This window comes from Bos javanicus, chromosome 13 (assembly GCF_032452875.1).
Source record: "Bos javanicus breed banteng chromosome 13, ARS-OSU_banteng_1.0, whole genome shotgun sequence".
Classification (NCBI taxonomy): domain Eukaryota; kingdom Metazoa; phylum Chordata; class Mammalia; order Artiodactyla; family Bovidae; genus Bos; species Bos javanicus.
The window spans coordinates 53,612,374-53,731,033 of record NC_083880.1 but is presented as its reverse complement, the minus strand read 5'-3'; the positions used below and the strand labels follow the sequence as shown (position 1 = coordinate 53,731,033).

The window sequence follows — 118,660 nt, the reverse complement described above, 5'->3', positions numbered from 1 at the left end:
CTGGTCTCGGGGTTCTGGGTCCTCGAGTATCTTTCCTTTAGAAGCTCTCGGCTTCTATCCACCAATATGTCCTGGACTTCGGAGGGTTTGTTCACTGTGGGGTCAGCAGACTGAGCTTGAATGGGGCTCTGCCTTCACCCACTGGTGTCTGTGCCTGATGCTGTGGGCAGAGGGACCACAGTAGCCCCCCTGGGGCTCAAGCAGAGGCAGCATCACCGTGATGCTAGGAGGTTGTATAGTTCTGCAGTCTGACGATGACATTAGCTGTCCACCCCCCAAAAGCTGCTTCCACCTCTTGCTTGAAGGGTCTACCTCCAGGGTTGGAGGAGGGTCTTGGTGTCATTGGCATATGCTGCTCAGGACTTATTTTTGGTATGGGGACCTCATCCATAGCCAGGCCTCCTCTCCCAGCCTGCAGCCCCTTCTTTTACACTTTCCAGAGAGTACAACTCAAGGCTTTATCCGGAGGAAGGGGAACATTCCCCAGTGCCAGTCATCTTTGTTACAGGCCCCCTCTGCCTTCTCCAGCATCACCTGAATCTGCCAGTTCTGGCTTCCTGAGGAGTGGACTGCCTCGGTCCTAAACTTCCCACACTCTGGCTGTAATCCTGCCTTTGGGTCTAGAAGTCATTCGCTACACGTTTGTGTGTTTTGGCTTCTAAATCACATTGTTGTCCCCTCTTCCATCTTCCCATTCCTGCCAGTTTATACCTTACAAGTTGTCAGTTTAGCCAGATCTTGAGAGGGTGCCAAGGTAGATAGGTGAGTCTACCTGCGCACCTTACCTGGACCCACAGGTGGAGAACACCTGGCTGTGTGTGGAGGCTGCCTGATTGCAGGAGAGACTTTCTTCCTTTCACCACTGTGCCCCTAAGGCTCATGGCTCTGAGGAGGCTGTTACAGCTGTGGGTGAGGAGGGTTCCTAACATTGGGCAATATAGGTCCAAACTTGCCATAAAGGTCAGCCAGTGTTATAGACGCTTCCTTTCTCTTTGCTCCTCCTTCGAAATGGTACGTGACTTCTCCGACAGAACTCCAGTCCCCACATCAGCCAAGTGCCTGTCAGGTTAAACCACACAGAGGGCCAGGGGACCCGTGACTGTAGGCATCCTACGAGTGCTGGCAGCTGGCCTTTGGGAGAGGCCCTGCGGTCTCCTCTGTCCCCCAGCCCTCTGCCCCCACTAGCCTCGCCCCTTTCCCTGTCCCCTCATGTCAAGGGTGTGTGGGCTGCCGAAGTCTGGCCTCACCCCTCCCGACACCTTTTATGGCTGCCCATCCCTCGGTCTCTGGGCCCTCCTCCAACCTGTCCCCTTGCACCCTGCAGAGGTGGCCCTGGGTCACCCCCTGGCCTCTGCCCTCTCTTTCTCACCCTCCCTACAGCAGTGTGCCATGTGCAGAGAATGCCTGCGCTGTTCCCTGAGGCTGCCTTTCCCAGCCTAGCACTTTCTGGGTCTCCACTTGAATGTCCTACCTGTTGCAGGAGGGCTGATCAGGGTGCCCATTGTTAGGCCAGAGTGGGCAGGAGGATGGCCGCACTGGGCAGGAGGAGGGCCCAGGGCCCAAGCTATGAATTAGGAAGATCCAGCTGTGTCCCTGGACACCTTGGCTGGGGGCAGCTTAAAGGTGGGAGTCACGCCTGGCAGAAGCCCCAGGTTTAAGAAGTCTCCAGACCTGCTTGGAGCATCAAGCAAGAGACCCTGAGCCTAACCCTCCTGATAGGGGGCTCCAGGGTGAACTCCAGCCTCAGCCCCCTGCCTTCTGGTCCCTCCTTCCAGATGCTGAGGGCCTGAGAGGAAAGTAATCAGTGCTTCTGATTTGTAAATAGCATTGGTTTAAAATGTGAAGGTGGCTTCCCTGGTGGCTCAGACAGTAAAGAATCCACCTGCAATGCGGGAAACCTGGGTTCGATCCCTGAGTTGGGAAGATGCCCCTGGAGGAGGGCATGGCAACCCACTCCAGTATTCTTGCCTGGAGAATCCCCATGGACAGAGGAGCCTGGTGGCCTACAGTCCATGGGGTCGCAAAGAGTCGGACACAACTGAGCGAGTGGCCACAAAGAGACAGTGTTTGTCTCCCGTCACCTTGAGCTCATAACAGATTGAGTCTTTTTTCCCAGGATGAGGAGAAGGCTCATTACAGATCAGCATGTCTGTAATGTGGCCTGAGGCACCTGGATGCCCGGGGCAGTGTGGGAAGAGCCAGGTGGAAGCCTACCTCTGTGTCTTGGACAAAGATGGTGATGTAGCCTCAGGCGGCCCCGCCTGGACATAGAGGGTCTGCAGCTTTATTTCTAGGCTCACACAGTCCATGTCCTCCGAAGGGAGGAGGGCGGACCAGCCACATGTTCTGATCTGCTCTCGGGATCCTCCTGGAGAGGGTCCACCTTTGCTGTAAGCTGGGAATGGTGGCGGCCACCAGGCAGCTCACATCTGCTGCCGGAGTGGCCTCATGAACAGGAAGGCCCAGAGGCCCCTCTTCTGTTCTTGAGTGAGGATTCACTGTCACTGGAATGACCATAGGTTTCCCACAGAGTGGCCAGGCTTGTCCATGAGGTGGTCTCCTCCAATGCACACATTTTTGGTCATAAGCAGAGAGGAGTAAGACATGGTCCTTGCCCTGGGACCACATTTTCCAGAACTTTCCTGATTATTCCAGAACTGCCTCCACACTGTACCCTCCCCGGAGGCCCCTCCACATTCACGTTATTCTTGGAGGGTATGGCGGGCTCCTGGCCTCATCCCCTATGCTGACCCTGGGGTGAGGAGAAGGTCTGTCCTGCATGATTCCCACCAAACTCAGGTCTGGGATCATGACTAGACCTACAGACACATTTCCTTTGTGAAGTGCTGAGTACTGGGGCCTTTTAGAGTCCAGAACAACTTGAAATTGAGAAATGACATGTGCATGTGCAGGGGTTTCTGTACCTGGTCCATGGCCCTCTCCAGATTCTTCAGTGCAGCGGGGACACGTCCCCACTCACGGTCCCCACATGTCCTGTGATTATGGCACTAGAGCAGTCCAGACCCTGGGCAAGTCAACCCCTCTGTCTGGCAGTTTCCTTGTCAGTTCAGGGGGCGTACAGGCTGAGACATGAGTTCACTGCAGTGGCGACCAGGCCGTTCTGAAACATCTGGATGCCCCAGCCCTTCTATTGCAGGTCCCTGGGAAGCCAGCTCAGATGCATCTGTGAGAGAGGGTAATAATGGTGGTGGTCTGCCCCAGGTCTCAAAGCTCACCCCCGGCCCACGGAGCTTTGCTCCAGAGGCCATCCACACTCCTCACTCTTGCTGGAGGTGCCCTGGGGGCACTTTCCACAAGGCTTATGCACCCCTGGGTAACCAGTGGTGTTGGGGCAGGGGATTCTATTGCCCCCCCCCCCCCCAACACCTTGCCGTGTGTTGGAGCCGTGGGTCAGAACTGGTGACCTTCAAACATTGTTCAATCACTTGAACCCTTTAAATGGAGTGTCACCTGGAGCCTCTGAGCTGCTCGGGCAGAGGCTGAGGGTCAGGACTGGTGCAGTCATGTGGAGCCAAGCACAGACTTCATGCTCAGTGGGTTGGAGGAGGGCCCAGGAATCATATCTGGACAGGTGCAAGGAGCAACACATGGAGGTGAGTTAGGAGTGCTGGGTGAGACCCGCTCATGAGGGCTCCTGGTTTCTGATATGGTTATATCATGATTTCTCATAACATCTTATGAAAAACCCAAACCAACTTTTTACATTACACAGGTGTCAGCTCTCAGGGTGTGAGTTCAGGCCCACCTCACACCTGGGGACCTTGAGCAGGATACTTCCGGCCTCTATGCCTCAGCTTCCTTCTTTATAAATTGGTTCATAGCACATGCTGCTGAAGGGGTGTGGGAGGGAGTGATGGGAGCCCAGACCCTGGGCCACACACAACTTCTGACACTCTGTGAACACCTCTAGCCCACCTCCCCTTCCTGCAACCCCATCAGCACCAGCCACCATTCCTGGCTCCAAGGTCAGACCCCTGCTATCTGATCACCATGGCCAGCTAAGCTCAGGGCTTGTGGGTGCCACCCGGGGCAGTGCTGTGCCACCCACCTGGTGACCACAGGTTGAAGGTGTCTGCTGCTGTCGCCCTTCCCTAGTACCTGGTTTTGTCCACCAACAGCTGCAGCCAGAGGTTCTGGAGTTTGCTCTCTCCAGACCAGCCCGTGACTCTAAGGCTATTACTCACTCATTCTCTCCCCTCAAGCTTTCCCTCTCATGAGTCACAAAACATAGTGTGGGGTGGCTAAGGGGCTGGCTAAGGGGGAGGGGACCCTTGAACCTGGGAAAAGCATCCTAAGAAATGGGGGTGTCAGCTTCTGAGCGGGGGGGTGCTTCCATCGCAGGGATCCTGCAGACAGGCTTTTGGACCTGGTCTGGCATCTCTTCTGTGGAAGGACCCAGTTCTAAGGTTCTCCAGAGAAACAGAACCAAGAGGTAATATTTGTATCAGCTGTGTCTCTTTCTGTAGGCCTACATTTATATCTGTATATCAAGAGAGATGTGTTTTCAGGAACTGGCTCACATAGTGTGGGGGTGTAAGTCTGAAATCTGCAGAGCAGGCCAGCAATCTGGAGACCTGGGAAAAGGTGATGTTTGGAGGCGGAATCCCTTCTTCCATGGCCCCAGGAGCAGGGGATGGGGGATAGGGATGGGAGTGGAGGGGTGGGGAGGGATCTCCATCTTTGCTCTTAGGGCCCCAGATACATGGATGAGGCCTTCCTACATTTTGACAGATAATTTGCTTTATTCAAAATTAACTGATTTAAATGTTAACCACATTTTAAAAATACCCTCACAACAATACCTAACTTGTATTTGACAAAATATCCAAGCACCATAACTTAGTCAAGTGGACATAGAAAAGTAATCATTGCAGATTCCTTCCCTGTGCCCAGGCATTTCTAACCTTTTTTTAAGGTGGTTTAAGATGAGACGTTATTTTTAAGAATCCCTTTCCAGTTATTTTACATACGTTAATACGTGTAAGTTCACCAGTATTTTCAGATCAAAATTAAAATGCGGTCACCTTATAGGACAAATAGCAGAGAAGCTTCGACTCATGTCTAAAACCGTGGTAAATTTCACCGCTGCTGCTGCTAAGTCGCTCAGTCGTGTCCGACTCTGTGCGACCCCATAGATGGCAGCCCACCAGGCTCTGCCGTCCCTGGGATTCTCCAGGCAAGAACACTGGAGTGGGTTGCCATTTCCAACGCATGAAAGTGAAAAGTGAAAGGGAAGTTGCTCAGTCGTGTCCGACTCTTTGCGACCCCATGGACTGCAGCCTACCAGGCTCCTCCGTCCATGGGATTTTCCAGGCAAGAGTACTGGAGTGGGGTGCCATTGCCTTCTCCGGGTTAATTTCACTACAAATGGCTTAAAATGAGGAAGATTAAAAATTTTTTTCTCTTCACACAACCTACTTTGGATGCTTTCAGCACACAGTGGCGACGCCTTGTGGTCAATTTTGCATCTTGTCATTGCTGTGGCCTGAAACCAGGGTGTGGACCTCTCCTGGCTCACTTCTCTGATCACCAGATGGTCCAGGTGTAACAGTGTTCACTTGGGCTGTGGTCCCCACCTTGACCACCCACCCACCCCCTGCAGTGAAGTTTGATGCATCTGTGGGCAGTAAACTCACTTGAGGCCCAAGATGCCAAGAGTAGGTGAGAGCCCTTCCTTCACCTGGGGAGGTATTGGAAGTGAGGCTGGTGGCTGGGGGGTGAAGACTGGGAGGCGTATTTTAGTTACTGTAACTGCAAAAGCAATTCTATCCCATAGTAAAAACAGACAACACCGCAGTAAGTAAAGTAAGAGGTGACACCCTTATCCAGGACTGAGCTGCACTAAGAAAATAATCTTACATATTTACCTCCATAATTATCATTTCTAGAGCTCTTCATTCTTTTGTGTAGATCTGTGTTTCCGTCTCTTATTGCTTTCAGTATGAAAAACTAGCTTTATCATTTCCTGTGTGGGTCTGCTGCTTCTAGCTTTTGTATTTCTAAAAAAAAAATTGTCTCCTTTTTTAAAAAAACCCAACAAACTAATATACTTCATTTTTGAGAGTAGTTTTAGGTTTACAGAAATATTGAGGGGGTAGTACAGAGACTTCTCATATATCCTTTCTTCCCTGCAAACAGTTTCCCCTATTATTAACATCTTGCATTTATGTGGTACATTGTTACAACTGATATACCAATATTGATACACTATTAAAGTCCACAATTTACGTTAAGGTCAATCATGGTGTTGTACATTCTATGAGTTCTGACAATGCACACGCCCTATAGCCACCACTACAGTATCACACAGAATAGCTTCACTGCCCTAAAAACCCTGCGTGGTCTGTTTATTTATCTCCCTTCCCCCTACCCCACAAAGGCTTCCCTTGTGGCTCAACTGGTAAAGAATCTGCCTACGATACGATACGGGAGACCTGGGTTTGATCCCTGGGTTGGGGAGATCCCCTGGAGAAGGGAAAGGCTACCCACTCCAGTATTCTGGCCTGGAGAATTTCATGGACTGTATAGTTGCAAAGAGTCAGATACAACTGAACGACTTTCACTTTCACTTTCCCCCCACCCCATCCCTGGAAACCACTAATCTTTTGACTGTTTCTACAGTTTTGCTCTTTCTAAAATGTCATGTTATACAGTATGTATGGAACCACACAATCTGTAGCCTTTTAAGACTGGTTTCTTTCATTTAGAAATAAGCATATAAGGTTTCTCCCTGTCTCTCCATGGCCTGGTAACTCATTTCATTTTAGTGCTGAATAATATTCCACTGTTGCGATGTACCACGGTTGTGTACAAAAATCGGCAATTATGAATAAATTGCTATAAACATTCCTGTGCAGATTTCTGTGTGTACACAGGTTTTCAGCTCCTTTGGGTAAATGCCAAGGAAACTGCCGTATCTAATGATAAGACTGGTTTGCTTTGTAAGAAACTGCCAAAGTGCATTTCAAAGAGGCTGTACTATTTTGGATTCCTACCAGAGATGAATGAGAGTTCCCAGTACTCCATTCTAATTAGCGTTTGGTGTTGTCAGTGTTTTGGGATTTAGCCATTGTAACAGGTGTGGAGTATATCTCATTATTTTAATTTGCATTTCCTGATGACATAGGATGTTGAACATCTTTCTGTATGCTTATTTGCCATCTGTGTATCTTTTTTTGCTGAGGTGTCTGTTCAGGTCTTTGGCCCATCTTTTAATTGGGTTATTTAGTTTTTGTTGCTGTTGAGTTTTAAGAGTTCTTTATATGTTTTGGATATAAGTCCTTTATCAGTTATGTGTTTGGCAAATAGTTTCTGTCTGTGACTTATCCTTTCATTCTCTTAATAGTGTCTTTCACAGAGCAGAAGTTTTGAACTTTAATGAAATCCACTTTATCGGTTTTTTCTTTCATGAATCACGTCATTAATACCATATATAAAATATCATTGCCAAGCCGAAGGTCTCCCCGATTTTCTTCCAGAACTTTAAGGTGATGACTGTGAGGTTTGTGTGCAGATCCCCTTCTGTGTGTGTTTCAGCTGTTCTAGGACTATTTGTTGAAAAGACTGCCCTTTCTCCATTGAGTTGATTTGCTCCTTTCTCAAAGAACCGTTGACTGTATTTGTATAGGTCTTTTTCTGAGCCCTCTGTTCTGTTTTATTGACCCATTTGTCTATTCTTTGATCAATACCACAACTGTCTTCATTACTCATTACTGTAACTTCAAAGTAAGTCTTAAAGTAAGTCTTAAAGTCTTAAAGTCAGTCCTCTAATTTTATTCTACTCCTTCAATATTGTGTTGGATATTCTCTTTTTTTCCCTTACCACATAAACTTTAAATCAGTTTGTTGATATCCACAAAATAGTGTGCTGGGATTTTGATTGGATTGCATTGGATCTACAGATCAAAGTGGGAAGAATTGACATTTTAACAACATTGAGTCTTCCTACCTGTAAGTATGGAATCTCTATTCAGTTACTTAGGTTTTCTTTAATTTATTTAATCAGAGTATTATAGTTTGTCTCTTATCCATCTTGTACTTTTTTGGGTAAGATTTATACCTAAGGGTTTTTTTTTTTTTTTTGGTGCTAATGTAAATGTTATCATGTTTATTATTTCAAATTCCAATTGTCCATTGCTGGTAAATAGAAAAGAGAGATTTTTTTTTTTTAAAGACTTATTCATTTATTTTTGGCTGTACTGGGTCTTCATTGCTGCTTGTGGGCTTTCTCTAGTTGTGGCAAACAGGAGATACTCTAGTTTTGGTGTGAAGGCTTCTCACTGTGGTGGCTTCTTTTGTTGCAGAGCACAGGCTCTCGGCGGCTTGTGGGCTTCAGTAGTGGCAGTGCGTGGGGCTTAGTAGTTCCAAGACGTGTGGGATCTTCCCAGACCAGGCATTGAACCCATGTCCCCTGCATTGGCAGTTGGATTCTTAACCACTGGACCACTAGGGACATTCCAAAGACAGATTTTTGTCTATTAAAATTGTATTCTGGAACCTTGCTACAATCATTTATGACTTTAGGAGGTTTTTATTTGCTTATATTTAATAGATTTTGGTGTACATTCTATGTAGACAATCTTGTCATCTATAAACAAAGACAGTTATTTCTTCCTTCCAAATCTGTATACTTTTTTCTCCTTTTCCTGTCTTACCGGATTATCTAGAGCTCACAGTACAAGTGGTGAGAACATTCTTGCCTTACTACCCATTTTATGGGAAAGTATCTTTTCACCAATAAGTATGATGTTGGCTGTGGTTTCTTGTAGATGTTCTTTATCAAGTTGAGAAAGTTTCCCTCTAATTCTAGTTTGCTTAGAGTCTTTATAGTGAATGGGTATTGGATTGGTCAGATGTTTTTCTGTGTCTATTGATATGATCCTAAGACTTTTTCTTCTGTAGCCTATTGATGTAATGGATTACACTGAAATGTTAAACTAGCTTTGCATCCCTGGCATAAACTTTACTTGGTTATAGTGTGTAATTCATTCTATACATATTGGATTAAATTTGTATACATTTGATTTTTATGTTTATGTTCTTGAGAGATACTGGTTTGTGCTTTCTGTTTCTTGTAATGTCTTTGTCTAGTTTTAGTATTAGGGCAATTCTGCTCTCCTAGAAAGAGTTAGGAAGTGTTACCTAGCTTCTATTCCCCAGAAGAGATCATATAACTGATATCATTCCTTCCTTAAGTATTTGGTAGAATTCACCAGTATATCCATCTGTGCCTGGTACTTTCTGTTTTGAAAGGTTATTAATTATTGACTTAATAGATGTAGGACTACTCAGATGATCTATATATCCTTGTAAGAGTTCGTTAACTTGTGTCTTAAAAGGAACTTGTTCATTTTTTAATTATCACATTTGTAAGCTAGAGTTGTTCACAATATTCTTTTATTATCCTCTTCATGTTAATAGGAATCATGGTGATGATCCTTATTTTGTTTCTGATAATTAATAATTTGTATATTTTTTTCTTGATTAGCCTGGCTAGAGGCTTATCAATTTTATCAATCTTTTCAGAGAACCACCTGTGATTTCACTCATTTCCTCAATTGATTTGCTTTCAGTTTCATTTATTTCTGCTCTGATTTGTATTGCTTCTTTTCTTCTGCTCACTTTGGATTTAATTCACTCTGACATGTCTGACCAGCCTATTGATGGTAATGATCTCAGCTAGGAATGCCTTAGAACTTTCTGGGTGTGTATTACTTGTAGTGAGCCCCAGAGACATCCCCTCTACTCCTGCTGCTGGGGCAATTGTGGCTGGACTGCCCCTTGTGGTTCGTATATGATCACTGGATGCACTTCAGCAAAAACCATGAGGGAATTCTGAGGAACAAGATTTATCACTCACAGGTCCTGGAGGGTACATAACAAACCTCAGGGTCACACAGCAAGGTCAGAGTGGGAGAGGGAGAGCCTGGGGCTCTGTTTTACTAGGGTCTGAGAGTGGAGTGTCTGGGATTTCACGGGGTCACTCCCTATGGTGTGCACCCCAACCCCTGGGACCAAGAATAATCCCAGCTTACCCAACTACTGATGTGTCTGGTAGCCTTGGCAGGGCAATGACATTTCTTTTATAGGCGGGGATACTGCATGGGCTGGATGCCATCAAGAAGCAGGGGCATCTAAACCAGTGATACCGGTGAGTGGCAGGGCACAGGGAAGCTCAGTTGTGCTGACAGAGGAGTGGGGCTCACTGCTGTGGGGCGGGAGAGGGCACGCTGGTGGCACAGGGACCTGGTCTTGGCCTGTGCCTGGACACAATTGTGACGTGGCCTTTATCACAGCGCAGCTCCTCTGCCAGGTGTCCATGTCCAGGAGGACAACCACGGGGCCTTGCAGTGAGTTAGGCCAACTCCCGCCATCCGGGCTGCTCCTCTCCTTCCTGGAGGGCATGCTAGTATCCACTGCAAGGAAATAAGCTCTGTAAAGTGCTCAGCATAACGCTCTACAAAGACTAATACTGATGGTACGTTATCTGTCATATATATTAGGAAGACCAGTGGACAGAGCCCAGGGAAGGCTGTGAGATGTGAGGTGGGAGGCCAGTGAAGAGGTCTTGGTAGGAGACACGAGGGAAGCAAGGCCAAAGCAGGCTGGGGTGTATGGAGGGGGTATCTGCTCACAGCAGGGAGAGGTCAAGGATGGCTTCAGGGCCTCTGTTGCAGACAATCACAGGCACTTTGGGAGGAAAGGGTCAGAGAGCTAGAGTGTCACAATGTTGGCAGCAACCTCAGGGTCGCTGCCACCAAGGGAAACAGGCCTTCCCTGGAACCATGGAAAGTGGTGAAAACTATGCTCTGAGTGGAGCTCAAGTCTGGGGAGGAAAGTGGGGGCAGGAGGGGCCCAGGCAGCAACGCCTCTAGCTCTAGAAAAACAGGTAAAATACAGGGCTGTGTCTAAACAAAGGGATCTGTTGCCAAAAACTAGTTGGAAAATCTATGTGAGGTTTGTGCTGAGCACAAGTAGGATTGAGGCAGATCTCACAGAGTCTACTGGGAGGGCCAGGCAGGTAGCCCACAACAATGGGTGGCATCAGGGGGCAGAAGGCCCCAGGGCTGCATGGGTGGCTGTGGGAGGTAACCTGGAGGATCTGCCAGTGGGCCAGGACGCTGGGCAGGCGACTTCTGAGACGCAGAAAGATCCTGACTGACGCCGGGACAACTCTCCCAGGAAGGGCTGATCAAGATGCGGCGCGGGTGAAGGCGGCAGTGACGCCAGTGAGGATGGGTGAGCAGGTATGGGAGTGGACCCCTAGCAGGGGTGGGCACGCCAGGGGCTCCTGGCCACTTCAGCTCTCCCTGGTCTGAAGCCACTGGACTTCTCTTGGCACAGCTGGATGCTTCTTGTCTTGCAGATCTTCGCTCGAATGTCCCTTCCGGGTCACTCAAGCCACAGTAGCCACTACCGTGCCAGTTACTGTCCATCGCCTCTGTTTTCATTTCTTCCTCACCTGTCGGCCCCCTCCTGGAAGGTCATTTCCACAGGTGTGAGCCCTGCCAGTCGTGCTCACAGCTGGGTCTTGGCCCATGCTGGGGCCTGGAAGTGACAGCGTTCACCTGCGGCTGCCCTTTGACCTCCGCATTCGAGCAGCTCGCTGGGCGGGTAGAAATCTCAGGATGCAACTCCAGCTGCGCGGTTGCCCCTTTAGGCGCTGGGCCGCGGCGCACGCGCATTAGGGCCGTTACGCGCGCAGGCGCAGTGGGGCGGCGGATGTTTACAGCGGCAGAGGTCGGCGCTGCGAATCGGCAGGCGGCGGGCCGAGGGGCTCCCGGGAGAGGGGCGGCGGAGGAGCTGCAGGTGCGGTTCGGCTGAGGCGGGAGGTAGAGCCGCTGTAGCGGCTCTCGGCCCGGCCTGCGCGGGTAGGGGGGCGGTGCGTCTCCTCGGCCCCTTCTGCCTTCCTGCCTCCTCTCCATACCTTCCCTCCCGCTGGGCGCGGGCTCCAGGTCCCTCCCCCGGGGGCGCTTCCTCCTCTCCGCGTCTTCCGGTCCTTTTCCGCTGCCCTCTCGCCCCCACCCCAGCATGAACGCCCCTCCTTATCCCAGGCGGCTCCCCTCCCCCTTCCCGCCCTCTCGGGGGTCAGCCGGCGCGGGTTCCCGGGGGTCCCGAGGTCTGTCTCCGTGCGCAGTGCTCACACCCCTTGGGTTGACTTAACTCTCCAGACGCGCAGCTGGTCCCTAAATTACTGAGTAGGAAACATTTGCCATTAGCGCGGCACGTGAAGAGTTACCGAGGTTCGAAACAGGTTGTGCCTTTTCAGAAGGTGCAAGAGTCTGTTAAGGGAGAGTGACTTGGCTTCAGGCAAGACCTGGAAGAGGTCTTCAGTTGGGAAGGGAGCTCTCCTGGCTGTGGTGCCTGTGTTTTGTGTTTGCCAGGGCTTGTCTCTCCCAGGTTGATGTTTGCACCTCAAAAAAGGCCTTTCTCTAAATCCCCACTTGGTTTATGTGCCTGCTGACGTTTTCTGCGTCTTTTTGGCCAGGGAGGGGCTGAAGTAAGGGACTGCATTTTTAGTGTTGGGTAGACCGGCAGGTTCCTATAACTCAAGTCCGAACTTGCCTCTCTCGTATGGGAGGACGCTTGAGGCTCCTGAGACCAGCGCCTGGCCTCTCTATGCTTGCACTTGGCCGGGAGAGACTCCTTGTTCTGACAGTGTGTCTGTATTTCCAGCCTCGATTTTAGAAAGCTCTCTTGTGTGTTAAGTAGAAATTCTCTCCATCCGATATGTGTCCCACTGCTCTGGTTTTTTCAGGCCCATGAATAGTGTGTATATGGCAGACTTTCAAGTATTTGAAAAATCCTTTGCATTCCTTGTAGGAGTTCTGGTTTTCACAATGAAAACCATTTCTTCCTTTATTCCTCCGGCAGGAGGTGTGATTTTGCTTTCTTCTCCCTAGCTTATTTTCCACCTGAGTTACTTTGTCCATGTTGCCCTTACTAAGTAGCTGGATGAGTGTAGACTTGAATCTTGGCCCCCTTATCAGAGCTTCATTCTGTGTTAACTGGCCCCTGTGACAGCGTCTTGGGCTACCAGTCTGAGACCTTCCTACTCCTGCTCAGCCACCTCCTCCCTGTGCCCTTGGTGTTGGTTTTGTAAGGAGCAGCCTGAGAGTAAGGTGGTCCTGCTGGGCAGTGCCCAGTTACATGGAGTGTTGAATTAAGGGTTGCAAAGTGTAACCAGTCAAGTATCCAGAAAATGATATGCCATTACTTTGAAAACTTGAATTAGGGTGGATTCTGAGTCTAGATTTGGTTTGTCAAAGCCATCTCTGAGATTGTTGTTGGTGTTTTTGGTGGCATGAGAGCTGATCACATTGATGGTTAGTAATAAACAATGATTGTTTTCAGTGTGAGGAAGTGTTAGGTTGCCAGGCAAGGTTAATAACAAATATCCGAGCCTACGAATGGTCACGTGCAGCCCACTAGTGGCAGCAGATAAGGTTACCACATAGTGATTTAGCCTGTTGCTTTGGTGTAGGGTAAAAAACACAGGCCTGTGTTTGAATGCCAGCTCTCCTTACAGACTGGTGTGTGATCATGAGCAAAGTAACTTTTCAGTCCCAAGTTGCCTCACAATGTTGTGAAGCCAAAATGAGGTCGTGACTGGCAGGTAGTGCCTGTAAAAAGAGTGTAGTTATTTTTACTAAAAAGCTAGCCTTTGCATGTGGATTAAACTCTTAAAGTGAGGCAAAGTTGAAAATAAGGGATAAATACTTGGTACACAGTGAAACATACCCATCATATACTTGGTGTTTGCTTTCTGAGGATAGAACATTACACTCTGGGGGCTTCTGGGTGAAGAGGTGGCTTTCACCTCCACCCTGGAGGATGTGTGAGAGCTAGACCTTTCCCTGAAGCAACCAAACAGGACTCCACTTTTAACCAGTGACCCAAATCTTAAGATGATTGTCCTAGCCTAGGGGTATAGGCATTAGCCTCAGAACTAAGTAGTTTATCCAGGATTGAATTTGACCTCGTTAACACTTTATCCTCTCTGGCTGAGTTAGGGTCTGTAACCACCAAGGGCTCTGAAACAACTTAAAAACAGGGTGAGAATCAAATAACTGGGCCATCCTAGTGACTTGAGAAGTCTCATATTCTGCTTTAAAATCTTGATGATGAAGATGAATTGCTCCAGTCATAAAATGGAAGAGTGCTTGTGTTAAGCCCCCACCTTTCACACACTTTGTGTCCTTGTGAGAAGCTGAAGATTCATGCATGTGGTCAGTAACTTTCATTCCTGGGGCATGCTCTCCCACCACAGTTGCTAGTTTTGTGTGTGTCGTGTGTGTATGGAATTTTTCTAGAGGCAGTATTTGTGATTCTCATTCTGCTGTTAGAAGTCCTCAGGATTGTGAGGGAGAAGCAAGCATAAACTTTGTAATAATAAAAATGTAACATTATGGACATCATCCTGTTTCAGAAAACATAGCAGCCTTTGTGATGTCAGGTCCCCCCCCCCCCCCGCCGCCCCGCCCCAGCAGTTAATATCAAGTGTTTTGTAAAGCATTTACCATTTTATGTGAAGTGAAAGTTGCCTGTGGTGAGTATAAAATTGGAGTTGTTCAGGAAGAGTAAAACCTCTACAGATGCAGGATCATTTTCCCTAGGAATCAGATGAGGATACATTGTACTTTGTAGTTGGCTCAGAGAGAAGCATGTACTGATACCCTGTACTTTAGTACTTGACTCAGAGAGGAGGACATGTTACTTTTTCTTCTTGAAGGCAGTTTGGAAGAGAGCAAAAATGTCCTTTTTATTGTTGAAGAGGTGAAATGGTGGTATGGTAGCTACTTCTCAGGAGTTGAGGGAATTCTAGGAGTCTCCTGCTTCTGAGCTGCAGCCTTGAGACAGTTCTGTATTTGTTAAAATGAGGTGTTTGTCCCAGTATATTCCAGGGGGAAGAGAGTTTTGTGGATGTTGTTTTGGCCTGAAGTTTTACATCAGAACATCCAAATCAAAGGTTGAATGGTTTGCTTGACTTGATATTTATGGGCGTGTGGGACCATGCATTGGAGAAGGAAGTGGCAACCCACTCCAGCGTTCTTGCCTGGAAAATCCCAGGGACGGGGAGCCTGGTGGGCTGCCGTCTATGGGGTCGCACAGAGTCGGATACGACTGAAGTGACTTAGCAGCAGCAGCAGGCAAAATATAAGACAACAGTTGAATTTGAATTTCAAAGTAACAGTGAATACCTTTTTAGTATTTATTGACCTGAATTTAAATTTTTTTTTTGCTTTTAAAGATTTATTTACAAAAGGTCTATAGCACTTGAAATATTCAAAAAAGATCCCTCTTAGAATGATTTTTTAGTAAATATATCTGCCCTCTTTTCATGTTTACATTCAATTATTTTTCCATATGTGGAAATATCCTTGTTAAGAGATGTATAAGCAAGATATTTTTAATCCTAATTGCTTGACTTTCCAGAATGATGACTTTTAGTAAAGTCTTGAATTCTTTAATGATGTTTTTAAGTTGTCAGCTGTGTGTTAGGTATCACATGTTCATTTGTATTCAGTTGATATTATAAGTTACAACTTATTTTTGGATGAATATAATTAAATTTGAAATTTAACCTTTTTTTTGTTCTGTATCTGGCATCCTTGGACGTGGAGGGAGGTAGTGTAAGGGGCTGGGTGTTGAGTAAGTATATTCCATCTGTATTATTTTTAGAATTCAGAATCTGAAATTGGTGTGTGTTTAGGACTTTTATTGTTCTGCTCTAACCTTTAATGTGAATAGCTCTTTTGAAAATTCTAAAACTGCAGCTTTGCCTGAGCGTGATCTCAAGGATGGGAGGCGCGGTGAGTGCTGGTGAGGACAACGACGAGCTGATAGACAATCTGAAGGAGGCGCAGTACATCCGCTCTGAGCTGGTGGAGCAGGCGTTCCGAGCTATTGACCGTGCAGACTATTACCTCGAAGAGTTTAAAGAGAACGCATATAAAGATTTAGCGTGGAAGCATGGCAACATCCACCTCTCTGCTCCGTGCATCTACTCGGAGGTGATGGAGGCCCTGGACCTGCAGCCTGGTCTCTCATTCTTGAACCTGGGCAGTGGCACTGGCTACCTCAGCTCCATGGTGGGGCTCATCCTCGGTGAGTCTGGCTCGGTCTCACGTGCAGGAGGGAGAGCCTGCTGGCAGTTTGTCCTTAGTGGGGGCCGAGTTGTAACTGCCCTTGGCCTGCCCAGCCATCATGGTATCCACACAGGGGTTGGAGGGTGATGATATTAATGGAGAAATTGCCGTGATGAACAGAAGAGTCCCTCTGGAGCCTTCCTGTTGCCCCCACCTGTACCTCCAGCATCTGACCAGCACAGCTTCCTCTTGGACAGCAGAGGACCTAGAGATTGTATAAATCTGGACCTTTTGGTGATTTCTCGATTAATATAATCACTCAGCGTGCCTGTCATTGTCTCTAAACTGGAATAATTAACTTTAAAGTCCCTGGCAGTTAAAGTTTTTCCAAGCAGTTTTTGTCTTTTGTTGTTTTAATACTAAAGGAGTTAATACTTGTAAGTTATTTTCAAATGTATTCCAGGGGTAGGAAAGATTTCACAAGTTATGGTATTTGAAGCCATTTAGCCTGTTTGCTCAAACAAATAAGTTGTGAGATTATACATGGAAGCTGACCATTTTAATACTGAAACATCATTATCTGATTACTGAAGATTTTAAAGATTCCTACCTCATGTTAAATGCGGTAGTAGGGGACAGGTGTCTGTTTTCACTCGAGTCGGGTGAACAGTTCTGCGAGAGGAAGGCCAGGAGCTGCTCTGTGCTTTAGGAAAGGGCACTGCGGAGGAAGTGGGCTGGTGCCCCTGGGTGGAGGAAGACATGGCTGGCCCGAGGCTGCTAGGGTCTTGGTACGCGTGGATGTTGGAACTGACAAGGTTTGCTAAATATCTTAAGTTTTTGGCTTAGGTATCTTAACATTGTTATCAAGTCAGTGTAAGATTCTGTATATTGGTGATTTCAAGTGATAACAGCTTAAAAGTCAAGTGTAATCATTAGCAGTACATTACAACATTGTTTCTCTGTGGTTATTACAGGCACTTTAGAAAATCTTAGTAGTCACAGTTGCTTTTGTGGGTATGGAATGAAATTTTTGGTTGCTTTATAAGTTCATATACTTCAGAATTTGGTAAAGTTTTGAGATTCTGATCATCTGACTTTGGGCTATAAAATATAAATTTGGGCTATATCCTCGGATTATTAAATGTGTAGTTTTTTGTTTTCTTGTTTTTTTTTAGGCTAAATGCTTTTTGAACTTGTCTTGGATTGAGACTGCTTTGCAAAGAGAGCTCAGGTTTTTCATCATTCTGGAATTAGTGAATTGTAATTCCCGCTGTTGGAGCTGGAAATTGGAGGAGCTAAGGATAAGGTGGTATTTGGGGGGAGGGGGAGGGTTATCAACCTGATTAGATTGGAAATGCTATTAAAAATGAAATGCTTAGGAAAGGATGACTTAAAGTCATCTTCAACCGACCTGGTACATTTGACATTCTCTAGAAGTCATAAAGAAACAGCTCATGACGGATGTTGTTACTTGTCTTTTCTGAGCCCCCACTTTCTCTTTTCTGGGGGTTTTGCTGGATGATAGGGAGGAGAGTTGTGAAGGAAGGAAAGCTGTGTTTTTGGTCGTAATGGACACTGCGTGCCGCTTTGATGTATTTGAAGGCGGTAACTTGAGAGTCTGATTTCACGGGTAGAGTCTCGGATCTGCAGGGAGGAGGACATAGGCCCTGGACCGTGTTCACTCCGTGTGTCGTAGGCCTCCCTCTGGGGTTGATTCAGCTTTGTGCTGCTCACTGCGAGGTGAAGACTTTGCTGGTCTCCCAGGGCCTGCAGTCTTCCATGTGACTTAGGTGGCTTGCGGTCCTTACTTTCTCTGCCCTGCTGCCTCTGTGCCACTCTGCTGCACTTACGTTGCGACTCCTTGCCCTGCTGAGGGTGCTCCTTTCTCGAGGTTCCAGTTGGCAGGATGGCAGGGGGCAGGGGGAGATACAGCAGTTGTGAGCTTAACCTGACGTTGTTGTGTGACGTGGGAGCTGCTGTGCCTGGGGGGCCTCGTGGGACCAGCTTCAGGGTTGTGTCCTTGGTACCACCATTCTGACCCGTCCCGTACTTCCTCCTCTTTCAATCATCTTTTTACTGGAGTGGGTCAGGGGATATGTGTCGTTACTTTGTTTGGTGTGAAGTTTCTTGTCCTCAGTAAGAGTCTAACAGAGCTGAGGGGCTAATGAGAATATGATGAGGGTGAAGTAAATGCATGTTTTCTTGATCTCTGGCAAGTGACCAAGAGAGCAGTGGGATTGGACAGGAAGTAATGTGGATGTGGTGTCATAAACAGTGGAAATGTGACTTCTCAAGTAGGCTGTGTTTTGATGATAGGCGGTTTTAGCAGCCACTCTGTGTGGGAGGTGTTGAGAAAGGAGAGCGGGTGAGTCGTCTGGTAGAGGCAGGGAAGCCTGCACCTGGGGGAGCTGCTGCACTGGGAAGGGGCCAGGTGAACAGTGGAAGCAGAGAAGTGTGTGCAGTGCACAGATGGCTGCATTTACCAGTATTTCTGTTGGATGTAGGGTTGAGTGTTACACTGTGGCTTTATATGTATGTTTTCTAAATAAAAGCCCTACATGCCGTGTTTATTTTCTCATGCAGATTTTTTAAAAATCAAGGTATAACTTATCCATAGTAACTTGACAAAGTTGCATGAAGCATGTATGAATGTAGTATGAAGTGTGAAGCTTGGTGACTTTTTACATCCTCCTACATGTAAGCACCACCCAGAACAAGATGCAGAGTAGAATCTGTGCCCCAGAGATTCCCATGGCCACCCCTCCAATAGTAGGACCCCACCCCCTCCAGGGGGAAGTATACTCACCTCCATCACACAAATAAGTGTTGCCTGTTTTGACCTTCATACAAATGGATTCTTAAAACCCAGAGATTCAGTGAAGCTGTTTCGTGTCAGTAGTTCTCACTGAGATTTAACCCAGAGGCATTTGTATGTGGAGGAAGCACTTTTATTATTAAGTGGGCTCCTAACTTTTCTCATAACTTTAGTTCCAGTTATTGATAAATTTCTTTCTTTTCTTTCATTCTTTCATTTATTTGGCTGTGCTGGGTGTTAGTTGCGGCATATGGGATCTAGTTTCCTGAATAGGGATGGAACCTGGCCCCTTGCATTGGGAGTGTGGAGTCTTAGCCCCTGAACCACCAGGGAAGTCCCTGATAAATTTATTTTGATTAAAAAATATTTCATTGTGACTTTGGAATTACAGTTTTATTTTGATGATGATTAAAACTATTTTGTGAGAATTAAATACCACATTTGAGTGTTTGCAGAGACCTTTGTTGGAAAAAAGACCTGTGTCCACTTTCTTTTGCAAAGACACGTTTCTTCTTTAATTCATTGTGTTGTTCAGTTGCTAAGTTGTGTCCGACTCTGTGTTACCCCGTGGACTGCAGCACGCCAGGCTTCCATGTCCTTCGCTATCTCCCAGAGTTTGCTCAAACTCGTGTCCATTGAGTTGGTGATGCCATCGAACCATCTCATCCTCTGTTGTCCCCTTCTCCTCCAGCCTTCAGTCTTTCCCAGCATCAGGGTCTTTTCCAGTGAGTTGGCTCTTTGCATCAGGTGGCCACAGTATTAGAGTTTTAGCTTCAGCATCAGTCATTCTAGTGAATATTCAGGGTTGATTTCCTTTAGGATTCACTGGTTTAGTGGCACTTGTAACTCTTGGTTTCAGACCTTGGCCGTTTTACCTTTTCAGATGGTTCTTTAAAAGTTTGAGGACAGGACGGTCAAGGCTCTAGGAAGCTGTGAGTTGGTAGTGCCATATAAGGAGTATTGATGATGTGGTGAGCAGAGGCTAGTCTGCATATTTAAAGAATGGATTGGGTGATTTTGGCCCAATAAATGTGAATTTCTGTAATTATACATGTCCAGTCAAATGTGTTGCAGTCAATGAAATAGAAATAAAGAGTAGGGGTTCTTGTCCTGTTTCTATATGTTTTCTTATTCTGAAACGTTTTAGGCCCTTTTGGAGTGAATCACGGGGTAGAACTCCATTCAGATGTGACAGAGTATGCGAAGCAGAAGCTGGACTTCTTCATCAGGACAAGCGACAGCTTTGACAAGTAAGACCAAAACTGTCCATGGGTCTGGGTGTCAGTTATAACTTAAACTTTGGATTAAGTGGAAAGAAATCAGTTCACTACTGTTCATGTTCTGGCAGTTGTGATTAAAGTGTGGCAGGTGACTAAGTGATATGTGTGTGTATGTTCTAGTTATTTTAAAAATATTTTATGTTTTTAAGGACCTTAAGTTTTTTTTTTAATTATGACACCTAAATAAAGGTAATTTATCACCAGTGTAAGAGAAGGAAATAGAATGTTCATTTTTTCTTAATGTTCATGTTTCCAATAGAGACAGCATTTTATCATGTACTTGTTTCTGAAATGGAATTGTTGCAATTGTCTTTAAATGTACCGCGCAACTAGCTCTTGCCATTTTAAAACAAGGCATTTAAGTTCTTATTTTAGGGATTAAAATTTTTAGAAAAACCAAGTATATTTTTTTCTCTTTTTACTCTGTTAGTAGATCTTGAATAAGATATAAAAGCAAGATAGGATAGTAGAAGATAATGAAGATGAAAGATAATAAGATAATCATAACAGCAAAGATAGTGATATGCCTGGAACTTGGGTGACTTAAGCTTGGATTGTGTTTATGATACTGAGTTTCATAATATTTTCTTTGGAATTTCTAGAGTTCTGTTTATTACTCACGTAGTTCTTTCAGAAGTCTGATATCCCAGCTTCTGACTCTTAATTTTATTACGTCGCTGTGGGATTGTACAGTGAAAACATAACCTATGTTTAATGTAGATTTACTATATAGACTTGTTATGACATGATATACTTAGTTGTGGAAAACATCTTTTGCTTTCAGGTTTGACTTCTGTGAACCATCCTTTGTTACTGGCAATTGCCTGGAGATTTCTCCAGATTGTTCTCAGTATGACCGGGTGTACTGCGGGGCAGGCGTGCAGAAGGAACACGAGGAGTACATGAAGAGCCTCCTCAAGGTCGGGGGCATCCTGGTCATGCCACTGGAAGAGAAGGTCAGGTCCTGTTGTAACCGGTGGTTTTGTGCACTCAGCTGTTTGCTGAGGTCTGTTCCGGGGAGTTGACAGGCATTTTTCCTTGTAACTCTTGTTACAAATCCCTTCCTCTCGCAGATGAGTAAACAGGCTAGAGAGACTGCCAAGGTGGGGCGGGTCCAGTCGCCTAGGTTCTGATTTGATTTATTTTGGAAGAGAAAGGACACCTGAATACTTGCCAGCGGTTACAGAGTCCTTCCTTGTTTAAGATCTTGGCTGTTCTTTCTTTCTGATGCCAGCAGTGTGACTGGCCCTGATCCGTTGTTTTGTTAAGGGCCGTAGAATGATACCTCCTTGTTCTGTCATTTCTCTTCATTTAGTAGCCAGAATACACAGGGGGAGAGAAACACCCTTGTTAGTTGTTTGTTTACCCTGAGGTATACTTTATAAAAGGAAGTGCAGGATAAATCTGATTCTTATTAACCTTTGTCAGTTTTTCTCAATAATTGGTTTTCTGGCATCTGCCAAAGATAGTGACCAGTGAGGTTTTGCTTGATTTTTTTAGCAAAATGAATTCATGCAAAATTGTGACCCTTATCAGAGTTCAGACTGTCTCGCTTTGGCCATGACTGCCTCTCCACATTGGCTCTTGGGCTCTGCAGCCTCAAGAATCTTTGATGGTTTTGTTAATTTCTGGTAAGAAGACGTTCCAGACTTTGTGTACTTTTTTTTTTTTTAACCACAAACTTGGAATTAACTCTTTCTGAAAATGAATAATCCCTGTTCGTTTTCAGTTTGGTGGGAATTGGTGTTTAGACACCACAGTTGGGATCTTGAAGGCGATCGTGGATCCGTGTTCGTTTTTCTGATGGACCACTAATGCTTGGGAGTCACCCGCCACCCACCGCCCCAGCACACACACTTTTTTTTTTTTTGCTTTGATGTTTTGGAGAGAAAAGACACCATGAATTCATATCAATACTTCCAAATCAAGATCAGGGCCAGGGTTTTTTTCCCTCACATTTTAGTGTTTTATCAGTAGCACTTTTTTCTCAAACCGAAAGTCCTGATCCCCAACCACCCGGCTTACTGTTTATCTGCAATGTATGGTGTCATCAGCAGCAATCTTGATTTCTGAAACTAGAGCAGGATTTTTCTTGTTTTGTCAGGGAGTGGCTTGGGGACCCCACTGTATTGTCCTTATATTCCACTAGAGACGTTAAATTACTGTGTTTTAAGTTACTGGGAATTACACCTCTGTGTGAAGTTATGGCGCCAGCCCCAAAGAACTGCTCGTTTGTTTTCTTTTCTTTCAGTTTTGAGAGGTTGCCATTTTGGGGATCACAACTTTGTAAAATAGTTATATAAGATTCCAAAGTCTAAGCAAGCAATACTCAGAATTTTATTCTGTGTATGTCCCCTCTTCTCTGCTCCCTTCACCTGTAGGTGACTTGTTTTTTGTTTGTTTTGGTTTATCTTTCCTTAAAAAAGTAGAAGCTAAAAAAATTTTCAGTGAGGGTACACACTTTTACACTCTACCCACCCGTTCATACATATGAGAGTTGATAATTTTAAGTTTTATACATCATTTATTTTTTAAAAACGTGATGTTCCTTATAGCTAGAAGTCTTTTTAATCTCAGTTTTGTTTATTAAAATTTTTGTTGGTGTATAAGAATGTGGCTGTTTCAGATAGAGATGTATAAGGCTGTGGCTGTTTCAGATGGGGTGTATAAGGCTTTGGCTGTTTTGGATAGGGGTGTGTAAGGCTGTTGCTATTTTGGATAGGGGTGTATAAGGCTGTGGCTGTTTTGGATAGGGGTGTGTAAGGCTGTTGCTATTTTGGATGGGGGTGTATAAGGCTGTGGCTGTTTCGAATAGGGGTGTATAAGGCTGTGGCTGTTTCGGATAGGCATTTGAATTCTTTCTAGCCTTTCACTGTTAGAAACAGTGCTGCTGTGAAGAGCCTGCACAGACATTACCTTGGTTTTGTCTGAATTTGTGACCTCCTGCAGGAGCGCCTGACCAGAGGCTGTTTAACCTTGGCCATTTCAGAGGCAGGTCGCCAGGAGCCGGTTCTTATTGCTGTTTTAGTAGTTTGCAGGATAGGGCCAGACGTCCCTGTGTTTGCTTTTCTTTCTCAGAGTATTGTTTTAAATACGTATTTACTTATACGGATGAGTTTAGAGTTTAGAGTCTGTGTTGTCTTGCAGAAATACATTGTGTTAACATCTAGATGAATGAGGGATTGAAGGCATCTTTTCAGTATTCATGCAGCTGAATACTTCAACGTGAAATAGGGATTTATAGTTTTGTTTACAGGTTTACACATAGTTTACTGATTATATTCAAATATTTCATGTCCATTATAACTAGACGTTCTCCTTTTAAAAATTTTTTGAAAAAAGATTTTGCTGGTATAAAGGAATGTGGTAAGTTGTTTATGTTTGTCTGGTATGTGGGTACTTAGTTCTTTTAGTTCTGAGATCCAGGACACAGAGTCTTAGTTTTTAGAGGATTTGCTAGCTTAGATATTTTTAGATGAGAGCGCAATCATCGTGGCTTGTCAAAGCTGACCAGAAATCCTACTGTGAGCTGTTCAGGCCCTTCAGAAACCTGGCACAGTCATGGAGCACATGCGTGGCCGTGTTGTCCAGTCGTGTTCTCGTGGTGCTCCTTGTACTGTGGTTCACAGGAACCATCTGGCTGACCTACACTGCAGCATGTCAGCCAGACAGCCCTGTGTCCCATGGGGGCTGCATCCCTGGAAGCACTTTAGACACATCGATGCGCACCTCCGAGAGTGAGGCCAGGTACCCACATCCAGGGTGGCCCACTCACCTGTGAGGAAGCAGCGGTGATTTGTGATGGTAGCTGCTGTTCGGTGGGCGCAAGATGGTCTCTTCTTATACTCCCATCCCCACGAACAACAGCCAGGACTCAGTCTAGGTTGAAGGTTGCAGGTGGTTGTGTCTTGAATGACTTTTACTTTAGGATCACCCTGGTCTCCCCACATTTTCCCTACAACAGTGACTTCTTTGGAGAGTCTATAAGAAGCTTGTCTTATCAGATTCCCCACATTCCTTCTCTCATTGTTTCCTTAACTTCTGTACTAGGAACTGGAGCACCTTTGCAAGAATATCGCTGAGTTAGGTGTCGTTCTGGTCACGTCACATCAGAGGCCTGTGTTGTCGGGTGTTTTCATCTTTAGTGTCTGTGATTTTTAGATTGTATATAGGAGTGATTATATTTAAATATAAACTGAAAGTGAAAGTGAAGTGAAGTCGCTCATTCGTGTCCGACTCTTTGCGACCCCGTAGCCTGTAGCCTACCAGGCTCCTCTGTCCATGGGATTTTCCAGGCAATAGTACTGGAGTGGGTTGCCATTTCCTTCTCCAAGGGATCTTCCCAACCCAGGGCTCGAACCCGGGTCTCCTGCATTGTAGACAGATGCTTTACCGTCTGAGCCACCAGGGAAGTCCAGATACAAACTACCAGTAGTCAAATCTTTTGAATATTCTCATTTTAACCTCTGGGACAGCTGACTAAGATAACGCGCACTGGCCCTTCTGCTTGGGAAACCAAGAAGATTCTGGCTGTCTCCTTTGCTCCGCTGATCCAGCCCTGCCAGTCTGAGTCCGGGAAGTCGAGGCTCGTCCAGTTACGTGAGTGCAGAGATTCTTCCTTACCTTTTAAATCTTTTTACTCTTTCCAGAATTTGAGAGAAACAAAATTCATCAGGAACCTTTTAATATTAAAGACCATTTTTCCACTCACTGAAGCCTTAAAGTTTTACAAGTGGTTTTTTAAAAATCACTTGAAATCATTGAAAAATTATAATTGGTTTTTAGCTTATTTTGAGTTATTTTAGGTCATTTGTGCTTAATATTCAAGGGTGAGAAGACGCTCTCTAGAAAGAGAAGAAATAGAAGAGAAGCATGAGCTGAGGCAGGTGACTCAGCTAGAGGACCTGATGTGTGCAGTCAGGTTGTGGGAGGCACTGGCTGGGCAGGTGCTTAGACCTGAGTTCATCATGTAGGTTGTGGAGCCTGTCCCGTATTTTAAATAAAAGATGTGGCACCTCTGGACTCCCTGGTGGTCAGGGGAAGATGACTTTATTGAGTGCTTGCTTCCCTGAAAATGCCTTCAGAACAAGTAGGTAGATGTGACCTGCAGTGGGGAGGGCACTGCTGTCCAGAGCCTCTGCAGAGTTTTGGAAGGTGAGGGCTCAGTCCGGACCTGAGACCAGTGTCTTGGTCACGCTTGGACAGGATCATGATGGGGTGGAGGGCACCAGAGATGCAGCGTTTAAGGCCAGGGCTTCAAAGCAAATGTGGCCCAGTGAACAACTATGATGCTGTTTAGGGTTCCTGAAGTGAACATTCCAGTTATTTGTAACTGTATCTCCTAGGCCAGAGGTTCCTAGACTAGTAGAGTCACGTTGATGAGGGTCAGCTTTTGGATGGATCAGATTGTGGGCAGGAGCCAGTCAGGAGACCCTTGGGATTTTCCAGGCAGGAGATAAAGACCAAAGCTAAGATGCTGGGCTTCAGAGTGTCAGGGACTCAGGAGGCATGCAGGGCCTTTCTGAGGAAGGATATGGGAGTCAGAGCTGGCTGGCATGTTGTGAAGGTGGGTGTGTGGGAGGCTCTGACCCCAGTCAGGCCTGGATTGGAACCCAGGGAGCCTCTGGCTGCTCTGTGTTACCTGAGGCCATGGGATGGATGTCAAACCAGTCATCAATAGGCATAAGCAGAGGGGAACCTCTTTAGGGAACATGCCAGGCTGGGTGGAAGAGGAAGAGGCAGCAGGAGAGGCTGGGGCCAGGGGGAAGAGGTGGCTTCCACCAGTGGCATGTTGGGGTGAGCTGGAGGCCAGAGCTGGCTGTCGGGAGGTCTGAAAAGGCATCCTTGGGGGTCACAGCAGGAGGAACGCCGAGTGGCATTGGAGCAGGAGCTGTGGTGGGGTGTCTAGGAGCAGGTGAGTGCCAGGGCCCCTCCCGTGTGCTGACAAAGGAGCCTGGGGTCCCTGTGGGGCCGCGAGTGCAGAGCCAGTTCTGTGAGGGCCTCTGTGGTTTGGGTAAGAGACACTGCAGGCAACTGGAGCCCTCTCTATAGTGTGGGTTATTATTTTTTGGAGAAGTTAGGTTCAGGGGGTAGAAGTGAAGCTCATTTTCAGTTTAATGTATTTAAAACATAATCGCTAGTAATTCTTCTCCCCTCAGAAAAACCCTTATATTGCCATGTACTTTAATTACCAGATTTTATTTTTCCTTGATGTGCTTTGGGAATTTTGTTCCTAAAAATGTTTTTGGAACTGCTTGTTCTCTACTTTAATAAAAAAGGAACAAATACTTAAATTTCTGAAATACTGTGAAAATCCTAAAATAGATAAAAGAATGCTGGAGCCCGTGGTCTCTGTATTTCTGCTAGATGAGAGAATGCATCAGTGAACACAGCAAATAGAGAAATGAAGCCAGATGCCAAAGGACCAAACCCTATAACCCTGGTTCTGATTCTTCCACTGATTGATTATCCGAGCAGTGCTGCTTCCTTTTCTTATCTGATTTAAGGGCCAGTTTATTTGAAAATATGTTGTGAAAAATACCATATGAATGCAAATTAAAGCACAGATAACATTTGTCTCCAGCCGTCTCCTGGTCTTGTCATGTGTTTGTAAATATGCCAGTGAATGAAAATGAGGTTATAATTTTCTCAGCTGTCTAGACCTTGTGATCACGAAGGTGAGGCTGAGTCTTGTTCTTTGCACGCAGCACCGCTGGCGGTTCGCAGCCTCCAGGACCTGGCACGCATCGCCATCCGGGGCACCATTAAGAAGGTCATTCACCAGGAAGCAGTGAACAAAAATGGAAATGGACTGAAGAACACTCCCAGGTTTAAACGAAGGAGAGTTCGCCGCCGCCGATTGGAAACGATTGTCTTTTTGGACAAAGAGGTCTTTGCCAGTCGGATCTCCAATCCCTCTGATGACAACAGCTCTGGAGACCTGGAGGAGGAGCGGCGGGAAGAAGAGGCGACCACCCCACCGGACGCCAAGCCTGAGCCCCCGGTGAACTTCCTGCGTGAGAAGGTCCTGAGCCTCCCTCTGCCAGACCCCCTGAAGTACTACCTGCTTTATTACAGAGAAAAGTAGGTCTGTGGTTCAGGGGAGGAGACCCAGTCTGCCTGGAGGGCCACCGGAGCAGGCGCACTGGGGACCGAGGGGCTCCTCTCTGCAGCTCGTCTGTCCTTGACTGTCCTCTAGAGCGCTCGTCCCTCAGTCTGACTTCCGTGAACACAGTGCACAAGTTAAGAATGTTTTCTCAGGAGGGCGAGAGTCCCCTGGAGGAGGCGCTGACTTCCCGCTCTCAGGGATCACTGGGGTCTGTGTGTGGAGGCTGCTGGGACACTGTTCCTTACACGAGAGACACTGCATCAAAAAGGAAAACTGAAGTTGAAATTAACCTGTGTTGCTTATAAAATGTGAGACAGAAAGCACAAGTTTTTAACTGTATAAAATCTTTTCTGAGTGGGACACGCCTGTGCCCAAGTTTGAATTTTATAGTATCAACCTTTTAATTATTGGCACTGAGTTTCACTAAATAAGTGAAATGGAGTGAAAGTTTCATTAAATCTTTCAGTTATCTGGAGTGGGGAGACACTGAAAAGCTTTCCCTTATTTTAAGTAAATTAATGAAATCTTATGTGAGTTGTCACTTGTAGTTTAGAAAAAGAAAAATTGTGATGGGGGGAGGAATGAAAGTATGAAATTGCCAGGTTTCTTTGTGGAATTGCAGAAGATTTCCAAGGAGTTTTTTGTGATACCTTTGTTACCTTTAAAAGAACCGGTGTTGCGTAATACCATCAAAGAAAATCCTGAAGAAGGAAATCAGTGTCGTGTTAAGAAAGAAGCTGCATTGCTTGTGCCACAGTGCCAGAGATGGTCATTGATTCAGCTTTGAGGTGACAGTTTCTGAGGCTCTGTCCTCAGAGCACATGGAAGGTACTGGCTACAGAACGTAGATTGGGGATGATGTGGACAGCCGTGGATTTTTCTTCTGTTGGCTATTTTTCTGTAATCACATTATAGTACTGACTCATAGATTTTATCTTTTATAATTCTGGAGAAAAAGATTGGTTAGTTTTCTAATTTTTTTTTAAGAACAAACATAAGTGATCAGTAGCTCTGTCGAAGTAGAGTGGCTTCACTCAGCAGTGATACGTGCAGTCCGTCTTCTCCAGGCCTGTGTGTCGAGAGCTTCCTGTCTTATCACGTCCCGGGTCTTGAAGCAGAGGCCATCCTGTTAGTCAGGTGGCAGGATGTTTACAGGTGACACTGCTTCTTCCAAAACATTGGTTCTTGTCAGACTTGGCAATTTTATCCAAAGACTAGTATAAAATCTTAATAGTAAATCCAAAATCATAGTGCTGATGGAAGATTGATCATCCAGATTTTACGATTAATTTTATCCCTTAGCTACTGAAATGTTGTTGGAGTTCAATGCCTTTGTGGTTTCACTAGCTTCACTGAGTTCTATTTTTTTTTTAATTTATGCTTTTAAAAAAAAAAAATTGAATCATTTTATCATAGAATATTTTGTGCACGCATAGCTGGGGAAATGTGTACAGTGCCCTAAATTGGTAGTTAAGCTATTATAAAGAAGGCTTCTTCATTGCTGTGCTTACCTGCCTTTCACTGGAAGTCAAGCCTCATTCTTTCAGAGATAGAAGCATGAGTCATGTTTACTTGCTAAGGCTTCTGTTTGCAGATCTTGTTGACATTATTCTAATTGATTTGTAGAGACCTCTGCAGCACATGGACATTTTTGGACATAATGTTAAATAAGTGATATCTGAAATCTGGTGTTGTTAGGTGGCTTGACTGAATTTTTTTCTATCATTGTGTATGGATTTCCCTATTTTTTCAACCACATTTGCCTTCATGCTGGATTGTAAAAACTCTTTACAATGCATAAGACATTATTTTCCCCTATATATGTTAAACCCTTCCTAACATTTTGTATCTACATGTTGGTTTGTGACTTTTACACCAGAATTTGGTTAAAAAATATATATAGGTAGATAGATACTGAGTATATGTGAAATAATTTGGTGTTGATCTATATTATAAACATAAAAGAGAGTCATCAGTGAGCTTCCCCATGTATCAGCACCTTTCTCTAGAGTTCAGTATGAGTGCTTTCTGTTTTCACAAACAGATGAATTATATATAGTCTGTGTTGTCTGCAAGCTTTGCATTGTAAACCATAGACATTGGCTGACTTTTATGTTTTGAGTAGTCTGTATTTTTATATGTGACTTTTGTCTTGAAAGTAGTAAAGCCATAGACATGTGCAAAACAAATTATCAATTTATATATATTAAGTATGTTGTATAGAAATCAGCTGTGTACTTAATATTTTTGCCAGTCTGGAGCTTTCAGGGGATTAATGCAAGAAATAGGAAATGAAGACTTTAATGAGCTGATATTCAAAAGATTCCAATAAAGGTCATTAAGACACTTTAGCCTTCTTGGAATTGCTTTTGTTTCCTGTGTGGAATTAAAATTCTTGGCTACTTTTTTTTTCAAAAAATCTTTTAAAGTAAGCTTTAAAAAGTTAGGATCATGTGTTTTCTTTCACTGTATTATTGCCGAATTCTGTACCATTTTAGCACTCTTGGGGGGGCCTGATTTGTAATTAAACACAGGAAGTCTGAATAGACAAAGTCAGACTATGTGAACATAGGTGTCTGTAGAGTGTCTGGTTAGTTTTTTGGTACGATTTTCCCATATCGTGAAAATATTAAATAAAAGATAATCGGACAATGGCAGCATATCTTATAGGGCCATAAGGGTGAGGGTGGGGTTTAGGTGTAGGGTTGGCTGGGGGTCAGGCCAGGGCCATGGTCCAGATTTAAGGTCGGGTCCGAGGGTTGTGGTCCAGTATGTTTCAGTTACCAGCATCTTCGTGGTTGAGAAAAGGACTTCCCCTCGCAGCCTTGTGGCCTGCCAAGAGAGACATTAATACTCTAAGCATTTGTGTATCCCCCTTCACACCAACCATCCAGCGCTCTGTGGCCCTGCAATCCTTTGGCCTCCCAGTTGTTACAGACTTTGGACACTCATTAAAGACTCAAAGTTATGGGAGCAACTGGGCCTCTCCAGGGGAGGTTCACACTGCAGTTTGCTGGTCTTAGGGAGCCACACGCACCCATGTGGGCTCTGAGAGCTGCCAATCCTGGATTCCATGAAATGAAGTAACCCTTGAGCCTCCCACGGCGTCACTGAGCAAGAATTTCCTTACCACTGTAGCATGTAGTCTCTGCTCTTTGTAAAGTAGGGAGGAGACTGGATAAATGAGCAATATTGTTCTTGGGGCCTGGGTGAGGAATGCAGCCGGGGGCAGGTGTGCCTCCTGTGCCCCCACCACCAGGGACATGAGTGAGGTCTGTGGCTTTTGCAAGTGAAGGGCTTCTTGCTGTTGTGGGAGGACCGCAAGGGCATTGGACAGGTGGTTGCAGCTCCTGACTCAAGTCAACCTTCCTTGGCCTTCATGTCCCTCGGCTGTGCCGTAGGCTGTCAGTGAATGGAACATGCTATTTTCCCCAAGCCAGCATCTGTCTCAAGCCAAAGCCCAGAACCTCAGCTTTCCTTTTGGAACTTTGTTATCATTGAATTGTTTAAGCAAGAGTAGGCTTGTGAGTGGTGATGTTAATTCAGATTATGTGATTTTTGATAATCAGGTTAGTGGTATTGTTGGCCAAAATCTTGGCCTTCTCTCCCCACTGAAGTTGAGACAGAGTTGGGAGGAAGTAGAAAGGAGGCTTTAATTCTCAGCTGGCAGAGAGGGCAGCAGTAGGCTCGTGCCTCAAGAATGGTGGCAGCTCATGAAGAATCTAGGCACTTATATAAGGCAGGGGCTCACAGTCAGGAGTTGGTGATGAGAAACAAAGGTGATGGGATCTCTCTTTCTTTCTCTTGCAGTTTTTTCAAAGACAGTCATAAACTGGCTTCAGTAACCCAGTAGCTGAGTCTGGCAGTTGGGTGGCTCTGCAGCCTTCTTTCTGATACGTAACTACAAGGGGAAGGGTGTTGTAAGGGTGAACACCAGGTAGGGCATGTATTTAGCATGGAGTCCAAGGAAAAATGTGAATTGTAGCTCCTGCAGAGTTAGGGGGCAGAAAAGCAAACTCAGTTACACACATTCAGAGTTAGGAACTAGGAATGTTCAGGCCTGCTCACTGTTCTATCTACTTTGTGCTCAGGAAAGGAAAGGAGAAAAACTCATTGCTCTTTTTTTGCTTTTCACTGATATGCAGCAGCATGAGCATGATTGGGATAATAATTTTTAGCACTGGAGCAGAGTAAGATTTTGTACGTAGTCAGTGCCATATGTATTTGATGCTGTAACTAAAGAGATAATCCAAGTGCTGTTTCACAGGCTGCTTTGTGGTAAAGAATCCACCTGCAATACAGGAGACATGGGTTTGATCCTTGAGTGGGGAAGATTCTCTGGAGAAGGAAATGGCAACCCACTCCAGTATTCTTGCCTGGGAAATCCCATGGACAGAGGAGTCTGGCAGGCCGCAGTCAATGGGGTTGTAAAAGAGTCACACGTGACTTAGTGACTAAAACAACTACAACAACAAATACCTCCTGCATACAAGTTGCTAACAAGTAAAACTGAGTTACTCCCTGAAATGTCCAAAGCCATCACCTTAAATAATATCTTCAGCTAAAAACAGGAGAAAGGCATTGGGAGGTGAAGTCCATTATGGCAGGTTATGCAAAATACAGTAAAGAAGGGTATGATTGTTTGCAGATTTAAGTTGGGACCTCTCCACTGATTAGTTACTTGAGTTTTAATTATCCTTGTATTTTTGATGCAAAGAACGATAGCCCTTAAATATGGAGATTTCTTTGTTGAAAATGTCCTTCATAAAAGGGCAGTTGCTACTTAGTTTTCTGAGATTTTTTTTTGTGAAGCTGACTTAAAAATCCTTACACCAGAGAGGCATATTTTGGGGTGACATATTCTGTTTGGGTTCCTCTCTGTAGCTCAGCTGGTAAAGAATCTGCCTACAATGAAAGAGACCCAGGTTTGATCCCTGGGTGTGGAAGATCCCCTGGAGAAGGGAATGGCAACCCACTCCAGTATTCTTGCCTGGATAATTGTATGAACAAAGGAAACTGGGGGCTACAGTCCACGGGAATGCAGAGTCGGACACAACTGAGTGACTAACACTTACATTCTACTTGCCTTGCTGCTGCTGCTAAGTCACTTCAGTCGTGTCCGACTCTGTGCGACCCCATAGATGGCAGCCCACCAGGCTTCCCCGTCCCTGGGATTCTCCAGGCAAGAACACTGGAGTGGGTTGCCATTTCCTTCTCCAATGCATGAAAGTGAAAAGTCAAAGTGAAGTCACTCAGTCGTGTCTGACTCCTGGCGACCCCATGGACTGCAGCCTACCAGGCTCCTCCATCCATGGGATTCTCCAGGCAAGAGTACTGGAGTGGGGTGCCATTGCCTTCTCTACTTGCCTTGACATACCCCAATTTGCTTATGCACTCATCTGTTGAAGAATATCCTGATTTCTTCAAGTTTTTAACTATTTTGAATAGTGCTGCTATGCATAAGTCCATCTTGTTTGCATTTGGGCATGGACTTTCAAAGCTGTTTTCTAAATACTGAAAGCACTATTGTTGATCTCCTGCAAGGAGATCAAACCAGTCAATCCTAAAGGAAATCAGTCCTGAATACTCATTGAAAGGGCTGATGCTGAAGCTGAAACTCCAATACTTTGGCCACCTGATGCGAAGAACTGACTCATTGGAAAAGACCCTGATGCTGGGAATGATTGAAGGTAGGAGGAGAAGGGGACGACAGAGGATGAGATGGTTGAATGACATCACGGACTTGATGGACATAAGTTTGGGCGAGCTCCCGGAGTTGGTGATGGACATGGAAGCCTGTGTGCTGCAGTCCACGGGGTTGCAATGAGTCAGACACGATTGAGCAACTGAACTGAACTGAACTTTTGTTGAATCCCAAAGTGAGGCTTGTTTAACTTTGGAGAAAACTGCCCAACTGTGTTACAAAGTGGCTGTGCATGTGTCCCACCAGCAGTGAGGGAGAGTTCCTGTTGTTCCTCACTTTGCACCAGTTGATACTGTCATATATATGGAGTTTAGCGGTCCAAATTGGTGTAGTGTGGTATCTCTTAATTTGTAATCCCAGGCAATGGCACCCCACTCTAGTACTCTTGCCTGGAAAATCCCATGGACGGAGGAGCCTGGTAGGCTGCAGTCCATGAGGTCGCCAAGAGTCGGACACGACTGAGCGACTTCACTTTGACTCTTCACTTTCATGCATTGGAGAAGGAAATGGCAACCCATTCCAGTGTTCTTGCCTGGAGAATCCCAGGGACAGAGGAGCCTGGTAGGAGGCCGTCTATGGGGTCGCACAGAGTCGGACACGACTGAAGCGACTTAGCAGCAGCAGCAGCAGAGTTATGATATTTTAATCTAATTTTTATGTGATATTTACTATCTGTATATATCTTTTGGTCAGGAGTCTGTTCAGATCCTTACCCATTTTTTATGGGGTTGTTTATTATGTTTTTTATGGTCTTTGTCTATTTTAAGTCTAAATCCTTTATTAAATATGTGGTTTACAAATATTTTTCTCCCAGTTTGTGGCTTGTCTTTAGACTTTCAGAATAAGGTCTTTCAGAGTAGAATAATTTGATAGAGTCTGTAAGGCAAGTCCAAGGAGCCTGGGCAGAGCTGGGTCAGAGGACCCCTGCTCGAGACCAGAAGGGGGTGTCTGGATCTTTAGAGGGGGATTTGGGCAGTTGACTTTCCAATGTCCCTTTATGCCACAGCCGGGACATGGACCTGGAAGGGGCCTGGGCTTTAGGCATGAGCGGGCCCAGTGACCTTCTTTGCCAAATTTGAAGCAAGGCCCAGGTGGCTTCCTGTCTTTGTTGGTTGATGGAGGCTTGGAGCCATGTAGAGCAGTGGCTAAAAGGTGGTGTTTGGCCTGATTTCATTTGGCCTTCTCTAGCTTTGCCTGTTCTTCCCTGTTGTTTAAAACCTTAAAGGCTAAATTTAAAAGGTCTTGTTGAAGGGTTTGAGGGCCTTCTTCTGCCTTTTTTAGTTGGATATCAGGGGACGACTGAGAAATAAAATGGGTGTTAAGGACAGTGGTACCCTCTGCTGAAGTGGGGTCTAATCTTGTATATTTTTGTAGGGCTTCCGTTAACCTGGCTAGAATTTGTGCCGGGTTTTCATCTAGTCCTTGAGTTACTAGCTTATCAAGGATGCTGGCTTTATGTCCTGCCTTTTGAAGGCTGACAATGAGGCAAGCAACCATGTGATTACGGGCTGCCCACCCAGGTGTCTCTGCCTGATAATCCCAGTTGGGATCATCTCTGGGGACATGTGTATCTCATCAGCATGTGCCTGAGAGGCTTACCATACTCTTTCCTTCTGGGAGAAGAGTGGAGGAAAGTATGATGTAAATGTCATGGCAGGTTAAGTCATAAGACTGGGTAAGATACCTGAATTCTTTTAGATAATTATCTGGCATCTGAGGAGAACGAGCCAAGATGCTTTTTGATTTGAGATAGGTCGATGAGGGAGAATGGGGCATGAACCTGAACAAAACGCCTTCTGGTAAAGGGAGAAGAGCAGGGAAGAGTGGGGTCCTGCTGTGAAGTTTCCTGCTTTAAAGCTGGTATGGGGAGGGGACCTAGGGAGGTCAGGGTAGAAACTAGGGACCCTTGGGGTCGAGGGTGGGGCTGAGGTCTCAGAGTTTGCCTCTAGCACAGGCAGGGGAGGGGGCGTTGGGAGCTGCAGCTGCTGTGGCCTATGCTTGAAGAGGGAGGGAGAAGGGGGCATAAGGTGGAAGTTGTGGAACTGGATCTAGAGCGGCTGCAACGGGATTGGGAGCGAATGGGGAGCTCCCTTGAGAAGGGTGAGCTGTGGTCGGAAGGGTTGAAGGAAGAAGAAAAGTCTGAACAGGGATTGGGAGACATTGTATTAGGAGGATATGGCCCAGAGTGGGCTAAGAGTATTTGAGAGGTAGAACAGGATTCACAGAGGGAGGATTGAGAGCGAAGAGCAAACAAAGCCTGAACATAAGGCATCTCTGACCACTTGCCTTTGCGGTGGCAGAAGTTATCGAGATCCCGTAGAGTATTATAATAGAGAGTTCCGTTTTTCTGGCCATTGGGACCTATTATCAAGTCTGTATTGTGGCCAGAAAGTGTTAGAAGAGTAAATAAGTCTTTTTGGTCTTAACTCCTCTTGGAAGCCCAAGGCTCTTAGGTTTTGGAGAAGGCATCCTAGAGGAGTAGATTTTGAGGGCTGGGATTGAGAATTTCCCATTGCGGCTGAATAGGGTAGACAGGGGTGAGAGAGAGAGAGAGAGAGAGAGAGAGAGAGAGAGAGGATCCGAGAGAATGGGATTTCGCTCACCTTTGTAACCGATGGATGAAATGTGGGCCAGTGTGTGGATGTCAGTCCAGCAAGTCAAGTGGAGAGTCCTGTCCTGGGGCTCGTCTCAGTTTCTCGGCAAGATCTAAGGGAGGGGACCACCAGAGGTGGGCTTGTGAGACGAGCCCTCCCAGCTGCGGTGGGTCTTCCCTCCTGGCACCAGAATGTAAGACGAGTGTGGAGAAAAAGAGAGTGAGCCGGGCAGTCAGGCAAGAAAAGGAAATTTATTAGAGGGAAATGAGAGGGTGACTGGCCCTTGATTAGAACCCTTTCTGATGGGGTCTGTCTTATACCCTGCCAATGAAAAATTCTCTGAAGGGACAGTTAAATTTTAGCCTGTAGTTAGGTCCTGTGGTCACGCAGCCGGAGGTCTGGAATCTGGTGGTCTCCTAGCCTTGAGAAGGTAGGCACCATCGGGAAAACAGAATGTCGTTTGGGCAATTTGGTCAGTCTCAAGGGTCACTGTGATTTTATTCTTTGTTTGCGAGGTCAACATAATGAGCCATTTTAACCATGAACCCCCATGAAGGCCCTGTCAAAGTCCACAGTATTTTTTTCTTCTGCACACTGGCCTTTTGTGTGTTAAAACTCAGAACGCATGATCTGCAGAGCAAAGCCAAGGTCATGTAGATTTTCTTCTGTGTTTCTGTGTAATTTTGATAGTTTTGCATTTTAAATGTCTCTTAGTATATTTGAGTGAATTTGGTATAAGTTTTACAGTTTGTGTTCACAGTCATTTCATTTCATATGGTTTCCAGTTAATTGTTCTGTAACTTTTGGAGAAATCATGAGATATTTGTCTCTATTTCAGTTTGAATTTCTACCATTTGCTGTAGAACCACCCTCGGGGCAGGGCCTGACCTGTGAGGGAGGCCGTGTCTGCACTCTCCCATTGGCTGTCAGGGAAGGCAGAGCTCACCTCCCTGAACCAGGGTGGGAAAGTGCGCTGTGCCCACAGGTGTAGCTCTGCCCTCAGCTGACGGGATCCCCATCTCCTCAGGACCTGCTGGGGCTTCGGCTTGTGGAACGCTGGGGTCTGAGTCCTTGCTGATAGCCTGGGCTTCAAGACAGCCTGGGGGTGAGTCCACGCTGGTGGGAGCCTGCTCTCCTCAGGACCCACTGTGGATTCAGCCTTAGGAGCTTGTGGCGTCCAGTTCACATGGACAGGAGCTCGGTCTCCTTGGGACCTGCCAGGAGGTAGTGGAAGGAAAAGGTGAGGAAAAGTGGGGAGGAAAGTTCTGGTGTGTGACTGACTGCCGAGGGTGTCTGCTTTCAGAGGACCCAGGAGAGAAAGGGCTTGAGGTGGAAAACTGGCTTTTTGTCTGTGGTGTAGACGGAGCACCGTGTTCTTTGGTGTGTGGCATGGTTTATTGAGCGGACTGCCCTTTCCCTGGTGTGTGTTCTTGGCTCCTTTCCTGCGAGTTAACTGACCGCCCGCCTGTAGGGTTATTTTTGGTTTCTGTTCTGTTCCTGTGCTCTGTGTGCCTGTTTTTGGGCCAATTCCACACTTTTTTGGTGAATTAGCTACCTCACATAGGCTGAAGTCTGGGAGGGAGATGCCTTCGGCTTGTTCTCTTTTCTCAGAGCGTTTTCTTTTCTCAGCCTGTTCTCTTTTATTCAGAGGCCTTGGTGTCTCCACACAAATGTTCAGAATGTTTGTTCTGATTCTGTGGAAAACGCCATTGAAATCTGACCAGGTTTGTTTTGCACTTGAATGTTGCTTTGGGTAGAATGGACACTGTAACCATGTTCTTTGTGTCCCTGAGCGCAGGATGGCTTTCCGTTTATCTGTGTCTGTTCACTGTGCTTTCACAGCCTTAGTTAAATTTACACCTAGGTATCATTTGGGATTGCTGTCTTAATTTCTCTTTGTTGCTTTGCCCGTGCTTTCTCTAACTGCGGTGAGCCGGATTTGGGGGCCCTACTCTTTAGTTGAGGAGCGTGGGTTCTAGAGCACAGGCCTTAGTAGTTGTGGCTCACGGGCTTAATTGGCCCCTGGTTTGTGGAATCTTCCTGGAAAAGGGGTAGAACCCATGTCCCTGGATTGGCAGGTGGATTCTCAACCACTGAACAACCAGGGAAGTGCTTAATTTTTCTTTCTAATGGCACATTATTGGTGTCTAGAAAGGCAACTGATTTTTGTACCTGGCAGTGTTACTGAATTCATTTATTCTAACAGTTTTTTGGTGGCTTGATGTGGAAAACTAGAATACAGATATCTCACTATTTCTACTACATCAAAGTCTTCCATGGCACCCAAGACATAGTGGCCCCCATTATAATCTTCCCGCCATGCCTCTTGATAACACGTGGACTCCTGTTAAGAGCAATTAGCACCACCACTTTGGGTGAACTGAATCTGGTTAAGGCTTGGCCTCTGTAATGAAGTTTAATGCCTTCTCTGCTGTTTTTTAAGCAGGGTTTTGACGTGGTTCTTTTGAAAAGTAGTTTACCTTCCAGTCATTTCAAGTGTATAAAACAGTGTAAGTAGCAGTACAAAGTACTCCCGTGTGCCAGGTCACATATAATACTCCAGCGTGTTTTATCCCATACTGGGATACCCTACCAGGGAAGCAGCACAGAAACCCCCAAAGAGGAAATCTCATGGTTCCACCTTTCAGTCCTATCCGCAGGCCCCTTCAGCCTTCACCCTTGCCCCAGCTATACGGAAGTCTTCCCATGCTGTTCAGTTTTCTTCTTCTGCAACTACTGGTGACACTTTCCCTCCTTTTCAAAACCTTTGTGGATTTAAAGCACACAGGATGATTAGGACCTGGGTGGCCTTTTGTGTATGACTTACTTAATGTCTTCAATATTCATCCATGTGGTAACCTGTATCATAACTGCTTCATTCATCTTTTCATTGCAGTTAGAAATATATAACATTGAGCATTAAAACCATTTCAATACACAGCCTATAGCATTAACTACCCTCACTTTGTTGTACACATATTCTCACCACCATCTCCACAACTTATTCATTTGCCCATGAGAAACTATTCAGTTTCTCTACATTTTTGCCAACATTTTGTTATTTTTAGTTTTCTTGGTTGTGGGTCCTCTGGTATTGGAAGATAGGGTATTATGGTGTTAATTTGCATTTACATCATGGCTAATGATGTTTAACATCTTTTCACGTGTTTGTTGACCATTTGTATGTCTTATCTGGAGAAGACATACAAAAAGGACTATTCAAGTCCTTTTTCCATTTAAAAACTTGGGTTTGCAGGGGCTAGCAGCACACCCAGGCCCAAGTCAGGTCTGCCAGGCAGTCCTCTTGGCCGCACTGGTCTCAGTGAGTCCAGCTTGGTGTGGTCTCTGTGCAGAGGAAGTTTGGGCACCGGGGCATCGCTGGCGGCTTTACAGGGGCACCACTTCCTCCTCTCTGGCCTTTGCAGGAGAGGGGACCCCAGGCTGCAGATGCCCTGGCACTGGAGAGCAAGGAATCTGCAGCTCCACATGGACGTGGTCTTAGTGTTGCAGGATTTGCTCGGCATTGCCTCCTGAGAAATATGCATGCAGGTCAAGAAGCAACAGTTAGAACTGGACATGGAACAACAGACTGGTTCCAACTTGAGAAAGGAATACGTCACGGCTGTATATTGTCACCCTGCATATTTAACTTATATGCAGAGTACATCATGTGAAATGCTGGGATGGATGAAGCACAAGCTGGAATCAAGATTGCCAGGAGAAATATCAATAACCTCAGATACTCAGATGACACCACCATTATGGCAGAAAGCGAAGAGAACTAAAGAGCTTCTTGATGAAAGTGAAAGAGGAGAGTGAAAAAGTTGGCTTAAAATTCAGCATTCAAAAAACTAAGATCATGGCATCTGGTGCCATCACTTTATGGCAAACAGATGGGGAAACTGAGAGACTTTATTTTGGGGGGCTCAAAAATCACTGCAGATGGTGACTGCAGCCATGAAATTAAAAGATGCTTGCTCCTTGGAAGAAAAATTATGGCCAGCCTAGACAGCATATTAAAAAGCAGAGACATTACTTTGCCAACAAAGGTCTGTCTAGTCAAAGCTGTGGTTTTTCCAGTAGTCATGTATGGATGTGAGAGTTGGACTATAAAGAAAGCTGAGTGCTGGAGAATTGATGCTTTTGAACTGTGATGTTGGAGAAGACTCTTGAGAGTCCCTTGGACTGCAAGGAGATCCAACCAGTCCATCCTAAAGGAAATCAGTCCCGAATATTCATTGGAAGGACTGATGCTAAAGCTGAAGCTCCAATACTTTGGCCACCTGATGCGAAGAACTGACTGATTTGAAAAGACCTTAATGCTGGGAAAGATTGAAGGTAGGAGGAGAAGGGGATGATAGAGGATGAGATGGTTGGATGGCATCACCAACTCAACAAATGTGAGTTTGAGTAAACTCCGGGAGTTGGCGATGGACAGGGAGGCCTGATGTGCTGCAGTTCATGGGGTCACAAAGAGTCTGACATGACTGAGCCTACTGAACTGAACTGACTGAATTTGAAATGTACAGAAAACTCCTAATAATGGTAAAAAGTACATTTGCCACATCACCTAAAATACTCTATGTGTTTTATCCAAAATGGGTGCATTCTTCTGTGGAACCAGCACACAACCCCTGAAATCAGGAAGTCACATGGTTTCCACCTTATAAGGTAATCCACAGGCCTACTTCTACTTTCAGCAATTGTCCAAGTGTATGAATGTATCTTTTTTCCCATCCTCATCTAATTTTTGTTTGGAGTGTTACTGAAAATTTCAGTCATTTGGACAGCCTTGTGGATTTAAAGCAGTCAAGGTGAATGTTCAATCTGGATGGCCTTTTACTGTATGGATTTTTTTCACTAAAGATACTTGTAATGTTTGTTCATGTTATAACATGTATCAGTGCTACATTCTTTTTTTCCCCATTGTGAAATAGATAACATGCCATTTACCATTTAACTCATTGTAAGCGTACAGTGTCGTAGTGTGAACTACCTTCATTTGTGCAGACCAGTTTAGTAACGTGTGTCCCTTGTGTGTGCTTTGGAGAAATCCAGGAAATTGAGTCAGTCTTGAAATGGCCCAAGATATCACCTTAGACACCATCTTCATCTAAAAACAAAACAGGGACTTTCCTGGTGGTCCAGTGGCTGAGACTCTGCCCTCCCAAAGAAGGGGGCCCAGGTTCAGTCTGTGATCAGGAAACTAGATCAGGAAACATGCCACAACCAAGAGTTGGCATGCCGCAGCTAAGTATCTGGCTTGCCTCAAGGAAGGTCAACCCGGTGCAGCCACATAAACAAAAAAATAGATATTAAAAAAATAAAAACAAGAAAGGAAGGGTGTGGTTGTTATGCAGATTTATATCTTAGCCTCTCCTATCAATAGTCTTGAGAGACTGTCTCCCTTCCATCTGGTATAGAGACTTCCTTTGAAGTGGAGATTACTCTTGTAAATGTGACTCACTGAAGAGCCATCTTGACTTGGGTTTCAAAGGTGATCATGTGTCCTCTTAAAAAAAGCTTAGCTCCAAATAATTCTCATGCTGAAAAGGTGTATTTTGGGGTAGCATTTGCTCCCCCTCACTTTGGATGTATCCGTTTGCTTACACAGTCATCTATGGAAGAAATCCTGATATTTGAACTGCTACTGCTACTGCTCAGTCACTTCAGTCGTGTCCGACTCTGTGTGACCCCATAGATGGCAGCCCACCAGGCTCCCCCGTCCCTGGGATTCTCCAGGCAAGATACTGGAGTGGGTTGCCATTTCCTTCTCCAATGCATGAAAGTGAAAAGTGAAAGTGAAGTCGCTCAGTCGTGTCCAACCCTCAGCGACCCCATGGACTGCAGCCCACCAGGCTCCTCCGTCCATGGGGTTTTCCAGGCAAGAGTACTGGAGTGGGAAAGCTTGTAGCTATTACAAGTAGAGCTGCTGTGCATGATTGCATGATAGTTTTTGTTTGGACACTTTTTCAAAGCCGTTTTCTAAATACTAGACATGCAATGTTCAATCCTCAGGTGAACCTTGTTTAGCTTTGGGGAAAAACAGCTAAGTTGCTCCGTGGCGTGTGGGATATTCCCAGATAAGGGGTTGAGCTTGAGTCCCTTGGGTTGTCAGGTGGATTCTTTACCACCGAGCCGCCAAGGAAGCCCCTGGGTTTTTTTCTTTTTTTTCTTTTTCTGAGTTTACTGGTTCTAATAGGTGTGCAGTGGTATTTCACTGTAGCTTTAATTTGTAATTTCCTAATGAAATATGATTTTTTAGTATTTTTGGTATGTTTATTTGCTATCTGTATGTTTTCTTTGGCCGGGTGTTCACATTTATACATCTTTAATGAGGTTGTTTGTTCCAGATTTTTTGGTATTGTTTGAGTACAAGCATTTATCAGATACGTATTTTGTAAATGTATTTCTCTGTGGTTTGTGTTTAGGTTTTCTGAATAAGGTCTTTTATGAGTTTAAATTTTTAATTTTTTAAAGGTCATGTTATAAATTTTATATCCTTTTTTGGATAAACTTTAGTTTTTTTGTTAAAATTCATAAGCAAAACAGGTACTGTAGATACAGCTTCGCATTTTGTCTGTTGAGAAGTTTGAGTGAATTTGGTGTAAGTTATAAAATTTCTTTCTACTTTCATTTGATTGCATATGGTTTCCAGTTATTTATGTAACAGGTTTTGGAGATGTCATGGGAAGTCAGTTTCCCCAAGTGAAACTGTACATGAAACATCAGCTCTTCAACCCCTGTTCTGTCTTTGAATTTGACTTGCTTTGAGTTGATTTCACTATCTCATACTAGCAGAATCACAGAATGTTTGTCCTTTTTTGGTCTGGTTTGTTTCACTTAATATAATGACTATAAGGTTCATCCACATTGTCAAAATTACCTACTTTTAAAGGCTGAATCATATCCCACTGTGTGTATACCACAGTTTGTTTATGAAATTGTCCATGGACACTTGGATTCCTTCTGTTTGTTGGCCAGTGTGAATAATGCTGTTGTGAATATGAGTGTAGAAATATATTTATTTTTTTCAGCATGTTTTCTTAAATCTTTTGGGTACATATCCTGAATTGGAATTGACATATTTTATGTTAATTCCATTTATTAGTTTTTGAGGAATTTCTTTAATGTCTTGCACAGTGGCCACACCATTTCACTGTATTTTTTGTATGGTAGAATATTGCTGAAGCTTTTGCATGGACCCTATTTTGCATATTAATTCGTCCACGGATGGATAGTTGAATGGGTTTTACCTTTGGGCTGTTGTGAATAATGTTGCTGTGAATGTTTGTGTACAGGTTGTTGTTTGAACATCTGTTTTTAGTTCATTGATGTATATATCCAAGAATGGAGTTGGTGAAGTAAACAGTAAGTATATTTTTATCTTTCTGAGAAAATGCCAAACTATTGTACATATGATCTGTACTGTTTTCCATATCCACAAGCAAAGTGTAAGGTTTCCAGTTTCCTACCTTGCTGTTAATATTTTGATCTTGATTATAATCATTTAGTGAATGTGAACAAATATTGCATTGTGATTTTAATCTGTATTTCCATCATTACAGAAAGGAAATATACCTAAGACAATTTTTAACTCAAACCTCAGCATCCTGCTTAGTAGCAATAGCTGTTGCCTTACCAAAACTACTAACAGTTACACTATATATTAAAAAAAATTAATCCCCAAAATCACTCATCAGAATTCATTAGGATAACACAACCAATTCTAACATGTTAATAAATCCAAGCCCACTACAAATTTATGAAGATTTTGAAGAAAAACCTTATAAAACTAACAACAGAATACAATGAATGTCATCAGTATTCTTACATGGAATGGAAACATGGCAATGAAGTGAAAAATCATCATTGTGTTTTGACTGTAAGAACAGTAATGACCAACGTTTGAAAATTCGAGGTGTTGATCACAACTGTTAACAGTGCATTTATTGATTTACCATCCACATCAAATATCTCATTTGATTGAAATTCCCATTGTTTGCTTCATATTTGTTTACTTTTGCAAATGAAATCACAACAGATTTATTCTGGCAATTCATTATACATAAAGTACAAGTCATATGTACCAATATGTAAGCAATCTATGGATTATTTGTTGGTTACATGAAATGGAGGCTCCTTGTTCTTTATTTATTCATGTAGCAAGAAGCCTGCAGTGAGAATTTTACACCTTTTTAGAATTATGAACATTAGAATCAGCTTATTGTTTATTTAATAGCCATAGCATTTATACATTAACCTGTTACTATGAGGCTGAATGTCCTTTTGAGGAGAAACAGTTATGCCAAACTTTGTTTTAGCCATTCCTCCCATTGGCACTAAGTTAGTCAAAAGAATCAAGAGGATTCTCATCTGCATTTGATTATTTGCCATCTGTTTTTTCTTCCCATTTTTTAAATTGAAATTTTATCAGCCGATTACCTACTAATCTTGTCATGAAACAGGGTCTGGTAATCCAACAGGGATCCCATCCAGCTATAGCAAAATCTCATTTCATCCAAACTGCAAAGTTAAGCATCCCTTGGTTGCTTTGTTCTTATTAATAGTCTGGTTCCAAATCAGGAAAGGAATACATCAAGACTGTATATTGTCACCCCGCTTATTTAAGTTATATGCAGAGTACATCATGAGAAATGCTAGGCTGGATGAAGCACAAGCTGGAATCAAGATTGCCAGGAGAAATATCAATAACCTCAGATATGCAGATGACACCACCCTTATGGCAGAAAGCGAAGAACTAAAGAGCCTCTTGATGAAAGTGAAAGAGGAGAGTGAAAAAGCTGGCTTAAAGCTCAACATTCAGAAAACTAAGATCATGGCATGTGGTCCCAACACTTCATGGCAAATAGATGGGGAAACAATAGAAACAGTGACAGACTTTATTTTGGGAGGCTCCAAAATCACTGTAGATGGTGACTGCAGTCATGAAATTAAAATATGCTTGCTCCTTGGAAGAAAAGTTGTGGCCAACCTAGACAACATATTAAAAAGCAGAGACATTACTTTGCTGACAAAGGTCCATCCAGTCAAAGCTATGGTTTTTCCAGTAGTCATGTATGGATGTGAGAGTTGGACTATAAAGAAAGCTGAGTGCTGAAGAATTGATGCTTTTGAACTGTGGTGTTGGAGAAGACTCTTGAGAGTTTCTTGGACTACAAGGAGATCCAACCAGTCAATCCTAAAGGAAATCAGTCCTGAATATTCATTGGAAGGACTGATGCTGAAGCTCCAATACTTTGGCCACCTAATGTGAAGAACTGACTCACTGGAAAAGACCCTGATGCTGGGAAAGATTGAAGGCATTCCCAATGCCTTCATTCTCCTCCTGAAGGCAGGAGGAGAAGGTGATGACAGAGGATGAGATGGTTGGATGGCATCACCAACTTGATGGACATTAGTTTGAGCAGGCTCCAGGAGTTGGTGTTGGACAGGGAGGCCTGGCGTGCTGCAGTCCATGGGGTCACAAAGAGTCAGGTGCGACTGAGTGACTGAACTGAACTAGGGTCCTGATGTATGCAATCCCTTGCCAATCAGTTTAAAAATCATCATGTCAGTGTGTCAATTTTTATGGCCCTCCCTTTGATCTCTCAGTTCTTGAATTTTCTTATGATATTGAGTCTCCGTCCCCTGACCTTTTCTCTGACTTCAGGCCATTGTCTGAGGACCAAAGCAGTTCTAAAGTTAATGGACCACCTGGTATTTTTCACCTTAATCAGTTTCTGATTGTTCTGTCTTGGGTTTGGGTGATTTGTAGCCTTTAGGTCAAGGGGGCATGGAGGCATTCTCTTTGAATGTCAAGAAACTGGAACAGCCAGTATGGTTATAGATTACTGGAGTGAAATGCTCATATGAAAAATAAGTGAAGATTGGAATTAGATTTTTAGAAGAAGAAACCAAGGTCTTGCTTTCTTTTGACCCTACACTGACTACCTAATACTTTTCTACCTCACTAGGACCAAGATGGCAATCAATCTGACCTCCAGCAGACCCCAAGTCTCATAGTTTGTTGATTTTAGTATATTATTAATGTAGGAGATAGATGGGCTCCAGGTTAGACATATAACTGGCCTCCTGTTTGCATTTCATGTGACACAAAGAAGTGGACTTCAGGCTGGATGCTTACAACTATGTTAGCATTTCTGAGAGAAGAGATAGATGGGCTTCAGTCTAGGTATTTACAATCAGCCTCCTGTTTGCTCTCTGAAATGGAAGTAACAACTGAGTAAATAGCCAGTGTTTGTCTCTTATAAACATCTTAAGGTGATAGTCATGGCAAGGACAAAGAGGGGGCAAAAGCCTGTATGAGTAAAGGATCCAGGGATCTCTGCCTCCCACTCTTCTGGAACAAGAGAGACACTACACATGCACAGAAGGGCTTCCTGTGGGTCAGAACTTGAGATAATGCCAGGCCATAATGAGTCTTGCTCCTCCCAGAAGCCTTCACTTTGAGATCCGTCTTGGCTGAGGGGTGAGTGTGCACCCAGGGGAGGGTCCCAGGGTAGGTCAGGTGTGGGAAAAGGAACCAGATAATTGGGCTGAAGGTAGACAAAGACCCGGAAGAACTGCCCTCTATACTTGGCTTAACTGCTCCTTTACTGCGCCCCCCTCCCTGGGGGGTACGCCCACACCCTTTTCTGCCTTGCTTCTGTCTTAACAAACCATTTCTCTATGTGCTTTCCCACTTGTTGTTATGCTGTGTCTCTAACAATTAAATTTGCACCTGCATTTACAGTTTCTGCCTCCATGGTAAAAGCATTTTTTACTGCAGGCAAAGATCCGGGGAAAAACAGCTTCTAGCCTCTAGCCCTTGGTGGTCTGGTGGCTAGGATTCCTGGTTCTTATCCAGGTTTCCCAGGTTCAGTTCCTCGGCAGGGAATTAAGATCTCTTCACATCCCCGCTCGCTGCTAACTTGATCATTATATTAAATGACCCACCAACCATTGGCCATGACCCAACATGAAGAACCAAAAACAGGTGAAAAGGAGGTGGCACCCCACTAACTTGGAAAAACTCGTAATGTACCTGCCTCCCCAGCATTAGCCTCACTCCTCCTCCCTTTGTCTTTGCTGTTTAAAGTCAAGCCACTCTCTCCAGGTGGGTGAGAAGTTGAGCTGTGAACTTTGTTCCCACTTCTCCACTCTTTGGCCCCTGAATAAAGTCTGTGCTGAGTTGGTCTCAGCTTTGGTTTCATAATTACCTACTTGAACCCGAATGGAAAAAGGAAACCTTCCTTGTGGAAGGCAAAGAGCCTCGGCCAACCTAGGGCCCGAGCAGGGTCCATAGGACTAACTTGGAAAAAATCTGTAGGGGGGCTGTGGTCTCTGCCTGTGGGGTGGGGGGAGGGCGCACCTACAGCCACAGCACCAGCTCCGTGGACAGTCAGCCCCTCCTGGGCCTGGACTCTGTGCTCTCGTCCCCACACCCTGACACCACCTGACAGTCTGACTCGGTGACACTGGCTGCCGGGCGTCCAGTCAGGAGGGACCCAGAAGCAGCACTTGGAGCCAGATGAAACATGCCGCCTTTCCACGGGCTGTGGATGTACTGGGTATTAGGACTTTGCGTGTAGAAAACAGAGCCGCCCGAAGCTCACGTGTGCTGTGGATTTGAAACCTACGTGCAGGGCAAGAGTTCCCACTGGCCCCTGGGTTGGAAGCTTCGGCACAGGTGAGGGCCACCACAGTGCTTCCTTGCCAAGTTCTCCAGGCCTCCCTGGTGGCGCAGCTGGACCCACACCCCATGGGCTCCCTGACCTGGAGCCTGAAAAGGTAATGCTGGGAGGGCCTGGGGGCAAGAGTGGTCACTCCACCAACCACCAAAACCAAGCCCATCCCAGGCTCTGCTACAAGTCTGCTCACATTTGCTCTCCGAATCCTGAAGAACCTGCCAGCAGCAGGGGCCATGAGTCCCATATTGATGGTGTTCTGAGGAATTTCCATTGGACACCTTTCTGCCCTGTTCCGAGCAAATGACTAGTCAGTCCATGCTACCATCACCCCACAAGCAGCCTGAGAGGCTGAGGCTCCAAGAAACCAAGTAACCCACCCAGAAGGACAGATGGGCAGCCATGGAGTGGGGCCTGTGCCCGCCACCTGCCCAGGGTGACTGCTCATTCATAGCACGTTCACATGTGCCTCTTTCACCCTCTCCCAGGGCAGCAGCTCAGAGAGCCTTGTCCTAGGGGGACTCATTCACCTTCTTTTACCAGGACTCTTATCTCACAGTCATGTTTCTGGGCTCATCCAAAAGGCTTGTCACTGTGAAGTAGATTCAGCCTCACATCATCAAGGCCGCTTTCCCAGATCACACTCACCACCTGCTCATCCACTCCCAGCTCAGACCAGAAAGGCCCCCTCAGGCCCCGAGTTCCGTGGCTCTGCCTGGGCGCCTACTCCCCTCCGGCCTGGTCCTTCTCACGTCCCCTGCAGGGCCACCAGGAGCTCCCACTGCCTGGGGCAGGCTGTTTGCTCTGTCCTGGGGAGATCTCCATGGTTGTCAGGTGCAAGAGCCAACAGGTACCTGTGGGGCCTCCCACATGCAGCATAGCGGCCAGCACCCGCCTATTGCCCTCTTCACTCTGGATGGGCCCAGGGTTCTGGTGGGCAGGCTCCTCCAAAGTTGGATTAAAGATTTACTGAGCATGGCCCTGCCCATCAGAACAAGACCCAGTTTTCCCCTCAGTCAGTCTCGCCCATCAGGAAGCTTCCACACACCTCTTATCCTTCTCCATCAGAGGGCAGACAGAATGAAAACCACAATCACAGAAAACTAACCAATCTGATCACATGGACCACAGCCTTGTCTAACTCAGTGAAACTATGAGCCATGCCATATAGGGCCACCCAAGATGAATGCGTCATGGTGGAGATTTCTCACAAAACATGGTCCACTGGAGAAGGGAATGGCAAACCTCTTCAGTATTCTTGCCTTGAGAACCCCATGAACACTATGAAAAGGCAAAAAGATAGGACACTGAAAGATAAACTCCCCAGGTGCCCATTATGCTACTGGAGATCAGTGGAGAAATAACTCCAGAAAGAATGAAGAGATGGAGCCAAAGCAAAAACAACACCCAGCTGTGCATGTGACTGGTGGTGGAAGTAAAGTCCAATGCTGTAAAGAGCAATATTGCATAGGAACCTGGAACGTTAGGTCCGTGAATCAAGGCAAACTGTAAGTCTTCAAACAGGAGATGGCCAGAGTGGACATCGACATTTTAGGAATCAGTGAACTAAAATGGATTGGAATGGGTGAATTTAACTCACATGACCATTATATCTACTACTGTGGGCAAGAATCCCTTAGAAGAAATGGAGTAGCCATCATAGTCAACAAAAGAGTCCGAAATGCAGTACTTTGATGCAATATCAAACATGACAAAATGATCTCTGTTCATTTCCAAGGCAAACCATTCAATATCACGGTAATCCAAGTCTATTCCCTGACCAGTAACACTGAAGAAGCTGAAGCTGAACGGTTCTTTGAAGATGTACAAGACCTTCTAGAACTAACACCCCAAAAGGATGTCCTTTTCATTTGCATATTTCAAATGCAAAAGTAGGAGGCCAAGAGATCCTGGAGTAACAGGCAAATTTTCCCTTGGAGTGCAGAATGAAGCAGGGCAAAGGGTGTAACAGTTTTGCCAAGAGAATGCACTGCTCATAGCAAACACCCTCTTACAAAAACACAAGAGAAGACTCTACACATGGACATCACCAGATGGTCAATACCGAAATCAGATTGATTATATTCTTTGCAGCCAAAGATGGAGAAGCTCTATACAGTCAGCAAAAACAAGACTGGGAGCTGACTGTGGCTCAGATCATGAACTCCTTATTGCCAAATTCAGACTTAAATTGAAGAAAGTGGGGAAAACCAGTAGACCATTCAGGTATGACCTAAATCAAATCTCTTGCCCTGGGATTTCTTTGGAAGGAATGATGCTACAGCTGAAACTCCAGTACTTTGGCCACCTCATGTGAAGAGTTGACTTATTGGAAAAGACTCTGATGCTGGGAGGGATTGGGGGCAAGAGGAGAAGGGGACGACAGAGGATGAGATGGCTGGATAGCATCACTGAGTTGATAGATGTGAGTCTGGGTGAACTCCGGGAGTTGGTGATGGACAGGGAGGCCTGGCGTGCTACGATTCATGGGGTCGCAAAGAGTTGGACACGACTGAGCGACTGATCTGATCTGATGATTATACAGTGGAAGTGACAAATAAATTCAAGGGATTAGATCTGATAGAGTGCCTAAAGAAATATGGACGGAGGTTTGTGATATTGTACAGGAGGCAGTGATCAAGACCATTCCCAAGAAAAAGAAATGCAAAAAGGCAAAATGGTTGTCTGAGGAGGCCTTACAAATAGCTGAGAAAAAAAGAGAAGTGGAAGGCAGAGGAGAAAAGGAAAGATATACCCATCTGAATGCAGAGTTCCAAAGAATAGCAAGGAGAGATAAGAAAGCCTTCCTCAGTGATTTAGGCAAAGAAATAGAGGAAGACAATAGAATGGGAAAGACCAGAGATCTCTTCAAGAAAATGAGAGATGCCAAGGGAACATTTCATGCAAAAATGGGCACAATAAAGGACAGAGATGGTATGGACCTAAGAGAAGCAGAAGATATTAAGAAGAGGCGGCAAGAATACACAGAAGAACTATACAGAAAAGATCTTCATGACCCAGATAACCATGATGGTGTGATCACACACCTAGAGCCAGAAATCCTGAAATTTGAAGTTAGGTGAGCCTTAGGAAGCATCACTATGAACAAAGCTAGTGGAGGTGATGGAATTCCAGTTGAGCTATTTCAAATGCTAAAAGATGATGCTGTGAAAGTGCTGCACTCAATATGCCAGCAAATTTGGGAAACTCGGCAGTGGCCACAGGGCTGGAAAAGGTCAGTTTTCATTGCTGTCCCAAAGAAAGCTATGCCAAAGAATGTTCAAAATACTGCACAATTGAACTCATCTCACATGCTAGCCAGAGAAGGCAATGGCAACCCACTCCAGTACTCTTGCCTGGAAAATCCTATGGACAGAGGACCCTGGTAGGCTGCAGTCCATGGGGTTGCAAAATGTCGGACATGACTGAGCGACTTCACTTTCACTTTCCTGCATTGGAGAAGGAAATGGCAACCCACTCCAGTGTTCTTGCCTGGAGAATCCCAGGGATGGCGGAGCCTGGTGGGCTGCCATCTATAGGGTCGCACAGAGTTGGACATGACTGAAGTGACTTAGCAGCAGCAGCAGCAGCACATGTTAGGAAAATAACACTCAAAATTCTCCAAGCCAGGCTTCAAGAGTACGTGAACCGTGAACTACCAGATGTCAAGCTGGATTTAGAAAGGCAGAGGAACCAGAGATCAAATTGCCAACATCCATTGGATCATCAAAAAAGCAAGAGAGTTCCAGAAAAACAACTACTTCTGTTTTATTGACTACGCCAAAGCCTTTGACTATGTGGATCACAACAAACTGTGGAAAATTCTTCAAGAGATGAGAATACTGGACCACTTGACCTGCCTTCTGAGAAATCTGTATGCAGGTCAAGAAGCAACAGTTAAAACTGGACATGGAACAACAGACTGGTTCCAAATTGGGAAAGGAGTATGTCAAGGCTGTATATTGTCACTCTGCTTATTTAACTATGCAGAGTACATCATGAGAAATTCTGGACTGGATGAAGCACAAGCTGAAATGAAGATTGCTGGGAGAAATATCAATAACCTCAGATGCAGATGACACCACCCTTATGGCAGAAAGCGAAGAGGATCTAAAGAGCCTCATGATGAAAATGAAAGAGGAGTATGATAAGGTGGCTTAAAACTCAAGATTCAGAAAACCAAGATCATGGCATCTGGTCCCTTCACTTCATGGCAAATAGATGGGGAAACAGTGGAAACAGTGATAGACTTTATTTTGGGGGCTCCAAAATCACTGCAGATGGTGACTGCAGTCATGAAATTAAAAGACACTTGCTCCTTGGAAGAAAAGCTATGGGCAACCTGCTGCTGCTAAGTCACTTCAGTCGTGTCCGACTCTGTGCGACCCCATAGACGGCAGCCCACCAGGCTCCCTCGTCCCTGGGATTCTCCAGGCAAGAACACTGGAGTGGGTTGCCATTTCCTTCTCCAATGCATGAAAGTGAAAAGTGAAAGTGAAGTCGCTCAGTTGTGTCTGACCCTTAGCATGGACTGCAGTCTACCAGGCTCCTCCGTCCATGGGATTTTCCAGGCAAGAGTACTGGAGTGGGGTGCCATTGTCTTCTCCATGGCCAACCTAGACAGCATATTAAAAAGCAGAGACATTATTTTGCCAACAAAGGTACATCTAGTCAAAGCTACGGTTTTTCCAGTAGTGATGTATGGATGTGAGAGCTGGACTATAAAAAAAGGTGAGCACTGAAGAATTGATGCTTTTGAACTGTGATGTTGAATAAGACTGTTGAGAGTCCCTTGGACTGCAAGGAGATCCAACCAGTCCATCCTAAAGGAAATCAGTCCTGAATATTCATTGGAAGGACTGATGCTGAAGCTGAAACTCCAGTACTTTGGCCACCTGATATGAAGAACTGACTGATTTGAAAAGACCCTGATGCTGGGAAACATTGAAGGCAGGAGGAGAAGGGGACGACAGAGGATGAGATGGTTGGATGGCATCACTGGCTCAATGGACATGAGTTTGAGTGAACTCCGGGAGTTGGTGATGGACAGGGGGGCCTGTCGTGTTGCAGTCCATGGGGTCGCAAAGAGTTGGACACGACTGATTGACTGAACTGAACTGAATAAATAGTGATGTTGACATCTTTTCTTGTGGTTTCTTTTAAAGGGTGTGAGTTATACTTACTTCTTGAAATTGGCTTCATTAATGGCTGCCTTGTTTTGAATTCTTTTCCAATGACCACCCCTAAGGCATTTCTCCATGCCTTAGGAGGGCAGGTGTTTTTACTTTGTGAAATGAAAATATCTCCTGCCATATTAATAAACAGGAAATGTCACAGCCATCAGTGATTTCTCACCTCCAAATGTCAATGAGGGCTCCCACATAAAACAAGATCCTCTATGACCCGCCTCCTAGAGTAACGGAAATAAAAACAAAAGTAAATAAATGGGACCTGATTAAACTTAAAAGCTTTTGCACAGCAAAGGAAACTATAAGCAAGGTGAAAAGACAACCCTTAGAATGGGAGAAAATAATAGCAAATGAAACAACTGACAAAGGATTAATTTCCAAAATATATGAGTAGCTTGTACAACTCAATATCAGAAAAACAAACAACCCAATCAAAAAATGGGAAAAAGACCTAAACAGACATTTCTCCAAGAAGGCTTACAGATGGCTAACAAACAAGTGAAAAGGTACTTAACATTGCTCATTATTAGAGAAATGCAAATCAGAACTTCAATGAGCTATCATATCACCCCAGTCAGAATAGGCATCATCAAAAAGTCTACAAACAATAACTGCTGGAGAGGGTGTGGAGAAAAGGGAGCACTCTTGCACTGTTGGTGGGAATGTAAATTGATACAGCCACTATGGAATGTGGTATGGAGATTCCTTAAAAAACTAAGAATAAAACCACCATATGACCTAACAATCCCACTCCTAGGCATATACCCTGAGGAAACCAAAATCGAAAAAAATGTATGTATCCCATTGTTCACTGCAGCACTATTTACAATAGCTAGAACATGAAAGCAACCTAGATGTACATTGACAGATGAATGGAAAAAGAAGTTGTATATATACACAATGGAATATTACTCTGCCATAAAAAGGAATGCATTTGAGTCAGTTCTAGTGAGGTGGATGAACCTAGACCCTGTTACACAGAGTGAAGTAAGTCTGAAAGAGAAAGATAAATATCATATTCTAACACATATATACAGAATCTAGAAAAATTGTACTGAAGAATTTATTTACAGGGCAGTAATGGAGATACAAACATAGAGAATAGACTTATGGACATGGGGAGAGGGGAGGAGAGGGTGAGATGTATGCGAAGAGTAACTTGGAAACTTATATTACTATATGTAAAATAGATAGCCAACGGGAATTTGCTGTATGGCTCAGGAAACTCAAACAGGGGCTCTGTATCAACCTATAAGGGTAGGATGGGGAGGGAGATGGGAGGGAGGTTCAAAAGGGAGGGGATATATGTGTACCTATGGTTTACGTGGGGGGCTTCCATGGTGCTCAGAGGGTAAAGCGTCTGCCTGTAATGCGGGACATCTGGGTTTGATCCCTGGGTTGGGAAGATCCCTTGGAGAAGGAAAAAGCGACCCACTCTGGTACTCTTGCCTGGAAAATCCCATGGACGGAGAAGCCTGGTAGGCTACAGTCCATAGGGTCGCAAAGAGTCGGATATGACTGAGCGACTTCACTTTCACGGTTGATTCATGTTGAGGTTTGATATAAAACAAAATTCTGTAAAGCAGTTATCCTTCAATTAAAAAATAAATTAAAAAAAGAGGGCTCCCAAAACTGAGATCCAGCGGATGCTGCCACCACGCACCCCCCCACCCCCACGGATTGCTGAGGAGCCGGGAATGAAAGAAGCAAAGTGAAGGAAGAAACAGGATTGGCCCTAGATAGCTGAAGTGCATAAGAAAGGAATGAATGCAGTGAGCCTAGAGGTTTGCATCTTCCCATACACAGAATTGGAGAAGGCAATGGCACCCCACTCCAGTACTCTTGCCTGGAAAATCCCATGGACAGAGGAGCCTGGTGGGTTGCAGTCCATGGGGTCGCTAAGAGTTAGATATGACTGAGCAACTTCACTTTCACTTTTCACTTTCATGCATTGGAGAAGGAAACATCAACCCACTCTAGTGTTCTTGCCTGGAGAATCCCAGGGACAGGGAAGCCTGGTGGGCTGCCGTCTATGGGGTTGCATAGAGTCAGACATGACTGAAGTGACTTAACAGCATACACAGAATGCTAAATTCCTTAACTTGCAAACTTGTATATAGCCTGATTCCCCCTCCTGCCTCCTTGGCAGTTTTCTTAGGGCTACTGAGATGCTGTTTCCCAGGCTTGGAGTTGTAAATATTCCCACCAAGTAAAACAACTTTCTACTTTCAGGTGTGACTATATTTTTCAGTTGACAACTAACTTAAACAGACCTTGAATCCTTGTGAATGTGCCCAGCAGTGCAGCTCTTCATGGTGTTGTTACAGAAAATGGCCACAAGGCGGCAGCACTTCTTCATGCTGCACTTTTTTTTAAACTGTAATTTCCCTGTTATTGTCTACTGGAATATAATTGATTTCTAATGTTGTGCTTGTTTCAGATGTACGGGAACTTGATTCAGTTATATAAATACATAGACGTTTATATATTCTCTTTTAGTTTCATTTTCACTTACAGATGATCGCAGTGTGTTCAATAAACTCTATACTATTCGGTAAGTACTTTTTGATCATCTATTTGATATATATTAATGTGTATATGTTAATTCCCATACCTTAAATTATCCCACGTGTATCTGGAGGGCAGCAGACACTCCAGATTCACTGTGGGAGCACACTGCCTGCCACATGCTCCCAGCTCCCTCAGCCCCAGGACACTTCAGCCTTGGGACCCCAGCTAATCAGGCTCCAGGGATGACACCAGCCCAGGTCACTATGTCCTCAGGGAAATAGAGTCAGCATTTCTTTTTTGCTTTTGCTGTTTTTATCTCATCATTTGAACTGGAGTATATAGGTGAATTACAGTCTTGTGGGTGGTTTTTTTCCCTTCTATCACAACTAGTTTCACTTCTATTAATACATATTGAGTTTTTTCCATATAGGTTATTACAGAGTGTGGAGTAAGTGTCCTTGTGTTATACAGTGGGTCCTGGTCATTTATTTTATAACTAATAGTGTGTGTATATTAGTCTGAAGCAACTCATTTCTCCATGCCCCACATCTTTATATCTTGGTGATTAGAAGTTTTTTTTTTTAAGTTTGTGAGGCTCTGTCTCTGGCCAAGAAGTTCCATGGTATCCATCTTTAGTTAGCAGCAGCAGCAGAGGTGATATTATATGATACTGATACTTGTCTCTTTCTGTGTCCCTTACTTCACATGATCATCTCTACTTTCTTTCCTGTGCCAGCCTTGGCATTATTTCCTGCTTTCTTTGTGGTTGAGAAATACTGCATTATGTACATGTACCGCATAGTCTGTATCAATTTAACTGTGCTTCTACAATTAGCTTGATTCCCAGTCTTAGCTATTTTACCTTACAGGGTCAAAATCAGGATTACCCATCTTTTTTTTTTAATAGTTTGGCTGTATTCTCAACCCCACCCCCGTTCAAACATGAGACACAAGCCAGCTCAGGCTCAGGAATGGGATAACAGCCCAAATCAAGGAGGCTGCAGGGAATAAGTTAGGCATTGATTTTTTTCTTTTTGTTTTCTTTAATCTTGTGCTGAAGCTACGTCAGAGTACAGTCAATTTAAAGTTTTGTGCTTGCTATTAGTGTACAGCTGCCTGATTCAGTTATGACATATATATATATATATACACACACACACACACATATATATATATGTATACAGTATATCTGTTCTTTTTTGAATTCTTTTGCCATAGAGATTATTGCAGAAGCTCAAGCAAAGTTCCAGTTGCTGAACATCAGGTCCTTCTTGACCATCTATGACAGCTACAGTTTTCTGTGTATATATGGAAGGAAGGAAAGAGAGAATCCTTTTGGATTATCTATTACAGCTACAGATTTCTGTGTATATGTAAGTCCCTACCTCTGAATTCATCCCTGCCCTTTCTTTATTTTTTTTTACTGGAACCCTCTGTGTTTGAATTCTCAGTCTCTTTTTGAGTTGTAACTTAGTTCCTTTGTGTCTCTTTTAAAATTTTTCCTACAAGGGACATCAAAGGCCGTTGTCTTCCTTTCAGGAATCAGTCTGGTTGATTTCACTTAGTGTACGATCCTTCAAAGTTCCATCCTCCTAGCAAACAGTGGCATAATTTCAGTGGTGCTTTTTCAGGGCTGAGTAATGGTCCATTGTCCATATGTAACACACCTTCTTTAACCGTTAATCTGTCCGTGGACATTTTGCTGTTCTGCTTTGGCTGCTGCAAGTAGAGCGGAAGTGAATGTTGGGCTGCATGTGATTTTATTGAATGATGACTTTCTCAGGATATTGCCCCAGATGTGGGGATGTCTGATCCTAGTGAAGGAGGAAACAGACAGAACAGGCTCCATCTTGAAAGCAGGACTTCATCTTGGGCAGGACTGTGGACTTTGAGCTATATGCCCAGTATCTATGGAAACGACATACCAACTGGAAAACCAGACCCCTGGATGGAAGAGCCCCAGGGCTCGTACTTAGACTCTCTGTCACCTAAAAGAATACCCTAATTATCTGTGTAACTGAATAGAATCATAAATTCTATTATGCTTATTGGGATATGACCATAGGCCTATTGATAATTGTCCACTGTTATAGGCTTAAGGCATATGAATCATGGGTTAACTTTGATTGTATCTTTCTTTTCTTTTGTTCAGACTATTTTCAGAGAATCTGGGGAGGTGGGTTTGAGCACGTACACTTAGGGTATATAAGGTTTTCACAAAAACCGGTTGGTGTCCTTGGCTAAGAGGAGACTCTGCCTCGGGCCGCCGGTGTGATAACCTGCACTCTGCTGTCTGCACCGTCCTCTGAGTGAGTTTGTTTCCTGGAACGCGTGGCTACAGCACTAGGATTGGCACTCGTAAGAATTTTTTTTTTTCTTGACATTTGGAGGCTGTGCTTTCTAGTGGCTGTTGTCAATGTCTGTTTCGACTGAACATGTAGTGGGGTTACCTCACATGCCAGCTCCCTCCTGCCTTTATTGTTTGTAGACTCGTGAGGATGGCAGTCTGACAGTGGGGTTTGATTTCACCATTGTTGTTTAGATTGGCGTTCCTGCAGCAGTTTAGGGATGCTGTGCATCTATTCCTGTGGTGGGGGTTTGCTTTTTAAAAATTTTTTTCTTGTTTCCTTTACATTAAAGGATGTGAGGAAAATTTATTGGCTTCTTGAAACTCTGTCGTGTTTGGAATTTATTTCTGCAACCCCCAACCCTGGGAGTTTTCCTGAGGGCAGCTGTCATTAACAGAAACCCCAGGCCTGTGAATTAGAGGTGCTGGTCAGCCTCTTTGATCCAGTTGTAGTTACAGGAAGTGTTTACAGGCGACTGTATATTTTAAAGCACATCTCTGGTTCCTGGGAAAGTCAGCATCCTGGGCTGTGGATTAGAGTGAATTGTACCTGAGCAAACACCTAAGGGCTTGTGTTCACTATTTTTCCCCCGTAAAGCATCACACACACACACCCCCCCAGACTAGTTCCTACTGGGTCCACAGAACCCTGCTGAGTGTGCTCAGGTGCCTAGGAGGCTGCACTCCAGAAAGAAGGCTTGAGCTGGAATGCCCAGCAGCAGGGCATGTGCAGGGTTCGTAATATTTGTTCCCAAGTCCCTGGAGGCCTGGATCCTGCTGGGGAGTCTGGTCCGAGCCAGAACATAGCAGACAGTAGATGTTTAAAAAAGGTTCAGTGAAGGGCACCCTGTCAGGTTGCGTCAAACTCACCCCAGTCCAGCAGTGGGACGTAAGCCTGATGGGAGTTGGGGGGAATAAAGAAGGCGCTGCTTCTTTTTCCTTCTCTCTAATATCATGCCGATGTTACGTTGCAGTATAGCTGATTTGAAATGTTCCGATTGTTGTCATATATAGCCGCCTAATTCAGGTATAACATATCTATGAGATAGGTCTACTCTTTTTGTTTTTTGTTTTTTTTTTGCCACAGAAGGTCAAACAGAGTGGTGAGCATCAGGTCCTGGTGGATTATGTATGTCAGATACAGTTTTCTGTGTATACAAAGAGGGAAGGTAGGAGATAATTCCTGTGGCTTCTCTCCTAGAGATACAGATTTCCGTGTATAGGTTAGAGGTACAGATTCCCATGTATATTGGGAAAGGAGGAAGGAAGGGAGAAAGGAAGAGAATAATCCTTGGGGATTATTGATTACACACACAGGAATATTATCTACAGCCCTTGAGGAACATAGTCCTTGACTTTGTTTCATTGCTAAGTTATTGTTTTGTCTTCTTTGACAGTTTTCCTTTCTTTCTGCATGTTCTCACTTCTCTAGTTAAATGTACTCTTTGGAACTCAGATACAGACAGGAGGCATACAGAGGACATGCTATGTTTTCCCTTAAAATTGGAATATTTTTTTGATTAATGAATTAATCAATGCGTTGTAGGATCTTCTCCTCTTGTTTTATTCCCACTTCTTCCCAGGAAGGTCAACAGAGATTAAAGGACATGGTAGGGACTTCCCTGGTGGTCCAGTGGCTATTAGTCTGCACTTACAATGCAGGAGACCCAGGTTCATTCCCTGATCAGAGAACTAGATCCCACATGCCACACCTAGAATATCCCTTGTGCTAGACTGGTGCCAGCCAAATATTATGATAAATTACAAGTATAAAAAACAAAAAATTTTAATTAAAAATAAAATATTTGGTAAAACCCACATGTAGCCATTCTTGCAAGTCCTTATTCAGAGAACACATGGCCATGCTACGTGTCTGCAGACAGGATCCCGTGACAGTTAAAGAGATGTCACCAGACAGGCCATGCCTCTGATACCAGAACTACGAGAGGCAGTGTTCTTGGTAAAAGGCAGGATTTGTGATTGCTGAGTTCATTCACTTGATCTTTCCTTGAATGTATGTCTGTGCTTGAAACAGAGCAGGACCCTGTCGTCCTAGACCCCCCTCCCCAAGCATGTCCTCCGCCTGCCTTTTGTCTGTGGAAAGTTTCCGTCAAAAAGTAAGTTTAATCAGAGAAATGAGAAATGCTGAAACAAAGGAAAACAGTCAAAGAAAACTAAACAATACCGTCATTAGGCATCGTCAAGGACCTTTAGTTCTTTCTCTAGGTCTGTAGATAGTATTCTGAGCCACATCCTGAGAGCTTTTATAGATACCAAAACATTAGGTGGAGAAGTTAACTACATGATGACCAGACTGCACCCAGGACGTGAGCTGCCACAATTCAGAGAACTGGCCACAAAGAAATGGGAACAAGCTGACCTGGAACTGAAGATTGACTGTACTTACAGCAAGATGACGCTGGTCAGACCCTGATGACCAATTTCAAGATGACTGTCAGAGCTGACTGTGCTGTTTCTGCACGTAGCCCATCTCCCCCATTCCCAACCCCCACCCACCCTGTGTCTATAAAAGCTCTCACCCCCCCGTATGTCAGGGGTGGGAATGGCCTTTGGATAGACGCCCACCGCTCCACTCCTCGCAGTTGCCAGCACCTAAAATAAAGCACACTTTCCTTTCTGCCAACCTGGCCTGTTTATTGGCTTTAGAGCAGCGAGCAGCTGGACCTCATGTACTCTTTCAGTAATATTAATAAATAAATAGGTATTGATTTATTTTATTGTTAACTGTCAGTGGGCTTACACATTCTGATAAGCTTTATGCAAGCAGAAAAATTTCTTGTTACTAATATGAACAGTATTGCTTCCATTAGTTAATAAATTCAGTTCAGTTCAATCAGTCGTGTCCAACTCTTTGCGACCCCATGGACTGCAACACACAAGGCCTCCCTGTCCATCACCAACTCCTGGAGTTTACTTAAACTCATGTCCATTGAGTCAGTGATGCCATCTAACCATCTCATCTTCTGTTATCCTCTTCTCCTCCCACCTTCAATCTTTCCCAGCATCAGGGTCTCTTCAAATGAGTCAGTTCTTCTCATCAGGTGGCCAAAGTATTGGAGTTTCAGCTTCAGCGTCAGTCCTTCCAATGAATATTCAGGACTGATTTCCTTTAGGATTGACTGGTTGGATCTTCTTGCAGTCCATAGGACTCTCAAGAGTCTTCTCCAACACCACGGTTCAAAAGCATCAATTCTTCAGTGCTCAGCTTTCTCGATGGTCCAACTCTCAACATCCATACATGACTACTGGAAAAACCATAGCTTTGACTAGACAGACCTTTGTTGGCAAAGTAATGTCTCTGCTTTTTAATATGCTGTCTAGGTTGGTTATAGCTTTTCTTCCAAGGAGCATCTTTTAATTTCATGACTGCAGTCACCATCTGAAGAGATTTTGGAGCCCCCCAAAATAAAATCTGCCACTGTTTGCATTGTTTCCCCATTTATCTGCCATGAAGTGATGGAACTGGATGCCATGATCTTAGTTTTTTCAATGTTGAGTTTCAATCCAGCCTTTTCACTTTCTTCTTTCCCTTTTATCAAGAGGCTCCTTAGATCCTCTTTGCTTTCTGCCATAAGGGTGGTGTCATCTGCATATCTGAAGTTATTGATATTTCTCACAGCAATCTTGATTTCTGCTTGTTTCCTCCACCCTGGCATGTAAGTTCAATAAGCAGTGTGACAATATATGGCCTTGACTACTTCTTTCCCAATTTGGAACACTGAGGTGCATGTCTTTTTGAATTAAGTTTTCCTCCAGATATATGCCCAGGAGTGGGATTCTGAATCATATGGCAACTCTGTACTTAGTTTTTAAAGAAACCTCCATACTGTTCTCCACAGTGGCTGTACCTACTGACATCCCCATCGACAGTGTAGGATGGTCCCCCTTTCTCCAGTCTCTCCAGCATTTATTGTTTGTAGACTTTTTGATGGTGGCTCTTCTGATTCGTGTGAAATAATACCTCAATGTAGTATTTCTGCATCTCTAACAATTATTGGTGTGGGGCATCCTTTCATGTGCTTTTTGGTCATCTGTAGGTATTCTTTAGAGAAAAGTCTATTTAGATCTTACACTCATTTTTTGATTGGGTTGTTTGTATTTTGATATTGAGCTCCTTGAGCTGTTTGAATGTTTTGGATATTAATCCCTTGTCAGATGTATCATTTCCCAATATTGTCCCTATTCTGTGGGTTTTCTTCTGTCTTGTTTATGAATACCTGTGCTGTGCAGAAATTTCTAAGTTTAATTAGATCCCATTTGCTTATTTTTGTTTTTATTACATTACTCTTAAGAGCTGGGTCAAAAAGATACTGCTGTGATTTATGTCAGAGAGTATTCTGCCTACGTTAAGAGTGTTGTAGGGTCTGTCCATATATTTAGGTCTTTAATCCACTTGGAGTTTATTGTTTGTATGGTGTTAGGGAGCGTTCTAATTTCATTATTATGCATGGAGCTGTCCAGTTTTATCAGCACCACTTAGATCAGATCAGATCAGTCACTCAGTCATGTCTGACTCTTTGCGACCCCATGAATCGCAGCACGCCAGGCCTCCCTGTCCATCACCAACTCCCGGAGTTCACCCAGACTCACGTCCATCGAGTCAGTGATGCCATCCAGTCATCTAATCCTCTGTCGTCCCCTTCTCTTGCCCCTAATCCCTCCCAGCATCAGAGTGTTTTCCAATGAGTCAACTCTTTGCATGAGGTGGCCAAAGTACTGGAGTTTCAGCTTTAGCATCATTCCTTCCAAAGAAATCCCAGGGCTGATCTCCTTCAGAATGGACTGGTTGGATCTCCTTGCAGTCCAAGGGACTCTCAAGAGTCTTCTCCAACACCACAGTGCAAAAGCATCAATTCTTCGGCACTCAGCCTTCTTCACAGTCCAACTCTCACATCCATACATGACCACAGGAAAAACCATAGCCTTGACTAGATGAACCTTTGTTGGCAAAGTAATGTCTCGGCTTTTGAATATGCTATTTATGTTGGTCATAACTTTCCTTCCAAGGAGTAAGCGTCTTTTAATTTCATGGCTGCGTCACCATCTGTAGTGATTTTGGAGCCCAGAAAAATAAAGTCTGACACTGTTTCCACTGTTTCCCCATCTATTTCCCATGAAGTGATGGGACCGGATGCCATGATCTTCGTTTTCTGAATGTTGAGCTTTAAGCCAACTTTTTCACTCTCCTCTTTCATTTTCATGAAGAGGCTTTTGAGTTCCTCTTCATTTTCTGCCATAAGGGTCGTGTCATCTGCATATCTGAGGTTATTGATATTTCTCCCGGCAATCTTGATTCCAGCTTATGTTTCTTCCAGTCCAGGGTTTCTCATGATGTACTCTGCATATAAGTTAAATAAGCAGGGTGACAATATACAGCCTTGACGAACTCCTTTTCCTATTTGGAACCAGTCTGTTGTTCCATGTCCAGTTCTAACTGTTGCTTCCTGACCTGCATACAAATTTCTCAAGAGGCAAATCAGGTGGTCTGGTATTCCCATCTCTTTCAGAATTTTCCACAGTTCATTGTGATCCACACAGTCAAAGGCTTTGGCATAGTCAATAAAGCAGAAATAGATGTTTTTCTGGAACTCTCCTGCTTTTTCCATGATCCACCGGATGTTGGCAATTTGATCTCTGGTTCCTCTGCCTTTTCTAAAACCAGCTTGAACATCAGGAATTTCACGGTTCACATATTGTTGAAGCCTGGCTTGGAGAATTTTGAGCATTACTTTACTAGTGTGTGAGATGAGTGCAATTGTGCGGTCGTTTGAGCATTTTTTGGCATTGCCTTTCTTTGGGATTGGAATGAAAACTGACCTTTTCCAGTCCTGTGGCCACTGCTGAGTTTTCCAAATTTGCTGGCATATTGAGTGCAGCACTTTCGCAGCATCATCTTTCAGGATTTGGAATAGCTCAACTGGAATTCCATCACCTCCACTAGCTTTGTTTGTAGTGATGCTTTCTAAGGCCCACTTGACGTCACATTCCAGGATGTCTGACTCTAGGTCAGTGATCACACCATTGTGATTATCTGGGTCATGAAGATCTTTTTTGTACTGTCATTCTGTGTATTCTTGCCATCTCTTCTTAATATCTTCTGCTTCTGTTAGGTCCATACCATTTCTGTCCTGTATCGAGCCCATCTTTGCATGAAATGTTCCTTTGGTATCTCTGATTTTCTTGAGGAGATCCCTAGTCTTTCCCATTCTGTTGTTTTCCTCTATTTCTTTGCATTGATCGCTGAAGAAGGCTTTCTTATCTCTTCTTGCTATTCTTTGGAACTCTACATTCAGATGTTTATATCTTTCCTTTTCTCCTTTGCTTTTCGCTTCTCTTCTTTTCACAGCTATTTGTAAGGCCTCCCCAGACAGCCATTTTGCTTTTTTTGCATTTCTTTTCCATGGGGATGGTCTTGATCCCTGTCTCCTGTACAATGTCACGAACCTCATTCCATAGTTCATCAGGCACTCTATCAGATCTAGGCCCTTAAATCTATTTCTCACTTCCACTGTATAATCAAAAGGGATTTGATTTAGGTCATACCTGAGTGGTCTAGTGGTTTTCCCTACTTTCTTCAATTTAAGTCTGAATTTGGCAATAAGGAGTTCATGGTCCGAGCCACAGTCAGCTCCCAGTCTTGTTTTTGCTGACTGTATAGAGCTTCTCCATCTTTGGCTGCAAAGAATATAATCAATCTGATTTCGGTGTTGACCATCTGGTGATGTCCATGTATAGAATCTTCTGTTGTGTTGTTGGAAGAGGGTGTTTGTTATGACCAGTGCATTTTCTTGGCAAAACTCTATTAGTCTTTGCCCTGCTTCATTCCGTATTCCAAGGCCAAATTTGCCTGTTAACTCCAGGTGCTTCTTGACTTCCTACTTTTGCATTCCAGTCCCCTATAATGAAAAGGACATCTTTTTTGGGTGTTAGTTCTAAAAGGTCTTATAGGTCTTCACAGAACCGTTCAACTTCAGCTTCTTCAGCGTTACTTGTTGGGGCATAGACTTGGATTACTGTGATATTGAATGGTTTGCCTTGGAAACGAACAGAAATCATTCTGTCGTTTTTGAGATTGCATCCAAGTACTGCATTTCGGACTCTTCTGTTGACCATGATGGCCACTCCATTTCTTCTGAGGGATTCCTGCCCGCAGTAGTAGATATAATGGTCATCTGAGTTAAATTCACCCATTCCAGTCCATTTCAGTTTGCTGATTCCTAGAATGTCAACATTCACTCTTGCCATCTCTTGTTTGACCACTTCCAATTTGCCTTGATTCATGGACCTGACATTCCAGGTTCCTATGCAGTATTGCTCTTTACAGCATTGGACCTTGCTTCTATCACCAGTCACATCCACAGCTGGGTATTCTTTTTGCTTTGGCTCCATCCCTTCACTCTTTCTGGAGCTATTTCTCCACTGATCTCCAGTAGCATATTGGGCACCTACTGACCTGGGGAGTTTCTCTTTTAGTATCCTATCATTTTGCCTTTTCATACTGTTCATGGGGTTCTCAAGGCAAGAATAATGAAGTGGTTTGCCATTCCCTTGTCCACTGTACCACATTCTGTCAGATCTCTCCACCATGACCTGCCCGTCTTGGGTTGCCCCATGGGCGTGGCTTAGTTTCATTGAATTAGACAAGGCTGTGGTCCTAGTGTGATTAGATTGACTAGTTTTCTGTGAGTATGGTTTCAGTGTGTTTGCCCTCTGATGCCCTCTTGCAACACCTACCGTCTTACTTGGGTTTCTCTTACCTTGGGCATGGGGTATCTCTTCACAGCTGCTCCAGCAAAGCGCAGCCATTGCTCCTTACCTTAAGCGAGGGGTATCTCCTCACCGCCGCCCTTCCTGACCTTCAACGTGGGATAGCTCCTCTAGGCCCTCCTGTGCCCGTGCAGCCACACTACTTAAGAGGCTGTCTTTTCTCCATCTATAATCTTAACTCCTTTATCCTAGATTACTTGACCATAGGTGCATCGGTTTCTCTCTGGACTTTGTATCTTGTTCCATTGATATATGCAATATATTTCTGTTTTTCTTCCAGTACCAATGTCTTGATTACTTTAGCTTGTAGTCTGAAGTCAGGGAACCTGATTTTGTCAGCTCTTGCTTTTTTTTCTCAAGATTGTTTGGCTATTTGGGGTTTTTTATTCTCATACACACCATAAAATTTTTTGTTCTAGTTCTGTGAAAAACACCATTGTTAAGGTGATGCATTCAATCTGCAGCGTGCTTTGAGTAGTATGGTTATTTTGACAGCAGGAAATAATTTGTTCAAAGCGGTTCTAGGAAAGGCCAGCATCTTAAACCAACCATCACATGGTCTGCCTGTGACCCTTTCTTTTGCTTCATTGTGGTGTGATGTGGGTCAAAATGAGCAGCAAACAGGCAAATAGTTGCCTCTCCTGGCATGTGGTAATATTGTGGAATATGAAAACGTGAGTCAGAGACAGCCCAGTAAAGCAGTGCTTAACACAGAGCTGGTTGGGAACCTGTGTGTGCACTTGTGCTTCTGAGAAAGAGTGCACAAGAAAAGAATGAAACATAGTTAAAAAAAAAAAGGTAAAGTGAAGGTATTGTAGAAAAACCTATAAAAAGAATAAAAAAGTTGGAGCAAAGGAGAGCTCCGGGGAGCAAGAGACCAGGGAATGTGGATGAAGCACTGACATGGGAACTCCAGGAGGTAAGATCCTAGTCCTCTATTTCTTGCAGTTCTAATAATAGTAATTGAATTTCAGATGAATATTGTACAAGTAGAGGACAAGAAAAAACACACCAAGTCACCTGGAATTAATTCAATGGAATTCGTTTCATGGGACTCTATATATTTCTTATGTATTTTACATATCTCTTACCTACTATATTTTATATGTTTACATATAATGTGTATATATATATATAAATAACAATGTCAAGGGGTAAGCTTTGCATTTTCAGTGATACCAAAGAGAGTTGCGGGAATTTAAGAGTTGTGTGGATGTGAGCTAGTGTGGTCGGGAGAGGACAGCTCTGGGAGGGCCTGTGACATGGCCTGGCCGGGGCCTTGATTGATGGGGAGTAAACAGGATATTTGAGGTGAACAGAATTCACTTCCTAATATAGTTGTTAAGCAAGGACATGAGCATCCATAAACCTACAGTAAATATGCAGATTGGCAAAGCATGGGCAGGGATTAAAAGAATACTCTTGTTAATGACCTTCAGAGGAGTTAACAAAGGATGAGAAGCCTGAAGTTCCAGATTCAGGAACATCATCTCCTTGCTTTTTTAGTGTTCTGGTGCCAATTGTGCCATTTTTTTAAAGAACAATTAATAAGTTAGTAAATGGTAGGAAAGCTTGACATATTTATTCTATATATCCTGTTTTTCACAGATCCATATTTATTTTGTTCAGCTGCTTTTAAAAGTTAAAATTGTCTGCACATGAAAGTCACAGACAGCATCTTAAGAGGATGAGGACAATTTGAAACCAAAGGAGGAAGATTAGTGTAATTAAGTTAGATTAATAAAGAGAGCTCTATTCCTCAAGACTTATGCTTAGACATATTATTTTTAGCTCTATCTTATTACCTGAAGGAAATTTTAGCCTATCTCATTACCTGAAGGAAATTTTAACTAGTTCCTTTGTTTTCCTTACTCAGCTCTTCTTCCCAGCATCCTACTTAAGCACTGAAAACAAAATATTTAGGCCGATTTTGTCCAGTTTTCAGAGCATGTAGAGAAGGGGTGTTACTGCATCACACAACACTTGGTGGGGAAGGAGACCTACTCTGCAACCAGCTTACTGGTTTTTTTATCCTTTGTAGTCGATTTTTTTTTAACCGGTTTTATATTGGAGTTTAGCCTATTAGCAATATTGTGATGGTTTCAGGTGCACAGCTAGAGGGCTCAGCCACACCTGTATCCATTCCCCGTAGCACCATTTACAATCGACAAGACACGGAAACAACCTAAACATCTGTCAACAGAGGGATGAAGACGAGTCCATGTATACAGTGGAAGAGTACCCAGCCACAGTAAAGAGCAGACAGTGCCATCTGCGGCAACATGGGGGACCCAGAGAGGATCATACTAAGTCAGAGAAAGACAAATACCATTACTGACATCATTCATACATAGAATCTCATCTAAAACATGACACAGATGAACTTATCTACAAAACAGCAACAGACTCACAGATTTCAGAGATGAATTTAGGCACCAAAGGGGAAATGTGGCTGGGGAGGGATAATCAGGAGCTTGGGATTAACATGCACACACTAAGATACATAAAATAAATAGCCAAGGAACTACTGTATAGCACAAGGAACTCAATATTCTGTAATAATCTGTATGGGAAAGGAATCTGAAAAAGAATGGATATATGTGTAACTAAATCATTTTGCTGTACATTTGAAATTAACACAGCGTTGTAAATCAGCTATCTCCAATAAAATTAAAAAAATTTTTTTTAAAGTAGGTTCTTCTAAATTAGAATTCAAGGCCAAAATGACATCTGAAGTCCCAGATATTTGGAAACTGATGTACAAGCAATGAAAGATTTAGAATTGACTGAAAACGAAACATTAAAATTTGTGGGGGTGGAAAGCAGTACTTAGGGGACATCAATTGCACTATGTAACTGGATTATAACAGAGGTCTTGGATCAGTGACTTCAGCTTCCACCACAGAGAAAGAGCAAATTAAACCTAGAGTAAGCAGAAAAGAATATTAAACATCACTGTAAAAGTTAAGGAGTAGAACGGGGTTGGCAAACTTCATGCTCTGGGTGAAAGCCAGCCCCATGGCCTGCTTTTGTACAACTGAGCACTGAGCAGCTGTAAATGAGACTGCGTGGACTGCAGTTTACTGGCCTAATAAACTAAAAGACACAAAGTATATGATCATCTCAACAGAAACAGAAAATGAAAAGACAAATTCCAACATCCATTCCTGATAAAATCTCAGGTGAACCACGAATAGACAGGAACTTCCTTAACCAGATAATGGGCAGCCACAAAAAACTCTGCGCTAAACTATACTTAATGGTAAAAGACCAAGTGCTTGCCACCTGGATCAGGAACAAGATAGGGACTTCTTTTCAGGCCACTTTGATTCAATACTCTCCAGAAAGTTCTAGGCAGGGCAATTGGCAAGAAATAAAAGGCATCCAGATTAGAGAGGGAGGAGTAAAACTTTTAATTCCAGAAAACACGACCATGGTGTAGAAGACTTGGTATAATTTACAAAAGAGCTGTTAGAACTAATAAGTAAGTTTAGCAAGGATCCCGGACACAAGTTAGATATCAACTGTATTTTTATTTATAAACTATTAGAATTTGAAATTTACAATGCCATTTACAACAGCATCAAAACTATGAAATGCTGGCAAGTGATATGATAGGCTTGTATACTGAAAACTACAAAGTATTACTGAAAGAAAAGGAAGAAGACAAAATAACTGGGCTGTTTGTGGGCTGAAAAGCTCAATATTGTTAGGATGTGAATTCTCCCCAAATTGATACACAGATTCAATGTAGTTCCAATCTAAAATACTAGCAGGTCTGTTTTCGGTAGAAATTGACAAGCTGATCCTAAATTTCATATGAAAAGCAAAGGACTCAGCACAGCCAAGATAAATAAGAAAAAGCAGAAATTTGGAGCAAATCAGATAACACTATTTCTACAACTATTCCAACCAGTGACCTCAACTTCCACCTTGAATAACTAGAAAAAGAAGAGCAAATTAAATCCAAAGGAAGCAGACAAAAGGAAACGATGAAGATTACTCTAGAGGTCAAGGAAAGGAACAGGGGTGGGTGAACTCCATGTTGAGGGTGCAGCCCAGCCCCATGGGGTATTTTGTGAAGAGTGTGCTTGGCACAGCAAACCATTCACTAGTGCTTAATGAGGAAAAAGGTACTGGAGGAGTTGAGTATCCGTATTATCCCCCTCAGCCCCTGCTGTGACCTTGCACCCACACCTTGCTACTGCTAAGTTGCTTCAGTCGTGTCTGACTCTGTGCAACCCCATAGATGGCAGCCAACTAGGCTCCCCCATCCCTGGGATTCTCCAGGCAAGAACACTGGAGTGGGTTGCCATTTCCTTCTCCAATGCGTGAAAGTGAAAAGTGAAAGTGAAGTCGCTCAGTCATGTCTGACTCTGTGACCCCATGGACTGTAGCCTACCAGGCTCCTCCATCCAAGGGATTTTCCAGGCAAGAATACTGGAGTGGGTTGCCACTGCCTTCTCCGACACCTTACACCAGAATCATAGACTTAAGCGTAGAACCTAAAAGTGTAACACTTCTACATAAAGAAAGAAAAGTTTTGAGACCGTCGGCTGGAAAAAAAATTTCTTACATATGACTCCAAAAGCAGAAAAAAATACAAATTAATAAATTTGATTTTGTCAAAACCAAATATGTCTACTTTATTCAAAAGATTGTTAAAGAAAATGAGTAAGACAAATCAAGCCAAGCCACAAAGTGGGAAAATATTTTGCAAAGCACATGGCTTATAAAGGACTTATATCCAGAACACATAAAGAATTCCCCAAACTCAATGAGACGGCAACTAGTAGTTTGACAAACAGGCAAGGATTTAGACAAACTCACCAGCAAAAGATACACAGACTAGAAATAATTACATGCAAAGATACTCAACAGTATTAGTCGTTTACTTCAGTTCAGTCACCCAGTCGTGTCTGACTCTTTGTGATCCCATGGACTGCAGCATGCCAGGCCTCCCTGTCCATCACCAACTCCCGGAGCTTACACAAACTCATGTCCGTTGAGTCGGTGATGCCACCCAACCATCTCATTCTCTGTCATCCCCTTCTCCTTCCGCCTTCAATCTTTCCCAGCATTAGGGTCTTTTCAAATGAGTCAGTTCTTCACATCAGGTGGCCAAAGTATTGGAGTTTCAGCTTCAGCATCATTCCTTCCAAAGAACACCCAGGGCTGATCTCCTTCAGAATGGACTGGTTGGATCTCCTTGCAGTCCAAGGGACTCTCAAGAGTCTTCTCCAACACCACAGTTCAAAAGCATCAATTCTTCGGCGCTCAGCTTCTTCACAGTCCAACTCTCACATCCATGCATGACCATTGGAAAAACCATAGCCTTTACTAGACAGACCTTTGTTGGCAAAATAATGTCCCTGCTTTTCAATATGCTATCTAGGTTGGTCATAACTTTTCTTCCAAGGAGTAAGCGTCTTTTAATTTCATGGCTGCAGTCACCATCTCCAAGGCAAATTGGAAGTGGTCAAACAGGAGATGGCAAGAGTGAACGCTGACATTCTAGGAATCAGCAAACTAAAATGGACTGGAATGGGTGAATTTAACTCAGATGACCATTATATCTACTACTGCGGGCAGGAATCCCTTAGAGGAAATGGAATAGCCATCATGGTCAACAAGAGTCCGAAATGCAGTACTTGGATGAAGTCTCAAAAACGACAGAATGATCTCTGTTCATTTCCAAGGCAAACCATTCAGTATCACAGTAATCCAAGTCTATGCCCCAACCAGTAACGCTGAAGAAGCTGAAGTTGAACGTTTCCATGGAGACCTACAAGACCTTTTAGAATTAACACCCCCCAAAAATGTCCTTTTCATTATAGGGTACTGGACTGCAAAAGCAGGAAGTCAAGAAACACCTGGAGTAACAGGCAAATTTGGACTTGGAATACAGAATGAAGCAGGGCAAAGGCTAATAGAGTTTTGCCAAGAGAACGCACTGGTCATAGCAAACACCCTCTTCCAACAACACAAGAGAAGACTCTACACATGGACATCACCAGATGCTCAACACCGAAATCAGATTGATTATATTTTTTGCAGCCAAAGATGGAGAAGCTCTATACAGTCAGCAAAAACAAGACCGGGAGCTGACTGTGGCTCAGAACATGAACTCCTTATTGCCAAATTCAGACTTAAATTGAAGAAAGTAGGGAAAACCACTAGACCATTCAGGTATGACCTAAATCAAATCCCTTATGATTATACAGTGGAAGTGAGAAATACATTTAAGGGACTAGATCTGATAGATGGAGTGCCTGATGAACTATGGACTGAGGTTTAAGTCATTAGGGAAATACAAATTAAAATCTCAGTGAGATAGCACTACACACCTATTAGAATGGGTAAAATTTAAAAAGCTAATCATACTAAGTATTGGAGTGGATGTAGAACTGGAACTCATACAGTGCTGGTGGGAGTGCAAATGCACAACCACCTTGGAGGAGTTTGGAAGTTTCTTCAAAAGTTAAAAAATCACACCTACATTAAGACCCAGCCATTTTACTCCTAGTTATTTGCCCAAAGGAAAAGAAATACACATCCATAACAGACTTGTACATCAACGTTCCTGGCATCTTTTCTCTAACAGCCCCAACTGGAAATAACATACTGTTGGCAAAGATTAGGGGGAATGACTCTCATAATTTCTGGTGTAGAACAAATTATAATTCCTATAAAAATTACAAATCCCATCAAAATTACAATTATCCTACACACCAAGCTGTTTATGTGTAAAATGATGTATGTATAAGGTTACTCATATAGCTCTGTCTATAATAGCAAAAGGATGGAAACTGTTCAAGTCTCTCAATTAGGGAAATACATAAAAAAAAAAAAAAAAAAAGATACTAAACGCCCTTTGCAGGGGCTGCCGAAACAGAATATTACAGACTGGGTGACTGAAACAAAATTAATTTATTTTCTTACAATTCTGGAGGCTAGAAACCCAAACTTATTAGCAGGTTTGTTTTTCCTGAGGCCTCTGTCTGACTTGTAGATAGCTACCTTCTTTGTTCCTACATTTTGTACTATATTAAAACATTGTTTTTGTAAAGTTACAAAACACAATGAATTCAACTCATCCTAAAATACCATCAATTGTGAAAAGCAATAGACCATGTGAAATTAGCACCTCCCTCCACTACATTAATCCTCCTAAAGGATTAATACAGTGTTATTACAGATACTTCTTCTAGTTATGGACTAAGACCAAAAAGGAAAGACAGACACATATTAGGGATAATCATATGTAGTGAAAAGAAAAAAAATTCCGTAATACATTTTGAAATATAGATTTAAAAAGTTTAGAAAAGAAGACTAACTGAAATTTACTTAAGAAAAAGTAGAAAAGTTTGACCTCAAACTAAAGAAAAGATTCATCAAGTATCTCTCTCCAAAGAAGATTCATACTGAGATAGTTCTATAGGTATTAATGCTATTTTAAAAGGTACATTTCTATGAAAAATAGATAAAGGAACGTGCAGCACTAAAAACTGACACCAGAACCCCGACGCCCCATCTGACGGCGGGGCCTCTTGCTGTTCTGCATTTATGTGGTCCATGTGGCCTTCACTGACTCTGAGCACCTGGGGCTGTATTGGTTGAATGAATTTGGCAGAAAATGGTGCTAGTCCACTACCAGGCCTAGTCATTCAGAAAACTAGCAGCACGCACATCCACCTTCTTAACCCTGCAGGGTCCCAAGCTGCCAGGTAAGAAGCCCAATCAGCTCACTGCAGAGAACCTCGCAAGAGGCCCACATGAAGAACAGAGGCCAAGCCATCCAAGTCAGGTCACCAGAGGAATGCAACTGCATCAGGGACCCCAAGCAAGATCTGCAGGAACTCCCAGCTGAGCCTGGCAAACCTGCAGAACTGTGAAAGTCAAGAGAGGTGTGGTTTAAAGCCATTGTGTTTGGATAGCTGTTTCATAGCAACAGATGACTGAAAACACCGACAAAGCAGACATATGTGAATACACACACACATCCATCCCCTCTTGCTAAGCGCTATAAAACAGCATCACTCAAAGTTGCAAAATTCCACAATAAAATAACAGCAAATCAAATCTTGCAGTTCAATGAATGGTTAACACACCATGGCCAAGAAGAATGTTACAAATGGACTGTAAGACAGTGCAACAGTTATATATATGTAATCGTAACTTTAGGGAGTTAAGTGAGAAACCATATATGATCATCACTCAAGTTCCAAAAGTGCACTTGGAAAAAATCATGTTTGTTAATTACCATTGTTTTACTGTGGTTTTAAATTTATTTTGAAGTTTCAGGTTGCACCGAGGGAGGCCACAAGTCTTACGAGTTTTTCCTGGAGAAGCATGGGGTAGAGAGATGAAGAAGACTGTGTCATTCAGGTTGAGTCAGGAAAAGGATAAGCTGCCAGCTATTACCAGCAGTAGTCAACATTTTTCTGAAAGTTCCAGATGACAAAATCAATGTGAAAAAGAAATGACTTTATATAGGAAAGTGGCCAAGTCATCATAATTTACTGCTTTTTAATATTTATCATCCAAAACCAGTTAGAAATTATAACAGAAAAGAAGATTCCATTCACATTAGGAACAAAAACTGGAAAGTATTTCATTGGAAAAACGCCTGAAATGGGATTGTACTTTAAATCTGTAATCGGTTAACAGTGGGCACACTGGATGGTGGCATTTAGTAGGTAAAACAGGAACTTACTTTCATTTTCTACACTGTATGTTTTCTTTTATCTTTTTAATTGTGCACTTATTACCTTTAAATAAAAAAACATGTATTTTAAAATTCTAGCCACAACTCTATAGGACCAATCAACATAAATCAATAAAACCTACAAAATTTTAATTTTTCAACCAGTATACATTTACTTCAAGTAAGAAACATACTTATTATTTTATTTTGGGAATGAATCAGAAAAGTACATCATACGGTTTATATACAGGAATGATGCTGGGCTGGCCACAGGGCAGTGGCCTTTACCGCAGGCTCCTCCTCACAGCCGACTCACATGGGCTCTGGGCTCACCTGCACGTGGTTCCACATGCTTGGAAGAGCAGAATGCAAGGGAAGTGACCACTGACGCACAGTTAAAACATCATCCATCCCATTCACTAGGGAAATTTTCCATATTGTTTATTGGCAGAGATTCAGATGAAAATCTGATCTGGCTATGAATCTATGGAAGGAATTATTTTAGGGGGTCTGTGCTTTCAATGCCCAGGGCACAGGTTCAATCTCTGGTCAGGAAACAGATCCTATGAGCCACACAGCTTGGAAAAGAATCTGCCAAGGGCTGCCTGCTGACTAAGTATTAATATGTGTGTTGTGAAAATATGCAGACCCACACCCTAGGTAGAGGCTCTCCATAGCTTGACTACTTGAGTATAATTTTAGCCACAAATATTCCCGTTTAAGAAATGCACTGCACAGAGAGTACCAGGTACTGGGTTTATCTGTATTTTAAACTTAAATGTCTCTGAGATTACTGGGCTGGTCATGGAGGGGACTGGTGGAGAAAGGCCATTGACCAGCAGGTAGGACCACCTGGTGCTTCTCTGATGCCTGTCATTTTATTGGGCAGTAGAAATTGCCCTTCACTTAGTTGATCAGCTCTTCATGTGAGTTTCTGGTCAATGTGACTCTTGGGGGGAAATTGCACAAAATTCCTTTCCTAGCCCCAATCTCAGTTTCCCTTTCCAAAATGGACATCCTGCGACACAAGCTTGCAGACAGGCACCAGCCAGACCAGCCACCACTGCTGGAAATGGGCAAAGTCCACTGTGCTCTTTAGAGACCACCAGCTCCACCTGCCCATGATTTGGAAACACAAACTTCAGAAATTCAGCTGCCTGGCTTGCACAATGCACACTTCCAGCAACAATACAAGAGGCCTCCCTATACATCCAAGTGAAACTCTTCCTCAGTGTTTAGAAGAGATGAACATGTAACAAATGTTTACTTTCATGAAACTAAAACGTACGATAGTATTTTGGGAATTGTAGAAACGTTATGATTACAGATACAACTTACTACACAAAGGGGAGAATCCCATACAATACAAAATCAAACCTCTTGCACGTTGTGAGAACAGAATGAGAAGATGGCTGTATATTAGCCGGGAAGCATTCTCTTTAAGCACAGCATCTGCTAGAACCCTGATCTTAGACTTCGCTCTAAAGCTGTGGGCAGCAGGGTAAGATGTCTGTGGAGGCTTTGTACTGCCAGAGTGCAAATTCTCTTTTGAGAACTGATACTTCAAGTACAAACATACAACATAGATTCACAAACATGTTTACCATGGACGGTAACAGAATTATATTCAGAAATGAAATAAAAAAGAAACTAACATCCAAATGAAAAGAAAAAAAAGAAACCATACTCCTCCACCAAGCATTCCTGGTTAAATAATGTCTCAATTTTAGAACCAAAAAGCAGTGGGCCTTGGGGAGGTGGAGAAGTGACTTTGGTTGGGTGCAGTCTCACACCAGGAGGGAATCTTACAGCCATCCAGCCAGGGGTCATGACAGCACGTGCTCCAGAATGCCTTGTCTAATCAGCTGCTCACACTTCCACCGAGGTAAAAAGTGCTGAGGGGTGGGGGAGGAAGAGGAATGAAGAGCATTATTTTAAATTACATGTCGTGTCATTAAAAAGCAGCAATGCATGCTGAATATTTCAAACTGCACCAGCGAAGTAGTTAAAAGCTAAGCTTATATTTGCTATTTTCATCAACTGAAATTGATGTTACTTAGAGCTGTACTAAAATCTGAATTTTATAAACAAATTCATACTTTAAATTAAATTTAAACTAAAGACTTCTGAATTCTAGTAGGTATTTTCCTTAGCGTTCGCATTTTTAGATTTATGCACAGGAAAGCCAGGTAGGTGATCTGGGCCACAGACTACAAGGGATGTGGCAACAGTTCACTAAGGCAAATGGAAGGAGTGTCTTCTCCATTAAACCTCTTGAGGATCTATGTCTGAACAGTCATTCCTTTACTAACAGTGCAACTTTTCTCCCATATTTTTCAAGGATGAAGTCTTTGTAACCTATGGATGCTGACCACACGCTGTGTGTTGAGGAAGATGGTGCCCAGCTAAAGCTCATCCTCCATGTCTCCAGAGAGCACACTGCTCTCATTCTGAGGTGGAATGGCATCTCCTGGTCTCATTCCCTCCCAAACAGCAAGGCTTAACACAGAAGGGAACATTTACTAAATTCTGGAGCAGGGAGGTGCAGGGAGTGAGGCAGGAAGACTTTTCAAGCTCACAGGTGACCAAAGAAACCTCAAAGACTAGACAGACACAGATATTTGAGTAAAAATGAAAAACAGTGCGTTAGAAAGTGCAGCGTAGAGAACTCTAGAAGGTGAACTGAAGGAGAGAGTACGGCAAGTACTCAAGGAAGCGGACGCTACTTCAGCAGCACTGTGTGCCTGACAGTTTTTCACAAACTCAAGGCCTCACGTGGGACCCATGACCAAAGAAACTCCTGCCAACCAGTCATGAAGACCCATGGGCCGAGGACTGATGTCTAACTTAACTGAATTTTTTAAGTCTTACAACTATGAAATGTAAAAAAAGAAAGAAAAAAAAAAAAACCAATGGAGTTGTTCACTGAACAGTTATTCCAATGTCTACTAAGACATTTGTTCTCATTTCTGGGCAATGGGAAACATGCCCCATAGAGTCAAGAATAAAGGACTATATGGTAGGAAAATGTTTCCCTATTAATATTTCACATTATGTGGGTGATCTATAACACAGATTTTATAGAAAACTTATTTCTGATGTGCTCAGACATGTTAGAAGCCTCTTAATGTCCACTACAGTAGCTGATGCTTTTAAGTTACCCCAGTTTTAGAGTGACACTGAGAGACCAAGTCTCATCAAGAGGAAGGCTTCTGCCCACAAACCCTAGAGCCCACACGCCACAACTACCAAACCTGTGTGCTGCCACCACAGAAGCCCGTGCACCTAGAGCCTATGGGGAGCAGGCAGTCTGACTGCACCCAGAATCCCTACATGATGTTTAAGGGTCAGCGGTATTAACCCTTTCTTACTATATGCAACGTTTGCTTAAAGTCTTTAGAAAAAGGATAAAAGAATAATTATGATAAACTTAATGCCTATGACACAAATGATCGTGGCAAGGTGATATTTATTTAGCTACTGAACATTTCCATCATTCAATACTCTTAAAAAATTTAAAGTATCCTAAGACAGTAAATACCTGGCTATTTTTTTTTAATAGCACTGAAGTACCATCCTCAACTTCAAATTCTCCGTAGTCTTTTAGACACCGCACCTGAAAAGAAAAACTGATGTTTTATAATATCTAAATTATTTTTTATTATGAAGTAACCATCAAGTATCTGGGGACTGTACATGTACCTACAGGAAGTCTTAGGCTCTGTGTGCTCCTTCTCTGTGTAGTTAGGCTTAGTATTCCTTTCTGAGGCATACTAGTGGTTCCCGTGTCCACTAGTTCCAATGTCCACTGATGGCGAGGAAGAAAACTGGCAAATCTCTGAATATATGTGTAGGTCAGCACTGACAGCAAGGAAACTGAAGGAGCTGCCAAAGAGAGTTTTGGGTTGGTTTCTCACTTTGATTTCATTTTAACAATATGTAAGATACTTAGATGGTTCTAAAGTTCAGCTCAGTTCAGTCACTCAGTTGCGTCCAACTCTTTGCGACCTCATGAATTGCAGCATGCCAGGCCTCCCTGTCCATCACCATCTCCCGGAGTTCACTCAAACTCACGTCCATCGAGTCTGTGATGCCATCCAGCCATCTCATCTTCTGTCGTCCCCTTCTCCTCCTGCCCCCAATCCCTCCCAGCATCAGAGTGTTTTCCAATGAGTCAACTCTTCGCATGAGGTGGCCAAAGTACTGGAGTTTCAGCTTTAGCATCATTCCTTCCAAAGAACACCCAGGGCTGATCTCCTTCAGAATGGACTGGTTGGATCTCCTTGCAGTCCAAGGGACTCTCAAGAGTCTTCTCCAACACCACAGTTCAAAAGCATCAATTCTTCGGCGCTCAGCTTTCTTCACAGTCCAACTCTCACATCCATACATGACCACTGGAAAAACCATAGCCTTGACTAGATGGACCTTTGTTGGCAAAGTAATGTCTCTGCTTTTCAATATGCTATCTAGATTGGTCATAACTTTTCTTCCAAGGAGTAAGCATCTTTTAAGTTCATGGCTGCAGTCACCATCTGCAGTGATTTTGGAGCCCCCAAAAATAAAGTCTGACACTGTTTCCACTGTTTCCCCATCTATTTGCCATGAAGTGATGGGACCAGATGCCATGATCTTCGTTTTCTGAATGTTGAGCTTTAAGCCAACTTTTTCACTCTCCTCTTTCACTTTCATCAAGAGGCTTTTTAGTTACTCTTCATTTTCTGCCATAAGGGTGGTGTCATCTGCATATCTGAGGTTATTGATATTTCTCCCGGCAGTCTTGATTCCAGCTTGTACTTCTTCCAGCCCAGCGTTTCTCATGATGTACTCTGCATGTAAGTTAAATAAGCAAGGTGACAATATACAGCCTTGACGTACTCCTTTTCCTATTTGGAACCAGTCTGTTGTTCCATGTCCAGTTCTAACTGTTGCTTCCTGACCTGCACACAGGTTTCTTACGAGGCAGGTCAGGTGGTCTGGTATTCCCATCTCTTTCAGAATTTTCCACAGTTTATTGTGATCCACACAGTCAAAGGCTTTGGCATAGTCAATAAAGCAGAAATAGATGTTTTTCTGGAACTCTCCTGCTTTTTCCATGATCCAGCGGATGTTGGCAATTTGATCTCTGGTTCCTCTGCCTTTTCTAAAACCAGCTTGAACATCAGGAAGTTCACGGTTCACGTATTGCTGAAGCCTGGCTTAGAGAATTTTGAGCATTACTTTACTAGCGTATGAGATGAGTGCAATTGTGCGGTAGTTTGAGCATTCTTTGGCATTGCCTTTCTTTGGGATTGGAATGAAAACTGACCTTTTCCAGTCCTGTGGCCACTGCTGAGTTTTCCAAACTTTTAAAACAGGTACAGCCAAAAATTTTTAGCTGTTCAGTCCTGTTCCCACCACCACCTACAGGTAAAAGTTTTGGCTTGGGTTTATGTTTCCTCTCATTTGTTTTTTGCGCTTCTCTAATATTGATTTTTTTCCCCCCACAAACAAGATTTGTGTCAACTCTGCATTGTCAGATAGCAGGATTTTTTAGCAAAAAAATATGTATATAATGCTAACATGTACTCAATAGACTAGTGTAAGCATAACTTTTACATGCACTGGGAAACCAAAAGATTTGTGTGACATGTTTTAGTGAATATTTGCTTTATTGTGAGTCAGAAACCAAACCTATGGTGTCTCCAAGGTATGCCTATATACACTAGTGTATATTCATATGCCCCCCTCCCTTGGACAAAAGTCAGCACACTCTATGCATCAAAGAAACACTCATTTTTTAAAAGGTGTACTTACTTCTATATATAGGCTTTTTGGGGGTTTCATATCCTGTGTGATGTCCAAACCTTCGTCTCCTCCCAATGACCTCATGTAGGTAGCAAGGGACTTTTTATAACGATTGAACCAGTCCATCTGGAAACATAAAGATGGCCATTTGACAAAGCTGTAAGAAAATAAATCTGTAGAAACTGTACACTAAACCTTTCAAAAACACCACACATGCCCACATGCATTTTTACTATGACCATTCATTCAAACTACAAATATTATTGATTGCCTATTATGAACCAGGCACTGGTACCGAGAACAGTAGGTATTGGTCATTCTGCATATTGGTACCTACAAATGCAGAATGATATACCACTTTCAAGGACTGGACAATTCAGTATTATAATAATGTTAACTGATCTATAGATCCAAGTCATTCTCAATCAAAACTCCAATTGTTTTAAAAAAATCGAACTTGACAAAGGAGTCTGAAATTTGCATGGAAATGCAAAAAGCCAAAAATAGTCAAGACACTTGAAAAAAGAAGAACAAAATGGGAAAACTTACTTAAGAAGTATTACAAACTTACATTCAAGCAGTATCAAATCAGTACAAGGACAAATAGACTAAAAGAAAGCCCCCCACAGACATGCAACTTGGCTCATACATTATTCACAAAAATCTATTCCAGTACTGTAGATCTTTGTGAAAGATAAAACAAGATAACTCCAAAAAGACTGTACAGAAAAACATCCTCATAACCTTCACTAGTAAAGTGTGTGCGTGCATACATATACACGAACACCCCTCCCTCAGGTTTAATACTTTGCCAGAATGACTCTCAGGACCCAGGAAAGCACTGTCCTGACATTCACTGTTGTACTGTAGTGAAAGGAATACAAATTAGAACCAGCCAAAGGAAGAGACACCTAGGGTGAAGTCTAGGAGAGTCCCAGATGTGAAGCTTTGATGCAACCCACTCCAGTACTCTTGCCTGGAAAATCCCATGGACAGAGGAGCCTGGTAGGCTGCAGTCCATGGGGTCGCCAAGGGCATGACTGAGTGACTTTACTTTCACTTTTCACGCACTGGAGAAGGAAATGGCAACCCACTCCAGTGTTCTTGCCTGGAGAATCCCAGGGACGGAGGAGCCTAGTGGGCTGCCGTCTATGGGGTCATACAGAGTCGGACACGACTGAGGTGACTTAGCAGCAGCAGCACCCTGAGGGATCAGGACACACCACCCTCTGGGCACACTGATGTGGAACAATGCACACGATGTTGTGTCAACCAGGGAAGCTTACACAACTCTGGAGTGTCATGACATAGGCTGCACTGATTGATCAAACCATGATGCAATGAATCACAGGTGATGGAGCCCTCCTTCTAGCTCCCCTCTTCTCTCTGCAATGATATCAAGAGGCTAAAAGCCTCAAACCTGAGGGGAGAATGGGAACCTCTGAATTTGTAGCCAGTTGGTCAGAAGGGAGAGTGTCCCTGGGAACCCCCAAACACGGCTGGCGTCTGAAGTGAGGGCAGTCTTAACCTATGAAGTTTGGTCTAACTAGGTAGTTAGTGTCCGAAGTCACTGCAGCAGATGCTATGACCTTCACTTTGTAAATGAGGGAATTTGGCACAGGGAGGGATGGAGTCACCTGCCTAGGATCTCAAAGAAATACAGCCAAGGTTTCTACATGAGTTTGCTTGCCTTCAACCCTGTGTCCTTAAATATTGTGCCTCAGTGACTGGATAAATCAAGAATTCATCACACATTCACAAAGATAAGCAAAGTACGTGTGTGCGTGCGGAGTCTCTTCAGTCGTGTCCAATTCTCTGTGACTCTATGGACTGTAGCCTGCCAAGGTCCTCCATCTGTGGGATTATCCAGGCAAGAATACTGGAGTGGGTTGCCAGGCCCTCCTCCAGGGGATCTTCCCGACCCAAGGATAGAACTCACATCATTTAACGTCTCCTGCACTGGCAGGCAAGTTCTTTACAAGCGCCACCTGGGAAGCCCCAAGCAAAGTATGTACACACACATATTTTATGAAAAACCTCCAAATAATAATGCCAGTTTTAAATCCTACTGATGGATCACTAGCAGCTAATATAACGGGACCCTTTATTTTGTTAAGTAATAGTAGTTTTCCATACAGCATTTAGAATTACTCCTACCATTCTCAAACAGACCAAAAACTACTGAAAAGCAAATGTTAAAACAAGAAGACAAATACTATAAATACTATTACAAAACAATGCCAGGGGGCTTCCCTCATAGCTCAGTTGGTAAAGAATCTGCCTGCAATGCAGGAGACCCAGGTTCGATTCCTGGGTTGGCAAGATCCTCTGGAGAAGGAACTGGCAACCCACTGCAGTATTCTTGCCTAGAGAATCCTCATGGACAGAGGAGGCTGGCGGGCTACAGTCCACGGGATCACAAGAGTCAGACACGACTTAGCGACTAAACCACCACAAACAATGCCAGAAGCTCAGCCAGTTTCTGAATTTACAAATTTGAATAAGAACGCTAACTTACTTCTTCAGCAGACATGTGAAATCGTAAAGCACTTGGCAAGACACTGCCATATTCCCACCTGAGTGCTCTAATCCGAAGCAGCCGGTCATACCTAGAACATTAATATGGTATTGGATCAGAAGCTGTCTTGATCAGGAGAGGCTTAAGACTCAGACACCAGAAGGTAACATGTGGACTTTGATTTGATTCCAGAGGCAAACAAACCACTGTAAGAGGACACCTTTGGGACAATGTGGAAAATAAGAATAGACTGGATGGATGCTGTGAAGGTATGTTCACTGCTCTAGGTGTGAGAATTATACAGAGGTCATGTGAGAAAAGGCCCCAAAGGCCCTTATTTCTCAAAGATGCATACGAAACTATTCAGTGGTAAAATGTCTAATGTTTAGCATAGACACATAAAAAAAGATGAAGCAATTATGGCAAAATGTTAAGAACTGTGACCTATATGATGGCTCCATGGGGGGTTGTAATATTATTCCCTAGTTTTAAGAATACTGTAATTTTCCATAATAAAAAACGTTTAAGTGGAAAGAGAAAATTCAGAATGTTCATAAAAGAGAGACACCTCTAAGAATTTCTGATACCCTCTTGGATGGGAACCCTCCATTGCTCCCTGCCACCCCCGCAAACACAGAGACGCTCACAGGTAGGCTACAGTGCAGCGCTGATTTCTTAGCAAAGAACAGTGTCGAAACTTGATGGTTGGTATCAAATCACCTCGTCCACTTGACTTTGCTTCATTCCTGGTAAAACATTTAAGGAAAAGACTGTCTACTGAGTACAGGTTAAATTTTCAAAGTCAGCTAACAACTAACTCCATACTTGTTTTTAGCCATTTATGTCAGTAGTTAACCTACCTAAATAGTACCTGCCTCCACATTGGAGCTTTTGCTAACAGAATAAAACAGAAAAGAGCCAGGGAATTCCCTGGTGGTCCAGTGGTTAAGACACTGCACTTTGACTGCCGAGGGCACAGGTTCAGTCCCTGGTCAGGCAACTAAGATCCTGCAAGCTGTGTGGACAAACTTAAATTCTTTAAAAAAAAAAAAAATTTAAAAATACCTAACTAATTTGCCTAGGATCATACTCCCATTGTTTTGTTTAGCCATGTGGCACATTGTGTTTTGCACACGGATTAATTTCCATTGTCTCCAAAAGACAACTTTTTGCCTCACTTTTTAGAATCCCTTTTTCATGCTGGGACAGGAGATCAAGTATCATGGGGCATAAGGTTATGGCCTCACATCATGTTCTCATCCTACGTTAGATTTATTCTCCATGTTGCTTATAGTGTGCTCTTGATTATAATGAAATAGCACAAATAAAATATACCCAACTTAATGTCAAAGTACTTGATTAAGTACACAAGAACTTCCTTAAAAAAGTTACATTTCCAAATGAGCAATTAAATAGGAATATATTACTTCTGACAAAGAATTTTAAGCAGAAACTGGTAATAGTGACTGTCCTGCCCAGAACCAAACTAGGAGGATAGGGCACAGAATTTTGGGGGATCATTAATTTCCCAATGGTATGAATATAGGAAAGTCATTCCCTTACTGGACCAAGGCCTGTTCAGTTACCTCCTAAATAGGTCTGTAAACTGTTCTCTTTTTCCCTAGTCTGGCTCACCCTTTTTATCACCTACATGACCACCATATTCCCTCTCAGTCCCACCATCCACTGTCCACATGGCAGCCAGGGTGATTGTTAGAACACAAACATGCCACCACCTCCCCTACATGCTTAAAAATCTCACCTGGTGTTGCCTTTGCCTGCTCACTAAGTTTCAGCCACACTGGCCTTTGGTAATGATCAGGTCCCTGAGCATCCCACCCTCTTTCATGACTCAGGGCCTTTGTACATGCTATTTCTTCCAACTAGAAATGCTCTGTGCCCACAATTACTTCCTCACTAAAACCTACTTATTCAGGCTCCAGCTGAAGTGTCTCTTCCTTGGAGACAATTTCCAGGATTTCTCAATCTACTAATATTTTCAGTGCATTACTCTCTTCACAGCATTTTCCTTTACAGCTGGTAGTTCCACCTGGTTTACCTCTTTCTATGGTATCAAATCCTTCCAAATCCTCATTCTCATAAAGTGAGATAAGGACTCTAAAGTCAAATGCTCCTCCACCCATCCAAGAAATAGTTCTTGATCTTCAACTATGTTTGCACTTTAGGGTCCTTCACACAGAGGGAGAAAATTTTGGTTTTACCCTCTTCATTTCTGCTGTTTACAATTGAAACACCAGAGCCCTTTATCAGCTCATAACTGTTGAGTGCATATCTGTTGCATGAACAAATGAATGACTTGGGAACCTGAGTTCAGGACTTTCCATTTCCCTTACATTTACTGCAGACCTCTTGCACACCAGTTCCTCGTTCATCGGTATCTATCATTAAACACAGTCACTGCAAAGTGTTTCTACTCTTCTATGTAATCCACAAACCTTAACAACACGCTACTGATTTCTATGTCTAACTAACTGATGAAAACACCACCTAACAAGGGCAAGGATGAAATCTCATGTTGCAGACAGACTTCTCTCCAGGTTGAGCTCTCAATAACTCATTTTTCCTCCAGCAGTCAGTACTCTTGCATCTTATTTTTCACCCAGTCACAGGATCCTCTGAAGTCTGTTGTTCAGCCCAGATTCTCCACTGTGCCAACTACCATGGTTGGCTCTAAATAGTCTGCAACTCCAGAACCCTTTAACCTACCACGCTGTAACGTTCTGCAGCACGAATTCCCAGGGGATTTCACTCAAGCTTTTGGAAGTCACTGCTGCTCCTGCTGAATTTGCAAACTGCCTGTTCTCCCTTTAAACCAGTAAGGCCTCACCTGATGGAAACAACACACTTCACTTGTTAGGTCTGTTACTTGCTCCTGTCTCATCTCTTTTGGATCCACCCTAAATCCTTTCAAGTCACACCAGTCAAACAGTAACTATTTATCAAACACCTACCATGTGCCAAGCTCTATTTGGTCCCTATAGACATAACAATCATTAACACAAATCCTACTTCTGTATAGCTAGGGTATGATCAGGGTCACAGAGAATTAAAAAAACCAAATCATATCTTTTTAGATATGAATATTAAGATGATCTGACTTCAACATTGTATTTCTTAAATTCTTTTAAAATATCAAGCTTACCAACTTACACATCAGATTGGTTTTGCTCGTATAAAGCTTTCATCTCCTCCAGAACTTGCCTCAGTCCATCTTCCTGGAACACATAAAATTACACTCATTAATTCCCCCACCAAGTTTGTAGCAATACTTTATGCTTATGTACCTTATGAAAAACCAATAGTCCTTCCACACCTACTAAGATGGCTATAATAGCAAGTGTTGGAGAGGATGGGGAGAAACTAGAACCCTTCTACAATGCAGGTTGGAATGCAAAATGGTACAGCCCTATAGAAAACAGCCGTGTGGGTCCACAAAAAGTTAAATTTAGAATTACCACATTATCCAGCAATTCCTCTTCTAGGTATACACTCAAGAAAACTGCAAACTTAAGTTCATACAAAAACTTATGCACAAATATGCAGAGCAGCATTATTCATAACAGCCAAAAAGTGGAAACAATCCAAATGTCCAATTGATGAACAGATAAGCCAAAACGGTATGTCCATTCAATGGAATATTCCTCAGTCAAAAAAAGAAATGCTGATACACATGACAACATGAACTTCGAAAACACTGCTTAGTGAAATAAGCCAGACAGAAAAGGACAAATACTGTGTGATTCCACTTATCTGAAATGTCTAGAATAGGCAAACTCATAGAAACAAAGTAGATTAGAGGTTACCAGGCTGAGGGGGAAGGAGTGGGGAGTTACTGCTTAAAGGCTATAGTTTATTTGGGGTTATGAAAAAGCTTTGGAAATAGGGGTGATAGCTTTGGAAACATAATTAATAACATAATTAATGCCACTGAAATGTACACAGAAAAATGGTTAGAAATGGCAAAGTTTAAGTTATGTATCATTTACCACAATTAAAAAAAAAAAAAAAAAAAAAAAGGAATGAATTGCCAACAAAATACACAGTCAACAGACTGGGCTGAGAAGTCAGACAGAAAGGAGTATATACTGTATGCTTCTAACTGGCCCGGTACAGAAAAGTTTGCAATTCCTGGCATGCTGACTCCAGAAATACAATAAAAAAGACAAATATAATCTGTAGGGGAAGGAAAATCCTTGGTTGCCTAGGGCTGCAGATGGGAGGTAGCTAGTGCCACAAGAGAAAAGGGAATCCTTGGGATAGCAGAAATCTTGGTTGGGTTGCTGGTTACAAGGATTGTATACATTTGTCAAAACTCAAAGATCTATTAAAATGTGTACTGTATTATATATAAATTATACCTCAGTAAAACTAATGACAAAAAACCAACAGTCTACAGAAGTAATAACACATGACAAAAGCATGTAAATAACTTATTATTTATTGGAAAAGAATCTTAAAAGGTTATTACCCAAAAAACCCCCCAAAAACCTACACACTGCTAGGATAGAAAACAGAAAGGTCAGAGGAGTTTTTCTGCTACCTACTTGGGCAAATTTCTAAAAAACTTCCCTTGGAAGGATAAAAACATTAGAATTATAAAATTCATAAATGTTATACAATGTCTGTCAAAAAGCAACCCCTACACCTGAAACACTGTAAATAAACTACATTTCAATTAAAATTTTTACACACACACACACACAAAACCCAATAATTCTATAACAATGACAACCAAACACACACACACACACACACACACACAAAACCTCCATACAAAACAGCGATAAGCAACCCATCTACTTTCAGAGCCAAAATATATGCATTAGCAAAAATGTTTTAGCACTACTGGTGTAATTACAAAATTACACTACCTAACCCTGCTTGAATGTAAGAAATCATTTCTAATGAAAAATGAAAGCATGACTTCTACTTTTTCTTTCATCAACTGGTTAAAAAGATATCATGGAAAAGTCTGATTTACTAGAATTCAGTTAAATATTCCTTTTATCACAAATATTATTTTAAGGAACAGCTGAAACTCTTGCACAATTAGGAAATCGGCAGGTATACAAAAGACAAGCATGAAATAAACTTGTAAAGATAAAACCAAGTTCTCAGATTTAAAATTTTATTTCTTTTTTTAAGACTTAGATTTTTAAAATTTACACTGGGAGTGGCATCATTTTGTGCTCCCACCTCCAGCTGTAAGCCTCTGGGAACTCAAGATAATTTTCCTAAAGTGTCAAATGATTATCAGTTCTGCATATCCAAAGTGCATCATTCCAGTTTGTCAAACACAGCACCTAACCATGAGGGATTCTGGGATAAACAAGGCAGAGTCCCTGCTCTAAACCAGCTACCATCTGCTGGGGAGGAATGATTCTCAAAAGCATGTGTTGGTCAAGGGTGTTAGGGGTCAATCAGATCAAGATCAATTCTTAGTCTAACCCAGCTAAGCTGTCCCAGTGGCCAGTCCCCAAAGGCAGGCACGACTGCAAGAAAAGGTGCAGTCTAAGACCCAGAAAAGCCAGGATTTTACACTTCTAAGAAACCAACACTTAAAATCTGAGCGAAAAAGACAGCTGGACTATCAGTCTGAAAAGCCAGCACCTGTGGGAAGTCTCTGCGCCTTTGGGCTGGTTCCTTCCTATGTCTTCCCACACCCCTCTCAAACATCTGGCTTAAAACTCAGCATTCATAAAACTAAGATCATGGTACCTGGTCTCATAACTTCATGGCAAACAGATGGAAAAAAAATGGAATCAGGGGCAGAATTTATCTTCTTGGGCTCCTAAGTCACTGCAGATGGTGACTGCAGCCATGAAATTAAAAGACCCTTGCTCCTTGGAAGAAAAGCTATGACAAGCCTATAGAGCGTTTTAAAAAGCAGAGGCACCACTTTGCAGACAAAGGGCCCTATAGTCAAAGCTACGGTTTTTCCAGTAGTCATGTACGGATATGAGAGTTGGACCATAAAGGAGGCTGAGCACCCAAGAACTGATGCTTTTCAATTTTGGTGCTAGAGAAGACTCTTGAGAGTCCCTTGGGCAGCAAGGAAATCAAACCAGTCAATCCTAAAGGAAATCAACCCTGTATATTCCTTGGAAGGAATAATGCCGATGCTGAAGCTCCAATACTTTGGCCACCTGATGTAAAGAGCTGATTCATTGGAAAAGACCCTGATGCTGGGAAAGATTGAGGGTACGACGAAAGAGAAGGGGGCTACAGAGGGTGAAATGGTTGGATGACATAACTGACCCAATGGACATGAATTTGAGCAAAGTCAGGGAGACAGTGAAGGACAGGGAAGCCTGGCCTGCTGCAGTCCATGGGGTCACAAATACTGGGGCATGACTTACGGACTGAACAACAGCAACAACAACCCCTCTGCGTTCTGTGTCTCCAGTGAACCTCCCGCTGTGGTCTCCTTTTTAGATAAGGTAACTGCCTGAAGTTGCAAGAATAACAGACTGGAAATCTGTTCAAGAAAACTGTTCAAGTTGAGGCTCCGCTTCCAACACGCCCCAAGTTCAGACAAGCCCTTTAACTTGATCCTTAATTCCAGCAGCTCAGTTTCCCCATTTGTTAAATAACCCAAGGTCAGACTAACTGCTCTTGATTGTTCAAAACTCACCTTACCCAGAAGCTCTTCTGCTGACCGCCAGATGTTTACTCTGCTACCTGAGTGAAGCCTCCAGAGGCGACGGTCTCTCCACTCCCCGGCTACTCCTCTCACCTCCACCCCTGTCCTCGTACCTACCAGTCCTGTCGTCTTAGGACACGGTGTTCAGGGCCCCCCGACCGGGCTGTGGACCACATCCATTCTCTTCTGTGGTCTATTTATAACCCACTCAGAACCAGTCTTTCTTCTATCCGGTCCATTCCCCAAAGTGCTGCGACAGCTATCAAAACACAGAGTAATCCCGTCGCTCCTCTGAAATGCCTTGTAGTGACGAGCAAACCTCCCGGCCCCGGAGCCCCCTTGCTGCCCGCCCTTCCCCGGCGGGGAGGGGAGGGGATTTGCACGGCCGGCTCCCCGGTGGGGCTACACTCACTGCAGCCCTCAGGGCGCGGCCCTAACGCCCGGGCTACGCCGGTCCACACCTTCCCGGTGTAACTCACACCTGAACTCTAGCACCCCGTTTCCCGATCTCTCTGCGCCTCACCGGGGCGAGACGCCCACCGCCCAGCCCGCGCGCACCGCAGCTACGAGGACGCCGGCGGCGGCGGCGGGAGACCAGGGCGGGGGTCGGGGGCGCGAGGAGAGTGGCGGCAACCCCTGCGCTCGCGGGAAGCCACCAAAACCGACCTGCCCACGACCTTCCCACAACCATGGAGGGGAACCACAGGCACACCCGCCATCCCGCTCCGGGTTGTGCAGCCCGAGAAGAGCCCTGGGGAGGACCCCGCCCTCACGTTGAAAGCAGGCAGCCTTCCCTCGGCCGCGCGGTGCAGCTCCCGGACCAGCTCCATGGCCTTCTCGCAGAACATGGCCCAGGCACCGGGCCCTTTGGACCACAGGCTCTCAGCCAAAGTGCCACCTCACTATTTCCTACTGCTTCGGCTCCTATTGTTCTTAGGCGCGCGCAGTGCCGACCCCGCCTCCGCCCCGTTTTGGCGCCAAAATGGCGACTAATAGGAGAACACTGCCGGCCTCCGGGCTACGGTGGCCGCCAGGGGACATTTGCCTCCGCGGTACAGCCGCAGTGCGGCAGAGCGTCTCCCTGGGGCGGTTGCGGGCCTCAGTCCGGCTTCAGCCCCACCCAGCTGTCCAGGCCTCGGTCCAAGCTCAGGCTGAGCGGCAGGACAGCTCTCACGCTGCCCAACTCGGGATGGGCGCACGCTCGATCGTCCGTTGGATTCAGTCATTCTCATTTTGGTTGACAGTGTGCGTACCTTGAGGTCTAGAAGGCAGGCCCGGAAAAGGTGGGCATTGATGTTGGGACCCAGCGTTGCGTTCTGTTCGGTTTTGTAGTGTGGGTTTTTTTGTGTTTTAACAAAGGGAAAACAACTTTTATTCGGTAGCTCTTGTGTGCTAGGCCTAGACTGTGACATTCTTCACGTAATTTTCATGGTTAGCCCTAACGTGGTGGTGAAGATTCTTGGCGCTGAGTAGGAAATGGAAGTTAGACAACTTGCCCAGGGTCACACAGTTCATAAAGGGACAGACCCTGTATTTCAGTCTTCCACTCTACAGCATCACCTTTGATATTGAACCTGTCATTTAAATACGTGTAAATTAACTCACGAGGTGGGAGAGGGGATTATTGCCCTGGATTAATATGAATACACATAGCCATATTCTCACCTGCGTGATTATGGAAATTTGCATATCCACACAGAATCAAAGGTGGGAATTACTACTATGGAAATAATTCATATTATTTGGCTTTTTTTTTTGGCTCTGCTGCAAGGCTTAATGGCAGCTTAGTTTCTCACCTCTGCCCCCTGCAGTGGAAGTGCGGAGTCCTAACCTCTGGACCACTGTGACTTTTTTTTAAAGCAATGTTACTTGGATTCATTCTATCTAACCCTAGAAAATTTGTTCCTTTTTGGCAAATATAGACATAGTAGATGCGTGATCTGAGAGATGAGCCAGGAAATGGCTCACAGGGCCTCTGAATCTTATCTTTAGGTGCAGTGACATTTCTTTCCCAGCTCTGCAGTAATGGATAATTTAAGTGTTTTTATTAAATACATAATTCTATAGTGGACCACCCACCTGCCTCACAGAGGATCCGTGAGAACCTGGCATGCTCGCCCTGTGTCCCTGCCTCAGCATCTGAATTGAGCTCTTGGGGAGCATGTTGGTTTCCCAGCAAACCTACTCCTCCTGCCACCTCCTGTCCCATTTTAGGGACTGCCACCTCTCCAGCTTCTCATGCAGAGCCTTGAAGTCACCCCTTATCGCCCATAGCCAGTCTACTACCAAAAGTCTGTCAATGTTCCATCCAAAATGTTACACAAAATGGTATCCTTCTCTCCATCTTTGTCTTCACCCCTTAAGACCGAGGCAATAGGCAACAGCCTCCTACCCATTTTTCTCTCTTTAGTTTTGGCCCAGGCATTCCATTCCACTCCACTGCCAATGGAGTAATCTCTTTTTTCACCACATCATTTGGGTACAGCCACTCCTGGTTAGAACCCTTAACTGCTTCCCAACCAGAAAGATCAGAGTCTAAAACCTCAACATGACTTTCTAGGCAGGGACTACATGGAACTTAACTTACTTCTCCAGGTTCCTCAGGCCACTCCTCCCTGTGCTTAAGGTGACCCCCCCCTTCTGCCTGGTCCCACAGCCTATCTGTCCTCCTTCTTCTGTTCCTACCTTCTCCTCTGCTTCCACCTTCCTCATGGTCCTACCTGTCTCCCCTTCTTCTCAGCCCCACCTCCTACCTGTCCCATCTTCTTCTGTTCCAACCTTTAACAGTCCTGCCTGTCCCAGAGCCTTTGCACTTGCTGGCCCCTCTGCTTGGGACATCCCTGTACCGTTCTTCACCTTGCCACCTCCAAGGCATCCTTCGCATTGCAGCCTCAAGGGGACCTCACAGAGCGGTCTTTCCCCAGGTCAACAGGACGACCCCTGCTCCCGCACAGCACTGTGGACTTTCCCTTTGCAATATTATCACAATGTGTCATTTTATGACATTTCTGTGATTGTGTATCTATACTTGGCTTCCACACTTGCCTGAAGGCCATCAGGGAAAGGACTGTGTTTATTGCTTGTTGCCCAGCACCTAACACACAGGATAAGCTCAGAATGCATTTGTTGAATGAAGGAGTATTTATGACTGCAGATGACACATATGTCGCAGCACGCAGTAGGCCAGCCCCACATGGGGATGCTTTCAGGGTGCTGCATTCATAGCGGCCAGGGTGATCGTTAGAACACAGACATGCCACCACCTGCCCCACATGCTTAAAAATCTCACCTGGTGTCACCCTTTGCCTGCTCACTAAGTTTCAGCCACACTGGTCTTCGGTAATGATCACGTCCCTGAGCATCCCACCCTCTTTCATGACTCAGGGCCTTTGCACATGCTGTTTCCTCCAAGAATGCTCTCTGCCCACAGTTACTTCCTCGCTAAAACCCGCTTCTTCAGGCTCCAGCTGAAGAGCCTCTTCCTTGGAGAGAATTTCCCTCATTCCTCAATCTAATATTTTCAGGACACGATTCTCTCTCCAAGTGTGGTGTTTTCCTTCATGGCAGGTACTCCGACCTGGTTTACCTGCATTTAACATCTGCCTTCTGCGTGACACTGTGAGGGCCACAGGGGCAAACCTCTTGATTCTGCTTACAGTCGAAATACCAGAGCCCTTTATCAGCTCATAACTGTTGAGTGCATATCTGTTGCATGAACAAATGAATGACTTGGGAACCTGAGTTCAGGACTTTCCATTTCCCTTACATTTACTGCAGACCTCTTGCACATCAGTTCCTCGTTCATCCTCAAACACAGTCACTGCAAAGTGTTCCTACTGTTCGGTGTGCTCCACAAACCTCAACAACACGCTACTGATTTCTACGTCCAACTAACTGATGAAAACACTACCTAGCAAAGTCAAGGATGAAATCTTATGTTTCAGGCAGACTTCTCTCCAGGCTGAGCTCTGAATACCTTCTCTTTCCTCCAGCAGTCAGTACTCTTGTGTCTTATTCTTCACCCAGTCACAGGATCCTCTAAAGTTTGTCGTTCAGCCCAAATTCTCTGCTACGCCAGCTACCATGCTTGGCTCTAACTAGTCTTCAACTCCAGAACCCTCTAACCTACCAAGCTGCCTTCTGCAGCACGAGTTCTCAGCAAACTTCAAACTTCAGGAAGTCACTGCTGCTCCTGCTGAATTTGCAAACTGCCTGTTCTCGCTTTAACCCACTAAGGGCTCACCTGATGAAAACAAGCAGTGGAAACAGTACACTTCACTCGTTAGGTCTGTTACTTGCCCTTTTGCTGAAAGTTTTCACCTTCGTCTCAGGTTTGTTAACAAAACAAGCCACTCGTTATATACAAATAAATAATATATTTATTAGAGAATTATCTAGCTTACTTTCAACATACTAACATTAAAAGAAAAGAGAAATAGAGCAGAGAATACATCACCAAATTGGGTTTTGGACCAACACCCAGACTTAATCAGCGCTGGGAAGTCCATTCGTGACACAGCACATTTGGAGTCCCAATTGGGAAAGGGTCCCAGGCAGTCCGCTATGTGGGTGGGACTTCAAAGATTGCTATTTGGGGTTCCTGTTTAAAATCCCAGCCCTATAGCCCTGTTGCTCAGTCGTGTCCGATGGACTGTAGCCTACCAGGCATCTCTGTCCATGGGCTTTTCCAGGCAATAGTACTGGAGTGGATTGCCATTTCCTTCTCCAGGGGATCTTCCCAGGGATCGAACCCAGGTCTCCCGCATTGTAGACAGACGCTTTACCATCTGAGCCACCAGATGAAGGCAGACTGATACCATCATCAATCTGTGACCAGACTGCAAGCCTGGCTTCCCGTTAATGCTGTTTGTTTTTGTCTTGTAAAACTTGGAATGTGACTAAGCCTGGGGCTTGGTTGGCCAGGCCCCTCCAGGGGCTCAACAATCTCAAGATTTCTCCCCCATTTTATCTATGGTGCTGCAAGTCTTGCACTCACAGCAGGCAGTCACTCCCAGTCACTCCCAGTCAGGGCAGTGTCCAGGCAGGTTAGAAGCAAGGTCAGAGGCTGTTCTGCTTTGTTTGTGAAGTCTAAACAAGACTATTTTTGTACAGTTCCCCAACAGTCCACCCCAGGATTGTTTAGGCTGAAGACCACTGGAACAAGGCAAAATAACACAAGCAGTCTTATTAACTCTATAAGTAACAATGTAGAACATATTGTAGGTTTTAGTGGAAACAGTCCATTCACAGTAATTGATGGAGTGTTCCAATAAACAGAGTTCTCAAAGTTGAGAAGTTGGTCCATACAGCAGTCCTGTAGTCTTGCCACATTCTGTCAGTACAAGGGTCCAGTTATCAAAGTCTAGATAATTTACCTTTGCAAGAGTGTATGATTTTATGCTTCTGTTGGCCAACAGGAGGGCAGGTGAACACTTGGCTGTTGGCCAGGTAATATTTTTGTGTTACCATTCAGAGATCCATTTGCTGCATTCTCAAAGAAACAAACTTAACAAGAGGGCTGCTGCTGTTGCTGCTAAGTCACTTCAGTCGTGTCCGACTCTGTGTGACCCCGTAGATGGCAGCCTACCAGGCTCCCCCGTCCCTGGGATTCTCCAGGCAAGAACACTGGAGTGGGTTGCCGTTTCCTTCTCCAATGCAGGAAAGTGAAAAGTGAAAATGAAGTCGATCTGTCGTGTCCGACTCTTTGTGACCCCATGAATTGCAGCACGCCAGGCCTCCCTGTCCATCACCAACTCCTGGAGTTCATCGAGTTGGTGATGCCATCCAGCCATCTCATCCAACAAGAGGGCTAAAGATACATACAAGTAAAGAAGAGCTGTCGGTGTGCCTAGGAGAAAGGCTAGACAGGAGAATCGGAACCAGACATTGGCACATGATGTTGGTGCTTCTGTAGGTATGAGAAGATGCAAGAATTTGGACTCATAAAAAAAGAACACATCTTTACCTGAAAACATCTGACTATATGAAGGCCTGTTTTGTCCATTTTTCCCAGAGCACAGATTGAGTGCCTCATTTCTGAGAGCCACCCTGAATTCTTTTCAAGGGGTGTTGAAGTTCAGCAGTTGTAGTGGCCATGATTTAATTTTTTGCACAAGCAGTCTGCGAGTGCCAGTTTTCAGTCGACAGGGCCCTTTCATAGCCACAGATTTGACCATGCTTTGGGGGCATTTCATGGCCATTGTGTCCCATGGGGCTGGAAAGGCTCATTTCCAGGTCTAGCAAAGATTCCATTGATAGGCACTCAGCATGCTGTTATTGAACTAGGCCCTGTGAATAGCAAAAGTCTCTGGCCCATACCTGTCTTAATAGCCTCTTGGTCCAGGAAAATATTCCTTCTTGTTGCTTCTTCCCATATCTAGAGTTACATTATTACAATCATTGATCTTATATGGCAATATGTATTATCATCAGTTTATCAGTGGCTCAGTCACATACTTGTTAATGTAAGAGACAACAATTTTCTGATATAGGCAACATAGAAATTAATATAGCTAGCAGTTATTAGTTAGGTCACAAGCTAGAATTTAAGTCAAGAATTTCCATTAGGTATACCCCAGGCCATCTGACTTAGTTAAATGATGATAGCCAGGTGTGAATTTCCTGGTTGTACATCATGGAGCATTTGACCTTTCAGAGATTGACTACAGATATAAACTTTAGAAACAAGGTTAGAGTGTCCTTTTAAAAACTTGATGAAAATCTTAACAATACAACATAACAACAAGGAAGTGAATAACAAAACTAGAAAGCAAAGTTCAGTGAAATGTAAACATTTTTCTTTATGAGAGCATTTACCCTGCAGCCAGGGAAGGCTTTATCCCATCAAATAAAAATGTCTTTCATCAGGAAGCCAGGAAAAGTCAAGCAGCCATCTTGGACTTCCCATAGCCCTGACTGTTTGATTTACAGCTACTGCTTACCCAGTTTAATTTCCCCAATTTAGGAGTAGACTATTGTCATATTTCAAGGACATCAGGATAGCAATAGTTTGACAGTGAGGGGTTAATTTTGTAGAAGCAGGATGACCTTTCTCTACAGGTACCGTAATCTTCATAGATCATTGTGAAATAATACTTATTTACTTTGCCAAAGTAACAAAAAATTTTAAAAACAAATCTCACTTAAAGGCAAAGAAATTCACAATCTGTCATCAAGAGCTGCATTCTAAGAAACCTTTGTTGTCTTAATAGAGACAGAAAACCAAATTCCAGTCTGGCACCAGTTTACTGTTAATAACAAAATTTGTTTATCTGGTTAATCTTAGAAAAGTCTTTTCCATAAATCTTGAAGAACTAGCAGTATTCTTCCAAAGGCATCAGAGTGAAACCATAGAAGGCATGTTTAAAATCTTTTGCATTGCAATTGACAAAGCAACCTGGTCATTGCTGTGACATGTAACGCTTTAATATGATAACTAGAATTATAATTGACAATATTTTATCAGGACATATCAGATCTTTATGAATTCCACATAATTTTAGGATATCTATATTAGTAACATCAACCATACAGTAACCTGACAAGATGTATCACTTCTCCAACAATAAGTCCCATGTAAATTAGCATGTCAAATGAACCCATGCATTTTAATACCTCTCTTTGGGATGTCTCAGGGTCCCTGTGAAGCATCCCAAAGTCAAAAAGCTAAAAGTCAAAAGAACTGCATTAGAATTTAATTTTAGAAAGTTTTGCATTTTAGTATCTCTCTTTGGGATGTCTCAGGGTCCCTATGAAGCATCTCAAAGTCAAAAAGCTAAAAGTCAAAAGAACTGCATTAGAATTTAATTTTAGGAAGTTTTGCCAAAAATACCAGTAGGGTCCATAACAGTCAGATAGGATCATATAGATCATTGTGAAACAACAGTTACTTGCTTAGCCAAAATTAACAAAAGGTTTCAATGATAAACATAGAACAGATCATTTCAGAGATAAAAAAACTTAAAATCCATTATCAAAGGCAGTTCAACATGTCAAGAAAACTTGTATTATGTACAAAAGTCTTTTCTTGGGGTCTGCTTTCCATTAAACTCTCTCTCTTTTCTTTAAAGTCACTTTGTTTATTTAGAAATAGCCACCTGTAAGTCAGACTTACTCTCTTTTTTCTTAATAAACTGCAATTTCATGTCCATACCTTTTTTACTAAAAACATACATCTTATTTTCCTTAAGCAATCATGAACTGTCCTTTATATTGGCATTCTGTAGATTGGTGAACATCGATACCAGCTTTAATTTCTAAAAACATTTGTTTTCTTATAAAGAACATCTCAGGATGGCACCAGACATATTTATTAGCAGTCCACAATCCCTTTAGTTTCTCTGTTAGAGGAAGTTAGTGTTCAGTAATTAATGTTTCAAAATCTTATTTCATTTGGAAATGACCTAGCTATTTAATAAACTTTTATTACTTAGTTTAGTACAACCCTAGAAACTCAAGTTACCCCAGTTCTTCAGAGACTGTTTTAGACAGACATTTCTAAAGTATAATTATTCTTAACAGAGTTTATCTAAAAGCTCACATCTCATTTACATTTTTTTTTTTTTTGGAAGTTTCTTCACTCGAGGTACTCTCCTTGCTGACAAATTTGTAACAGATATAACAATATTTAACTTATAATAAACCTCAGTTCAGTTCAGTCGCTCAGTCGTGTCTGATTCTTTGAGACCCCATGAATCGCAGCACGCCAGGCCTCCTTGTCCATCAGCAACTCCCAGAGTTCACCCAAACTCATGTGCATCGAGTCAGTGATGCCATCCAACCATCTTATCCTCTGTCGTCCCCTTCTCCTCCTGCCCCCGGTCCCTCCCAGCATCAGAGTCTTTTCCAACGAGTCAACTCTTCCCATGAGTTAGCCAAAGTATTGGAGTTTCAGCCTCAGCATGAGTCCTTCCAATGAACATCCAGGACTGGTCTCCTTTAGGATGGACTGGTTGGATCTCCTTGCAGTCCAAGGGACTCTCAAGAGTCTTCTCCAACACCACGGTTCAAAAGCATCAATTCTTAGGTGCTCAGCTTTCTTCACAGTCCAACTCTCACATCCATACATGACCACTGGAAAAACCATAGCCTTGACTAGACAGACCTTTGTTGGCAAAGTAATATCTCTGCTTTTTAATATGTTGGTCATAACTTTCCTTTCAAGGAGTAAGCGTCTTTTAATTTCATGGCTGCAATCACCATCTGCAATCATTTTGGAGCCCAGAAAAATAAAGTCAGCCACTGTTTCCACTGTTTCCCCATCTATTTGCCATGAAGTGATGGGACCAGATGCCATGATCTTCATTTTCTGAATGTTGAGCTTTAAGCCAACTTTTTCACTCCCTCTTTCACTTTCATCAAGAGGCTTTATAGACATGTCTATATTAGATTAGCAAACAAATATTAATACTAGATATTTAATATTGAATCATTCACGTGAATCTGAAATTCATTTAGGTTAATTTTTCTTGTATTTACAATTGTCTGATAAGCACTTACTTTTCTTTGCTGCTGCTGCTGCTGCTAGGTCGCTTCAGTTGTGTCCGACTTTTGCGACCCCATAGACAGCAGCCCACCAGGCTCCCCTGTCCCTGGGATTCTCCAGGCAAGAACACTGGAATGGGTTGCCATTTCCTTGTCCAATGCATAAAAGTGAAAAGTGAAAGTGAAGTCGCTCAGTCGTGTCTGACTCTTAGCGACCCCATGGGCTGCAGCCTACCAGGCTCCTCCGTCCATGCGAGTTTCCAGGCAAGAGTACTGGAGTGGGGTACCATTGCCTTCTATGAACTTTTCCCTAGGCAGGCTTTTTAACAAGCTAGTTGTTTTTAATTGCATATGCAAAAAGAAACAGTTTTGCAGTTTCCAATAAAAAGTTTCATTTTAACCAGTTTTCTTCTGAGTCTAAAGAATATCATGGTATTCCTGTGTCAAAAAGTCATCTTTCCTTTCTGTAGTCATAGTTCTATAGCTAAAATATAGACCAAATAGTGCTCAAATTGACTCTGATATCAGGCGCAGATCAACTGATAAAAATCTTGGATTGTCCCTCTGATGGAAAGGGAGGTCTTTGTCCCATCAGAAGAATCTGAAGGGTTAAGGGAATTTGCAGGAGTCTGGAAAGCTTGGTCCTTACCCACCCTGAGAAACAGGAGTAGTTAAAAGGAATTCTTTAGGATGTTCAGGAGTAGGGGAAGCTTGGTTCCCTCCTCACCTGAGAGATAAGCATAGTTAGAAGGGGATTCTTTAGAATGTTAGGAGAGTTTCTGATGCTTCAGAAACTTTTTTTGAATATAGGAGAAAGGCTTTTGAATATAGGAGAAAGACCTGGACCAAAGGGAACCTCAGAATCCTTTCCTAGAGATCATGTGGCTATGAAAGATCAAGTAGGGGTCATCTAGGGAATCTGAGGGAGAGAGACAGAGGGGGACAGGAGATAGGGAGGCAACAGAAAGACACATGCGGCATGAGTCTCTCAAATCCGGATTCTGACGGAGGGCCATGAAGGACTGAACATAAGGAAATTGAGTCCTTTCCCTGTTTTTGGCAAAGCTAGTGTGCCATTCAGAGGCCTTGTTTTTTTTTTTCTTCCCCCAGTTTCTATTGGGGCCAGGCCTTTTGCAGGGTCTAAATTTTCCAGTTTCTGAGAATGTAGCCAAGGGGTGAGTCTGAGAGAAGTTCCTGGGATATACCAGAACCCACTCTTAGCCTACCTGCCATAGAATGGGGGTACTGAGAGTCACCGGCTGACAGAAAGGCGACCTTTTTCCCCCAGTGATCTCTCCTTGCAAATAAAGGCACAAAAATGGCCAACCGACTCAACAGTCCTGTCCGACAGTGAGAGGTGATCCCTGAGAAGCCTGCGGCTGAGGCACCACGTGACCCAGGCAGAGAAAGATACAAGATTCCCGGGAGCAACCTGGTGACTCACTGTTTGGCAATTCCCTGAAATGTGGAAGGCACTCTTGAGATGGGTCAGAGGCAACACCTCAGTTCAGTTCAGTTCAGTTCAGTCACTCAGTCATGTCTGATTCCTTGCAACCCCATGGACTACAGCATGCCAGGCTTCCCTGCCCATTACCAACTCCCAGAGTTTACCCAAACTCATGTCCACTGAGTCAGTGATGCCATCCAACCATCTCATCCTCTGTCGTCTCCTACTGTCCTCAATCTTTCCCAGCATCAGGGTCTTTTCAAATGAGTCAGTACTTCTCATCAGGTAGCCAAAGTATTGGCGTTTCAGCTTCAGCATCAGTCCTTCCAATGGATATTCAGGACTGATTTCCCTTAGGATGGACTGGTTGGATCTCCTTGCAGTTTAAGGAACTCTCAAGAGTCTTCTCCAACACCACGGTTCAAAAGCATCAATTCTTCAGCTCTCACCTTTCTTTATAGTCCAACTCTCATATCCATACATGACTACTGGAAAAACCATAGCTTTGACTGGATGGACCTTTGTTGGCAAAGTAATGTCTCTGCTTTTTAATATGCTGTCTAGGTTGGTCGTAACTTTTCTTCCAAGGAGCAAGCGTCTTTTAATTTCATGGCTCAGTCACCATCTACAGTGATTTTGGAGCCCGGAAAAATAAAGTCTCTCACTGTTTCCAGTGTTTCCCATCTATTTGCCATGAAGTGATGGGACCAAATGCCATGATCTTAGTTTTCTGAATGTTGAGCTTTAAGCCAACTTTTTCACTCTCTTCTTTCACTTTCATCAAGAGGCTCTTTAGTTCTTCTTCACTTTCTGCCATAAGGGTGGTATCATCTGCATATCTGAGGTTGTTAATATTTCTCCTGGCAATCTTGGTTCCTGCTTGTGCTTCATCCAATCCAGCATTTCTCATGATGTACTCTGCATATAAATTAAATAAGCACAGTGACAATATACAGCCTTGATGTACTCCTTTCCCAATTTGGAACCAGTCTGTTGTTCCATGTCCAGTTCTAACTATTGCTTCTTGACCTGTATACAGATTTCTCAGGAAGCAGGTCAGATGATCTGGTATTTGCATCTCTTTTAAGAATTTCCCAGTTTGTTGTGATCCACACAGTCAAAGGCTTTGGACTTTGACTATCATTAAAGCAGAAGTAGATGTTTTTCTGGAACTCTCTTGCTTTTTTGATGATCCAACGGATGTTGGCAATTTGATCTCTGGTTCCTCTGTCTTTTCTAAATCCAGCTTGAACATCTGGAAGTTTACAGTTCACGTACTGTTGAAGCCTAGCTTGGAGAATTTTGAGCATCATTTTGCTAGCATGTGAGATGAGTGCAATTGTGCAGTAATTTGAACATTGTTTGGCATTGCCTTTTTTTGGGATTGGAATGAAAACTGACCTTTTCCAGTCCTGTGGCCACTGCTGAGTTTTCCAAATTTGGTGGCATATTGAGTGCAGCACTTTCACAGCATCATCTTTTAGCATTTGAAATAGCTCAACTGGAATTCCATCACCTCCACTAGCTTTGTTCATAGTGATGCTTCCTAAGGCCCACTTGACTTCACATTCCAGGATGTCTGGCTCTAGGTGAGTGATCACACCATCGTGATTATCTGGGTTGTGAAGATCTTTTATAGTTCTGTGTATTCTTGGCCCTTCTTCTTAATGTCTTCTTCTTCTGTTAGGTACATAGCATTTCTGTCCTTTATCGAGCCCATTATGCATGAAATGTTCCTTTGGTGTCTCTAATTTTCTTGAAGAGATCTCTAGTCTTTCCCATTCTATTGTTTTCCTCTATGTCTTTGCATTGGTCACTGAGGAAGGCTTTTTTTTTTTTTTTTTAATCTCTCCTTGCTATTCTTTGGAACTCTGCATTCAAATGGGTGTATCTTTCCTTTTCACCTTTGCCTTCGCTTCTCTTCTTTTCACAGCTATTTGTAAGGGCTCCTCAGACAACTATTTTGCCTTTTTGCATTTCTTTTTCTTGGGAATGGTCTTGATCACTGCCTCCTGTACAATGTCAGGAACCTCCGTCCATAGTTCTTCAGGCACTCTATCAAATCTGATCCCTTGAATCTATTTCTCACTTCCACTGTATAATCGTAAGGCATTTGATTTGGGTCATACCTGAATGGTCTAATGGCTTTCCCTACTTTCTTTGATTTAAGTCTGAATTTCACAATAAAGAGTTCATGTGGCCAATAAATTTGGCTACAGTTAGTTCCAGGTCTTATTTTTGCTGACTGTATAGAGCTTCTCCATCTTTGGCTGCAAAGAATGTAATCAATCTGATTTCGGTGTTGACCACCTGGTGATGTCCATGTGTATAGTCTTCTCTCGTGTTGTTGGAAGAGGGTGTTTGCTATGACCAGTGCGTTTTTTTGGGGGGGCAAAAGTCTATTAGCCTTTGCTCTGATTCATTTTGTACTCCAAGGCCAAATTTGCCTGTTACTCGAGGTATCCTGTGATTTCCTAGTTTTGCATTCCAGTCCCCTATACTGAAAAGAACATCTTTTTGGGGTGTTGATTCTAAAAGGTCTGGTAGGTCTTCACAGAACCATTCAACTTCAGCTTCTTCAGCGTTACTGGTCGGGGCATAGACTTGGATTACTGTGATATTGAATGGTTTGCCTTGGAAACAAACAGAGATCATTGTGTCATTTTTGAGATTTCATGCAAGTACTGCATTTTGGACTTTTGTTGACTATGATGGCTACACCATTTCTTCTAAGGGATTCTTTCTCATAGTAGTAGATATAATTCCATTCCATTCCATTTGGGGGCTTCCCTTGTAGCTCAGTTGGTAAAGAATCTGCCAGCAGTGCAGGAGACTTGGGTTCAATGCTTTGGCCATGAAGATCTCCTGGAGAAGGAAATGGCAACCCACTCCAGCATTCTTGCTCAGAAATCCTATGGCCAGAGGAGTCTGGGGAGCTGTAGTCCATGGTGTCACGAGAGTCAGACACGACTTAGGGGCTAAACCACAAACGAGTCCATTTTAGTTCACTGATTCCTAAAATGTCAAAGTTCACTCTTGCCATCTCCTGTTTGACCACATCCAATCTGCCTTGATTCATGGACCTAACATTCCAGGTTCCTATGCAGTATTGCTCTTTACAGCCTCGGACTTGACTTCCGTCACCAGTCAAATCCACAACTAGGTGTTTTTCCGATTTGGCTCCATCTGTTCATTCTTTCTGGAGTTATTTCTCCACTGATCTCCAGTAGCATATTGGGCACCTACAAACCTGGGTAATTCATCTTTCAGTGTCCTATCTTTTGCCTTTTCATATTGTTCATGGGGTTCTCAAGACAGGAATACTGAAGTGGTTTGCCATTCCCTTCTCCAGTGGACCACGTTTTGTCAGAATGTTCCACCATGACCCATCCGTCTTGGGTGGCCCTTCACGGCATGGCTCATAATTTCATTGAGTTAGACAAAAAAGTACGTCAAGGCTGTATATTGTCACCCTGCTTATTTAACTTATATGCAGAGTACATCATGAGAAGCTTGTTTGGAAGAAGCATAAGCTGAAATCAAGATTGCTGGGAGAAATATCAATAACTTCAGATATGCAGATGACACCAACCTTATGGCAGAAAGCGAAGAAGAACTAAAGAGCCTCTTGATGAAAGTGAAAGAAGAGAGTGAAAAAGTTGGCTTAAAGCTCAACATTCAGAAAACTAAGATCATGGCATATGGTCCCATCATTTTATGGCAAATAGATGGGGAAAGAGTGGAAACAGTGGCTGACTTTATTTTTCTGGGCTCCAAAATCACTGCAGATGGTGATTGCAGCCATGAAATTAAAAGATGCTTGCTCCTTGGAAGGAAAGTTATGACCAACCTAGACAGCATATTAAAAAGCAGAGACATTACTTTGCTAACATTAGTCCATTTAGTCAAGGCTTCCCTGGTGGCTCAGAGGGTAAAGCATCTGCCTGCAATGTGGGAGACCTGGGTTCAATCCCTGCATTGGGAAGATGTCCTGGAGAACGGAATGGCTACCCACTCCAGTATCCTGGCCTGAAGAATTCCGTGGACTGTATAGTCAATGGGGTCGCAAAGAGTAGGATATGACTGAGCGATTTTCACTTTCATGGTTTTTCCAGTAGTCATGTATGGATGTGAGAGTTGGACCATAAAGAAAGCTGAGCACCAAATAATTGATGCTTTTGAACTGTGGTGTTGGAGAACATTCTTGCGAGTCCCTTGGACTGCAAGGCGACCCAACCAGTCCATCCTAAAGGAGATCAGTCCTGGGTGTGCATTGGAAGGACTGATGTTCAAGCTGAAACTCCAGTACTTTGGCTACCTGATACAAAGAGCTGATTCATTTGAAAAGACCCTGATGCTGGGAAAGATTGAGGGCAGGAGGAGAAGGGGATGACAGAGGATGAGATGGTTGGATGGCATCACCGACTCAATGGACATGAGTTTGGGTAAACTCCAGGAGGTGGTGATGGACAGGGAGGCCTGGTGTGCTGCGGTTCATGGGGTCGTAAAGAGTCGGACACGACTGAGCGACTGAACTGAACTGAGACAAGGCTGTGGTCCATGTGATCAGATTGGTTAGTTTTCTGTGATTGTGGTTTTCATTCTGTCTGCCCTCTGATTGAGAAGGATAAGAGGCTTGTGGAAGCTTCCTAATGAGAGAGACTGACTGAGGGGAAAACTGAGTCTTGTTCTGATGGGTGGGGCTGTGCTCAACAAATCTATAATCCAATTTTCTGTGAATGGGCTGGGTTCCCTCCCTGTTGTTTGGCCTGAGGCCAAACTATGGTGGAAGTAATGAAGATAATGGTGACCTCCTTCAAAAGGTCCCCTGCACGCACTGCTGCACTCAGTGCCCCCAACCCTGCAGCAGGCCACCGCCAACCCTCCCCTCCGCCGGAGACTCCTGGAAAATAAAACTAAAAAATGTAAAAATACAAGCACACACAATCATAATGGCTAATTCCATCAGTCATTAGAGTTCTGATATCACATATCCTGTCTCTGAAGAACTCCACTGTGCACTCAGAACAGAATAAGAGTGGAAGTAACGTTCAGAGTTGTTGTGAAAATAGTTTTGACCTCTTGGACCCCCTGGCCCAGTGGGTCTCTGGACTTCAGGGATTCTCAGGGCACATTTTAGAACAACCATTTTAAACCATTGACATGGTTGGATGTGAAATGATAAAGGGGCCCTTGTGTTGACACCGAGTTTAAAGTTTCACTTTACATTTCTTGTTTCTTTGACTTCTCTTAAGAAATTTAGACCTGACAATTTCTATTTTTTAAAGCGAATATTTTTGTGTTGTATTCATTCTTTCCTCATGGCATTCTGCTCTTTGGATCCAGTGTGGTCCTAGACTTATCCCATTTTCACATGGAAACAATTAGTCACCCACAGGCTATCATTTCTTATATAGGTTTATGATGTCTATCCAAGGCTTAAAAAATTAGTTCTGAAGATACTGATGATTTGAGGAAAGACCGTCTCATTGTAATTAAAGTAGTTATTGCTGTTGGTGATGTTCAGTTGCTAAGTCAGGTCCAACTCTTTGTGACCCCATGGACTGCAGCACACTAGGCCTCCCTGTGCCTCACCATCTCCCGGAGTTTGTCGGAGTTCATGTCCATTGAATCAGCAGTGCCATCCAACCATTTTATCCTGTGTTGTCCCCTTCTCCTCCTGCCCTCAATCTTTCCCAGCATCAGGGTCTTTTGCAGTGAGTCGGCTCTTCACATCAGGTGCCCAGAGTATTGAAGCTTTAGTTTCAGCATCAGTCCTTCCAATGAGCATTCTGGGTTGATTTCCCTCAGGATTGACTGCTTTGATCTCTTTGCTGTCCAAGGGACTCTCAGGTGTCTTTTCCAGCAGCACTCTTTGAAAGTATCAGTTCTGTGCTCAGCCTTCTTTATGGTCCAATTCTCACATCCGTATGTCACTACTGAAAAAACCATGGCTTTGGCTGTACAGACCTTTGCTGACAAAGTGAGGTCTTTGCTTTTTAATGTTGTCTAGGTTTGTAACGTTAATTAAAGTAATAGCATTCATTAAAAGTGTTTTTAAAACCATGGTCTCTAGAACACAGAGTATTGTAAGGCATCAGGTCAGTTCAGTTCAGTTCAGTTGCTCAGTCGTGTCTGACTCTTTGTGACCCCATGAACTGCAGCACACCAGGCCTCCCTGTCCATCACCAACTCCCGGAGTTCACTCAGACTCACATCCATCGAGTTGGTGATGCCATCCAACCATCTCATCCTCTGTCATCCCCTTCTCCTCCTGCCCCCAGTCCCTCCCAGCATCAGAGTCTTTTCCAATGAGTCAACCCTTTGCATGAGGTGGCCAAAGTACTGGAGTTTCAGCTTCAGCATCATTCCTTCCAAAGAAATCTCCTTTAGGAGGAGGACTGATCTCCTTTAGGATGGACAGGTTGGATCTCCTTGCAGTCCAAGGGACTCTCAAGAGTCTTCTCCAACACCACAGTTCAAAAGCATCAATTCTTCTGTGCTCAGCTTTCTTCACAGTCCAACTGTTACATCCATACATGACCACTGGAAAAACCATAGCCTTGACTAGACGGACTTTTGTTGGCAAAGTAATGTCTCTGCTTTTCAATATGCTATCTAGGTTGGTCATAACTTTCCTTCCAAGGAGTAAGAATCTTTAAATTTCATGGCTGCAGTCACCATCTGCAGTGATTTTGGAGCCCCCCCCCAAAATGTAAGGTATAATAAGTGTAAGATAAGTTAGATATAGATTTTCTTAATAATATATCTGTATGTTGAAAAAATTATTGGTAAAGTTCTTATGGAATACAGAGTATGTAATAGAAATTGAGTGAATGAAAATCAGTAATACTAGAAAATTAAAAAGTAGAAGAAATGAGACACACGAGTTAACATCTCTCCATGAATGACAGTGACTCATCTGCGTATCTGGGGTTATTGATGTTTCTCTCCACAGTCTTGACTCCAGCTTGTCCTTCATGCAGCCTGGCACTTCCCATGATATACTCTGCATGTAAGTTAAACAAGCAGGGTGACAGTATACAGCTTTGACGTATTGCTTTCCCAATTTGGAACCAGTCTGTTGTTCCATGTCCAGTTCTGACCATTGTTTCTTGACCTGCACACAAGTTTCTTATGAGGCAGGTAAGGTGGCCTGGTATTCCCATCTCTTTCAGAATTTCCCACAGTTTGTTGTGATACACATAGTCAAAGGCTTTGGCATAGTCAATGAAGCAGGAGTAGATGTTTTTCTGGAACTCTCTTGCTTTTTTGATGATCCAACAGATGTTGGCAATTTGATCGCTGGTTCCTCTGCCTTTTCTAAACCCAGGTTAAACATCTGAAAGTTCACGGTTTACGTACTGTTGAAGCCTGCCTTGGAGAATTTTGAGATTACTTTGATAGCGTGTAAGATAAGTGCAATTTGTGGTAGTTTGAACATTCTTTGGCATTGCTCTTTTTTGGGATTGGAATGAAAATTGACCTTTTCCAGTCCTGTGGCCATGCTGGGGGTTCCAAGTTTGTCAACATATTGAGTGTAGCACTTTAACAGCACCATCTTTTAGGTCTTGAATTAACTCAACTGGAATTCCATCACCTCCACTTGCTTTGTTCATAGTGTTGAACTTGACTTCGCACCCCAGAATGCCTCACTCTTGGTGAATGATTGTGCCATTGTAGTTATCCAGGTCATTAAGGTCTTTTTTTGTGTAGTTCCTCTGTATTCTTACCACCTTTTCTTAATATCTTCTGCTTCTGTTAGTTTCATACCATTTCTGTCCTTTATTGTGCTCATCTTTGCATGAAATGTTCCCTTGGTATCCCTAATTTTCTTGACGCTATCTCTAGTCTTTCCTCTATTTCTGTTGGTTTTCTCTAGTTCTTGGCACTGATCACTGAGGAAGGCTTTGGTATCTCTCCTTGCTATTCTTTGGAACTCTGCATTCAGATGGCTATATTTTTCCTTTTCTCCTTTGCCTTTAGCTTCTCTTCTTTTCTCAGCTATTTGTAAGGCCTCCTCAGACAACCATTTTTGCCTTTTTGCATTTCTTTTTCTTGGGGATGGTTTTGATCACTGTCTCCTATACAATGTTACAAACCTCCGTCCATAGTTCTTCAGGCACTCTGTTGATCAGATCTAATCCCTTGAATCTATTTGTCACCTCCACTGTATAATCATGAGGGATTTGATTTAGGTCATACCTGAATGGCCTAGTGGTTTTCCCCACTTTCTTCAAGTTAAGTCTGAATTTGGCAATAAGGAGTTCATGATCTGAGCCACAGTCAGTTCCAGGTCTTGTTTTTGTTGACTGTATAGAGCTTCTCCATCTTTGGCTGCAAAGAATATAATCAATCTGATTTTGGTGTTGAACATCTGGTGAGATGCATGTCTAGAGTTATCTGTTGTGTTGGAAGAGGGTGTTTGGTATGATTGTGCGTTCTCTTGGTAAAATTCTGTTAGCCTTTGTCCTGCTTCATTTTGTACTCCAAGGCCAAACTTGCCTGTTACTCCAGGTATCTCTTGACTTCCTACTTTTCTATTCCAGTCCCCTATGATGAAAAGGACATCTTTTTTTTTTTTGGTGTTAGTTCTAGAAATTCTTGTAGGTCTTCATGTTCAACTTCAGCTTCTTCGGCATTAGTGATTGGTGCATATACTTGGGTTACTGTGATACTGAATGGTTTGCCTTGGAAACAAGCCAAGATCATGTTGTCATTTTTGAGACTGCACTCAAGTACTGCATTTTTGACTCTTTTGTTGACTATGAGGGCTACTCCATTTCTTCTAAAGGATTCTTGCCCACATTAGTAGACGTAATGGTCATCTGAATTAAATTCACCCATTCCTATCCATTTTAGTTCACTGATTCCTCAAATGTTGATGTTCACTCCTGCCATCTCCTGTTTGATCACTTCCAATTTACCTTGATTCATGGACCTAATGTTCCAGGTTCCTATGCATTGTTGTTCTTTACAGCATCAGACTTTACTTTCACCACCAGACACATCCACAGCTGGGCATTGTTTTTGCTTGGTGTTCATGCCTTCTGGAGCTATTTCTCCACTTGTGGTCCATTGGAGATGGGAAGGAAAGTTAAATGAGCTCCATTCATTTTAATCCCCTCGGTTTTTGTTCTTGTATTCTCTACAGGAACCACTAGATGGCGCCACGTCATAGAGGAAAAAAAAAAATCCCACCTTTCATCTAAGTTCTTATTAAACTGGGCTAAACTTATACGAACTTAAGCACTGTAATTCAAGTCTTTCAGTGGATTAACCCTTGGAGTAAATTTTAAGAAGAATCTAAATCATACTAAATTGAGTTTATGTCTGTATTATGTGGGTTTTTGCAGAGCAATAAGCAAGGATTTTATGAGAAACTGAAAGATGAACTAAATTCACCTTCAGTTCTGCATATTCACTGACTGGTGAATTCACTGACTTCTGCTGATATTTAAGAAAACAGTCAAGTGTGTGGACAAAAGTTTCCACCAAGAATGCCTACCAGAGCATGATTTATAAACCTGAAAACAACCTAAGTGGCCAACCACAGAGAGATCATCCATCAGGGCATGTCTGCCCTTGAGTGAATGAACAAAGAATTCATGAGCCTCCACCCCATGCCAGGCGCTGTGCTGAGTATTGAAAACACAGTGCTGAACACAATGGACCAGGTCCTCACTGTCCTAGAATGGAATTGTTAAAGGTGTGTTATTTTCAGAGTTGGGAAAACGTTCATTATATCATGCTGCTGCTGCTTCACTTCAATAGTGTCTGACTTTGTGTGACCCCATGGACTGTAGCCTGCCAAGCTCCTCTGTCTATGAAATTCTCTAGGCAAGAGTACTGGAGTGGGTTGCCATGCCATCCTCCAGAGGATCTTCCCGACTCAGGGATCCAACCCAGGGCTCCTACATTGCAGGCAGATTCTTTACTACTGAGCCACCAGGGAAGCCCTCATAATATCATAATCAGAAGCAAAACAAGATTTTTAAAATGTTTATGCAGCATGCTGCAAACTTATTTAATGTACATTATGATAGAGTATGAAATGTTTCAGTCCCCAAATTCATGTTTGTAAAAAAGTGAACACTTCTTTATTTTTCATCAGTTCAGTTCAGTCACTCAGTTGTGTCCAACTCTTTGCGACCCCATGGACTGCAGCACACCAGGCCTCCCTGTCCATCACCAAATCCCAGAGTTTACTCAAACTCATGTCCATTGAGTCAGTGATGCCACCAACCATCTCATCCTCTGTCATCTCCTTCTCCTCCTGCCTTCAATCTTTCCCAGCATCAGGGTCTTTTCAAATGAGTCAGTTCTTCCCATCACATGGCCAAAGTATTGGAGTTTCAGCTTCAGCATCACTCCTTCCAATGAATATTCAGGACTGATTTCCTTTATGATGGACTGGTTGGATCTCCTTGCAGTCCAAGGGACTCTCAAGAATCTTCTCCAACACCACAGTTCAAAAGCTTCAATACATCAGCGCTCAGCTTTCTTTATAGTCCAACTCTCACATCCATACATGATTACAGGAAAAACCATAGTTTTGACTAGATGGACCTTTGTTGGCAAAATAATGTCTTTGCTTTTTAATATGCTATCTAGGTTGGTCATAACTTTCCTTCCAAGGAGTAAGCGTCTTTTAATTTCATGGCTGCAGTCACCATCTGCAGTGATTTTGGAGCCCCCCAAAATTAAGTCTGTCACTGTTTCCACTGTTTCCCGTCTATTTGTCATGAAGTGCTGGGACCAGATGCCATGATCTTAGTTTTCTGAATGTTGAGTTTTAAGCCAACTTTTTCAGTCTCCTCTTGCACTTTCATCAAGAGGCTTTTTAGTTCCTCTTCACTTTCTGCCATAATGGTGGTGTCATCTGCATATCTGAGATTATTGATATTTCTCCCAGCTGTCTTGATTCCAGCTTGTGCTTTATCCAGCCCAGCGTTTCTCATGATGTACTTTACATATAAGTTAAATAAGCAGGGTGACGATATACAGCCTTGACGTATTCCTCTTTCTATTTGGAACCAGTCTGTTGTTCCATGTCCAGTTCTAACTGTTGCTTCCTGATCTGCATATAGATTTCTCAAGAGGCAGGTCAGGTGGTCTGATATTCCTATCTCTTTAAGAATTTTCCACAGTTTGTGGTGATCCACATAGTCAAAGGCTTTGGCATAGTCAATAAAGCAGAAATAGATGTTTTTCTGGAAGTCTCTTGCTTTTTTTAATGATCCAATGCATGTTGGCAATTTGATCTCTGGTTCCTTTGCCTTTTCTAAATCCAACTTGAACATCTGGAAGTTCATGTTTCACATACTGTTGAAGCCTGGCTTGGAGAATTTTGAGCATTACTTTACTAGCATGTGAGATGAGTGAAATTGTGCGATAGGTTGAGCATTCTTTGGCATTGCCTTTCTTTGGGATTCCAATGAAAACTGACATTTTCCAGTCCTGTGGCCACTGCTGAGTTTTCCAGATTTGCTGGCATAATTAGTGCAGCACTTTCACAGCATCATCTTTTAGCATTTGAAATAGCTTAACTAGAATTCCATCACCTCCACTAGCTTTGTTTATAGTGATGCTGCTTAAGGCTCACTTGACTTCACATTCCAGGATGTCTGGCTCTAGGTGAGTGATCATACCATTTTGCTTATCTGCATCATGAAGATCTTTTTTATATAGTTCTTCTGTGTTTTCTTGCCACCTCTTCTTAATATCTTCTTCTTCTGTTAGATCCATACCATTTCTGTCCTTTATTGTGCCCATCTTTGCATGAAATATTCCCTTGGTATCTCTAATTTTTCTTGAAGAGATCTCTATAATCTTTCCCATTCTATTGTTTTCCTCTATTTCTTTGCACTGATCACTGAGGAAGGCTTTCTTATCTCTCCTTGCTATTCTTTGGAACTCTGCATTCAAATGGGAATATCTTTCCTTTTCTCATTTGCTTTTGGCTTCTCTTCTTTTCACAGCTATTTGTAAGGCCTCCTCAGGAAGCCATTTTGCTTTATTGCATTTCTTTTTCTTGGCGATGGTCTTGATCCCTGTCTCCTGAACAATGTTACGAACCTCTGTCCATAGTTCTTCAGACATTCTATCAGATCTAGTTCCTTAAATCTATTTCTCATTTCCACTATACAATCATAAGGGATTTGATTTAGGTCATACCTGAATGGTCTAGTGATTTTCCCTACTTTCTTCAATTTAAGTCTGAATTTGGCAATAAGGAATTCATGATCTGAGCCACAGTCAGCTTCCAGTCTTGTTTTGCTGACTGTATAGAGTTTTTCCATCTTTGGCTGCAAAGAATATAATCAATCTGATTTCAGCATTGGCCATCTGGTGATGTCCATGTGTAGAGTCTTCTCTCGTGTTGTTGGAAGAGGGTGTTTGCTATGACCAGTGCGTTTTCTTGGCAAAAGTCTATCAGCCTTTGCCCTGCTTCTTCTTTACACCAAGGCTAAATTTGCCTGCTACTCCAGGTGTTTCTTGACATCCTAGTTTTGTATTCTAGTCCCCTATAATGAAAAGGACATCTTTTTTGGGTGCTAGTTTTCAAAGGTCTTATTTTTCATAAATCAACTTAATTTTACCTCTAAGCCCTAGTCCTGCAAAGACCTTAAGAAATTTGGCTTTGGTTGGGCTCAGCCCTTCCTCCACCTGCCATCTAGGGTTTAGTCAAGGTTTTCACCCAGAACCCCATGGTCTTTTCTCATGTGTGCACAGCATTATCCCAAAATGCCCATTGCCAAGGCCCTGTTTTTCTGCCAGGTCAGGTGCTCTGGTCTTTCTGACCAGAAAAGTTACAAGTCTGGGTGACACTTATGCCAAAATTCTCGAAAGTAACCTTGACACCTCGTAGGGCCCACCTCTCCAGGTGTGGTCTGAACCAGCAGCATGACCATCATTTGGGTACCATGGGATCAGAGTCTGCATTTCAACCAGATCCTTAAGTGATTCATGCGCATATTATGTTTCGGGCCTTAGGGCTTCCCCATGGCTCAGATGGTAAAGAATCTGCCCATAATGCAGGAGATGTGGGTTCGATCCCTGGGTGGGGAAGATTCCCTGGAGAAGGGAATGGCAACCCACTCTAATATTCTTATTCTTGCTTGGAGAATTCCATGGACAGGGGAGCCTGGTGGGCTACAGGCCATGGGGTCACAAAGAGTCAAAAACAACTGAGCAACTAACAAGAGGCCTTACCATACCTGCCTGGTATAGCCCAGGTAGAGCTCAGGTTGGGGTCATTCTGGGAACCCCAGGTTAATCATCACTAGTCTGAAGAAGTCCCTCTTTTCTTCCATCAATGAAATAAAGACAGCAAAGGAAGGGTCTTGTAGGCAACTTAGCCAGCCTCCCTGTCCCGGCACAGGGCCCTTCCCCAGTCACAGAAGATCAGGGCCCTGTACATGCTTTAATGTAGGGAAAGCAGGAGAAAAACTTAGGGAGGGGGTGTAAATTCTAGTCACAAACATATCTTGTTTTTCATAAAATCAAGACTAAAATGAAAATATCATAAAGAAGGTAGCAGTACTACCACTTATTTCTTTCTTAAACTTTTCTGTATTGTTTTCTACAATGAATATAATTAAGTTTACAAAGAGAAAAAAATTAAATATCCTTCAAGCAGGCAGGCAAATGTATGGGGGTGGTTATTTCAAGGAAAACTTGACGAATACCAAAGTCATGGCACATTTGGCCAACTCATCCTTCCTTTGTTCAAGTCATTGTTAATAAGTTGAGAAGAACAAGAGCTTTTCAGATTCTGGCCCTGCCTGAGCCTAGCAGATTTCCAGCTCATAAATGTTTAGCTTTATCATCCTACATCATCCACTGAATTAACATTTCTTTTGAGCCTCTACTGTGGAGTGTAAAACCTCCCCATTTTCCGCCATCTCACAGGAACTTTCAATGAACAACATTCCTAAGCCTCTGAAACCCACTTCATAAAGTCAGAGGACTTCCATGAATGAAAACACATTCTCGGGCACAGAAATCAAGATGAGAGCTATAGCTTCAGTTTCTGCTCTTGGTATCAAGGTGACATTGAGGCTGATTAATGATGGCTTTGAACAAATAGAACAGTTCTTGCTCTCAGGTAAAATTCCAAAGGTGGCCAGGTAAGGTGGCTCTGTGCCCATAAGTCCTTAGAAATCCAATTTCTTTTCAGATTCTTATCCCTGAACTACAGCACTAGTACTCATGGTCCAAGATGTTGGCTGGAGCTCCAGCCATCACAGTTGTCTTCAGAAAGTAGGGTGGAAGTAAAAACCAAAGGGCATTCACCAGGGAGTGTTGTTGGAAGCTACCACACAAAGCTTCCATTCCCATCCTACTGGCCAGAATTTAGCCACAGGACATACCTAGCTGCAAGGAGGACAGAAAACAGAATATTTGCTCTGGGTCACCATGTGGAATCTTTTTATTATTATGGCATGGTAGAGAGTAGATATAGAGGAAGGCAAACCAGCAGTCTCTGCAATCGTGTGTCTGTTTGAACTTAGATGATTATCAAGAAAGTATTTAATGAATTAAAACATGCTCATCACTTTAGTCCCTGCATTCTGAGAATCATTTAAAATTTGATGGTGACTTCTCACATTCCATTCCCTCCCCACCCCCTGGGTATAAGAAGCTTTGTTCATGGTGTCACTCACTGGCTACTTCAGCAGCGAAGTCCTCTTGAAGTTTCCCAGCTGGAAAGATTCTCAGGGCTGCAAGGAGCCTTGCCTGCTGCTCTTGAACAATTTAGCTATCAGTGGAGACTGGGAAACACAAGAATCAGTGAATAAAAGGGAATAGCAAAGTTAGCAGAAGCAGCAAGAAAAATCACAGGGAGGCCATGGTTCATTGGAAAGTGTGAATCACTCATCTCATGAGCTTTTTCTCAAAGGGAAAAGCTTCAGTTTCCTCAAGGTTTAATTACAGCAAATCCTAGACCTGGGGAATATTTGATTCAAGAAGTTGAATCAGTACATTACCACCAGGGCATCTAGAAAATTAGCAAGTCAAAGAGGAAACACGGCATCTTTGGGGTCCTATTAGGCATCCGTTACCTGCTTTATAGGAATTCCCAGGTGGTACTCTGGCCATGTAATATGAACAGCCAACTCATTGGAAAAGACCCTGATACTGGGAAAAGATTGAGGGCAAGAGGAGAAGGGGGCGACAGAGGATGAGATGGTCATCACCAACTCAATGGACGTGAGTTTCAGCAAGCTCCAGTAGATGGTGAAGGGAAGCCTGGTGTGCTGCAGTCCATGGGGTTGCAAGGAGTCGGACATGACTTAGTGACTGAACAACAACAGGTGGTTCAGTGGGAAAGAATCTGCCTGCAAATGCAGGAGATGCAGGAGGCACAAGTTTGATTGCTGGGTCAGGAAGACCCCCTGGAGGAGGAAATGACAGCTCACTCCAATATTCTTGCCTGGAGAATCCCACGGACAGAGAGGAATGACGGTCTGCAGTCTATGAAGTTGCACAGAGTCAGACATGACTGAACAACTAATCAAGCACCTGCTTTATAGCTTGAGAAGTTGCTAGTTATTACCAGGAATTTCTGGATCAGATGATCTTCTCCAAAACCAGATGATCTGACGATCTAATGAACCATAAGAGACCAGAAATAAATGCATGCCTAGACCTGAGTTTGTCCACCTGAGCATGACCGGAATCTGGAGCTGGATGATTCTCTGCGGTGGGGGCTGTGCTGCGTATTGTGGGATGTTTAGCAGCTTCCCTGGACCCTGCCCCCTCAATGCCAATAGCACACTCGCCTAGTTGTGACAATGAAAGTATCTCCAGTCGCTGATAGATGTCCCCTGGGTGCGAAAGAGACTCCAGTTAAGAACCACTGGTCTTGATTTTCTTTTAGAATTTTGTAACAGAGACTCAAAACTGGTAACTATGGATTCAGGTTTTATGCAGAAACCATTGCATTCCTCCAGTTTAATATTTTCACTCCCTTGTTCTTTCATTCATTCCAGGCCACTCATTTAGTGCCCTTGGGGCTCAGGAGTGGCGAAGGAAGGGAAGCTTATTCACCTGGCACTCAGCACACACTGGGGCCTCAATAAGTCCTGTGCAAGGATTCTCATGTCACTCCCACAGCTGCCCCCAAAGTCCTTACTATTGTAATCTTCATTCCACAGATCAAATGGCTTGAGGTTCAGCAAGGTGGAGTCACTTGCCTAAGGACACACAGCTAGGAAACATCTGATTTCGGGAATTTGAACCTATATGACCTGAACCCAGAATGTGCACTTTTAACCATCGATTTATTATCAACAGCATGTCAAGCATTGTGCTTGGTGCTTAACATTATCTCTAACAACCTGAGAGGGAGGGGTTATGGGCCCCATTTCATGATAAAGAGTCCTGGCTCCCTGTCTGCCTCTCTGAGTGACAGACAGGCTGCCGTGAGAGTCGGAGCCACTTTATGGTAAGAAGTCCCTGGAAACTGGTTGCAGCAAAGCAGCTCTGCTCAAACCAGCTTGGAGCTGGGTTTAGGTCATTTCAGGGTTCTGACTTTCAACAGTTTGGCTGCATTGTCAGAGAACCTGAGGTGGAGTTAACTTAGTACAGGAAATAAACGGAGGAAAATACCCGCATTTACCCCAGCAGCATCAGCAGCAAATATATAATATGTAGAGAAAATTTTAAGGAATATGTAGAAAATGTCAGTTTTATTAAGAGGTATTAAGATGGTGAAGCATAGTCTTTTAGAATGGAAATCTCAATATTATGAAGAGGTCAGATGTCCTTAAACTCAACCATAAATTTATCTACGATAAAAGATCCTTCTGGAGGCAAACTTTACATAGTCTTGTAACACTTTGACTTCTGGAAAACCTGCCAGAAATGTACTTTCTCCCTTTAGGAATGTGACTGAATGCATAGCACTGGGCATTTCATCACGTCCGCTTGTGCTGTGTTACCCAGCAAAACACATCACTGATCCCCAAAAGGAAGAAAGCCAATGAAAGTAGATGATTGGAGAAGCATGAGGAAAGCAGAGGTTGGGAGCTAACATTCTGCAGCTGCTAACCGGAGACAACATCTCAAGGACAGGATTGCAAGCCGGACCTGCATGCACGCAGCCTTCACAGTTGCTCTTGGGCATCACATGCTCATGTGGAACGCACCCACTTGGACATGAAGTCAAGCCTGTCATGTTATAGCTGTCACCTGAGTGCTCCCCACTGGGCAAATCTCAATTCTCAGAGAAGCGTGGGCACATCTGAGGGAAAACCTAGACTATTCATCATCGACAGGAACCCAGTCTTTTTTTTTTTCCTTTGAAAAGAATGTTTCCATAAAAGCCTTGACTTAAAAAAAAAAAAAGCCATTTGTAGCAAAGAAAACATTCATGTTGCCATGGTTTAGATCACATCAGAGAGCTATTATTCTCCCTCTGCTTTAGGGAGAAAGGTTCTGGTGGCAGAACAGTCACCCTAACTGTCCTTCAAGCACTTAAGCTCCTCTTTCCCATTCCATTTTATGTGAGATCAACATCTGTTTTTGTCAACCAGTGTTCCTTGAAATTATGAATTCAGTGAAACAGGAAAACCTTCATGGTCAACCTCGTAGGACTCTGAAGGATTCTACCTGTTGTGACTCTTGTATCTTACTCAGTAAAACTTACGTGGGTGTGCCTGAAAATTACAAAATCTTTTCTCAGAGGAAAACCGACCAAAGTCACAGAGGAACCAGGTCAAATGGTCAAAATTAATTCCTCTAACCCAGTCTCAGGGGCTTACCAGGTAGCACAGCGGTAAAGAATCTGCCTGCCAGTGCTGGAGATGGGAGTTTGATCTCTGGGTGGGGAAGAGCCCTTGGAGGAGGAAATGGCAACCCACTCCAGTATTCTTGCCTGAAAACTTTCATGGACAGAAGAGCCTGGTGGGCTACAGACCACCAGGTCATGGAGTCGGACACAGCTGAGCACAGCACAGCAACCTGGTCTCAGCTATTACATTTTTACAGCACTTGGCACACTCTGTTGTGTATATTATGTGTTCTGCCACATACACCACTTCTGGGCTCCTCAAGAGCACAGCATGCAGGGAATATGGACAAGAACTGTGTCCCGGGCAGGGTGATATTACCAAAAAGTATTGTTGGGGACTTCTCTAGAGGTCCAGTGGTTAAGATCATGTTCCCAATACAGGGGGAATGGGTTTGATCCCCAATCAGGGAACTAAGATCCCACATGCCATGCAGAGTGGCCAAATAAATTTTTTAAAAAGTTATTGCTACTGTGTTGGAGTCACAGAGCAAGCACATTTGACACATGCAAACACAACTCCATGTGTTCTGGAATGTTCTACAGAGAGAAAGAGAAGCCATCTAATAGTGATGGAGATTCTAGCCTGCACAGCTGTCAGTAAGTATAAGCCAGATGCCCATGAGCTGAAAGCCATGAATCTTCCCTTCCTTCCATTGGTTTCTGTCCTCTTTTGGTGGGGTATCTCTCTGGGGTTTGTCTTCTTGTCTGGTTTTAGAACTTGAATCCTCCTTAGGCGGACCTGACAGAAGGAGGCAGATTATGGTGTGGTCTTAGGCACTTGCATTGTATAGATACAGACGGGGTTGTGATGAATGGGCAGGCGTGACCCACAGTCCCCCTCCCTCTCCAGGGTCGAAAGAGCCTTCCTCAGCTGTGGGGAGAGCTGGGGGCCAGAAGCAAGCAGCCAAGTCCTTCTCTGAGACTCACTGGTCATTAGCTGAAGTGGGACATCTGCATGAGGCTGTGTGGGCAGGGGAATCCCACACAGATGATCGTTGGATGCTGGGGTGCAAACTCCCAGGTCAGTCCGGCTCTGCCAGCCCTTCCAGCTCTGGGCTGCTGCAGGACTGGCTGAGGACCACATTGCGATGGCAAGTTCAACTCTCCCCTCCACCCCATCCT

The 118,660-nt window shown here is 43.5% G+C and overlaps 2 protein-coding genes and 1 long non-coding RNA gene across 9 annotated transcripts; 1 reads left to right on the top strand and 2 right to left on the bottom strand.

Moving 5' to 3' along the window:
• Nucleotides 1-9,400: 9,400 nt before the first annotated feature.
• On the bottom strand, nucleotides 9,401-11,203 carry LOC133259382 (uncharacterized). The gene is made up of 2 exons (XR_009740380.1): nucleotides 11,114-11,203; nucleotides 9,401-10,436 (listed from the first exon to the last, which is right to left on the bottom strand). It is a non-coding gene; the product is annotated as an uncharacterized LOC133259382 (long non-coding RNA).
• On the top strand, nucleotides 10,429-77,390 carry PCMTD2 (protein-L-isoaspartate (D-aspartate) O-methyltransferase domain containing 2). 6 transcript variants are annotated; one of them, XM_061436792.1, is made up of 6 exons: nucleotides 10,429-11,267; nucleotides 15,798-16,128; nucleotides 20,072-20,174; nucleotides 20,989-21,160; nucleotides 24,680-24,803; nucleotides 76,184-77,390. In XM_061436792.1, exons 1-6 carry the CDS (start codon nucleotides 11,055-11,057, stop codon nucleotides 76,186-76,188), a joined length of 948 nt encoding a protein of 315 aa, XP_061292776.1. In that variant the 5' UTR covers nucleotides 10,429-11,054; the 3' UTR covers nucleotides 76,189-77,390. The 6 variants fall into 6 exon arrangements, with proteins under 6 accessions (XP_061292776.1, XP_061292772.1, XP_061292775.1 ...); XM_061436788.1 differs by lacking the exon at nucleotides 76,184-77,390 and adding an exon at nucleotides 26,912-29,663; XM_061436791.1 differs by lacking the exon at nucleotides 76,184-77,390 and adding an exon at nucleotides 26,571-26,905.
• GINS1 (GINS complex subunit 1) lies at nucleotides 75,580-89,791 on the bottom strand. 2 transcript variants are annotated; one of them, XM_061436795.1, is made up of 8 exons: nucleotides 89,582-89,791; nucleotides 88,800-89,067; nucleotides 85,316-85,380; nucleotides 82,792-82,890; nucleotides 82,145-82,235; nucleotides 79,636-79,752; nucleotides 77,384-77,458; nucleotides 75,580-75,737 (listed from the first exon to the last, which is right to left on the bottom strand). In XM_061436795.1, exons 3-8 carry the CDS (start codon nucleotides 85,348-85,350, stop codon nucleotides 75,669-75,671), a joined length of 486 nt encoding a protein of 161 aa, XP_061292779.1. In that variant the 5' UTR covers nucleotides 85,351-85,380; nucleotides 88,800-89,067; nucleotides 89,582-89,791; the 3' UTR covers nucleotides 75,580-75,668. The 2 variants fall into 2 exon arrangements, with proteins under 2 accessions (XP_061292779.1, XP_061292778.1); XM_061436794.1 differs by lacking the exon at nucleotides 88,800-89,067 and having other exon boundaries at nucleotides 89,582-89,790.
• Nucleotides 89,792-118,660: the final 28,869 nt, after the last annotated feature.

Excerpts from the sequence above, each read along its gene's own strand:
- PCMTD2 (XM_061436788.1), top strand. The coding sequence starts at position 11,055 with ATGGGTGGCATCAGGGGGCAGAAGGCCCCAGGGCTGCATGGGTGGCTG. Across the intron at positions 16,129-20,071 it reads CATGGTGGGGCTCATCCTCG|GCCCTTTTGGAGTGAATCAC; the intron begins GTGAGTCTGGCT and ends GAAACGTTTTAG. Across the intron at positions 20,175-20,988 it reads ACAAGCGACAGCTTTGACAA|GTTTGACTTCTGTGAACCAT; the intron begins GTAAGACCAAAA and ends TTTTGCTTTCAG.
- GINS1 (XM_061436794.1), bottom strand. The coding sequence starts at position 89,656 with ATGTTCTGCGAGAAGGCCATGGAGCTGGTCCGGGAGCTGCACCGCGCG. Across the intron at positions 85,381-89,581 it reads GAAGGCTGCCTGCTTTCAAC|GAAGATGGACTGAGGCAAGT; the intron begins GTGAGGGCGGGG and ends TATGTGTTCCAG. Across the intron at positions 79,753-82,144 it reads TTCACATGTCTGCTGAAGAA|ATGGACTGGTTCAATCGTTA; the intron begins GTAAGTTAGCGT and ends TTATGTTTCCAG.